The sequence below is a fragment of the Macrosteles quadrilineatus genome, unplaced genomic scaffold (genome assembly GCF_028750875.1).
Source record: "Macrosteles quadrilineatus isolate MER2022 unplaced genomic scaffold, UCM_ALF_1.0 Scaffold_3__2_contigs__length_128488019, whole genome shotgun sequence".
In the NCBI taxonomy this organism is placed as follows: domain Eukaryota; kingdom Metazoa; phylum Arthropoda; class Insecta; order Hemiptera; family Cicadellidae; genus Macrosteles; species Macrosteles quadrilineatus.
Genome location: NW_026542596.1, coordinates 122,439,498 through 122,583,676, shown reverse-complemented (window position 1 = coordinate 122,583,676; position 144,179 = coordinate 122,439,498). Strand labels below are relative to the sequence as shown.

Below are 144,179 nucleotides of genomic sequence, written 5' to 3'. Positions count from 1 at the left end.
AGTTCTAAGTCTATAACAAAGCAACACAGACCATCTCGCTCCATTCTACAACCAACTTGCACTCAGCTTATATTACGCACCAAAGTGCGCGTCGTTGTGTGAAACAATTGATGATACAGTACCAGTAATTTATGATGATTTAATGATTTACCAGTAATTTATGATACAGTACCAGTAATTGATATACAGTACCAGTAATTGATATACAGTACCAGTAATTGATATACAGTACCAGTATTCAATGATACAGTACCAGTAATTGATGATACAGTACTGGTAATCGATGGTACAGTACCAGTAATTTATGATACAGTACCAGCAATTGATGATACAGTACCAGTAATTGATGATACAGTACCAGTAATTGATGATACAGTACCAGTAATTGATGATACAGTACCAGCAATTGATGATACAGTACCAGTAATTGATGATACAGTACCAGTAATTGATATACAGTACCAGTAATTGATATACAGTACCAGTATTCAATGATACAGTACGGTAATTGATGCAGTACCAGTTATTGATGATACATTTACCGATTACCAGTAATTGGATGATTGTTTATCATGCTTCCAATGAGTTCATAAATCTGAATCTTAGCTAATCCTCCTAAAGATACTGTCTTCACAATGTGACCTACTCTTTAGTCTAATAAGGTTTTCCAGTGCGGCATATACAGTGTAAAACTAAAAACCTTATACGGTAACAGTTTACATTAAATACAAGTAAATCTGAGTCATAGCCAACATCTTTCACAACATTTTTACACAACAAATTACCCATTAATTTCTAACTTGTGCTAATGAGTAGAGCAACGAAAAAGGAGGAAGTCAACACAAAACACGCGTTCAATGAATGAAGACCAGAAGTCTGTTGCCGATGAGAAAGATGAGCTGTTTAAGTATTAATGGAGTGTTCGCAGCCTTGTCCGTGGTATCTTGAGGTCAGAGTTGAATTGTCTAGAGATAAAAGTGATGTGGAGGTCTCATGAGGTAATGACCGGGGAGAGCTTTTAGAAACACATCCATCAAACAACACACTAGAGACTAGACTGCCCGTGGTAGCGTTAGGTGATGAGAGTTTTTTAAACGAATACAGCTTTCATAGTGCTATTTAAGGTGTCAAAACAAAATCTCAAATATCGAATCCACAACTTTGGAAAAGTTTTGGTTTTGAGTTTTGATTCGATCGGGTAGTTCTTCTTGGATTAGTTACGACTCTCTTTGTTTTTATAAAAGGAAAGGATATGCCATTAGACCGTATCCCTCACTTTTGTATTACACCAAACCAATTACAGGCAAGCAATCCTGTTGTTTATGGTCGAAGACGGATATATGTCAACACTCGATTTCAAGCATTTTAATCCGTTCTTCACTCAACGCTCTAAATCCGAACGCCAAGTTGGCGCCAGACACAAAGTCTTTGTGCACTTTGTAGTGCAATTCTTTTCACTTCCAGTCGAGCAACTTCCAAAATGTGAAATATTTCTTTTTTCACTTTCTTAATAGGCTCTAGGCCGGGATTGTTTTTCTTATTACTTCAAGCTAGGCCTAGAGGTTGCGTTTATTATCACTTATACGGTGTGTCCCGGAACTCTCTACCAATATTTTAGGGCATTGATCATGGGTAAGAAACATAACTAAATATCATATTTAAACTGTCCGGAAGTCCTTAGTTACTCACACAGCCACCATTTTGTTTTTTTCACTTATTAATTTTTTTCTAAAGAATGGTTAAACATACGAAATGGAAACTTTGCACAAACATTTATGACAACTAGACAAAGCTACCAAAAAAATGTCACGATTTTTCAAATTCATAAAACAAAATGGCGGTCATTTAAAATTTTTGTAAAATCAATGGCTTTTGAGTTATTTAAGAAAGAAAATTTTAAATGGCCGCCATTTTGTTTTATGAATTTGAAAAATCTTCATATTTTTTTGTAGCTTTGTCTAGTTGGCATAAATGTTTGTGCAAAGTTTCCATTTCGTATGTTTAACCATTCTTTAGAAAAAAATTAATAACTGAAAAAGCAAAATGGCGGCTGTGTGAGTAACTAAGGACTTCCGGACAATTTAAATATGATATTTAGGTACGTTTCTTACCCAGGATCAATGCCCTAAAATATTGGTAGAGAGTTCCGGGACACCCTGTATAAAGCATATTTTTTACACATTGCAAGATGGCGGGATTTGCACCCGGGACGTAGGGAACGGAAGCCCCGCACTCTGCCACTAGCACTAGCCCCGCACTCTACCACTAGCCCCGCACTCTGCCACTAGCCACTAGCCCCGCACTCTGCCACTAGCACTAGCCCCGCACTCTGCCACTAGCACTAGCCCCGCACTCTACCACTAGCCCCGCACTCTGCCACTAGCCACTAGCCCCGCACTCTGCCACTAGCACTAGCCCCGCACTCTGCCACTAGCCACTAGCCCCGCACTCTGCCACTAGCACTAGCCCCGCACTCTGCCACTAGCACTAGCCCCGCACTCTACCACTAGCCCCGCACTCTGCCACTAGCCACTAGCCCCGCACTCTGCCACTAGCACTAGCCCCGCACTCTGCCACTAGCACTAGCCCCGCACTCTACCACTAGCCCCGCACTCTGCCACTAGCCCCGCACTCTGCCACCAGCACTAGCCCCGCACTCTATCACTAGCCCCGCACTCTGCCACTAGCCCCGCACTCTGCCACTAGCCCCGCACTCTGCCACCAGCCCCGCACTCTATCACTAGCCCCGCACTCTACCTCTAGCACTAGCCCCGCACTCTACCACTAGCACTAGCCCCCGCACTCTACCACCAGCACTAGCCCCGCACTCTACCACTAGCCCCGCACTCTACCACTATTATATATACTCTACCTCTAGCACTAGCCCCGCACTCTACCACTAGCACTAGCCCCGCACTCTACCACTAGCACTAGCCCCCGCACTCTACCACCAGCACTAGCCCCGCACTCTACCACTAGCCCCGCACTCTACCACTAGCCCCGCACTCTACCACCAGCCCAGCGCACACCCCGAAATGTAAACTATTGGACGCATGAGTGTGTACCTACAACACTGTAGTAGTCTTCCAAACCCAAACCTATTGTAGGACCCTTCGGAAAGTTTCCAAGAAATCGAACGATTTCCAAGTGAAGTGCCAGATCATAATTATAGTAAATAATCAGTAATTGTAGTTACCAACTTGGCGCCTTGACTGAATATATTGCTTTTACACACGAGAACAACGGTTTAACGTCCACAATATTATAAGGGCTAGCATTATAATCTATAGTTCTTACAATGTGTTTGAGCAAAGGTAAACGAGCAAAGGTATTTTGACTTATTCAATAAAAAGATACTAGGAATTCAGTCACCGTCCATTTTTAACCAATTGCCAACAAGATTTTTAATGTGTTAAAAATTCTTTTTAAATTATAACTGTAGTCAAACTAGCTAACTATTGCATTACTTTGCTTATAAGACAGATTGTTACTTTTAGGTAACAATGTAGGCCTATACAACTATTTTTTTTCGAAATGTAGTGTGATTGTTTGTTTTATAAACTGTTTCTTGAAAGATACGCTTTTTGCAGTTGTACATGTCGTAATGCAGAACTCTTGCAGGCTGGAAAGGCAGACTGTAAAAATACAGTATAGTGTATTGACTGTTCAAGACCAGGGTTTACACCATGTATTCCAAAACAAACATAAAATTTAAAAGTCGGCTGATAAAATAATGTAATTGGAACCACAGTAGAATATGAAGTTTACTATTATATAACTACCGTATAACAGGACGTTTAAAAATTAAAATAATATTTCTATAAACTTAACATTAAATTATGGCTTTGACATTATCTTCCTCTCGAAATTAACTTTTCTTCAAAGGAAGACTAATGAAATTGGTGATTCAGAATCTTAGGGTATAAAAATAAAACAATAACATCCAACTAAGATATAGATAGACAATGTAGACATCCTGGGCGACTCATAAGATAGGGAACACATCAACTCGTGATATGTTAACAAAAGCCTACGAACGCATCAAGCCACGTGTTTTAACACTGAGTAACATATAAACTGAGCTTATCTTGACACCGATGACGTCACAAACGAGGGCATGAGGACGGCGCGAGGCTTCGTCAAACAACGGCCTTGACAACAGGTGCTGGGCTCTCCTATTTCATCAGTTAGGCCGGTCTGCGAGTCGTTAGACAGGTTTGAAATATTGAAACAGTCATGCAGTCTCGTCTTTTATGGGAGAACATCAGCTGCCAAATATCCGGCTCGATGGACCAAATTATTAAATTTATCAGTGTTGGTTCGACAAATCAACAATGAAACATTGGAAGCAATCATTCAGTCTCGGCCTGTAAAGGAAAATACCAGCTGCGGCAGCTGCGAAATATCCGGCTCGAATGACTAAATTATTAAACTTAACAGTGAAATGTTACAGATCATGCAGTCTCTTGTTTCTTGTGTGAAACTACCTTAGGTGCAAAATATCCGGCCCCAAGGACCAAATTATGAAATTCGTCTGTAATGGATTGTACGGATCTGTAATTGAATAATAGTTTATCAAGAATTTTAAATTGTTAAAGGTATATAAGAACCTATGACTAACATAACATGCATAGGTGAAACTGAACTACTGTAAGTAGCTTTGTAGGGAAACTATCGGCTGCCGAATATCCGGCTCGAATGACCAAATTATGAAGTAAGGTGAAATAGTTAAGTAAATTCAGTTGAGAGTTCAATTGAAAGTGATGATTTTCTTAGGTAGGCTTACTTCAATCTCCAAAACTGATATAACGGCACAAAATTGTAAATTTTGATTATAATTTTGTTACTTATTTGAGAAACTCAATAATGATACTAATTAAGTGACTTTACACAAGTCACAACAATACTCATGTTATCGGTCTAACATGACACATGTAGGTTTTGTATGTTTTGCGAAAATAGTCTGGTTGCATATAAGCTAATTATCAAAAATCTCAATGGATCATTGTTTCTGCCAGTGTAAACCAATCAATAGTCGCATCAGGTTTGTTTGGCTACAGTACATCAGTATGGGTACAGCGAACGATACTTCCTCCTTACAGAAGGCAGTGGCTGCTTCGTCGCCGCTCCTGATATGGCGATAGTGGGGACTGGCAGTGCCGCAGCCGCACTCACTGCCACTTGAATCACATCAACACACTCGAAACACGCTCCTTTCAATCAAGTGGGCATATGTCGGTTAACTGTGTTCTCGCAATGATTTTAACTCAACCATAATGCAGTTTGCACTAAACCGCCAATCCAATATGACTTCAGTTATATATTTATGAAACTTTGGTGACAGGCCAGTACGGCTCGTAAATATTGACATAACAATCTTAAATATTTGACTTTTATGTACTAGTTTTAATAATGATTCAGTGATTCTTATGTAGTTCTAGGTTTGTATTGCTGAATCAGAGCAAACACTTTCATTGAGCATTTGAATTATTTGTAAAACCACCCCGGCACATTAAACATGGGAATAATTTCAATTTTAGACTTTTCCTAGACACTCTACACAACCTAACAACAGAAACCAAAGTTAACAAAAAATAGTTTCCATTCTGAAATGAAAGCGGTCTTACTGTAGTTATAGATTTCAAGCTACCAATAAATATTATTCGATACTATAACTGTTTACACTAATTAAATTATTAACGTAACTAAAACTCCGAACGGTTTAATATGAAGGATTCCAATGTCTACCAATGGTTTCAACACACCCTATATAACAGCATGTCAGATTATCTTGTGTCATTGCTCCTGTGACAGCGTCAACGTCAACGTCAAGGCCGCGTTGCATCATGGGATGGGAATGGAGAATGGCGTCTTGGATGATAAGTTGATTATACACTTCAAGACATAAAGGAGTCCACATGAACATTGTCTGCCAATGACATAATTTGTACAAGCACAACAACAGCGTTGGCGACAACTATGGTGGATGGAATGTCTAATTCTATCAGTAGTCAAAGGAGCTATTGATCCATTCCGATATGTCGCGTTGCCATCAGTAGCCAACAATCAAAGTGAAAACTCCACTTTTAGCGAAATCATGACTTATCCGAACTAGGAAAACAACAAATCTACCAAGGGGGAAGGATTACTCATTTAGTCTTTGTGACGAGAATTAGTCAGTGTTATAAGTCAAGTGAAGTTTCGCTGTTTCGAAACCTTGAACAGCTTTTGTAAACAGGAAGATGACGCGTGTGTCTACTGGACTTGGGCCAAGTATTAATGTACGAAAATACGACACATGTCAATCAATTCAGACAAATTTCATGTTATTCTGTGCAGAACTTGCAACGTAAAGCGCATACAATCTTTGGCCGATTGAATGATCGATGCGTTCAAGGAGAAAAAAGTAATGTAAGTAATAAAATTCCTCTAGTACTATTCACAGCAAATAATGCAATACGTTTATACCGTTACCGTATATACTTTGTGAGTGACTCCAAGTGCGATGTTCAATCTACAGTAAATCATTTAGCAAGTTGCTATCAACTCGATACAATTATGATTACTGCGGGTGTTTTCAGAGGACGTTGTGTTGGTTGTGTCGGTCTGAGATCACATAACCGAGTAGCCGGAACATCGCTTCCACGTATCTGTGGGGTGACGAGTCAGGTGACGAGCTCCTGGAAGGAGGAACACAGGAACAGTTAGTTATTCTGTTCTCGTGTTCCCAGGCGCGCGTTATTTAACTAGTGGGAACCATGGAACAACCTGAACTAGCGCCATTGTCACTGTGCCTGCTTCACATGTTGCTGTTGCTCAACCTGAGTGGGAAAATGAAAGAAAGGTTTATAGAAATTTCTATACATCTGAGGAGTCCTCATTGAGAATTTAACCGTATATATCCAAGTTGAATTATTATATTTAAAATTGGTAATTAGTATGTCTATGGTTTGTAAATTCAAACCCAAAGGGCAAACAACAAGCGAGTTTAACCAACACAGCTTGGCGTCGACAAAATGAGCAACGGTTCGCTAAAGATTGCAGATATTATTTACGGAAAATTAATAAAAATAGCCTTGAAACATTTTTAAACTTAAACTGTTTACTCACAAGATGGCAAATACAGATTTTGATTTGACAATCCAACCATCATACTAAATAGGCGCATGTTTGTATTTGAGGGAATATGTTGCAGCCTAATCCAATACTCTTTAGATTACTTACAGTGTGAATACCACGACGTATTTATGGTACTAAGATCTGTCATTAAGACGAGTAAGTCAAGTGGTATTTTCACAACCTTATTGTAACATACCGCTGCAGTCGAAATTGCAACTGATCAACAAACAAACAGATTTACCCACGAATACTAGAATAGAAACGGTATGGATTATAAACATAAACAAATTATTGTTACTGTCCCAAAAGTAAACATTATTTAACATTGCTTCAAATAGAACTGTATAAACCATAATATTATAGGGTTTACGTCATTTGTCCATACCGCTTCCTGTTCTAATATTTGTGGATTCGCATACCCGTTTGACATTTCAACACCGACTGAAATAGTTTAATCTAGCGGCTCTTTTCTGATTGGAGAGTTGGTGTCAAACGACGAACTCTTCACAGTTCTCAGTTCGGGCCAGTGACGTGTCTCACGATTCCAGGGTCGCCCCATCCCCCAGGGCAGTGTAGTGTAACGGTCTACAGATAACCACCAACTGATCTTTGCTCAGCCACTCATTTCCCTGCCTGGTTGCCTGGATACAAGTGTGTTCCGGAGCTAGAACTGTCTGCTACTTATTAATTAATGTATGTGTAATGCTATAAATGCAGGTTGATGCTGAGAAACGGCTGCTGTTCGTTTACATCTAGAATTAGCTGCTACCTAATTAAATTCAATGATCCTTGCTGAATTAAATTTTAGACCGTAAGAAAGCTTCAAGGCAACCCACGTACTACAGGAGCGTACCATTTAATTACTGTTTAGGTATAAACTGAAAATTTAGTTTAATCTTAAGTAGTATCTTTGTTAAATGCGTGGAACCAGTCTAACCAAAAATGCTAATTGCAAAGTGGGCCATAGCTTAAGAACTGCTCATTTGGTCCCTGTCCTGCTTCAAGTTGTTCCCTACTAATCACTAGGGGAATGAGTCATCAGGGGAGTGAGTAGAGCGTGGGCCTTCCGTCCAGGTGTCCGGCTTAGATATTATGTGTTACTGCCTCAAACTTCTAAACCTAGCCTGAAGTAATGTGTAAAGGTGGGCTCAAGTCTAGCATCAAGGATGTGAAGGTGGTACATAAGAAAAAAAGAAAGAAATAGGATTGGCTGATGTATGCGATGGCATCTGTCAGTCAATGAGACGTATTACAGTAACAGTAAACGACTTTCAAAGAAATACATCCCATCATCCGACAACCCCTCACACAGATTTTAGGCTACACTACATAGGGAAACCGACACAACACGAAAAGGAAAGGAAACAAAATGGACAAATTCTGGCGACTCTTTCGTTTAACTTGGCTGAAAATGACATGGTCCTAGAACAACTTTAGTCCAGTCGGGTTTCGTCATTTTCGTCTCCCTGGAAAATATCACGAAAGAACAAGCTCGAGTCAGGAGTTTCAATAATCACAACACCACGTCAGACTCCACCGTAGCTGGACGATGGTGACGGAGGTGACTCACTCCACACCCTGTGAGTTAACGGAGGTCGAGCCGAGTAGAAAGCTACGAGACGTTGCATTGTTGCCAAGGCCGTTCCCGGAGTGCCTTGTGTGCCTTGATTAGCTGCAAGTAGGCCAGGCCCAGCGGTTATCTACTCCACTAAACGGCTCTTAGCTACGTCATAGACCAAAGACCACCGAATTGCTGCCCTCACACTCCGAATGTCCTTGACTAGTTCACTGAATGTGTAAATTAAATTTGATTTTACTCGACTCGAAGACAATTATCAAGACATAGATAATTCAGAAATCAGAAAATCTTTATTTGTGTCATATTTTGATTATACAAAATACACAGTACAAAATAGCTTACATAAAATTTGAAATAACATTACTCCACATTACTCACTACCACTACACCAAACTGAACCAATGAAGTTCGAGCAGCTGTCTAGGATGTTCTATTACTCTTAAGGTGCATTGTCCCTGAAGCGACTCTTGCGATAGTAGCTGAGCGATAGTAGCTCAGCGATAGTAGCTCAGCGATAGTAGCTAACCATGTCATTGTCCCTGAAGCGATTGTTCTAGAGCGATTCTGTATATTAGTTTGCTGACTTTCGAGTTAATTGGTGCTATGAGTGCCATGACACCTCCTAATTTTAAAACGTTTTTACTAGCTCGCTTTTTTGTCCGGTACAAACTTTGCAATAAATTTTAAACTAACTTCCCGACGAGCTAGAGAAATGAAACTAGAGAACACAGCTCACAAATGGATGACAATGTAATACTATAACATTTAATTTTCATATTTTCCTTGGGCTAAGCCCCATGGGCTTCCAAATTTTCCATGTTTACATTTTGAAGTCAGCCGTAAATACTTAAATTCGACAGTTCGAAAAGCTTGGGTAGAGGTACAGGTTCTGCTCCCGAGAGATTCTAAATATAAAATAAGCAGTTCAAAGGAAATATAAAACATATCACTTCAGATAATAAGGGTTTGGTATGTATTAACAGGCCATATAAAATAGATTTAACATATTTACACATTAAAGACTAAAAAGTAGAAAATAAATTATAAATAAAAATCTTTTTTTTAAATGCCACGTTTTTAAACGCACTAAAAAGTAAAAAATAATTTATAAATATGTGGAGGGAAATACTTAAAATATTTAAAACTAAAAACGTGGGGTGCATGCAATAGATAATAATAGTTCAATAGGTAAAGATAATTGTAAATCAGCATGTGCCCACGTTTTTTTTTAATCTTACAAATATTTATTCTCCCCACATATTTATAAATTATTTTTTACTTTATAGTGCGCTTAAAAACGTTGCATTTTTAAAAAGTATTTTCATTTATGATTTATAATAGTAGCGATTTAATATTACGTACATATCTGATATCTTCTTTAGGGGTAAAAAACAGTTTTGTTTTCTTTGAAGACATTACGAGCAAAACAAGTCTACACACAACACGAATCGCTCAGCGACTGCGACTCTGACTGCCCTCAGAGCAGACCCGCTACAGTCGCTGTGTTCAGCCGCTAGCCGCTCCAGTCGCAGTCGCGTCAAGGACAATGGTCCCATTTGAAACAACGCTAACCAGTGCTCAGCTACTATCGCTGAGCTACTATCACTCAGCTACTATCGCAAGAGTCGCTTCAGGGACAATGCACCTTTACGTGTAAAATAGCTCAAAATTGGAATCACCGACACCATCAACAAAACTCTAAAAAAGCATACTATAAGCTTCACTATGGAAAGTAAATACATTTAACCTAAGATATAAGAAATCATAGGCTACAGATAACACAAACGTGGAAAACACAGGAAACTAGTACTTAGTTGATTATTAGGATGGGAATGGATACACGTCACAGATAAACTCACCAACAATATCGATAATTCCAAAGCTGACCGAACTGTGCGTCCTTGACCCAAGCAAGAGACTGCGTCGAAGAATAAATTTTTGTTTCATTGTTTCCATATATGGTCATAGTATTTGCTTTTACTGTTGAAACGATTTAAAGTCACATTTATATTCTACGCCACTATATAGCCAAAGACTGCCAAACTGACGCTTTGCTTTGTTGGACCTTGACACATTGACGTCACCTATCCAAGGACTTATAATTCAATCAGTTCTTAGATACGGCCAAGAACTCTGAGGTGCGTATGCTGAGAACGTACGATGAGTGTAGAATGGAGTGAAGTGAAATGATCTGTTTAGCTTTGTTTGCCTACTGACTGTTTATTTAGCCAATGCCGTTTATTAAAAGCCCAATGATCTCAGCTGGGTTCAGTTTTCAACCATCAAAAAGCGACTGAATTCTTTTATGATTGAACCGGCAGCCATTATCTTTTTCACTACACTTTTCTTCGCTGTAGGAGAAATTTAGCGATGAACGCGCCATGAAAACATCACGCAGTGTCGTGCATTTTTAAATCACAATCGCACACATACACAAACAGGCAAATACTTGGGACCTTTGTTTAGCCACAGAACAGCGCGTAGTCGGCGTAAGGCAAATAAGTGAGAGGAGGAAAGCTAATTGGAAAGGAGGATCCGCATTGTGAAAGTGCGGGATCTAACAAGCCTTCGCTCATTGCTTGTTGCTGCCTAATTCAATAGTTATTTAGGCTACCAAGTCATAGCTGCCAATTCACAGATTTTCAGATCAAACGCGTACTAAACATGCGTAGTTTATTTTTCTAATGCTAAATACAAATTCTAATGAATCTAACTAAATAAGTACAATTATAAAAATGGTATTGCGATAGTTCGATGAGGTTCTTCTAAAGTTTTTTATTGAGATTTCCTTTGATGTGATTTAAAAACATTATCTGCAATCATGGTGGCATATGACTTTAGTTAATCATTTGTATGTTTTTTGCAAAATACGCACCTTGAACTAGTTTAATTTGTGTACTAAACAAAAGGGGGTTACCATATGGAAGAGTGCGAACATGTTGTATCCCTTATCATTAGAATAACTGACAATATGAACTGCGGTGTGTAATCAAATTGCATATTTTTTTGTATTTATAAACTTTTAAAGAGCCTAATAAAACCTAAAAACCTAAAAGCCTAAAAACTCGTTATTGTTAATCATCACATAAAAAAACAGATTCTGGTGTAATCCATACTATCCGTAATTAACCTTTTTTTGCCATTGCTTTATCTGCAGATTTGACGGCTGATACAATAACATACTGTTCCAAGATAGCAATTTGATGAGAGTGTGTAAGTGTAACCGATCAGAGCATGCGCAATAAGGAACTGGTTTGGCCTGTAACCTCGGCCTCGGCTGAGTCACTAGCGACAGTTCACAGTTCCGACTGCATAACACCGCGACCGGGCACAGCGCAGCTTCATGCACACGTCATCACCACTCCGTGTACAGCGCATGCGCAACACAATACTTGACGGAACTTGAGTCAAGTACAAGTCAGTAACGATGGTTCGAAACTGGACCAAGCTATCCTTGATCATTGGTTGGATATAAAATGTCCGGACTACAGAAACAACTGGTCTGAGTCAGGACCAAAGCTACACAAATCATCTCACTCCATTCTGCACTCGCATTAAATTAATTCATGTTCATTGTCCTTGTTCAGCTTCAAATCTTAAAGCAATGATAATGGTAATTGTTGGAATATGTTCACCATCCAAATTGTTGGAGATGACAAAGAAATCCTATTGTTTGGTTTAAAAGTGTTCCTTAGGCAATAAGTAATACAGCATTAATACAATCCAAGGCCGACACTTACTTACTATTTCGGAAAGTTTTGTAAATAACCTTAAAATGGTCCGACAGGTAGACCTATAGTGCGTTCACACAGCCGTGGCACCTGAGGGATTAGGAGGCCCCAAGGGTTTCCATGGGGTGTCCTAATCCGTCAGGTGCCACGGCTGTGTGAACGGAGTATACATAATATGAATGAAAACGGAAAGATCCAAATTACTATTTTGCCTCTTACCATTGAATAGTATTATATATTCAATGCTCTAAGATTCGACAATGACAGATGGTTTCCGCCAGTGTAAGGCGAGGGAAGTCAACACATTTCCTACCTCTTCGTATCTTGTTTGAGCGGAGGTCACTGCAAGGTTGAGCTAAAACACTGAGAAAATTATGGATTGAAAAATATCAACAAGTTAAATGCCATGTACAAATCACAAGCATACATTTGTCACGAGGCGTATTTGACTGTTAACATAAAACATTCAAGGTGACCAGTGGCTGTGACTAGAACCATTGACAATTTACCATAACTTACCATTTATGGTATATAGTCAATGCTAGAACAGAATATTGGTCATGAACCTGAAACAACTTCTACTAGTCACGTCCTGGAATTAATTGTTTTAGACTTAGTTGCCACAAAAACAAGGATTACGAACCATTCAGGCATTTAAACTGCAGTTTTAGACTCACTTTATTATATAAATTACAAAGAAAACCATAAGGAAAATTCTACCAAATGTTTACTACATTTATTTAACTATAAACATAAACGTCTTAACAAATATCTCACTCATTTTCACAATTCGAATAACGAACCATTAAAACTCCTTTCAAGTAAATAAACAGACAGCCACTAATTGCATCGATCAGATGTTGTCCATTTAATCCATATACGTATAAAGCTCAAAGTACCCATGAACTTTTGAGAAAACTAAAAGTCACACCCCACAAACGATATACTTAAAATGTTCGTCAGGAGAAACCTTGCGCAAAACTATCAATTACTTCATAAATTGCCCTTTAAGGTCGTAATTCCTTTCTAAAGGGATTTTCTATATACCTAATGTTAAAAATACCTCAGCTGCACTTATTTGATTTGTTATTCTTTCAATGTTTCAAGAAAGTTAATTAAATAATGTTTAAACCATTTAAAAGCATGTAGCCCTTTGGAAATTTCGTTTATAGAAATACTTTTCGGCAAATCTAAACACACTGAGTTTCATTTTGATGTGAAATATTCAATATGCCTATGTTTACATTTGGTTAATGGCTTTTAACAATGACCACAAATTTGACTGTTTCATATTGATATAATAATTTATATTATTAACGAACATTGTTGTTTCGTAAACCAACAACTAAATGTTGAAAACACTTTAAATACAACCATTTTAGTATTATTAATAAACACTTTTTAAAACGCCAACAGCCGTGGCGGTGTAGAAAAAAAACTATTAACTCCATAACCACACAATTAACTATTTAGGTTTCACAGCAAGTTTCCCTGTCCATCTTACAGGACTTCTGCCGCAGATCTCATGGTCTAATGACGCTATGGCTATCCCGAGGTCGGGTCAAGGAAGATGAGTTCTAATCACATGTTTCCTGACCTCTACGCTACATGCCACGCTCACGATACAATGATACGCTGTAACTAGGTTTCCCGCCAGAATCATCAACTTTCCCGCGAACATTGATTAGTGACGTCACTTGAACACTTCGCAGACGATGATTCACTCAAGTTCGCCGAGAAACTTTCTAAATTTGCGTTCGCGGTAGCAGTGTCTAACATGTGATGAATAGTAGACTTTCCTGAAGAGTTATTAATTTGGTTTGTTTGATTTTGATCGTTTAATGTATTTTTAATCTATCCAAGAAAAATAATGATGCGGACTGTGATGGAGTCCGAATCACAAATACTTGCTTAAAATTAGATATCTGTGTTTCAGTTGAACTCCGTCACAAGTTTTAATAACTTATAATTTTGTTTTGTTTCAATTATAATTACGTTATTTTTTATGAAAGCTAGGAGAAACATCATTCATACGATTAATGGAATGTCTAGGCCTTAACAGTTACATTCGCAATAGTATTTCAATTAGAACTGATCGGTATCAATTTTATAATTGATTGAATGTTTGATTCTCAAGAACCTCAAATATTAGTTTTAATTAGTAGATTACAATTTAAAATATTATAACTAGCCTAGCGAAAAATGGTCAAACGTTACAAATAATTCTGTTGCTTGAAACGATTTTTCAGTTGATGTCCTAGGAAAATAAAATGCTATGTTTTTTTTTAAAGAAAAACATTAAATCTGTTTGCCTGACCCTTCACAGTTTTATTGTCTTTATTATTTATATTAGGCTATAGAGTAGTTATTATGAAATAGTCAAACAATTGATATAAAACAGAAAAATAATATTAAACTTAAATTTATGTGCAAAATGGTTACTACTTACGTGATGAAAACTATATAGTATGTACAGAGTTATAGAACTATTGGCCTGTGAATCATTCTCTATTTTAGTGTTATTGTTTACAAATCCCGGAGCATTAACTATGTGAAATGTTTGCTTAAGGCTGACTGAATCATATTGTTTGCATTACGGAATTTATATCATCATTTGTAGAAAGTAAAGGAAAGTTGCATTTGTGTTCTGAAAATTGAAAATCAGAAAAAAATAAATAGAAACATTATACTGTGAGAATCAAACAACGTTTAGCTTTAACTTATCTCGCTGGAATACGCTTTGTTGGTCATTTCTGTGATAAACAAGTCAACAACCATTGACTTAAGCTATTTACAGACTAAAATAACAAATATTTCCAAGCTATAGGCCTATCATTTGTGTAGTGGGAAAGAAGTATTAAAATGGGTAAATCGTCTTGTACCCTTACAAATAATCGCCATATGTGATTTCCTCGAGAGCTAAAAAACGTTGCATCCAACAATACCTTTAATATTAAGTTTAAAACGTTTTTAAAAGATACAAATGTTTAGTTGTAAGTACAGTAGTTTAATGACAAAAGTTGTTCTGAAAAACTTGTATGTATCATAATCCACTTGCTAGGGGGGTTCCCGTGTGCATTTTATGTATAGAAAAACACCCTAAGGGATCATGTAGGTACTATGTGGGTTATCATTTTTCACGTGGGTGCCAGCTTGGCAGAGTGGGCATAACCTCAGAATCTGCCATTTTAAAAATGGCGGCGGCATTTATTACATGAAACTCATCGGGAGCTTATATCTCGAAAACGGTAATATATAGCGAGTTACTTTTATTACAATAAATGTTGCTTACACAATAAGGAACAACTTTTGTATTTACAAAAAGGCCCTAAATATAACTATTTAGGAGTAGTTGAGCAATTTATGCTAATGTAACCTATAAATTTTTACTCTGTTTGACAAAAACATTCTAATATCTTTAAAAAAATTGTTCTTTTTAATTTGGCACATAGCACTAATTGCTCTTTACATCTAAGGTCTAAATACCCTCACCACAGCAAACCTGCAGAATTAGCAAACATTTACCTGGCTGCATTTCTACTTAAATATTAAAATTGTCATATTTAACCTATAAATTTTTCTCTGTTGCAAAAAAATCTAATAATTATAAAAAAGCTGTTATTTTGTAATTTTGCACATAGCACTAATTTTTCTTCTCATTTAAGGTAAAATACCTGCAAAAAGCATTCGAGAAGCTTCTGACAGATATATAAGTTATTAAAATGATATAAAATATATTTAAATTAATTTTTTGTTATTACATGACGCATACAAATTTTAAAAGAAATATAGACCTTTCTATATAATGAATTTTTATTATTACAAATAATAATAAATCTACGGATGTAACAGAAATTATTGTTATAATTCATAACATTTATTATTAAAACGGCGATGGAGCGGGAACGGGACCGGCGGCAAAGTTGGTGCATCGGCCAAGCATTGACGTCTCGTTAACACAACCAGTACCTTGACATTGGTGGTAGGTTGCTTTTGACTGTATTGATATTGAACTAGTTTCGTGAATCATTAAATTTGAGCGCAGTTATTGGATCTAAATTATAAGCCTTTTATAGGTTAAGAGGAATATCTGTTCCCTTTTATAGTCATTAGAAAATGAAACTGTTCACAATATACTTGTGTGCATTGCGGCAGTCAACTATAGGAACACTTCTACATTTAAAAAAGGACAACACGGTATGCCAGCTAGTTTCGTACACATGTGCAGCTTTGATTGGGACAGGTTTTGCAGTTGCAGCCTTCTAATAGATCACTTGGGCAAAGCTGGAAATCAAATTTTGACCAAAAACCAACAAAGAGTAACCACCATCACTGTATCCAAATCTCAAAGGATCGAGTTGAAAAACGTGTTCTTCCAAGCAATGGATTTGGATTTATGTACAATAAAAAGAACGTAAGATATGCTGTCTAGTAGCTCTACTTGACAGAATTTCTTCACGAGCAACGGATGCAGTTCTTTAAGAGAATTCGTTGTACAACAGACAGTACAACAGACTCCAGTACAGTGACAGTGATCCAGTGTCTTAGATCATTCATAGTTAGATCATTCATAGCTTCACACTGACTATCCTTTTTTTGATGTAAACTAAATACTTATCTGTGTTTTTCAAACTTTGTCTATCCCTTCCTCCCAATCTTTTCCAAAGTCCATTAGCAAAGTACCTAGATTACATTTTAGGGTAGCACGCTTTGTTCCAAATTTGCTGGGAAAGTCACAGCCCGTTAAAATATGGAGTGTTGGGAGAACTAAGCAAAGGTTACTTCCAAGCCTGTTTGCTATAATTGTGAAGTAGTACATATCATGAAGTTCTGACTGAACCAAGTCGCATCCACAATTCCTGCACACCTTCCGAAGAGAATCCATTCATAAAGTGTAAAGCCAACATTACGACATCCTGTATCCAAAGACAAAACTACGACTTAATTTGATAACTCGAGCAAAAATGATCCAATTTTAATGAAATTTATCACAAACGTGTAAACCTACGTTTTCAGACGAGTTTGGACTATTAAACCAGCACGATCGGACTATGGAAACGGGGGTTTATGGGGAGTTTTATGGGGTAAAAATAAATTTTTCCGATTTTCGATCCTAAAAACACGAAATTTTATAATGAACCAAACCATTTTGTAGAGCTCAAAAAATAAATAATTTTGTATATTGAAGCGTTTTTGTATGCCCAAAAGTTACGGAGATAATAAAAAAAAAAATAATTTAAAATTCCCAGGTTATTCTTATGGAGAATAAATAAACTGTTTTAGTTTCCTTGTTTATGGATATTATATAATCAAATTATTTGAAAATGTTGTTTCATTCATACTAAGCTATCAACATTTCAATAAAAATATAAAAAAAACACCTCAATATCTTTCCTGAAGCAGCAAACTTAAGTACTCATTACAAATCAATGTCATTTAAATAGGAAATCACTCTGTCCATTTTAATATTTTAGTAGAAATGCAGCCAGATAAATGTTTGCTTAGTCTGCAGGTTTGCTGCGGCGGGGTATTTAGACCTTAGATATAAAGAGCAATTAATGCTATGTGCCAAATTAAAAAGAACAGTTTTTTTCAAGATATTAGAATTTGTTTGTCAAACAGATTAAAAATTTATAGGTTAAATTAGCATAAATTGCTCAACTACTCCTAAATAGTTATATTTAGGGCATTTTTGTAAATACAAAAGTTGTTCCTTATTGTGTAAGCAACATTTATTGTAATAAAAGTAACTCGCTATATATTACCGTTTTCGAGATATAAGCTCCCGATGAGTTTCATGTAATAAATGCCGCCGCCATTTTTAAAATGGCGGATTCTGAGGTTATGCCCACTCTGCCAAGCTGGCACCCACGTGAAAAATGATAACCCACATAGTACCTACATGATCCCTTAGGGTGTTTTTCTATACATAAAATGCACACAGGAACCCCCCTAGCAAGTGGATTATCAGAAAAACGCTGGCTAATAAAGACGTTTTCATTTATCATTTATTTATTTGGTTACCCAAATTGGGTTAACTAATTTTTAGTTATCTTGCATTTTGTAACCCCTCAAACGATATCCAAAGTTGTCAGTTGGTCGTAATAAAATCCCTATCAAAACGATTGGTTTTTAACTTGTATTAAACCACCGTCTGTTTTTTTTTTATGTAGCTGAGTATTGTTGGATATATGAGTGAAATCAACATTTAGGTCTAGAAACTCACTCAGAGGAAGTAGGCAATCATTCAGAACTGATAAGTCTGCCATTTCAGGAGCAAGGAAGTTGTTAACCACAAGATTGATTGACGCTACTCTCCTCATTCCAGTCTAATGTTTTCCATATGCTCTAGTTCCATTTCTAAGGAAATCTATTAGTCAATCTCTTGCTATTATATCATACACAATCCTTTTTTGAAATAGTCAATAGTTTTTATATATAGCGATTTGATTTGATATAGTACGTTAGAGTATATAATTCAGGCAAACAGTAGTTCGAAGTAAAACAACGAATGTACTCCTTCAGCAATTAATTTATTTGCGAATCTTAGCATTAGGTAACCAAGATTAGGCATTATGACAGGTAAGTATACTAATTGTGTAATTTTCTACAATACATGTAAATTACACAATTAGTATACATACCTGACAAAATGCCTAATCTTGGTTATAGGTTCACAAACTTATATAAAATAGGAACCCTATTTAATTTCGGTTTTGATGTGTATTTACCAGTACGTATCATTAGAGATCAAAGTATAATAATAGACACCATTTTGTATCATTGGAGATCAATATGTAATGATAGATACCACCACGTATAATTAGAGATCAATATGTAATAGATACCACCACGTATCATTAGAGATCAATATGTAATGATAGATACCACCACGTATCATTAGAGAACAATATGTAATGATAGACATCATTAGAGATCAATACGTAATGATAGATACCACCACGTATCATCAGAGAACAACATGTAATGATAGATACCACCACGTATCATTAGAGATCAATATGTAATGATAGATACCACCACGTATCATTAGAGATCAATATGTAATGATAGATACCACCACGTATCATTAGAGATCAATATGTAAAGATAGACATCATTAGAGATCATTACGTAATTATAGATACCACCACGTATCATTAGAGATCAATATGTAATGATAGATACCACCACGTATCATTAGAGAACAATATGTAACGATAGACATCATTAGAGATCAATACGTAATGATAGATACCACCACGTATCATTAGAGAACAATATGTAATGATAGACAGCAGTACGTATCATTAAAGAACAATATGTAACGATAGACATCATTAGAGATCAATACGTAATGATAGATACCACCACGTATCATTAGAGAACAATATGTAATGATAGACACCAGTACGTATCATTAAAGAACTATATGTAACGTTAGACATCATTAGAGATCAATACGTAATGATAGATATCACCACGTATCATTAGAGATCAATATGTAATGATAGACACCAGTACGAATCATTAGAGAACAATACATTGTAGCCATAGACACAAGTACGTATTTTTAGAGATCAATGTGTATTTATAGACACCATTTATATAGAGATTGTAATGTATTGATATACTTCTAGAAAATTAAATCGGACCTGGTCATGCCATAGGACCAACGGCAATCGCTTATTCCCTATAGTATAAATTTGCTAATACGCCTGAATGGTGTTTGTGGGATTTGGATTTGTACAGCATTACACCCCACATTAAACACAAAGGTTCAACAAAGAATGTGTCCACATTGAAACATCATATATAATTTCAACCGATCGTTATGAATCTCGCTAAGCTCTGTCCGAGATTGTCCCATTTGATATCACCAACCCGTGACTATCTTATCTCCATTGCTTGTTGTTGGTGGAGTCATGTAACACTTACGTCACAGCTGTAGCGCGATGGGAAGCTCATTCATCGGATTGATTACAATTACCACGATTATGATCGGAGAAAGTAGAACTAATGATGTGGATATCGGCACATCGGGGAGTCTTCTACAAGGAATCTAGGTGTAGACTGTATAGGAAATGAAACTCTACCTATCTTGAGAGGCCACTGACTAGATAAATGATTGAATTGGTAAAAGTTATTATCTATGATTTGGATCAATACAAGAATAGCAAAAATACACATCAAAAGAGGTCAATGTGTATTGATATACACACGCACGTATCATTAGAGATTAATATGTAATGATAGACACCAGCTCACATATCATTAGAGATCAATAAGTGTTGATAGACACAAGTACTTTAAAACTTTTCATACTTTTCAATGAACCCACATAGCACATAACATCAATTTGACGTAAAAATTTAGTAAAAGACGTCAAATTGACGTCCTGATCAAATTGTAGACGTCATATTGACGTCAAATTGTGGTCAATTTTTTTTATCACATATTTCAATGAAAAAATTGTGTATCCTTTATTTTTAATGACGAAATATAATTTGTGCTAGTATGATAATCAAAACCAACTTCATAATCCAACTGGAACAAAAATTATTATCAAAATGTTTACATCATTTTGCCGTAAAAATGACATAAAATAATTTATCAACTACACTGATCAAAAATCTGTATATAATTTAAAGTGAAAATGAAAAAACAAATCTTTTGAGACTTACTTATACAACTCGTACGAAAACCTACATTAATTGTGGTATACATTAATTTAAGCTATAGTTCACATATTTTACAGTGTGAAAAAAGTACATAATATAGCCTAATCAAATTGTAGAGTTCCATTGAATACAAGTGTCAAATAAGTGCTTAAAGTCGTGTAGTAAAACAACGCTATTTTCTTTAAAAGTCAAGAAAGTTTCTTTTCGGATGAACAGAATGTCATATTGTTTTAAAAAGGCATTTTATTATGGCAAGCTACATTAAAAACTTTATTTATGTACACTTTATTTATAAGGCAAGTTTGTAAAAGCAGTTAGTTGACTCCAACAGTAAAGGTGCCTCTATCTTCTATCTTTTTCTTTGGTCCTTGTCCATTAATAATTTTTGTTGTCATGCCTGTCTGCTGGTCTGCTTCATATGGTTGAATGTTTATGTTTACCAATGTTTGTTATATATGTTTGCGTTATTTATTTGTGATGGCCAAAAAACCAGCCGACTTTTTCTTGAATGAATTATTTATAATCATCCAATTATTGAAAAATTAAGATGTGTTATTACATTAATAACTTCATTTGATTTTGTAGTTTCAATTGTTAACAGTTTTTTTAGTCTAACTTAGCTAGTTTTACTTAAAAACAAGTGTTCAGGCCTAGAAGCATCTAGTTCAACCGGGAAATCCAATTTCAACAGAACTCAGGCAAGTACTAATCATTTTACCTAAGCAAATAACTTAGCTTTAACATTAATCGGTAACATTAAGCCTATTTCATATCTTAGACTCCTGGCCCACGGCTATTTAATTAGGCAGAGGATACGCGTCCGGCAGTTACTGTCATAACCTAACCTAACTAGCCTAAACATACTTGCTGATAGTGAAAAAATCGAATGCAGGTTAAATTCTGTTCATAAAATTAAATTATAAATGCCTCAAATTCTAACAAAAGATGTACAGTTAAGAAGAAATGGCATTCTAAGCTAGGTAAATCTTTAACAAAAAGTTAACTTAGTGCCTCCGTTGGTATTGGATCTAGATAACTCTTGTTCATCAGCCGAGTAGGCTACTCTATCCACTACACCACTGAATACGGCTGTACGTCGTATCGTTGTGGTTATAGTGTTCCGGGCCAACACAACCCGGTGAGGTTGCTGCCGGACGATTAAATTAATCTACGTTCGGTTACAGGACGTGTATCTTCTGCGATTTAATTAATACGATTGCAGCAAAGTATTTAGCCTAGGCTATCTTAGAAGTAGGCCTACCCTACAGTTTCAAGTTAAGCTAGGCTTGTTTGGTATCGTAGGGGTAGGTCTAAGTTAAGTAAGTTAGGCTATCTTTTGGATAAGGAGTCTAAACCTAAGAAAAGGTAATGTTCTAGCCTAACCATTATGTACTAACTTAACTTATTTTGGAAACTGAAGCAGGTTACAAGTCATTCCGTCAATCAGGACTTGCCAGTTTAGTAGCCTATTTAAATCAGTAGGCTAACTCAATAACTTAACAAAATAGCCAAGGTAGTTGGATGAGCCATCTACACAGAGTGTGCTAGCCTACTGTTTTAAATTCTATTTTATAGTATAATTCTTAACCACTTACACCTAAATAGGCCTATATGTGTAAACCTTTTGCATTTCAAACTGAGTTCATCTTGCCCATCATCAAAATTTGCTGGATACCGATATTTAATATCCAATGGGATAATTAGGTTACCGGTACTCAGTAGCCTACTTAATTTCATCTGCTTTTCACTTTGTAAACATAGCCTACGAACAGCTGATGAACAGTAACACTATTTATCTAATTAACCCTGAATTGCCCACTTCGCGACTTCACTTCACTAACAACAATAGATATAGTATAGGCAGGCCTAGTGTGATACATTGAGAACTGTAGCCTAATTATGTTGTTCCAAGCAAAAGCCTATAAATTTAAAGTTAGGCTACATCATTCCAATCAACCGTAATTAAAACTACCTTATCTTCTTTACAGTACGGTACAGAGGCTATCATGAAGAACTCCAAATGCCCAGGGTCTACCGCCAACATTGTTGAAGACCTCAAAATAATTGGATGCGGGTGGCATGCTACTTGAGGTTTCTTAGCCTAACTTACTAAAAGTAAGTTTTCATAGATAAACTTAACTTACATGTATTATATAAAAAATGAATAAGGAAATATGCCCAAGTATGAACAAATGAAATGTTTTTGAATCATGAAAATAGTGTTGTTCCTGTAACCTAAATAAATAAATTGTTAGGCCCATGATTTAACTTTTTTTACATAAAGTTAATTAAGCATCATTAAACATTAACCACCATAATAATTTAAATAATCCACCATAAACGACAACTCCAACTTTTTATTTAAGTTCATTTTTTGTGATATTGCGATTGTGTTGGTTCCGCGTTTAATTTTCAGAGGAAGCATTGCCTAATTTCCACTTCCAAATCCTGACATGTATTACTACAATAATCCTGCATGTTGAAATACTATTCCCTCTCAAGATGCAATAATAATATTAGATGAAGTAAATTTAAAATCATTTACAGGTAATTAGCAATCATGTTGTGATTTAATTTATATTTAAGATATTTTGTTTTGTAATAGGGATTGTTTACTGTTCTATGATTTGGTTGGGGTATATAATTAGCTCTTCAAAAGAGGGATTCAGAGTTGTGATTTAAGAGACGAATTTGACCTAACAGTAATCTTCCACCAACTTTCAGTTTCTATACCCTCTGTATGAAAGGGCTTGTGGCCCTTCTTATAGGTTATAGTCACATCAAGTAGGCTGTTGGCTAGTACTTTAATCCATCACAACAAGATTGTTTAAGCTTCAATCTAACTGTAGCCTAATCGGAGCATGACCAAGATACAAGATTAAACTAGTTTGTACTCTAACGACGAGATAACATTGTCACTGTTAAACGCTACTTACGCATCTTAGGCTACGCCAATTATCGATTATTTATTTAGAAGGTCAACTTGGCTATTAACTTACACTATGAAGAATAAGTTAGTAGGCCTAACCATTAATGTATTTACCATATCATGATCAATTCTGTGTTCATCCTAAGCAGGCCCCCAAAGATTCTATATTTTTATATTACAGTATATTTTTTCCAGTTAATCATAGTACGTATGCCGTATGCCTACATTCATTTATTACCCACTTTCGTCAGATAATTATAAATTGTAAGACGGGTTCGTTTTATTGAATCGGCCAGGGTAGAATACTAGTCAGACCTAGACTACAGAGTCATTCTTAAAGCTAGACCAATTTTAGGGTGAATATGAGATAGCTCTCACCTAAGCGTCTTCTAGATTTCATGAGCACTTCTAGAGCTCTATAAAATCCCCTAGGGTCCCTTCGATAAAATTAAAATAACTAATCAGTTAAAAAGAGTGAAACAGCTTTTTATCGACACCTGAATTTTATCGGCTCCTTCTGAGCATTCCGAGGAGGGAATTTAAGTGTGGCTGGTTCTATGGGTAGGCCTAGTCTTTTTCGTGAATATAATTTTATTTGTTTTTTCTGCGTTCGTTTAAAATGGATTCTTAATTTTATGCTTGATTTTAATTTATAATCCTTGTTGGTCAAACTTCTTGAACCGTCCTAATTTTCCACTCTAATGGGTTAACAGGTAAAATTTTTGAATACGCTAAGTTCACAAACGATCAAGCAATACACATTTTGAAGTTCAGTTGCCATCCTCAAAAAAAAGGCACACAAAGATCAAAATCGTAAATCGCTTTCTATTAAAATTATTTAGAAATAACTACAAATAATACCTCATATTTTTAAACATAACTGAGGGTAAATATTTCTGAAAATTTTTTCATCTCAATAAATAAAATCAACAAATATATGCCTATAGGCTATTAATAAAAATGCCCATGTATGAGCGTTTCTCAGTAGGCTATAAAAAATCACATGCATCGCAAATTAGCTAGCATGAAACTTGTTTGCAAAGCCCGGCCACATCTTGTCCAAAAACTTAAAAGAGTTGGTAAATTTTACTATTTTGTCACACCACCCTCTTTTTCGTGTCTGTCCTCCTGGGTCTTTAAGACGGATAGGTGTATTTGTATATTTGGTTAGCCCCTCAAACCGTTGGTAAATCAGTACCAGCCCTCTGACACAACATTTGTGCGCTGCTATCCATTTAATGATCTTTCTATAAAGAATCTATTTTGTATTTTCATAATCAACCATTTTTATTTATTGCTTGTTACAGGAGGGTGCAATAGAGAAGAATTGGAGAGCGAATATGAGTTATATAAGTAGTGTGGATGTTAATGATGTACCTAGTTTTATTGTATGAATAAATATTTTTATTTGGACTCCAGGTTTTATTTTCCAGCATAATTAATTCCTATTCTATTTTTTAAAATATCATAAATTGAAAATATTTTTGTACAGTAAAATGTAAAAAGTACATAAAAGATTCTGTATGAAATTTATAAAGCCGATCATTTCCGTTTTGTAAGATACTTTTATTTACATAACCTAAGAATATAAACACCATAATTTGAATTAGATCAGAAAGTAAGAGCATAAAAATATATTTTCCACAGTTTAGTTTATACCAATGTCAAACACTGCTATTGAAAAAAAATTGAAGCCTAACAAATATAAATTGCAGTATTTTTTTAGTAGGCCTAGTTTTTTTATCTGTTATGCAGAAAATTCATCAGCTGATGCCTAGGTCATCCATTTGTTTTACAATTTGTTATAAAACTTATTACCTTTGTCTAGGTTAGGTATTTATTTACAAGTTTTCCTCAGCATGGTTCCAACAGATTTTTGCAAAAGATTTGCCAATTATGTCATCAAGATTTTGCAGAACTAAAAAATTTTTGGCACTAGTAACATTGAAAATTAATATGAATACAATTACAGTTCTATGAAGAATTACCGATAATTTTATAAAAAAAATAGGGGAAATATTTTACATTATTTTTATGTCAATTTTACATTTTTTTGCTCAACATAATGATGTCAATTTGGTGTGAATTTGACATCATTTTGCCTAAAAAACTGAGCAATATTACGTCAAATTTACAACAAAAAGACGTCACATGACGTCAATTTTTTACATCATTTTTACATAAATTTTATTTTCTTTTTTACTTCATATTGACGTCATTTTGACGTCATATTGATCTTGATTGACGTCAAAATGACGTACAAAATATCATTGACGTTGACGTCTTTGACATCAATTTTACGTCAAATTGATGTACTTGTGCTATGTGGGAAATGGCGACCATACAAACTAGGTATTTTCGTATCATTACAGATCAATATGTAATGATAGACACAAGTACGTATCATTTTAGATCAATATCTATTGATAGACACAAATACGTATCATTAGAGATCAATATGTAATTATAGACACCAGCTCAAGTATCATTAGAGATCAATATGTAAATCAAAATAAATAGAATACACTGTTTGCAATACAAAAGATGCACTGAAACAGTTTTATGACTCATTTTCGTGTTGTCATTGGATAGATTTGTTCCAATTTGCAGTGAAAAATAAAATTTTAACTTTGTAGCCCTATGTAAATCCTGTAATGTGAACACCTGATTATAGCATCTGTCATGGGTAACAAATTGTTATGAAGGCCACTAACTTGTGTGACTAATTCGACCTCTATACACAGGACATAGTCTACTCGTTACAAGGGAAGGGCGGTGAACACCTCTCTTCTCATTTCACGTCGAAGAACAATAATATTTAAGTATCTTCGTTTGGCTGAAAATGCAAACTTACTAAGTTCATGTTTTAAACACAAGGCAATCTACAACAAATAAATCATTTATTTGTAGTGTCTCAGCATTACTGTATTTTAATAATGTTGTAAATATAAGGTGTTGGTCTGCCCAATACTTTCCGAAGTATATTTCTCGCTGTGATAGCCTAGCTACTTACTAGGACTGTCATATGCAAATTGATTTTTTTCTTAAATAGAGCTTAGGTTTTAAGTAAACTTATAGGTTATTAGAAGTATAGATACAGGTCTCCAGAATAAAAACAAGATCCTCCAAAAAGTTTTAAAAAATGTGTTTGTACTAAGAATAGTCTGTAAATGAATAGTAAGAGATATGTTGAGAAAGATATTATAGCCGGTTCGTTTCCGAGGAAAGTTATTACCGGTAGCCTATTTTGTTCATTCTAACTGAACCCAGCTGTTTTAGATTACAGTATTAGTCTTTTGCTGAAGCAACAACACCCAACCAATGGTGTTTAGGTGATTGCTTAGTTAGTTACAGAGGTACATAAAATATCACACTCCATTCTACTCTCATCATTCACTCATATTTGAGTTAAATACGCACCTATATCGATATATGGTGTCCCCATTATTATTGGTTATACTGTATAACTAAACTAGCACCATAACGAGTAGACAGAGAGATTAAAGAGTGCGTAATCTATGATAGCCCCTCCAACATTGGCAATGCGGTGTTTGGAGGCAACAGTCACTGCAGTTACTAACTGCTGATTAACAATATTAATTTTGAGTCTAAGAATATCGTAGTTTGTTTACGAGAATTCCTCTTGAATTTGTTTTGTGTAGGGTAATATTTTGATTTATAATTCAATAAGCGAATAATATTCTCGTAGAACATGTTACCATTGATGATGGCTACATTTGTGTTTGCTAAATAAAGAATTAAATAAAACCTTCATACAGTAATTTTATTTTTTAACCAATAAAGATATTATATTATTTAGGAACTCAGAAATTATTAAAATGATCAAATTCAACAACTCGTGAAGACATTATTTTCAAAAATTAGTCAATATTGCCATGTTGCTATAAATATTTGTTTATTCCAATTATTTTAAACAACGTGTGAACACTTTTATGAACTTATGAACTGCACACTATCCATATGTAATAAGCAATTATAATATTTTATTCAGCGTTTTTACTGCCTGTTTTCAGATGCAGTTCTAGTTTATATTTATGGTGATGCAACTTAATAAGTTGATTCTGTTGCATATGTTCATTGTCCGCCTGGAAGTATAATAATTATAGTACAGCGAAGTGCAGCGGCGACTGTAGGAAACTGTAGTTGACTGAACGTCCTATAGAATGCGGCACTTTGCACAAATCTCGTGATAGTCGTGATTCTCGTGGTATTTCCTGTACTTCCGCCCCTCCCTTTCCTTTGTCTTATTTTCCTTTGAATGAAAGAATGAAAATAAAACATCGCTGATTCTCATTCTCAATTATAATTTCTCAAAATCACATACACAGCCTGAAATATTCTTCTATTTATGTACAGCATATATGTAGTTATGTGTTTTCCACCTAAGGTAACTAAGTCTTGAAAATGCCAATATTTAAAGTCATTTTAATACATTCATGTTAACTTTATTCAGTTTTAAATAAAAGCCTGCATATATTCGCTTTTAATATAAAAATATGATAACTGCCTTTATAATCGAAAGAACATACTTTGTAACTTGAACCCACGAATACTAGCTTGAACTTCAAGTAATTTTTTTCATTAATACATTTTTAAGTATTATTTTGCAATTTACTATCTATTTCTGTCACGAATTAATCATACAGTTGTCGGTTTTTATGGAATTCTGAATTTTTTTCAATAACCGATAGCCCAAACTATAATTTTGTAAACATATTGTAAATTATGAATAATGAGTGTAATGTAATTCATTAAGTATAGTCTCTAGTATGGGAAATAAATCGTCTTACAAAACGATAGAAACCATTAAAACAATACTTAACTAATATCAGTACCACAGATGTACAGTGTAATGTGATTAATAATATTATCTACAGTTAGTATAAATTAACAAAATCGCCGATTTATTTAACTTTGCTTCTATTTTGCCTGAAGATTCAGTGCCAACGAGTGATTGTTCAGTTAAAACAGAGACATGTGTCAACAAGTTTTGGTGACTACACTATACATACATGAGAATGTACTCGGCGCTTGTTAACTAAATTTATGTTTGATACATGCAACTAATGAATAATAGTCCACATTGTCTCCGAACACCAACAAAGTACGGTATTTCGAATAGAAAGTAATCTAAAAGTAATAGATAAATGTAATGCTTTTGCATATGTGCACATACTGAATTACTCTAATTAATTATACTAGAGGTCGTCCAGCGGTCGAAAACTTGACCAAAATGTACCTAATGTACAGGATTCTCCATTTTCACCGCACGTAAAAACATGTGATTGGAATTTCTTCCATTAGTTAGATTTTCTGTTTATATTTTGTTGTTATTTCGTCACAAACATGGCAACCCATAAGGCCTATGTTATTTTTTTATATTTAAAATTCATTTTTGTGCCTATTTTTTAACCTATTTTAATTTATAAAGGGATTCTGCACCTAAAGGAAAATATCTTTCTAACAGTATGCGTAGATTTTCTCTGCGATACACACAAGCTGAGAAAAAAAGGTTTTAAAGAAACATGCTTTACTGTAATATTGGATAGATATGATTTGCTATTAGTAGCATATACACTTAATAATTTCCAATCACAGAAATTTTAATTATTGTCACTGATTATTTTTTAAACGATTGTTATGTGCGAGACAGTTTTTATTGTATCACTGTATTTCTCCCAGAGTCAAAGGTTTCAATATCAACTACCAACAAATTACGTTTTTGATAACATTAAAAAATTGTTAGCACACTGCAAAAATTTTTGTTCCTAGCTAGAATTTGTAGTATGATAGATTGATAGATGTTTTGCACCTATTAATATGAATGACTCGTGTTACACACACGTTTTTGATAATCGTTGCAAAGAGAAGTCTTGAAGTGAGTTCGCACGATTAACATAATACTCACGGTGCATTTATTTATCCTACTAGAAAAGTGAATATTTGGCTACATTTCAGCCAAACAGTTCATCTCTAGTAAACATTTTAATTTAGTGTTTAGCCCAGCACTTATGTTTTTCGATTTTCTTTTCTTTTAACACTGAAAATATACAATCGAAACTAAAATTTCATATCAATCACTTTCCCCTTGACCCTAACACGTACTGTATGTATGAATATAACATGTCATTTTATCAATTACATAATCTACGAGTTAAAACGACCGATGAATTTACTATCTGTCTAGACCGTGATAGATATTTTTTACTTTTGTGGTACAGTAATACGAATATTACAATTCATAACTGGCCATAAACATCAGATGACGCATTGTTACAATCTCAAACTAGTTTCAATCTGTGAATCGTTCAATCCAGAGCGGAAACGTGTAAAAAGCGGTGTTTTTCTGTTATTCAAGAGGAAGAAGCCTAAAATATCCATCACGACATGTGGTACCCTCAGCCTCCCGTGTTGTGTTTATTTGTAGACGTCACTGAGAGAGGGAGAGACCGACCAGCTCACACTAACAGCTGTTCTCAGCCTCGACCACGGACCAGCAGCTGGTGTATTTATTGTGAAGAAAAAAGACTACATACCAGGAAAATCTCACAAAGAACAAACCCTAAGAAAAGTCCGGAAAAAAATTCAGAAATGGATCCAGAGAATTTAGAAAATAACCTAGTATAACATCAACATGTGAAAGGGGACAAAAAACCTTCAGCTTTTGTTTGAAACCAAATCACTAATAGACAAAAGAACCTTATTATAAAAAGGATTTTGTTTAAATAGAATTGCCAAATACAATTTTTGTGACAATTTTCAAGTTTCAATAATACTTTTTGTACCGGTAAATGCTCATGTACAAAAACTAATCATACCTCTTATTCGAAAGATTATATCAGTCGGACATTTCCACAACAACCATCTTAAGGTGTGAATTTCAAACAAATAGTGCAAGTTTTTATTTTTATGATCATCTCACAAAAATGTTTACCATAAGTATATAATCAATGCTATAATCAAGTCTTGAAACAAATCTGTATTATTAAAACCGAAATAGATAAAAATACCCCCGCCGCAGCAAACCTGCAGACTTAGCGAATCTCCATCTGCCTGATTGGATTTTAACTAAAATGTCTCCTTAAAAATATCACATTTATTCCCTATTTAAACAGAATTAATTTAATGAATACTTAGGTTTGCTGCAACAGGGAGGGTAAAAAAGTTTTTTTTAATGTAAAATAATAAAAGTTACTGTGGTTTAGTAAGAAATTAATGTATTTTCCAAATTTGATCAAAATATGTTCATAAACAAGCAAACTACAACAGTTGACTTATTCTCCATAAGAATAACATGGGAATTTTAAAATTACAATTTTTTTTGAATTTTCTCCGTAACAATTAGGCGCATAATAACGCTTCAATATACTAAATTATTTGTTTTTTTAAGCTCTACAAAATGGTTTAAAATGAAATTGTGAAATTTTGTGTTTTTAGGGTCAAAAATGGGAAAAACCTATTTTTACCCCATAACACCCCCCATAAACCCCAGTTCCCATAGTCCGATCATGCTGGTTCGTGAACTCATTCAAGTTTATCCCGCCTTACACCTTCAAACCAAATTTTATCAAAATCTGGCAAAGTTTACTCAAGTTATCGTGCGGATGGACACACACATATATATATAGGGTGCAGGGCCGTATTTCTAAATAGGCTAAGTAGGCTGCAGCCTAGAGCGGCAAAATTTAGGGGCGGCAGATTTAAAAAATTAAAATAATTTTTTTTTACATGCAATATTATTTTCCTTAAAAATTCAAGTATACATGTCATTTAAAAAAAGCTTTTAGAATATTCATACATTATTATTTTCTATTTCGACATACGTATTATTACACAATCTAATATGTACAATCGCATTGCGCCAACACGCAGCGAGCGGCGATCTGGTGTTGGCAACACTGGAAGCTCGAAGCTGGCGACTCTCAGCGGGCTGCAGCTGGTGGAAGTACGGACCAGGAGCGGCAACCACGGCGCCGACGTGACAGCCGACAGCCCCCTCCCCACCACTGACACTTACACTACCATACAGTCAGTCGGTGTACACAATAAATTAAAATTAGTTATCAGTTTTGTTAGTCGCTCAATGAAATACTTGTATTGGACTATACACGAAGTTTTTTTGTCGTTGTAAATATTTCAACTAATAAACCAGTGATTCAAATAATTTCGTCAACTTAAATTTCACCTTGCAGAACTATCTAAATTTAATTTAACAATTTTCCAGTATTAAAAGATATTCAATAGCACAGAAATGTATACATTTCTTATATATAAGAATGATCTCAAATGTATTTTATTTTACGTAACATTAACATTATAAATCCAAAAATTTATGATACATGTTATTTTGTATAGTATACAGGTGGAGTTGATTGGTATGATTGAGTGGAATGATTATATAGTAATAGTATTCGTAGGTTATATTTTATGTTTGCACGTGTATTTTCGATCGCCGACTACCGAGCGGTAGGCTACTGTGCAGATCGGCAAAAATTAGTCTGTGCGCATGAATAACCAAATATTACCACGAGGTAGAGCGGGGGTAATTTTCCTATAAATATGTTTTCAGCAGTAAATATATACATATATAAGGGGCGGCATGAGGACTTGTAGCCTACAGGCGGCATAAAGGTAAATCCGGCCCTGATAGGGTGTCCCACGAAAGGGTTTAAATTAAACGTTTGATTTTATATTACGCGCCCATTCATGCACCGAACTTTTTGAAACTTTACACAGTTTACAAAGTAGGTTCTAAAAATATTCTGGAAAAATTTCAACTCTTTAACCTTAGTAGAAACAAAATGGCGGCATATTGAAAAACGTTACTTTAAAAACATTAAAAAATGTATTTTTGGTTTTAAAAAATATTTTTATTGTTACTTTCCAGGGCAATATGACTTTTAAATAAAAAAAAAACTAGAACATAGCCTAATGGAAAACTAAAAATAAATCAAATAACTAATAAATAATAATAATAATAATAAATAAATAACTAATAATAAATCATGAAAGTAGTTTTTATAGAAAGCACATTGGTAAATTTGTCAATATGCCACCATTTTGTTTCTACTAAGGTTAGTGAGTTGAAATTTTTCCAGAATATTTTTAGAACCTACTTTGTAAACTGTGTAAAGTTTCAAAAAGTTCGGTGCATGAATGGGCTTGTAATATGAAATCAAACGTTTAAACCCCTTCGTGGGACACCCGGTATATCTATCTAATATATAAAATTCTCGTGTCACAGTGTTTGTCTGCAAACTCCTCCGGAACGACTTCACCGATCGTTATGAAATTTGGTGTGTAAATTCTGTAGGTATGCGAATCGGACGTAAACTATTTCCCGTTTCGAAATTCTTAAAAGGGCTCCGCCCCAGTGGCTCTGGAGTTTCCCATGTTAACCTTATGAGAAATGGAATTAATGAATCTTAACAGCTGTTTCAATTAAACAAGTTGGTTCTGTTCTATGATGTTCAATAGCATTAAAGTTACAAGGATTACCAACAGGGTGCAGCACTATTATTTCTTTTACATTTATGACAACAGCTAATTTGCAACCAAAAGGTGAGTGAGCGTAGCGAACGAACTTCAACCTGGAGGCGAGTGAGCGTAGCGAACGAGCTAACCTGAAGGCAAGTGAGCGCAGCGAACGAGCTCCAACCTAAAGGTGAGTGAGCGTAGCGAACGAGCTCCAACCCAAAGGTGAGTGAGCGTAGCGAACGAACTTCAACCAGGACGTGATTGAGCGATGCGAACGAGATCATCTTGAAAATTAAACGTAACGGTACTTTCTTTCCATCGGTCTGTCTTAGGGGAAACCTATAACTTAGGCGATACGAAGTTCGCCGGGTCAGCTAGTATATATATATATATATATAAAAATTTGAACGAATGGTCTTTTTGGCCTCTGGGGACATCAAAATGAAAAAGTAAATCGGTCCCGGGCTTAGGTCTACCATGAGACCTACGGTAATAGCTACTTCCCTATAGGGAAATTCGCTAATACTCTGTTTGTAGCATTGATTCTGTTCCGCTATTTTTTACACCAAACAAATTGTATAATCCCCTAACAGGTTGGGGTTAGAGGGTGACTTATTTTTTTCAAATAGCAACCCCTAATGAGTGACCTCTCATTTTGAAGGGCTTGTCAAAAGAAACACAATGACCAAATCGGAGGTGAATATCTCACCCCCAAAATGGCGGGTATTCCAAAATGGGTGCTTTTTCACATAAATCAAATTTTGGAATACCCGCCATTTAGGTAGGGATGAAATATCTACCTCGGGTTTGCACAGGGCCGTCCGAAGGGGGGGGCAACCGCAAGTTGCCCCGGGCGCTGTGGCTGAGGGGGCGCCGCGCAGCGGCTATTTGTATTAACATAGTATTAAAATATGTGAATGTGACTATTACTGGGGGGGGGGGGGGGGCGCCAAACCACATTTGCTCCAGGCCGCCGCCAACCCTAGGGACGGCCCTGGGTTTGCATAATTGTTTTTCTTTTGACAAACTTCAAAATGAGGAGTCACTCAATAGGGGTTGTTATTTAAAAAATAAATCACCCCCATCCCCTACCCTGTTAAAGGGGTTAAAAAATACTGTTGATTTAAAAAAAATTGCTGAGCCTATGTTAACAATCAATTCCACAAACAGAATATTTCTAATTATTACGGTTTTAAAAATACAGATTTGTTTCCATATTTGTGAAATTTGTGCTTTTTCACATACAGTCAATAAAATCTTGGAATACCTGCCATTTTGGCTAGGGGTGAGATATCCACCTCGGGTTTGCGTCATTGTGTTTCTTTTGACAAATCCTTCAAAATGAGGGGTCACTCAATAGGGGTTGCTATTTGAAAAAAATAAGTCTCCCCCTACCCTGTTAGAGGGGTTGAAAAATTTTTTTTGATGTAAAAAATTACGGAACTTTTGTTAACAGTCAACGGGAAATTTGCTTATATGAATATGAATAATACAAATTCCAGGAATCTGTAAAATACAGCACTTGTAATCCTATAAAAATTTACACTACTTCTATGAGAATAACAATATGAGATATTAAAGAAAACTTAACAAACCAAATGTCAAGTCACCTTCATATATTTAGAAATCTTTTAGCTTCCCCATAACACAATATTGTTATGAAAAATGATTAACATTGAATGAAGTATGATTAAATAAAATAATTTGATTGTTCAAACAAACAGGTGATTGGTTCTTCACCAGTGAATCATGAAGGTAATCTGCTGTACCTTATCTTATCTCGGGATGATAAGAGATAAGTCACTTTGTCAGTCTAGGTGTGGTACAGTAAGTGGGACGTGGGACAAGCCCTGAAACTGCACCAAACTTACAAAGGTAAGAGACAATTTTTATTTTAAAACAAAATACTTTAGCTAATACAATTTTGTGTAGACGAGGATTTTGAAATATAAGTAACAGTGTAGATTAGCTTTGACTATAGTCAATGGTATTAGGTAAGTGGTTTACTAAGGATTCAGTAAACATGGTTGATAAGAGGCTTAAATGTGGAAGAGAATCAGAGAGGTATGGTGGAGGGAATAAAATACTTTCATTTCCTCCAACATTATATTGTTCATCTGTTATATAACTTCCATTTAATAATTGGATATTTTACAAAATTAATAATCTTTCAACAATCGTCGGAGAACTTCACAATATCACCGCGATTGCTGAGAAGCTCCACCCACTTCACGTGAGGGACGGAGGTTTCTGGGGTTAATTTGGCCTGGGTCCACAAATACCCTAAACGCGGTACATATTATAGCAAGATTTTTCTTACATAAAAAAGCAAGTAGTTTTTGTAGCATTTTTCAACTGCCAAGAGTTTGTAGTGGCCAGAAACAATAGCCCACCTCTTTGCCTTAAGACATAAACTACACGTGTTGTCTGTACATTAAGGTCAATAAGGTCTCCATCGAGTTAGTTCAACTCAAGACTTTTGGATGCTTGAACTTGTTTAGAGAGGGATTCTATTGCGTTTAATAAAGAAGCGTTACCTGAAGAGACTGCACAAATACCAGGTATTGAAGGAATATCAGCCACCTCCACGATCTTATCCTCAAGTTTGGCCAGTTTGTCTAAGGATTCAAGATTAAAGAAGTTCAAGTTTTAAGATGCTCAAGTTCCATATGGCTTGTGAATGAGGAGGGAGTCGTCTTAGCCACATTTGACGAAGCATGTTGCCCTGAATGGGTGTCGAGCACGCAAGAGACCTAAGATGCCTCAAAAATTGGGAAGGCTTCAATCTCCATCACTCACCACTCAGCAGCCGCTGCATACATTGCTCTTCGGATGCAGAGAGGCGTTCAATCAGTTTCTTCTTTAAGTGTCCATAGTTATCTCCTTGAGGAGAGTTTGTTATAATGTCTTTGACCTCAGCAGCAATTCCTGTGTCCAATATTGCGAGATCACGTAATGAAACTTGGTTATTCACGTGTCGTCGTTGGTTATTCCAGATACTTATAAGAAATTGTGAGTCAACTTCTCAGAACCACAGACTTGGTCTTTCAGGTCAAAATGGCAGCTACTCTGTCGATCAAAATATTTTGAGAAGTGCTGGGTTGTCTGATCCGTTGACACAGTTCTTCATTCGCAGTTCTAAGTTTGGCGAGTTGAGTTTGCAGCTCTTCCAATGACATCGTTATTAGAGGAAATACAAAAGGATAAAGCTCTTTAAATAAAATAACACTCTTTAGATAACAAATCACTTCGGGGTCACCATTTGGGTCGTGGTTGTTCGTGTCATTTCAAATAATCTTACGACCAAGCAATAAGTATTTCAATAGAAGAGTTACAAGTGTCTACATTCCTATACAAAAATCCCAATAACAATAATAATCATAAGGGTTGCTAAGCGCTAAGGCAACATCAGCTGACACTACACACTCAAGACCAATTTTGAGGTCTTTACTTCTTCCGATACTATTCGAGCCAGTTACCACCCCTATGGGACTATTATTTTTCTCATAGTAAACAAAAACGTTTTTAAAGAAAATTTGTTTACCCCCATCAAGTATAAGTCACGTTCTGTCATCATTTTCTTTGGTTTCAAACACTACTATAAGGTCCAACACCAGTTGACGAAAGTGAATGGAGTAGGGTGTGCGGACAATTTGTCTAAAGAGTAGATGAATTTCGGGTTTGAAAAGTTCCTAAACATTTGCACATTGTTTTGCATTATGTTGCCTGGCTGCAGTCATTCATCAGTCTCGTCAGAGGCATTCATCAAAGTTGGAGAAATGTTGCCTTCGGATTGCAGTGTGAAGCCAACAGGATGGATTTTGTCTGGCTGAGTGCAGTGTTCTACCATCAGTTAGTTGCAGCTATTGTCTTCACTAGCCAAGCATTGTTTTGTATGGGACACACCTCTCCCTCTTCCACTTCTCTTCAAAACACATTCACTCATGTCTCTTCATTGTTAAACTCAGAGTCATGACGAACTTAACACATAGTTTTACTGTTTAGCCGTTTCCCTATATTTTGATACATCCGGTGGTAATTGTAGTTTAACTCATGTAAAAGTTTACAATTATGTTTAGTAAGGGTTTGGAGTGGTAAAAAGTGATTTGTGTTTCTATTAAGAGATTTCATACTGCCAAAACTGAAAATAAGAGTTGTGCATATTCAGACATTGTTTACAGGTATGATACAATTTTTTATAATCCTACTACTGATAAAGATAAAAGTCTTTACTAACAAGTAGTACTACATAAGAATGAAACTGACACAACCAACGTTAAAGAAAGAGATTTCTATTCACCAATTGGCTAAAAAAAAATCAAATACATATAAATATATACTGTATATATATAATATTTCTTTCTGAAATGTTAATCATAACATAACCAAACTGCAAGACATTCCATCCCCATGTTAAAGTTGTTGCTAGTTTTAAAATCAAAATTGTCATAGTTGATGTGAGCCGCTGACAGATTGTGCTGATCTATTACTAAATTGCTAATTTCTCAACTAATCATTTTAGACTTTGAATTGCTTGTATACAATTGATATTATGCAGTCTTACCGGTACCTTAGCAATCCTATTTTTTTTTATGGGCTGTCTACTTCTGTATCCAATAGTCAATATATTAGTAGGTATGAAATATGTTTCACACAAAACTTTAATCTAAAATTGACAAAACAACCACTTTCTGTTATTTTGACAGTTTGTGACATTTTACTAAACCAAAACTATTTTAGAGATATCACAGTCCAATTCCAATATTTTATTCATAAGAAAACACGGGGAAAACTTTGAGGGGCTTTATATTTTAGTAGCTAAAAATTATTTAGCAATACTGTATAACTTTATAACTCTCGCCACACACAACTTAGGCCTATAGGTAAATGGAGGTAATAAGTTGAGTCAACACTTAACCCACCATTACTCTTGGATGGGAGTGTTATCTATGTTTGATATAGGTACACTGAGAGATAGCACCTGCCAATTATTGATCTGCTTGGATGAACCAAATCGAAACAAAAACAATTGGTTGATTTTTAATACATGTGTTGCGGAACTTAAGTAGGTACCTCTTTTCCTCCCTAGGTAGTAAAAAGTGTTTTACCTTATCGATTGTTTTAATCGGTTGTAGCTTATTGTTACATTCCTTTCAATAGTTATACATATCAATAGTAAAATGCAGTGCTCGATTTGTAAAAAAATGAGGTGCCGGAACTATAACCTGTGATTAGAAACTATTGATGTCAATATTTTTAATTTTCTGAAAAGAGGTACTTGAACTCCGTTTTGCCGCGTTCCCCCCCAAAATCAAGCACTGGTAAAATGAACAAAAACACAATTATTTATTGTAACAGACATAATTTACTAATTAAAGTACTTACTAAACGCTTTTTGGTATTGTAGTTTTTTGTAGTATGTTTGTTTTAATAACATAGTTTGTAATATGACATAGGTGCAATATTACAAAAAATTTAGGTAGTTCACCAAAAAAGCAAAAGGTTTTTTCAACCCTTGCTCATTTTTATTTCGTTGATTTATGAAACTTGGGCTGAGGTCAAAAAGAGTCACTCTACGCCTTATAGTCTGAGATTTACAAAAATATTTAATTTCCAATCTATCTAAACACATGAATTTTTGTGTCCCAAACAATAATTAGCCCGTCCTAATAAAAACCGTTCCTAGCTCAAACAGGAGCGTTATTGTATTAGGTACAAAAAGCAGTGATGATACCAAAGGGGGGGGGGTGGCTACAGGGTTTGTACACAGTTCTAGATGTTAAAAAGGGCTACAAAAAGTCACCAATCAGGTACATAATTACAACATTTTAAAGGGCTACAAAAAGTCACCAATCAGCTACATAATTACAACATTTTCTGGAGGAGGACCCCCGGGCCCCCCTCTTTTACCCCTCTTAGCTCCCTCCTTGTCAAGGTCCATCACTGGGTAGCTGATTAAAAAAAAAAAAAAAACTACCTATGCTGACAACTTCAAAAAGAGTTACATAATTAATTAACTATGGAATAATATTTTATTGTTAAAAACAAGAGGCATAGGGTGATTATTTGCACTGTGATGAAAAATAATTGTTCACTAGTTGTCACAACATAATACAACAAACAACAACAAATACAAAAATTAACTTTAGTTAATTACCAATCAGCACTTGTTGACATTGATTAACAAATTAAATTATAACACAACTTGTTTAGGGGCAAACAGGACCTGATCTTGTACCAGCAAGCGGTCATCAATCTTTTCATCACTGGTCAATACAGACTTGAAAATGACCTTCTACAGTCTTCTCCTCTTTGCAGCAATACTCTCAGGTAAATGGTTCAATTTTTGTGTGTTAGGTACATAAAAGGTTTGATAGTGGTTTACATTGGTACGGTATAGTTGTACCAAATCAATAAACATATTAACTTTTACCATTCACTTTTGAATAAAAAAACAAAGGGGAGATGGACAAAGTCAGCAGTGACAATTAAGATGAACGACCTACGATCAAGAGTAATTTGATAAGATTTTGTTAAGTTTAACATTGTAGCACTCTATGTTTTAAGCAAACCCCAGACCAGACATGGCTGCACTTCTCGTACCAACTTAAACTTGCAAAGTCATGTAATAATTCTTAACCCTCCAGTAGACGCACGGCTATTAGTAACACCAGTACACGAGTGCGGACAGGCATTCCGCATCTTACTTCTTACTGGGAACGCTCTTTTACATACCTAATAAAGTTCATATAGCATCAAAATTTCAAATAATCCAAATATAGGAGAATAAATATAGATAAATTTCAAAATAATTAGAACTATTTTAAATTGAAAATGTCTTGTTGAAAACCAATCAGTCAATCGCTGGCTTCGTTCTTCATCCTCTTGAAACATGACCCACCTAACTTTACACTCTCTTAGCTCAAGGCCAACTGGCGCTAAGACGGTCAAAACACCACCATTGTCCTTAGGTAGTGGGGGAAGGTAGATGGCACGTCATGTCATTCGCTCGCGGATTCACTTATTTCGGCGCGCTTTTTCAAACGTGCGGACTCTGAGTCAACGGCGCGTGTACTGGAGGGTTAACCAGATTCCAAAATATGTTTAATACCGTATAGACAACTTCATAAATACAATTTACCTATAACTTAGTTACTAGTATGTTTACACTTATAAATTTTGTTTTAAAATTTTTTAAATATATTCACGCTAACAATTATTTGAAAAACTTTGTTTCTGTATCCCTCCCCTAAGGAGGAGCATTGACCACCCCCTGTAGCTCTGCAAAGGGTGGAGAACATTACAACTATTGTATATTTAGCACAATGGTTTACTTCAAAGCATCCTTTAACTTCAAGTTTTATTTTAAGCTCCTCAGTTAACCCATGGACAGACAGACCAGAGTGGACTACAAGCTGTCATTCCGGACAGTTTAGTAGATTGTTACCGCAACTCTACGTTACTTACACGAGAAAACCTCCCACCGATGACACTAAACACTCTCCTGGCAATCATCCGTAAACTGGAGACTCTACCTGGGACATTCTTGGACATGAGGACTCTCTCCACACAGATCATGACCAGGTAGAACAGACAGTGTTATGGTACCTAGACTAGATTTGTGAGGAGATCAATGTGGAAACAGCAACAGCTTGCTAAAGCTCAAGTAATCAGAATCCATAAATTCATTCCTGAGAAAAGTCTTTTTTTATGGTTTGAATCTGAGAGCAGCTGTTCTTGGTCAATGGGCTGTCAATAAATGGTCGAGATTCGATCATAAAACAGCTGAGTTTATTCAGCATCAAAGCTAAACAAGGCATCACACTCCATTCTACAATATTTCTGCATTTTTATAATCTGCTTTAAATACACACCAAAATGTATGACACGGTCTCAAAGAATTAATACATAAAAAATAATATAGTTTATTTTCCTAAAGGTTTAATTGGAAAATGAAACATTACCGGAACAAAAATTGATGTAATAATTCAATGTTGATCTTTGGTTTTTTTATTATGTTCGAACTTAAAAACTATATCATTAGCTACCAATATTGGTTTATTTTAGTCAATAAACAGATCAGTGGACTACTTTACATACAGTAATTTAATTTCAATACTTTTTTTACAACTTTATCTAATCGAGTTTTCAAAGCAATGAGAACTGTATGACTATCAATATCTTTAAGCAGTAACTCGGTGTATGATAAGGAGTAATAGTAAGATATGAAAAGGAGAGTTACTACAAGACAAGGGAGTAAAATCTATAACAATTTAATTAATCAATAACTATATTGAAAACCTTATAAATTTATCTACTCTTATACCATTTTGTCACCCTACTACCAATTGAGATGTGGACGCCACCATTGACTATAGTGTTTATATAGTCCGAGACCAACTAGGTGCGTATTTTAACCCAAATATTAGTGAAGTATGAAGTGTGATGATGATCTGTAGCTTTGCTACTATGACTATAAGATCAGCTCTTTCATTAGCCAAGATCATTTATTTAAAGCCCAATGGTCAAAGAAAGTTTTGGGTCCAGTTTTGAAGTTTCAAAAAGCTACTGGCTTTTCTCAGGATCAAAACGGCGTCCTTTTGATAGTTTGGCGAGTACCTCAGCTACCCAGCCAGTTACTGTATGACCTAAATGTTCATACTGGAGGAGGTTATGACACTAATAATTTTTTACTATTTCTACAAAAATAAAGAAATAATATGCCTATAATCTTTCTAAATATGTTACTAAATTTTATTTTAACTTTTACACATTTCCAGTTATCGCCTCGATGGTATTGAGAGGAATCCGGACATTGCACCATCCCCTTATGTTGTACCTTATGGACCTTCAGGAAACCAATTTTACCGGTACAAAATCCTTATGGATGGGTTGATACCATCAAGTGGCAATACTTTTCCAGATACAGCTCTAAGGACTGAAGAAAAGGTATTTTTCACTTCAATTTTAGAGTGTCAAGTTTTATTAGTTATTCACAACTTATTTTTTAACACATTGAATGAAAATATCTCTCATTTACTCAATATTAAAAATAAAACAAAAAAAACAGTAATAGCAAAAATCATTTACACATTTAATTTTTTCATTTGGATTTTATGGAGATTAGAGTCCATATCAGGTAACTAATGTCAGATGTCTAATGGCAAGGATTAATTTCAAAGAAGAAGTATTAAAATGTTTAGATGATTACAGAATAAGAAAATATGAAGAAAAAAACATCATTGTAAGGGTTTGCAATCTCACAGATAGCTTTAAATGTCATTCCTGTGCAGCTTTCAAACTTGTTATCAATATTTTGTGTTTTTAGCTACTGTAAGTAGTTTAATATGATGTTTTAATATGTATTGTGCATTTTATATCAGAAGATAGTATTAAGACGAGAGTTATTCTGAAAAAATAGCTGTTACTATGAGAATAGACATTCACACTATTGACGTCTGCAGTGTGCCCTTCACCTGATGTTGAGTTCGTCAGTTGATCGTAATGAGAGAGGGGACGAGAGTGTAACATGTAATCAGCTGACCAACTACGTGCGGCCAAACTACGTCCGTCCCAACATATGGAACAGCCGCATCCCTCGGGACACTAGAACCTACCAGGAGGAGGTGGAGATACTGGCAGGACATCATAAAGAGTATGTGATAAAGTATAAAGCTCACATAGTAGCTATTAGGATGTCCGGTTGAGAAAATCAGCTTTTTACTTTCTTGTCTCTTATGGAGAAAGTATATTTGCCAACATTTTTGAGTTTGCGTCTTGGGTGGAAATATTTTTGATTGGATAACACAGAACCCAAAAAAGCTTTTTTTGGAGTGACGGCTGAGTGTGTGGATGTGTGCAGGGCTACAGACAATAGTGGTTGGATTTTTATGAAATTTGGTATGTATGGGTACTAAGCCTACACATGTACCTACATGGTACTATTTTCAAATTTCTTTGTTTTGTTACTTGGACTTTATGTTCTAATTAATCAGAATGAAATGAGAAAAAAGCTTTTTTTACACATGTCTGTTATAACTGTAGAATTTCAAGTTGATAGAGTTTTCAAAACGTCTAGTGTGGTATACCATATTAATAAAAAAATAGTAACTTCTTCATAAGATTACCCTGTATATAGTTAAAAATTAAAAATTAAATTTAACTTTTAATTAAATTTAAAGTTAAAAATGACTTTTAATAACCATTGTCTTAATCAATTTTAGTTGCCATTTTGTTGTTGTTGTTGTGCCAAGTTGTTTGATTTCTATTTTCTTTATGTTAATTGTTTAGTTTTGTCAAGACCTGTAAAATCATACCAAAATAGACAATACTTCCTATTTGAAAATTTTGAGCTACCCCCCACCCCCACTGGTAAGAGCAAAATTTTCAAAATTAGCCATCATTATTGTAGCTCCTCATAACTAAGAAGGTTGTCGCAAACCGATTTCATATATCTGAAATAGTTGAAAAGTTAAGATGGGGTGCAAGTTACTTTTCAGCCACTTATATTTATATTGTTTCAGACAGCAGATGTCCAGCAGATGGCTTGGAGGAGCCTACAATGGGCTTTCATGTCCTCTAGAAACTGGTGTTGTGAAGACAAGGTATGGTATCAAAAACAAAAACGAAAAAAGTTTCATTGACTGTTGAATGATATAGCATAGGGTCCTTATGGTATCTTGCTTGTAGGATCGTATTCCTTGTTGATTGATGAAAATCTGGAATATTTTTAGATTATTAATGAACTATCGAACCATGATGTTCAGTAAAAGACTGAATTTGATACTGTTGGGCTTATTTTTGAACTTGTACCAATGTTATTAATAATCTTTTCCATTTTGATAACAATGTCTATTAACTGGCCTCCATCAGAAGTTTAGTGAAAAAAGTTACAGTTGTAAAAAAATACCTAGTTTAAAATTGTATTAGTTTGATAAAACAATGTATTATTAAAATTAAATTTGTGTTATATATCTTAGATGATCACCTTTGCCATTGTCTTAGCTTAGCTTTGTTGAAAGAAGTGGCCATTAGACAATTCATATGAGTAGTAGGGAAAGAACAACCGAAAGTCATGGGGTTGAATTATGAATAAACAAAACATTAATTTATTATTGTATCCCTATAAAAGTGAGAGGGAGACTAACCCCTTACCTCCAATAGCCGCCTCTGATCATAGATTAAACATAATCTCTTAGTAGATTTGTCATCCTTATGGATCAGCTGAAGAAAATATTATATTGTTAGTTCCCTCCGGTGCCAATAGGATCGTGTTTTTATTTACAATTTCTTTTGTGTTATTTCAGTTATAAATAAAACCATGTTCAGTTAAACAAAACTATCCTAATCATAAACAATAACTCGTCCTCTAATTATACAGTATAGCCAAAAATTAAAGCACAAATCATGAAATTAACCGTACTATAATATAAACTAAATTTCGTCAACACTATAGTGCCCATTGTTACCAACATTAACTAGATATGAAAAACAAGTTTCAAATTTTACAATGGGATGAGAAGTCCGTTGTGTTGGTTAGTCTATGCTCTGATTAAAAGTATTTTCGTTGTGCTTTGAGTTGAATGGTATCATAATCCGCATAAAATCTGCAAATGTCATTGTTATTAGTAATTTAAAGATACTTTGATGGCTTTCAATAAGCCACAGTAAGTTCATAATATTTACCCTGTAATTGCACTGTTTTAAGGTTCGGAGCAGTCAAGTTTGGGTTGATAGTGGGAGGAATCGCAGCTGGACTTCAATCACAGTCTGTTAGTCGTAGGAACTTGATCCTCGTGGCTAAAGCCAATTCTCTTCGAGGCAAAAACTACAAGTTTCCCCGACTCTACGGAGTTTCTGACAACAATCCAAACATCAGTAACATCTGGGCAGCCACATTATCAGGTGAGTAAAGAGACTTAAATGTTAAGTGTTCATCCTGGCTAAGGAAACAGCTGATCGTAGTGAGTTACAAAGCTACACTGATCAACTCATTTTACAATCAGCTTGCATTCAGATGTGCGCCACCGTCTCAAAGTAATGTTTATGATAATGATTGACAGGTGAGATAGGAGAGGTGGCGTTGTTGCAAGGACCACTCAGCTCTAGTCAGATGAGGATTGGTCTCAACGGAGGTTGGAACGACTCAGTGTTGCCGAGATATTACTTCCTACAAGAAGACAACAAGGACGCTCTCACAGACACTGACATACGCGGCGCTGTTGACGGTAAACATACAACATTCTTAGACACCTACCTACACACCTACAGACACCTATCCTGTAGAGGCTTTAGATATTTTTACAATAAAGATGTTAAACACCTTGAGTATCAAAGTCATCTAAATTTTTTGTTGAACTATGGTTTTGACTTTCAGGATAGCTTTATTTTCAAATATATAACATGTTATGAACCTTGTCCGTCCTCTTATGAAGTGTTCCGACAACTACTACCATAGACAAAAGAATTAAATATAGACCGTCAGCTGTGTTGTGGTTACCATAGGTTCTGGCGCAAACCGCTGGGAGCGCCATTTAGTTACGGCGTACACGCTACTTAACTACATGGCGCTCCTGGCGGTGAGCACCGGAACCTATGGTAACCACAGCACGGCTGACAGTCTATATTTAATTATTTTTGTTATGCTACTACTCTTCTGTCATAAGACTCATTGTAAAATCAAACATCAAATTAGTCGATCTAGTCCAACATACATCTTCATTAATAAACACACACACCGACTCATAACATTAACATTAAGAACTACTCTGAATAGCATTATGTCTGCTGTGCAACCTGAGTTAGTTTGTCTAGTGAATTAAAGTAGTTGGCCTAGCTTTTATTTCCTCTGTTTTTAAAAATCAACGTTATTTTGTCGATGTGTGTTTATTGATGACAAACAGCATACACGCCTTTTATTTAGGAAGTAAAAGCACCATTTTAACTTCTTGGACTATTTCAATTAGCGTCGTAAACTCTGTTGCAGGTTTGATGTTGGGTGTCAATGCTCAGTCTTGGAACAGCCTGGTAGGAGGAGGAGGGAGGCTCAAGTTATCGCAGCTGATTGACATGTTCTACTCAGAGAGAGGAGTTCTCAACACTAACATCAGAGCTTGTCAGAGAGTGTCTCTCTTCCAGAGCATGTTCTCTGTGGACGATATCATGCAACAGGTGGGAAATTATATTTAACAAAATTTGCTAATGCATTTGCAGAAATTAAAATTTAAAAAAATGTTGAATGAATATGGTTTTAAATCTGGGTTATTCTGTCTACAAAAAATGTAAAAAAATAATTTCAAACAATTGTACTCATAGAGTTAATGATTTATATAATTTGTGGTGCCAGAACTACAACCTTTCCAGGGCTACCATACCTCCTTACAAAAAACCTCCTTGCTCTCATAAGTTACCACAATACAATAAAAAGTAGTAAAGCAATACAATTTGAAAGCATTCATTAGAAATAGGTTTAATGATGAAATACACCGTGTAAAAGCATAAAATTACACTTTAAATAAACCTCATTAGAGCAAGAAAGGGAGGTCCCAGGATGTCACTGATTTCTGTCTTTAATTGAGTCTTCAATCTTCGAACAAAACAATTAGGGAAATATATCAATGGTGGAGGGATAAAGACGTTTACTGCAGTTTAGGTTTGCTCTTGAAACACGAAAACAAAGAAAGAAATGAATTTAACTCAAGGATGCAGTTGGTTTGTGATAATTAAAGCCTGTATCTGTACCTCTTCTTTCTATACTTTGGCACGAATATAACTTCAGAAAAAATTTTGGATGTGGTAAAGCAGTGCTCCAAATCTGTGGTACGCAAAAGCAATTGCAGTGAGTAGGGGGCTTTGGTCACCCCTGGGTCCATGACTCAGCAGTTTTTAAAATTCTGAATTGCAGATTTTAAATTGCATGACTCAGCAGTTTTTAAATTGGAAAAGTTTGTCTTAAGCTTTAGGAACATCGTTAATTTATCCATCCAAATCTTAGTCATGGCATTTTTATTTTATTTTTTGTAATATATTCTTATTTTGAGTTGGTAGTTGTGTGACTATGCACATGCTGGAAAAGTAGCATACTTAATCTTTCATATTGTTGCTGCTGTTCCCTCATTAATTTGTTTACTTCCCGTTTTAGAGTTCGGACATTTACGGCATCAGTGTCGTTTACACCATCACCTAAATTTCGTATTTGATTATTAGAAGCATCGAAGCTCCCAGGATTGAAAAGTTCGTTTGGACTCTTATTCTTCATCAAACAATGGTTTTTTAAATAACTTAGATTTATAGCATCATTATCTAATGTTGGTTCTCCAACATTTTGCAATATCCGATTCTTCATGTCGTAATTACCACTAGGAGTTAAGATTAAGCTCTCTTGGGATTGATTGATATTTTCTTTCCGAAGAACATAGTCTTCATGACGTCCGAACTTGTCTACACTCATTTTTGTACTGAATCCTCAACACGTGTGAAACAGTAATAAATACTTTCTTGAAATTAGGTCAAGGTCATTCAGAGTAATTTTTAAAAAAATAAACATATTGACCTAACGAATTAGGTCAATATGTTTATTTTTTATTATTTTTTTTTATTTTTTTTATTTATTTATTTTTTCTTATTACAATTGTCACACATACCATTTTCTAAGAATACAATGTCTAACAATAATAGATGTTTCAAATTTACAATTAATTATTTACAAATTTACAGGACTAGAGTAGTTGAAGTGTTAATTCTGTCGAGTTATTTCCTGTTTGACCGTGAGAGACAAGACATAGTTTTCCAGCTTCAATCGACTCCACATCTTCATTTTGAAGCAATGTAACAAATCACTTCGGAAGATAAATTTGAAATCGAGGCATGTCTCCTCCCTTGTAAGGCGCTTCACTTAATGCTGCAACGATTCCATCACCAACAGATGTATCCACTTTTTTCATAAAGTGAATTATGTACTGTTTCTTTTCCTTCAGCTCAAAGCATTTTTTAATCGGTAGTATGCTTGATTTTGATTGTTGATTAAATAAATCCACCAAGGTCTGCAGTTTTGAGTCAGCCATTATTTGTGTTGAATGATGATATTAGGGATGTTGAGATAATACTGTTGAGCTCCTGGCTCCAAAACTCTATTTATGCATATACCCCCACCACTCTATCCCCTCCACTAAGGCTCACTTTATTTCACTTTCTAGTGTTGCTTTTAAACCATAAGCATTAGATATGGCACAGTTAGAAAATCTATGTTTGTTGCATCTAACACCAATGCATATTCCAGGAAAACTTTGCTCTTTTTTTCTCATAATGTTATAAACTGTTGCTCTTGAAGGGACATACAATGATAAAAATTCACACTTTTCTAAACCTGATGTAAAAATAAACTTGTACTTGCTACAATATTTTATCAGTATGTTTTCAAGTTCGCTGTATTCCACAAATCCTTCATGCCATGATAAATGATGGAAGAATTTCGAAAGCCACTTGTTGGTTCTTGAATTCTTTTCATTAAGATTATGAAATGGAAACGGTGCTTTAAAAAGAAAGTAGTTTGTTACGCCAGATTTTAGATCTAAAATAACTAATTCTTTCACTATGTATTCATCATTGTTTCCTCTGAATGCTTGAAACTCAATTACACAAGAGTTGTGTTCAGATAAACAAGAAAATTCTTTCCATCGGTACTTTTGTGCATCCATCATGAATATCCGTATGCAACTGCAATTTTGCACAGTTAACTTCAATTATATGTGTTTCCCCCACCACTTGTTAAATACATTGTGTAAAAGCTTCTCTGTTTCATTAACTACTTCATAATCATTTCTTCACTTTTTATCTTAACTGATTCTTCTTCCATTACACTCAAGTCATTTATTGTGTTTTGAGGGAGTGTACATATCAAGTTACGGAACAGATAAACCTCTTGTGGCAATCTGTTGTATATTGAATTATCTAACGGGCTATAGATCAAAGGAGTGTCCTGTCCATCTTCAATCGTATTCACCAAATAATCTTTAATTGTTGTTTTAGATGACTCTAGTTGGTGCATGTATCTTTCAATAGCAGGTATAGAATTAATCAATATTTCCAATTCATCTCTGTTAAGAAGCACCTTATCATCGTGGGATGAAAGGTTTCTAACTCGTACAAATAAATCACCACGAACTTTAATATTACCATCTTCAATATCAGAACTTTCCACAGTTATATTAGTTTTCTTCCCATATACTTTGTTAATGAGGTAGCAATGAATTAGGTGTATGGATTTGTTAAAAGAGTTCCATGAATCTTCAAAAAATGTTATTTGTTTTCCTCCATGATTGAGTAAAACACCTGGTGAATAATCCAGAAATTTACAAAATCCAACCGTAACATTTTTGTTGGTGCATACGGATAAGGGATATACAATGCGCAAAAATATTTCACTCAACATGAAAAAAGGAATGCACTCTTGTTGTTTTTTCATACGTTTGTTTGATGTTTTCTTTTCAATGATTATTTTTTCTTGTTGGTTATTTTGGATCATTTCATTGGTATTGGTTGTATCATCTGTGTTATCTTCATTGATTTTTCTTTTCAAATTTTGCGTCAACAAATATTGTTCATTGTTAGAATTTTCATGATCGTTTTCTTTTAGAAAATAACTGTCGTTTTCCGACTCGTTTTGTAAATTTCCGAAAACCTCCATTTTGTTGAAACCGATGTTTCCACGATGAATGTGCTTTCAAGTCTGAACCTTTTCATGTGTGTCCACTCATATTTATACCGATTTCAAGATATTAGGATGGGGATAGGTGTCATATTACAACACTTTTTTTACAATCCATGTAAGCGGGGTGTATGTGACAATTGAATCATGCAAGATCAAACAGTAAGCCGTAGTGTTTGCAGGGATATTATCTTCAAACTCTAGTTCCAAACGAATGTCAACTGTTGATGATTTTAACGATTCATTTTGTTTTGAACAGTCAATAACAATTATTGGGGCATCGGACGCAAACATTTTAGGGTCAAGCAGGGGTGAGTTTGTTTTTCCATAGTAGGATGATTGAAATCTTGCATACATATCATACAGTAGAGAAAATCTGTTTTTTGTAAATGTAACATTTAAGTTGTCATATGGAAAAAACTGAGAATTGAGAAACAACTTGACATTTGTAAGATTACAATGGTCAAATTTTCCTGCATGTTTAGTTATTTCATTTCTTTTTCCAGTTTGCAATGCAAATATAACATATCTTGGTTTCTCTAGTTGAGTAGAGGTTTTTATGCTCCATGTGTGTCTTTGTGTAGTTGGGAGAGATGGGTATTCGTGCATTTCCCAACTCCTAAAGGGTAACACAATTTCCCGGTCCGAATTTAACTGCTTCAGAATAGCTAAGCGATGTTCATCAGCTATTTTAAGATGAGGTACTCTCCAAACAATCTTATCTAGAAAAACTTTCCACTCCAATTTATCTGAGGTTGTTCCATCAGGTGCAACAATCAAATCATTGTTTGTTGATGAGCGTAATAAAACCAACTCATGTTTTATATTAATTATTATCCTTTTATAGTCCTCTGTAAATCCAAGTAGCATCCAAAGTGGCACGCAAAAATCAAAGTATCCATTGGACGAAGGTGTAAAAGAGTTATGAGAAGGTAGTACCCAACCAGATGTATGTAGACTATTAGTTTCCTTGGATGATAAAGAAACAAGGTTTTTTAAAGTACTAGAAATGCCTACTCGCTTAGTAGAGTCTACTGTAATCCCTGATAATTCATACCTGATTTCTTCGAATAGATACGACATTGGATTGTTAATAAATGGCACAGTTGAGCCTGCTGTCATTCCATCTTTTTTAGTTACCCTACCTTCTATGTATAGGTAACTTTCACAAGGTAATGTGTAAGCATCCTGTTGTTGAATTGGTATACGAATTTCATCGTTATTTCCAAATTTTGATGAAGCGTAAGGATGATGAGTGTGGTACTCTTTTTCCCAAAGGCTCTCGTCGAACAGAGGTCCTTGGCGAATGTTCAATACGTCCATGTTCACTTACAATCAATCCAATTTCTTCCAAGAAATTTATGTTTTCTCTCGTTAACTGGTTGCTAGTTGCTGAAGAAATGAGAGGTTCCTTTGGAGACTCTCTTCTTATAAAGCTTAGCCCCATTGATTTTTTTCTTTTACGTTGTGGCTCTAATGTGCAGCCACAATGATATATCTTCACCTCTAAAGTCCACAGGGTTATCGTCTTGATCTAATATGCTCACCTCAATGTCTGAAATAGAAGTGGTATTTAAAGGCAGGTACACGAGGTTATGAGGTTTTTCAATTATTTTAAATCCTGGTGCAACAGTCGGGTAAAATGTGTGTAAAATATGGTGGTTACCACCGTTTTTATACGATCCTTGTACAATATTACACATTATATTTATTGTATTCACTTTTATTATATTTACTGTATCTGGACCGATATGAGTTTTGTTAGGCTCCAGTATTTCAGTCGATGGGGGAAATCCTAATAACATTCCCAAAGACTTTGGTTGTTTAAAATCAATGTAAAACCTTGATTTAATTTCTGTTCTTAGTAAACTATTATTCGCTTTAATTTCAATATTTTCTTTCCCCATTTTCTTTTGTAGTTCCTCATTAATGGATTCAATTTCATAAGAACCTGTGCCCAACGTAACTGTTTCCATAAACTGTGACCCATCACTGGAACGCTTTTTCTTGTAATAGTGAAATTTATTGTTTACATCTTCCGTTATGTTTGGAATGGAATTGTATGTTGTAAAGTCCAGAAGGGTGACCTCCCATATTTTATCTTGTTGTAAATGTAAAGCAGGAAATAGAGTTGTCCGTAGACTTGATGTTTTTCCATCAATCGCCACTGTATATGATGACATCTTAAAGCATACTAACACTTGTCGCTAGAAACTCTAAACATAAATGACCACAGACAAGTGTATTGAAGTTTTGCATCCTATCATAGTTATACAAAATTTCATCCGCTCCAATAAAATATTTTTGAAGCTCTAGAGGTGGAGGAAGATTTCCAAAACTATCAAAGTAGTAAACTTTATTTTTAAGTTTCTTATAACAAACCCAGTGAGTCCCCGGACCACTTGATGCATCTAGATTAACTATACCCGTTTCATTTTTCCATATTTTCTTCGGTAGTCCATCTCTCATGAAAACACCTCTGAAGAATGGGATTTTCAAACATGTTGCATACATGATTAAATCTTCATTTGACAGAGCAATATTCGGTATAACTAGTTTGTTTTCGTTATTTCTTATGCATGATTGTAAGGTTTCAGGTATAACCCTTTTCCAGATTTTATCATGGTCCACACTGATGTATTTTTTGATGTTTTTTTTTTCTTATTGCATCTTTTTTTCTTTATAGTTCCACCACGTTTTGTAGTAACCTTTCGACTTTTTTTCCGATGTTTCCTTCCACCTCCTATTGCTGTTTTTGCTTTCATGGCAGTCGTTACAGCTAAAGCTGCAGCTCGCTCACCAATACTTGAATCCCCCGCCTTCACTCTATCCCAGGCTTTCTCAGCCAAAATCCTGTCAGCAACAGTCCTGTTAAACGAATCCGAATATTTTGAATAAGCTATATCGTGGTCTTTACAGGCTTTATCTAGTTTATTTATTCCGGGGTCCCCTCGTGTCAATCTTTCTTTCAGTTTAGTTCCAGGACCACAATACTGATATCCACCAGGTAAATGAAGCTCCACAGGTAACGAGTCAATCCCTGTATTAATCAGTCTTCCAATTGGGATCTTGCGGAGAAGAGATTCACTTGCTGTTATAATTGTAGAAGCTAAACCACCTCCTTTCTTGTGAGTGACCTGTCTACAACTGACCATTATAATATGTTGTCTTTCCTTATATGTGTTACCATAAAGTTTTCAGTAGAGACCAAGTCACGACTGAATGATCTGTGAAAGTGTACTAATTTATATATCCTTGATTTCTAAGTTCTTGAGTTAAAGCAATAATTTCATTATCAACCCCCGTGTGTCCTGCTTGCTTGGCTTCATGAAGTAAACGCATCCTATCAACCAGTTTATTAATATCATTATAATAAATTATATTAGTATTATATGCATTTTTCATTGATATACCGCGTCCAGACTTAGTATTCCGTGGTGGAAATAACTTCACAATAATCTTTTCATATTTTTTTGATTTGTTACGGTATACTGGAGCAAGCGAAGAATACCCTTTTCGATGAGCATTTGTTGCTTTCATAATCTTTTTAAAATCTGCAAGATCCTTGGAAGTGTATTTTGTTGGATCTGTTTTAAAAATTAGCTCAAAAAGGCCTGGTGTGCCAGAGTAAGTCTTTCCTTTGATTGTGAGGTTGTCATTACCACCAGTAGATATTACACTGTTACCAATCATTATTTTGTTATTTTCAACTCTAGCACCGTATACATGACATTTTCTCATTGGATGCTTTCCTTCCAACATTTTCATAATATACTTTCTTGTTAAAACTCCTTTTTCACCTATATCTGAAGCTATTGCACTGACATTTGAAATAGAATTATCCACAAACACACGTGTTGCTTCTTCGTCTACATCATTTGACTCACTTTCACCATTTATCTCTTCATCTTCATCATTTTTGGTGCTATTTTCTTCAGGTATATCATTGTCTGTTACATTGCTACTATTGGTATCATCTTCATCATCATAATCAGTTTCTGATTTTTCTTCTTCTTTTATATGCCTGCTATCACTTGGTAGAAGTGATATCAATTCATCATTTTTCGGAATTTGTCTTTCAAATTTTCTTGAAATTTCCTTAATAGGATTCATTACCGGTTTGAAAGTTGTTTCTAAGTATCGTTCTCTTTCCTGAATTCCTAACTTCAAATCACGTGACTTTTTCCTTATAGAATCACTAAGAAACTTTATTTTCTCGACTAAGTCTTCTCGATTGTCCATGTTAACTTCGTAAAGGTTAGTATGTAAATGAAATCAAATCAATCTCATACCATGATATATTGGTCAAACCCTATTCTGTATCGGCCTTGTTGAAGTGGATGATCTTTGCTGATAACTAGGAAACCATACTGTTCACTCCATGCTTGACAACAGCATTCCTTAAATTTGGAAAACGTCATATCACAGCCAATATGGTCATTGTAAATGTGTTTTAGGTTCATATCATCTTGTTTGAAAATCACAATCAAGTTAACATTGTCTCGAATTAATTGTTTGGGAATTTTACTATACGTCTGTCCAATATATATCGAGTCAATGTGGTTATGTCTTCCCATGGCGAAATAACTTGATATTGATTTGTGATTTTCAGATGAAACATCATCAAATATAAAAACTGAGTATGGTTTAGCCTTGTTTGGCGCAACAACAGAGTTACTTGAACTAAATCTAAAATATCCAATTCCATCAGCGTCACTTAGGATCTTTTCTAGTAACTGGTATTTTGGTTGCTCTAATGATTTTGAAAATATATAGACATTGTTGAAGTGCAAACCATTTGCCTGGGTTAAAAGATTGAAAACAACATTAGTTTTACCACAATTTGACGGGCCTGATATTATACACCTAATTGAGTCAGGTAGTAAACATCCATGTCTACTGAATTTTGATGATTTTAAATTATCAACTGTCAAATCGTCAATGTTAAGAACATTCAGTTTCTTTTCATGTTGCATTATTCTAAAACTCATTTTTATTTAACTGTGTACATAGCTAGAACACCTGCGAAAGAATAATTTAAACTCTCATATCAAGTCCTTTTTAGACACCCAAGAATCATGTGATTTGTCGAATCCAACGAACGTATACTTTATCTTTCTTTCTTTTTAATATTTTTTCTATGAGATAGATATTCCCAATATTCGACTTCAACAATTCATGGCCATAGAAACTACCTTGAAGTATTTCACCTTTATTATCTTTAAGAATGTATGTCTCTGGAATTGTAGGCTGTACTCTATAAATATTGAAGACCTCATTAGTCCAATTTGGCAAATATCCTTTTGTAAACACGTTTTTGTATTTGCTAATTCTAACTTTATCACCAGGTAAAAACTTCTTTGGAGGTAACTTTTCTTGAGTCGGTGCAGTGTTTTTTTTTATTCTTTTCATGACAACATCTTCATTTTCCTTATTCACTTCAATAGGTTTCATTCCTATAGTCCTATGAAATTTGTTGTTATAAGTGTTGATAAGGTCTGCATACATAGTTTCCTTTCAGAGAAAACCGTTTGAACATTAGCGTTTTTAGCGTTCTATTAAATCTTTCAACGATTGCTGCTTTCATCTCACTTTTTGTTGAATAATGGTTGATCTTATAGCGATTCATGAGGTTTGAAAATGTTTTGTTGAAGAACTCCTTTCCATCATCAGTTTGTAAGTGAATCATTTTGACACAGCTCGATTTTATTAATTTTTCCATAGCACTTGCTACTGTTTCCCCTCTTTTATCTTTTAATGGAGCTGCTAATGCCACCTTTGTAAAACAGTTTATTAAAGTTAATATGTATTTATAGTTCCTATTTACTTTGCTGTATGATTTCATTTCAACGAGATCCGCTTGATACAAATCATTTACACCTTTTAATACAGTATTCCGTCTAGGATAATACCTCCTTGCAGGTTTGTGAAGCTCATTTACAATTGCTCGTTTTGTATGATTCATATTTTTTACCGTTATCTCCTTTACTGTTTGACGACTATAACAATACTGTAAGCAAGCTCAAATGTTCGTTGTAATTATATCACTCTTCTATGGAAATATCAATTGCATTAACGAAGTGAGTAGTGTCCATATGGCAGAGTGTGAATACCATCTTGTAATATAACACGTTTATCATCATATGGAGAAAGCGATTTCTTGGTTTCTCTAACACTAAACAGTTGATGGTTGAAACTTCGGATATTGTTGAACGTTGCAGTGTAAGTAATATGTTCTTCCAAACAAAGTTTGTAATTTGCAAAAGTAATGTTTTTCTTTACAAATGAATTTTTTATTCCTTTTGCTTTCTTGATACAGTTCAGTTCTTCAAATTCAATAGCATACATCTTTGAAGCCAAAGCAATTATTTCTTTAAGCAGATTACCATTCGCTTCATCCTTAAACTTTCCTATTACCTTTTTATTTTGATTGTCATACAGTAGATGTGTTTTGGGATAATCTGAAAAGTCGAAGTCATTATTGTAAGGAAATACTTTTAAATCATAGTACATGTCATCTGTTTTAATCCAATAAATATATGAGTCTGTATCCATGTAGCAAATTCCTATATTATCTCTTCCGAAATATTTCACCATTTTGTTGTAATGAAATTCATACATTAGGGTTTTTGATATATCCAAAATACTCATTCCTACATACAAAGGTCTATCCATTTTAATACTAGTTTTATCCATGCATACTGCTACTAAATTTTCATTGATTATGATGGATGTATTAAAGTTTGGTTTTGCTGCAAGTTTTTCTAACTTTCTTGCATCGGTCACCAATTTAACATTTTTATGTTTCCTCTTGTTTTCAAGAGTCTTTCCAAATATAGCGTTATTCATTAATTTATAGAAGTCTTTTTCAAATGTAGAGTTTGCTTTTGTTCTCCTTGAAGTATTTGAATCAATGTATGGCTTCAACCAGCAAGACTGTTTGAACTGAATAGCTCTATGTATTTTTGAAACCTTAAGTCCTAATTGTATTGCCTGTTGTATAATCAAGTAATGCGCTACATATTTTGTTTTGTTGCATAAAGTAGTCATAAGCTTTTTGTGTTTTTTCCCAGGGGGTGTCTCTGATCGCGGTAGTAAAGGTAAATCATAGTGATGATCATGTAAGGCCTCGTTGTATTCAATATCACACTCTAAAAAGTAACCCACCTCACCATCAGGTTGTATTTGCAGAATATCACCTATATTGCAGGGGTCAACCCATTTAAATTCACCATATGGTAGTGGCTTGGACATCGCCCATCCATATAAGTTATTGGCATCAAAGTAACCTAGAAATATAGACTCTTCATTTGGATTATAATCGGCTAAATACTTATTATTCGCCTTTACTCTTCTAGTGATACTTTGGGTTATACCACCTCGAATTCCAGATTCAATCATCAATAACATATCAATATCAGTCAAGAGCTGAAGGTTGCATTTGGTTTGTTTTAACATGGCCTGCCATGCTAATCCAGGTGCTGTACAGTAATAAAGTGGATCAAGACCATAAGCCTTAAAACATGTATTCCGAAACTCCTCCATTATGTCACATAACAAAGTCACATCTAATGAAACATAAAAATCATTGTATTCCCCCAAATTTTTAAATTTCATTTCTTCCCAAACACGGCATGCATGTTGATAATCACTGGGATCAATATCCTCCTCTGTAAGCTTACTATAAAATTTTTCAATGGGTGGTAATGACGTTTCATTAAATCGTTCAAGAGAATCAATGTAATCATAACAAAACACACCTTTTCTTATTACTAAATCAAGTTTATCCTCAGGAACTAGTTTTCTGGTCTCAACCAAATTACTTCTCTGAAGATTTTCCGTAAGTTTCTGTAAGCTGCAGGACATAAATTTATATGAATCGATAAATTTTAGTTTCATTTTTCCAACTTTTTTGCTGAAGCTTATAAAATTCTCATTTGTTGTTGCTAGGACATCAATCGATCCGCTATCTCTTCCAAGCTCAGGAATGATCATGTGGGAATCATATTTCTGTAGATTATGTAGCACTACAGGAATGAATTTTGGTAGCTTATAATTAATATTACACGAATTACATGCAGGGCCCCTGTATTCCCCGGTTAAATGGTCATGATCTTTTACCTTCGGATTTAATTCTGTAAAAATTTGATCACAAATATAACAGTGAGCTGCAGCCTCGTGTATCGCTTGTTGATAATCTGTTAACTCTTCCATTGGAATGATATGACTGTACAGTATTTCTACTTTTGCTGCAATATCATAAAGCTCATCGATAAAGTGTTTAGCTACATTTTCACCTCTGTATATCTTGGGTTTGGATGTTAGATCATAGTATTCCAATTGATCATCAGTTAGAGTGGATTTTAACATTAAAGCATAACTATTAGGTTCATGCTTTTGGTATTTAAATCGAGACCCTGCATTATTTACATCATCAACCGATATTAAGGTTGCTTCGAAATCAGCATACAAAACTATTGGTATTCGATATTGATGACTTACTTTATTAAACATTAAATTGGCTCTATCATGTAAGGGTAGATCTATTCTAACTTCTTGATGTTTACCACAGATTCTCATGTGCTCGGACAACCAATTGACTCCAAGTCTATTATTTGATCTACTTACATAGCAGAGGCATCGTTTGCACACAATTAAGGCGTGTTTATTTTTCCTACGAAGCTGACGAGCAACAAGACGGTTAAAATCTTTGATGTATACATAATGAGAGACATCTCCATCCTTAAGTAATAATAAATCAGAATGATCTCTAAGCTCAGTATTTACAATTTTTAAAGGATAAACATTTTGCCTGTCATCCAATCCAAAAACGTTTACTGACACCCCAACATTGCATTTCTCAAACTTGACAATATCTTTCAAGCTAACAGGATAGTTAACACCACTGAAATTATATTTGTTGGATAAACTGGAAAACTTGTTTATATTTTTAGGATGAAAATTTGGTTGATCGTGGATGAACTTTGTTAACATGGCGTATTTGAAACATTCATTATCTTGATTTTGAACATTAATACAAGATTTGGTGTCTGAAATCTTTTTAGGGAGTGGAATGTAACTACTTCCTCTATCTCCATAGCCTTGTTTATGAACTCTCACATCCATTGAGTTTACTTGCGATAATGACCACCCTGAACCTCTAGATTCATGTTCTAATAACTTGATTATAAGTTCTTGAAAACACTCCTGAACAACATCTTCTAGATTTGTAGTTTTAATTATAGATCTACTCCTTGCAATAAATCCTCTAATAGATGTTTCCCCATCAATATTTGTAAATGTTGCATCCAATAAAATGTTAAATTTTACACAGTTCAATCGTTTCAACTCATTTTTTAAAGTGTTAACTATTACTGTTTGACTATTAGTTAAGAATGTTTCGATCTGGTAATTGTTTACATTTCTAATTCTGTAGTGTCTTACAACAACCCCATCAAGTGATTCAGCGTAAGTTTCAATAACCGTAAGTTTAATAATATTTGTATGCTCTGATTGATTTATACATATATCTTGTCTTTCCTTAGTTTTCAATTCACAGCCAGTCTTCTCTTTCTCATTAGAACTACTTGCTGATATATTGTTTGTGTTTATCATTGCATTATTAGGGTATTTAGTGGAACATGACATCTCATCTTCATCAATTTGCATAGGTTCTTGTACTTCTTCAATATTACGATGTAATTCTTTATGATTATCAAAAAGGATATAATCCTCAAATAACTCTCCACATACAATACAGAGATAACTAGAATGGGCTGGACCAATATAACTGTTTGTACTCGAACATGTCTTACTATTTAGGTCGTTATCAATTTGCATAGGCTCTTGTGCCTCTTGATTGCTATGATATAGCTCATTATGAAAATCAAAGAGGACACGATCCTCAATCAACACTCCACATACATTACAAAGATAACTCGAATGAGCTGGACCAATATAACTGTCTATACCCGAACATGCCTTACTATTTAGGTCTTCATCATTTGTGATTGGCTCTTTTGCATCTTCATTGCTATGATATAGCTCATTGTGAAAATCAAATAGGACACGATCCTCAATCCATACTCCACATACATTACAAAGAAGATAACTAGAATTTTCCAATTCATGGTGATTATGGGAAGAACGTACTAAATTATTTTCATGTTTATGGGGGTGCATTAAATCTATATGTGCAATCAACAGCCATTCATCATCGAAATTGATACCACACTCCGGACAGATATTCATTATTCACGAATGATAGTCTCCATCGAAGTGACCTTACATAGCATCATACCTCTATTTATAATAACCACCCCTCTCTCGTTTTTACCCCCCCCAAACCTCCCCCCTCCCCCATTCCAGTAGGTTGTTATGACAAATAAACGATTATATCAACCAGGCTGTAATATCTTCGTAAAAGTTTTGTAACACATAGTGGTAATATAATTTGCAATGAATGATAAACACATGAAAAAAACTGTTTCGACCTAATTGGGTCTCATCAGGTGTGAGGTAGGCAGAAAACATATGATTGTATAAGTTCAATCAGCTGTTTCAAAAAGCCACTCACACGACAGTTTTTTTGTGTTTTTTTTTATTTTTTTATTTTTTTTTATTTTATATATTTTTTGTTAGAAGAAATCGACAGTGTATATGATCCAAATCTAAACGAATTCGAATCGCTTTGTAAGACTGTTATATTTCAAAGTTTTTTCAGTACAATTTTCTGGTACTATCATTACTTTTGGTAATGTTAAAATAATTATCTTCTTTTCTGCTTCTAATTTCATTTCTCTTTTACCATTAAATTCCAATACTTTGTAAGCCAATCTTTTGTTTAGTTTGTGAATCTTAATTTTGATTCCATCTTTTTGACTCTTTGTGTGGTGATTTGTCATTTTCAAAACTCCAATTGTTTTTTCTAATTCTTGAATTTTGTTCTTCATTTTAGTCTCGTTTTCTTGTTGTTTATTCAGAAGGAAGTCCAATTTGGTAGATATTTCTTGATTTGCCAATTTTAGATCTCTGATTTCTTTTTGCTTGTGGGCCGAATTAATGTTTGATTCCAGACATTCTTTTTTGTCTTCTTTTTTTAAATGAAGAGAACAGAAAAGTGTGTCAGTCAGATTTGAACACCTCTCCCCTCTTCTAGGTTTTTTTACAAAAACATACCTACACTGATTTTTGGATTTCCGGGAAATTAAAATTGATTTTCTTGGAGGATCACCGTTTTCTTCATCATCGGAAATAAATTCCTTGCTTAGCACACGTTTCTTTGCCAGCTTCTTTTCTAGCTTCCCATCTTCATGTTTTTTTTCACTCTCCGTTTCATTTAGTTTGTTAACAGACGTGGATTCTACGGCGTTTTCATCAGTTTTCTTCTCGGATTCTGTTTCTGCCACCGCTTCCTCAACCATAAGTGCCAATAAGTCATTTACCGATGTTGTTGTTTCGTTTTCGTTATCGCTTAAATGCAAATCTTTCTCTAGTAGACTTTTTCCTTTATTGTTGTCAAAGCTTGTTTTAATTTTATTTTTAGTTGGAGCTAGTACGGGTCGTGGCATTGTTGATTTCCTTAGACAAGGATCATCCATCTTGCTGTGACTGGAACCAAAAACGGAATAATTGCAAGACAACATCTCTCACTTAATATACCCTAACCCCCTCCCTACCTTTATGCTTGCTCATCACTAATGATAATAAATCTTTAAATGTATACCAAAAAGTAGGTCAAGGTCACGCATTTGGTAAAAAAATAAAACCCCGAATGAGGTGGATCCGTTAAGCAACCGCTTCCTCATTCGGGGTTATCAGTGTGCTTGACCATGTCTAGTATTAATATTAATATTCTTATCATTGTATAAAATAAAAAAAAGGTGCACCTTAAAAAAAAATTATGAAACATTATACAAGCTGACATGATCAAGCTCACTAATAGGAATGATAGGAATCAGGAATAAGGGAAGTTAAATATTTTTATCAACACAAATTTATATTTAGAAATGAATTAATATTTATTTAAGTGTAAAATTTAAATGATAATTTTAAAGATTGTAAGCGTAAATCATAAAAATAATTCTAATAAAAATAATTTTTAAACTAGCCTCTAGGGCTTTGTTCCTCTTGGTTAATTGTGAGAAATCAGTTTAAAGGTTTGTTTAGTAGTTATTGATTAAATAGTTTTAAATGTAATTGTTTTAATATAGTTTATTTTAAAATCTTGCTAAAAGTCTCTGGTCATACCCGCTTTTACAGCATTGTTCCTCAGTACCAATGGCAAGAATTTTAAGTGTTAGTAATTTAATAAATAGCTTATATTTTATGAAAATTAAAAAGAAAATTGAAAAAAGATTGAATATACTTTGTTTTTGGAATCTTTCCAAAAGTCTCTGGTCATAACCGCCTCTAGGGCATCATTCTTCTGGACTAATGACAAAGATTCTAAGTGTTAACCTGTCAGTTAATAATTAATAATAAATCAAATAAGTTAAATGATATTGTAAGTAATCCATCTTAGAATCTTGCAGCTCGCAAAAATAAGTTAAATAATTTTGAAAGTATTTCGCCTTAGAATCTTGCTGCAAGTCTCTGGTCATACCCGCCTCTAGGACATCGTTCCTCTGGACTATTGACAAGATTTCTAAGTGTTAACAGTTAATAATTAATAATAAATAAAAAAAGTTAAGTAATTTTGAAAGTATTTCGCCTTAGAACCTTGCTGTAAGTCTCTGGTCATACCCGCCTCTAGGGCTTCGTAACTCTGGACTATTGACAAGATTTCTAGGTGTTACAGTTAATAATTAATAATAAATATTTAAAAGTTCAATAATTGTTAAAATAGTTCATCTTAGAATCTAGCTGCAAGTCTCTGGTCATACAAGCCTCTAGGGCTTCGTAACTCTGGACTATTGACAAGATTTCTAAGTGTTAACAGTTAATAATTAATAATAAATATTTAAAAGTTAAATAATTTTGAAATTAGTTCGCCTTAGAACCTTGCTGCAAGTCTCTGGTCATACCCGCCTCTAGGGCTTGGTAACTCTGGACTAATGACAAGATTTCTAAGTGTTTACAGTTAATAATTAATAATAAATAAAAAAAAGTTAAATCATTTTGAAAGTAGTTCATCTTTAAACCTTGCTGCAAGTCTCTGGTCATACCCGCCTCTAGGGCTTCGTAATTCTGGACTATTGACAAGATTTCCAAGTGTTAACAGTTAATAATTAATAATAAATATTTAAAACTTCAATAATTGTTAAAATAGTTCATCTTAGAACCTTGCTGCAAGTCTCTGGTCATACCCGCCTCTAGGGCTTCGTAACTCTGGACTATTAACAAGATTTCTAAGTGTTTACAGTTAATAATTAATAATAAATAAAAAAAAGTTAAATAATTTTGAAAGTAGTTCGCCTTAGAACCTTGCTGCAAGTCTCTGGTCATACCCGCCTCTGGGGCTTCGTAACTCTGGACTATTGACAAGATTTCTAAGTGATTAGAGTTAATAATTAATAATATGTATTTAAAAGTTCAATAATTGTTAAAATAGTTCATCTTAGAATCTTGCTGCAAGTCTCTGGTCATACCCGCCTCTAGGGCTTCGTAACTCTGGACTATTGACAAGATTTCTAAGTGTTTACAGTTAATAATTAATAATAAATATTTAAAAGTTCAATAATTGTTAAAATAGTTCATCTTAGAATCTTGCTGCAAGTCTCTGGTTATACCCGCCTCTGGGGCTTCGTAACTCTGGACTATTGAGAAGATTTCTAAGTGTTTACAGTTAATAATTAATAATAAGTATTTAAAAGTTCAATAATTGTTCAAATAGTTCATCTTAGAATCTTGCTGCAAGTCTCTGGTCATACCCGCCTCTAGGGCTTCGTAACTCTGGACTATTGACAAGATTTCTAAGTGTTTACAGTTAATAATTAATAATAAATATTTAAAAGTTCAATAATTGTTAAAATAGTTCATCTTAGAACCTTGCTGCAAGTCTCTGGTCATACCCGCCTCTAGGGCTTCGTAACTCTGGACTATTAACAAGATTTCTAAGTGTTTACAGTTAATAATTAAAAATAAATAAAAAAAGTTAAATAATTTTGAAAGTAGTTCATCTTAGATCCTTGCTGCAAGTCTCTGGTCATACCCGCCTCTGGGGCTTCGTAACTCTGGACTATTGACAAGATTTCTAAGTGTTTACAGTTAATAATTAATAATAAGTATTTAAAAGTTCAATAATTGTTAAAATAGTTCATCTTAGAATCTTGCTGCAAGTCTCTGGTCATACCCGCCTCTAGGGCTTCGTAACTCTGGACTATTGACAAGATTTCTTATTGTTTACAGTTAATAATTAATAATAAATATTTAAAAGTTCAATAATTGTTAAAATAGTTCATCTTAGAACCTTGCTGCAAGTCTCTGGTCATACCCGCCTCTGGGGCTTCGTAACTCTGGACTATTGACAAGATTTCTAAGTGTTTACAGTTAATAATTAATAATAAGTATTTAAAAGTTCAATAATTGTTAAAATAGTTCATCTTAGAATCTTGCTGCAAGTCTCTGGTCATACCCGCCTCTAGGGCTTCGTAACTCTGGACTATTAACAAGATTTCTAAGTGTTTACAGTTAATAATTAATAATAAGTAAAAAAAAAGTTAAATAATTTTGAAAGTAGTTCATCTTAGAACCTTGCTGCAAGTCTCTGGTCATACCCGCCTCTGGGGCTTCGTAACTCTGGACTATTGACAAGATTTCTAAGTGTTTAGAGTTAATAATTAATAATAAGTATTTAAAAGTTCAATAATTGTTAAAAAAGTTCATCTTAGAATCTTGCTGCAAGTCTCTGGTCATACCCGCCTCTAGGGCTTCGTAACTCTGGACTATTGACAAGATTTCTAAGTGTTTACAGTTAATAATTAATAATAAATATTTAAAAGTTCAATAATTGTTAAAATAGTTCATCTTAGAACCTTGCTGCAAGTCTCTGGTCATACCCGCCTCTGGGGCTTCGTAACTCTGGACTATTGACAAGATTTCTAAGTGTTAACAGTTAATAATTAATAATTAATAAAAAAAAGTTAAATAATTTTGAAAGTAGTTCGTCTTAGAACCTTGCTGCAAGTCTCTGGTCATATCCGCCTCTGGGGCTTCGTAACTCTGGACTATTGACAAGATTTCTAAGTGTTTACAGTTAATAATTAATAATAAATATTTAAAAGTTCAATAATTGTTAAAATATTTCATCTTAGAATCTTGCTGCAAGTCTCTGGTCATACCAGCCTCTGGGGCTTCGTAACTCTGGACTATTAGCAAGGATTCTAAGGGATAGTAGTAATGTAAAAATTGATTGTTAGTACCCAAGCACCCCATGCTGCCCTTAGTAAGTCATGCTGTTAAGTGTGCAGTTCGTGGTAGCTACTCTGTCTTTTATCCCTGTGGGACGGCTTCTGATTGGTCAACGGCTGGCCAATCAGAAGCTTGCTTATGAAACGTAATTATAAAACTACTTCAATGCAATATAATGTTGAAGAATATAACATTGTTATAAAACTTTGAGTAAAAATGGTTGAGATGAAAGCAAAGATTAATTTGCACATCTTTATCTTCATATATAGACTTACTGATTACTCCGATGTTTATAATAATTGAAAATTATTAAAAGTAAATCTAACGATTGATTGATTTAAAAATCACCAACAGAAATATTTGAAAACTTTAACTACTTAGCATTTAATAACCAAGTGTTACAATAATATAAATAATCATTGATAGAATGTCTTACCTCATAATAATGTTCACAAAAGAAACGTTAACAATTGTTGTAAAACTGTTTAGAAATGTTATGTGTTAAACAACGTTTAGCTACAAGAGCAATGTTTCTACTTTGATGCACAGCGAGCAACTGATGATCAATAATCCATTGATGACGACGAGCTGGAGCCGTGAGTGAATGAATGACCGCCGTGAGAATGCTGACCACTCGGCGGCGGTGTATCGCATGTCGGTTCCGGGAAGGCACGGGCAAGTGGCACTTGATCTACAGCCACCAAGCGCCGCGCTCTCGGTAACCAGAATGATTATTTTCCCTCATCATCCACAAAATTAAGTTTATGATAAGTTAAGTTCATATAGACATTTTATTGAAGAATAATATAATCTTTCTACACCTTAAACAAATAAAGTACCAATACTTCCACAAACTTTTCCAATTTAAAAACTGCTGAGTCATGCAATTTAAAATCTGCAATTCAGAATTTTAAAAACTGCTGAGTCATGGACCCAGGGGTGACCAAAGCCCCCTACTGCAGTGGTAAGTGGTGACAATCTAAAGCCATGTTTACACGAGGCCAGGCAGGTTACCTGCCTAAAGTGTATTCAAGTTACCTGAGTCAAGCAGCCTGACCTCCAATGGCTTCTTGTAAACACAGCTTTTGTACAAAAATGTTACAACAGTTAAAGAAGTGTTTATTCTGACTAATTATTATCTCAGCTTACTTTTTCAGTCATTTGCATTTTCCGGAGTCCTGGAGCTAGAACTACCCTCTGCAGTCAATGTTGATAACACAGGGCTACAAAACTTCAACTCTGCAGCCGTACAGAAATTTACTACATATTTTTGTAAGTACTTATACAATTTTAATTTGATTCAGGATGAATTTAAAAGTATTCTGGATAGTAACCCAGATTAAGGTAATAGTAAATTTTCCATTTTTTCCCACTGCTATTGGCGATTGAGCAATAGGCACAGAAGTGTGATGCAACTCAACTGTTTAGCATTATTTTTTAACTTTGGGTTTTGTTGTATGTAAAAAAGTATTCACTGATCTCTACATATTGCCAAACCGTTAGAGGGTTTGGTCATGACATGAAATCTATGTTCTGATTGTTCTGCTGACAAGAGGTTTCTTGGAAGGGATTACCATCAAAGCCAGCATAGACTGCTCAGTAAGAGATAATTGTTGATATTGATTAAATTAAATGATTTCATCTTTTATTTTTGACGTGCTCTAATATAATTGCAATTGTTCGATGACCAAATAAAGAAACTTGAATCTTGATAGCTGGTAAAATTCTCAAAGGACTTGTGTTACAGTATACAAATTACAGTATTTATTTCCATTTTTCCTATGCACCCTATTAAGAGAAAACAGGATGGATTGCTTTCTAACCTTGCCTAAGGATATGAACATTTCTTTATCATGAATCCGCAGCTTCAATGGTGGACAACCAGTGCTCTTTTGGATCCACAACTTACACAGGAGGTCAAAGTCCAGGAACTGTGTCAAATATTGTCTCTCCAGCTGTTCATCTGTACCTGGTCATAGATTACACTTATGACTATCTAGATGCCATCAGAATAGCTAGGTAAGCGTGCACATCAGAATTTTATTAACAATGGTTTTATTGGCTCCATTCTCTGTTCTTTTAAAAGTTTATAAATCATAAACATTAATGTTGTTTTCCAACAGTTACCTGACAAAGTGGTCTTCCTTGCACTGATTATAGCACAGAAAGTATAGCTAACTGCTGCATTTATTTACTTTTGCCGCACTCATTTTACTTTTTCCACACTAATTTTTTTTGTCGCACTCCAGTTTTCCAACCAAACAACACATAACAGTATGGTTTTATTAGGCACATACATAAATAACTATTTGTTAACTAGGGTGAGAAGTGGCACTTTGCTGCACATGAGAGAAACGTTTACGCAAGAGCCGCAGGCGAGTGTGGAAAGCTTCTCCAGTGCAGCAAAGGCCCTTGGCACTTGCGTTACAAATTATATTTTTCCTACAGTTACTATAGTATAAGCCAGGGGTGCCCACAGGGGGGTTTGATGTCGCAAAATGCGACATCAGAAATTTATTTGGGGGGGATTTTATGATTTTGGGGGGGATTCAAGCCAGTGGTTGGTTAAAAGCACATAAAAGATTAATCAGATAATTTTTACGACCTCCTTAATTTATTACTGGGGTAATTATGCAATCAAAATCCCGTTTGACATTTTATCTTGATTAATAAATCATTTTATAATTGTTATAAAATATATAGATACTTTTATGTGGATTTCCACTTTCTGACTCGTATCATGTTTGACAGTGAGAACAACTCCATGCCAACTGCTGTCAAAGGATTATGGTTCGCTAATTAAATTGTATCTGCAATTTGAGTTTGTTTTTACCTTTCATTATGAACTCATTCTCAAATATTCTCATTGCCTTGAGGACCTATTGATGGGTTTTTAGGTTTGTTTATTATAATATATACTTGATTCATAAAAAACCAGTATTATGATAATGATAATCATTTTGCTATTTTTACAACATGAACAACAACATGAAAGCTTGTGATAATATTTTGGCTCTCCCAAATAATTATGCCTGGGTCATTTATTCATTGGAAGAAATTGAAATACAGTACTGTGACAATTTAATTAAGGTGTTTGATAGGCTATGTGTTTACGTTAACTTCAAGAATTGAAACACATGATTCTGGATTAATTAAATTGTATTTGTTATTGTCTTTTCTTGAATCTAGAAAGAGCTTCAAACAAATTTTACTAGTCTTAGAATAGATTTATTATTATTTTTTACGCCACACTACACTATTTTGACGAACTTCACATGCAAGGATTTAGTCCAGAAAACAGCTGTTTGTCACCAGCTTAATCAAACGGGGTTTCATACAGTAGGCCTACTACTGTACTGTAATGAGTTTTGCCGGACACCAATCAGCTGATTATACTGTATTTGGGTGGCAATGAGTGGTTATAACAAAAACATAACCTCTCTTAGAGGTTATGACTAGTGATTTTTAGTCCTTTATTGGTGGTAATATATAGGTATTTGAACGGATTTAGTAGTATGTCGTAAACTATCGTACGTCACTCGTCCAAAATGTGTTGGCAGGACTCGTATAAAAAAACCACTACTCGACTTCGTCTCGCACAGGATTCAGGACAAGTAACGTAATATACTATTTTACCACACTATGATGTTTTAAACTGTTTTACATATAGGTACATTAATTGGTGGCTGAAAGTTACGTTTTGCAGGCCATGCCAGCTGTCATCGTCATTCAGGGATCGAGCAGGATTTTACATCCCTAGGGCCGCAAAATCAACTGCCCGCTTACTTTCTTAAAACATTAATGCATATTAAATACACAATCAGTATCCATAGCATTGCAATAGAGTTGTTTTATTGTCACCGCTGCCTAGCGACTATTTATTATTATTTTTGCTGATTCCTCAAATAATTTATTCACATGACCTTAAAGTTGTAGTTGTGTTGACTATATCGTGTGCAGTGCATTATCATTGAGGTGAATTAGTGGTAATAGGGTATAGTGTGGTGAATAATAGCGTTCGTACCACGGACTGAAATTTTGCAGTTCTCGATCGTTTTAAGTCCTCGACTTCATATCGAACTTAATCTTGAATTATTCTCCCAAGTGGAGGTGTTTAGGGATAATCTAAGCAAAACTACGACGAAAAACGAATTTAAACTATAAAATAATCAAATGTAATTCTCATTATGTTTTCATGACAAGGAACAATATTGGAGACAAAACAGACAGCTGATAGTAAATAAACATTCACATCATCTGTAGTATGACTATTACAAATAACAAAAGGCAGTCATTTTCAACACTTTCCCTTATTTGCATAGTCATTCCGAGAGTCCAAGATTTTCTCGCAGAACTTGAAGTCTTGGTCGAGGTATAGGCTTCGTCAGTATATCTGCTAGTTGATATTCTGAACCGATGTGCTTTACAGACAGCATACCTATATTTATCCTGTCTCGAATGAACAGGTACTTCCGCTGAATATGTTTTGTACGAAAGTGAAACTCGGGGTTTTCACAGAGTTTTCTTGCTGATTCGTTGTCAACTTTCAGGATAGGAACAGCAGACAATCCTATAAGTTCTTTGAACAAACGAGCAATCCAGATTGTTTCTTTTGAACCAAGATTAGCTGCAATGATTTCAGCTTCACAAGTTGAGTCCGCAACTAACTCCTGTCGACGACTAAGCCAAGTGATAGCTGCACCCGCGTATTTAATAATAACTCCACTTGTTGAACGCATTGTAGTTGGACAACCAGCAAAGTCCGCGTCACTATAGCACTCCAGTAGACGTGTTTTATGTTTGGATTGGTACACTAGCTTCTGGTCCACAGTGCCGGTCAAATAGCGTATAACACGCTTTGCTCTTGTGACATCATCTTGTGTAGGATTTTCTAAGTGACGTGATAGAACACTTACACTAAATGCAATGTCAAAACGAGTACCACGAGCAACATAAAGTAGGGCTCCAACTGTCGATCGGTATGGAAAATCGGAGGCTTTCCCTGGTGTTTGAGCAGTGAGCTTCTCTATGGGAGTAAGTACTGGCTTGCATCCTTCCATGTTCAATCGAGAAATGATCTTCTTGATATACGCTGATTGGCAGACCAATATATCACCATCACTTTGAGAAATTTCGAGTCCGAGAAAGTGTGACACTTCTTTAGCAACAATTTCAAATTGTGAACGAAGTTGTCCAATAAATAAGTCCATTTCAGTCTGACTAGTCGCTGCGACTAATCCGTCATCAACATAGAGTGCAACGATGATTTTTCCAGCAGGGGTAGGACAAATGTAGACGCAGGGATCTTGACGGCTCTGTCGAAATCTAAGCCTTTCATGAAGTCGTCAAAGCGTTTATTCCAGCATCGAGGTGCCTGTTTCAGGCCGTATAAGCTGCGTTTGAGACAACAAACACGTTTTGTCCCATCTGAATATCCTTCAGGCTGCTTCATAAAAATCTCTTCTTTAACGTCTCCGTACAAGAACGCAGTTGAGACGTCAAACTGCCGTAGAACCATCTTCTCAACAGCTGCGATGGACAATATTGATCGAACGACCTCCAGACGAGCAACCAGGCTGAAGGTTTCGGCATAATCAATACCAGGTCTTTGCGCACACCCTTTGATGACCAATCTCGCTCGATATTTGTCAACACTTCCATCAGGATTGCGCTTCATTCGGTAGACCCACTTGTTGTTGATAGTCTTCTTTCCCGGAGGGAGTTCGGTTAATTCCCATGCACCGTGTTTATGCATGGACCCCATTTCTTTGTCCATTGCTGTTTTCCATTCAGCACTATCTTCTGAACTGATGGCTTCGTCAGCTTTCCATTTAGAACACTGGCGAATCCAATGACCTTTCCCCGAACAGTATTTGCACGAAGTGTCACCTTTTGGTTTCCTATTCTTCTGACCACCGCTGTTTGTGGCACTAAGAATGTCACCAGCTTTTGACGTAGGAGCAACATTACGCTCATGAAGGATCAATGCAGATGAAACATCTTCAAGTTTCTTGCTCTCGTTTGCCTTCATAAGTAAGTAGCTAGACTTGAACGATTCAAAACGCTTTGGCAAAATGTGTAACACTTTTGACACAAACAGGAGCTCAAGAAAATCTTCGACTGTTTGGATGTTACGCGTTTTGAGGCCAGCTGCAAATTCACGGTTTTGATTCTTCAATCTTGAAAGCACGGTCGGGGCATCCTCGGTATCATCCCATTCCATACTGAAGAAATCCAAACACTGACGAAACAACTGATCTTCTGCCTTGTTATCAAACTGCTCGATCAAAATGTCCCACGCTTCCTTAGCTGATAATCTTCCGGAAATACGTTGATGTAGATCATCACTAACGCACTGAGAAATAACTATTTTTGCCTGAGTCGTGGATTTGTTGAATTTCTGAAGTTCTTCCTTTTCGGCTTTAGTCGGAGGCTCAGAGAGGGTAGGCTTTTCTCTCTTTCCCTCGACGATATCAACCGCGTCGAACAACTCTAGAACGTCCAACACTCGATCTTTCCACGTCGGCCAATCTTCTGCTCCTTTCAATGGTTTTATACCTTTCACGTATTCCATTTGTAGAGCTGGACGAACTCGATCGAAAGATATACCAAAAAAATAATACTCTTGAGACAGAAAAATACGTAAGAATAAATTGTTCTTACCGTGTACGTAGTAGACTAGATTTCCCAACACTGTTATGTACTTAAAACGATGCTGGCAACCATAACCTCTTGAATTATTCTCCCAAGTGGAGGTGTTTAGGGATAATCTAAGCAAAACTACGACGAAAAACGAATTTAAACTATAAAATAATCAAATGTAATTCTCATTAATGTTTTCATGACAAGGAACAATATTGGAGACAAAACAGACAGCTGATAGTAAATAAACATTCACATCATCTGTAGTATGACTATTACAAATAACAAAAGGCAGGCATTTTCAACACTTAAAACTATCTCGAACCAGCAAAACCTCATTTTTGGCCCTAGGCACAAAATATACTATTAAGTTTAGGCCTAGTAATATTTTTGAGACTGAAAATGTTACACTTATTTAAAAAGGACCAAACTCAGAAGTGGATTAAAGGGCAATTTAGAAAATATATTAAACTTTTTGACATAACTTTAAGTACTTTCTCCCCTACAATTTAATATGGTAAAAGAATTTTTTATGTAAAAACCCTGATCCCAAAAACGTGGTTTTCGAAGTGATGTGTTTGTCTGTCTGTATGTGTGTATATGTGTATGTATGGTACAGAGCTACAGACCACGCCTGTGGTCTGAGTCCGATTTTGATGAAATTTGGTATTTTAGGTACCAATCCATGATCTCTCCAGAGGTTTTTTTTTCATTTTGGATTTTTAATAGTGATAACCCAATAAAATAATGGATGAATACAATTTTTTCAGAATTGGCCCGAACGATTTTAATTAAAAATTAACATGTTATACTCTTTGACTATGACAAAAATTGTATAAAACCCTCTATGCCGTAAAAATTATGGTTCAAAAGTTATTGCAACTTTTGTGATTTTCCCTTTTAAAACCTATTAATTAATTGAAAATTGGATTAAAAAAAACTACATGGCCAATTTTGATTCAAATTGTGTGCATGTTAAAAATCCAACTCATTTAAATTAAAACTAAACTAACAAATAGTTTGCTACTAGAGTTTTAAAGCAAAATTGTCAATTTAAATTGGGTTAAAAGTTTGATTCAAACGCTTAAATTCCCATAAATTTAAAGAAGTGTCGGGGGCACCCCTTCCCTCTCCGCATTATAAACATAACTATGGGTTAGTCCCCAAACCTTCCGGCATGGGTTAAACAACGAATTTGGGGGGGATTCTGCGACGTGAGCTTTGGGGGGGATGGGCACCCCTGGATAAGCATATAAAATATTAGTCTTTCAAACACTATACAACACGTTTTTAGGTTAGGTTAAATCCTAACGTTGAACGAAATGGAAAACGCTATAGTAGTATCTTTGTGTTGCCAACCTATTTCCAAGCGTATACGGATTACGTGCCTAATAAAAGCACACTTTTTTGTGTTGTTTGGTTGGAATACTGGAGTGTGGAAAAAAAGAGTCCGGCAAAAGTAAGTAAATGCAGCAATTAGCAACTTTCTATACTATAATCAGTGTAAGGAAGCCCACTTTGTCAGGTGACTGTAGAGATAAACATAATTTGTGTGTTGCAGTGGACGAAAACACATTGCTAACTTCAAATACATATTAAAATACAATCCTTGCAATTCTAAACATATTGTCATGTTGAAAGTATTTTTCCTTATTAAACACATTTAAATTTGTTTTTTTTTAACACCAGAGCATAAATTTGTCTTATATATGTTTTCTAAAATTTGCATATCCCAGCAGTATATGAAATAGTTTATTTAAACACATTTCCAATTAAAGGAAAGTTACACCTTGGTAATGTATACCTTTGTCTATTCACAATATAAATAGCACTGAGTAAATGAGTGGTTTTGTTAGATCCTTCAAGGGACACTAAAATTGAACTTCAAATAATTTTATGCTAAAAAAAAGAATTTTTCAAATTTATGAATACATCAATCTAACTTGCAATAAATAGCCAATTTAATATACTCCGTGTAATAGTTTAGTACTTTCATCCAAATTTAATCAAAATTGGAAAATACATACTGATACATTGTGTCTATGAACAATTTCCAAGTAAAAACTAAAATATCAAAGTAAAAATTTAATAAATATTTTGCTTTCAGCCAGCTTGCAGAAAAGTTGGAAGTGAGTCGTTTTACAGGAAATATTTCTATAATCAATGCTAAAGATGCTTCTGTAGCTGTCAACAGCACCAACGATGTCCTTCAGATGTATGCTAACTTTACCAGGAACAACTACTACATGAGTAGTAAGTAGTGAAATACATGATATTTAAATGTTATATTATTTTAATCTTGGAGAATTTTATCTCACTCTTTTAGTTTTTAATAAATCCGAATACCTGTTCAGATACTTTTAATTGTTTCACTATTACTGGGAGCTTTAACATTTTTGTGGAAGGTAAAAGTCCAAACCCTGATCTTGTCATTACAAAACGTCAACTTTAGAAAGTATCTTAATAATTTGGTAGCTAAATCAAAATTATTGGAACCTGAGACAAGAATCAACCTCACTTGGGATTGAACCAACAACCTTGATATATGAAGGCAGACACTATAACCTCTGACCCTGAAAATTTGTTGGTATATTGTTACAATAATTTCACAGTAGCAATCTCACTGTATTAAGTTTCCAATTTAAGAGGGTTCTACCCGGTCAATTCAAAATGGCAGCTAAACATGCTAATGTTTTTAAGCCTCTATGGTACAAGCTCTCAACACTCTAAAACTAATTTGATTCCAATGATTGTGTACTTTTTGTGCTCTTAACATATCAGAGCTTGCAATGGATGGGGATAAATTAATGTTCAACTATTATTTAGAACTAGCAGAGGACCCGTCCTTCGTACGGGGTTGGCATATAAGTTTAAAATGCTTATTGCAGTTATACTCAAGCTTTGCGTTTGCAATGGGGGAGGGCAAAGTTTGATAAAATTTGCTTCTTTGAATTGACGGTATACTATGGTATTACACATCTACCATAGCCATAATGTTCTACCACTTCACCTAAACAATAAAGAAAAATAAATTATTACAAATTCACAAAAAATCTCAAATTATTCAAGACATTAAAAACATAAACAAAACTGGTAACAATTCTACTTTGACAGTTCTCATTGTGTATCACAGTTTTTTTTGCTGCTTAGTTCAAATTAGCTGTTTACATAAATGCAAAAATATTATAGTAACCCCTATAGTAATATTATAGTGCACCCTGTTGGTAAATCTTATAATTTTTTAATGCTTTTGTATATCATAGAACCAACTTTTTTAGTTGAAACAGCTGACTAAATTCTTTAATTCCCTTTAAATATGAATACTCATAAGGCCTCATAACATGTGGAACTACAGAGCCACTGGGGTGGAGCCCGAAAGGATTTTTGAGAAAAGAATATGCCTATATGTTAATCGGGAATGTGAGCTATCACCATGCCAAATTTCAGCCCAATCCGTACAGTGGTTTATGCGTGATTGAACTTCAAACAAACAAACAAACAAACACACAAACTTTCACATCTATCTATCTATCTATATATTAATAGGCAAGCATGTTTCTTTAAAACCTTTTTTCTCAGCTCGTGTGCATCGTAGGGAAAATCTACGCATACCGTTAGAAAGCTATTTTCCTGTAGGTGTGCAGAATCCCTTTATAAATTAAAATAGGCTCAAAGATAAGCACAAAAAATGAGTTTAAAAATTTGAAAAAATTGACATGGATCATATGGGTTGCCATGCTGGTGACGAAATAACAACGAAATATAAACAGAAAATCAAAACAAATGGAAGAAACTCCAATCACATGTTTTATTTACAGTGTGTGGTGAAAATAGAGAAATCTGTACATTACATATTTTTGGTCGAGTTTCGACCACTGGACGACCTCTAGTCTATATATTAATAGGCAAGCATGTTTCTTTAAAACCTTTTTTCTCAGCTCGTGTGCATCGCAGGGGAAATCTACGCATACTGTTAGAAAGATATTTGCCTGTAGATGTGCAGAATCCCTTTATAAATTAAAATAGGCTAAAAAATAAGCACAAAAAACGAATTTGAAAACTTCAAAAAATTAACATGGACCAACTGGGTTGCCATGATGGTGACGAAATAACAACAAAATGTAAACAGAAAATCAAAACAAATGGAAGAAATCCCAATCACATGTTTTATTTACAGTGTGGGGGGAAAATAGAGAAGTCTGTACATTAATTATTTTTGGTCGAGTTTCGACCACAGGACGACCACTAGTATATATATAATACGCTAAGCCGATTTTTGTAAACAGAACTCCTCCCTCATTTTTGGACCGATTTTGATGATTAAAGTGTCAAACAAATGGCCCTAATCTGTAGTTTTGCAAAGTGTTTTTAGATTTTTGATATCTTTATTTGTTTGGGCAGGATTTTCCATCAAAGTTGGGTTTTCTCCCATAAGATTAACATGGGGGAATCTAAATATTTAATTGGAAACTTTGTCTCCACTAATTTGAGAGAACGGCTGGGCGTAGAAACTTGGTAGAGGGGTCCAAAGAAAGGTCTTGGTCTGTAGATGAGTTATCAAAAGAAAAACGAAGTAAATTCGCTTAGGGCTCTGTCCCAGAAGCCTTTAAAGACCCATCCACAGATTTGTTTACATTTTGGCCATGTGGATAATTTTTAATGAAACAGCTGTTAATTTTAATATTGTATTTTAAACAACACACATTTATTGGGAGTTAGAATTGTCCAAAAGAAGTATTTTCAATGTTATTTTCTGATTTTAAAATTGATTTTCTTCTGTATCATATCATTTGCATTATTTGTTGCCAATGAAGCCGCACGACTATATAATTGAGGAGGCCCCTAACAGTTCAAGAATAAAATCCAACTTTACTTCAAGTATATTCCACTACACCTAACATTCTGTAGAGAGATTATATTGACAACTTTATGTAATTGATAAGGCTGAGACAACTAACTGACATCTCCCATGTCAAGGAATTCCAGCTTTAACAGTAACCCCACAACCAATTTCTCAAAACATTGCTAGAGAAATGTGCATAGGCAAATTTTGTGTGTGATTCATAGGCACAGAAGTACGATATGAACTGACACGACGTGACGAAGGAAAACTCAAACTTACACTGTAACGGATACCTCTGTTTGAAGTTAGAACGTGTCTTCCCAACAAACAGATATTTTTTTCAAATAAAATCCTAGATTAATCTGCATTACACTGATGGAATCACGGAAGTGTTTAACTACAAAAGATCCACCAATACGATTTTAATACTGGTACCTATAAAGGTTCTTCCAAAGGAAGAGATACCAGATAAGACTAATAGTATGGGAAATATTTTATTCATTGAATGATAAACCATATTTTGGTAACTAACGCAATTAATATCATTATTGTTTTTACACTTATTAATCTTTAAACAATGCTAAATGCTCAAAATATGTATAATTTCACTCAATTTATTGCAGCAGATGAATTAGCGTACGCCTTGAAAGTAACCGTCGATTTCGACGGGTTTCACCTAGTTTATAATATTAGTAAGATTTTAAATCACATGTGAAAAAGACTAATTTACAGATTTTCTAAATGATTTTCTAAATACTTAAAGAAACCATTACGAAGTTTCAGTTACCAGGACATACCTAGTTTGGATCTTTGTGAATATTTTACAGTTTATTTAAACTCGATAAACACTTTAATAATGTCACGAGGTTCTTTTTTGTAGGAACATGTTTACGTGGTAACTAGCCAGCGGGTGGAACCCTCTTAATACTTATACTTTGCACCCAGGTCAGAGAGGGTTTGATTTGGCACGTATTGTACGAGACGTCGGAGACATGTTGCGGCTGCGGCTAGACTGGGACAAACAACTCAACACTCCGGGTGGACCTGCCAGTGTTGTGTTGATTGTACCTTCCACATCAGCCACTGTCAACGACAACGACAAGAACTACATCTACAACAGGCTGGCCGACCTCAGAAACTCTGTGCCAGGTTGGTAAACTAAACAATGCACACAGTACGGCAGTGTTGCCACCTTTGGTTAGGGAAACATGGGAACAGACCTCCAACAAAATCAGGACAAGGACAGCTGGCAGCACTGCAGTACAGTAACTTTGGTAACGTGACTTTAAAAAGTGCTGTAAATACATCACGTTTCCAAATATTTGCAAAAGAATTTCTGCTAAAAACAGTGAAAGACTGTTGGAAACATGTTGACAAAACTAAAAAAGTTTTTTGGCTTGTTGTAAGCTTTTGATTAAAGCACACGTTGAAAATTCCAGTGTAACTAACAGGGCTTTATATAACAAATACTTGGGTAAGTTTGCTAACAATAAAAGTTCATTATACAGAGGGATACATGTGGGAAATTTAATGATCAAAAGTTACATTCCAGAATAATCAATACACATACTTATATTTAGTGATTGTTGGCAGATGCAAGATGGATGTTTTTAAACCCAGGATCCAAGGACAAATTTGCTTCATATGTACAAGATTCTTCTAAGGACATTCTCACACTTACTCTGACTGATATTCCGACATCCGTTGACGCTGTTGTTGCTCGCTTGAAACAAGGTAAATCTTATCGGTTGAATAATAATTAAATACAATTTAGAGCTACTTTCAGATCGAAGGTACACATCAGTGAGGCAATGCAAACACCACAATTAAATAGTACAAATGTAATTCTATGAACCCTATAAACATTAATATTACATCCAAATCAAGCTTATCATATGTCATTTTAATTTGATAGTAATTCTCTCTTTATTTCTTAAAAACAATGTCGTTGTTTTAGGGACATCTTTGAATCACTTAACATTCCTCAAGTTGCTTTGAAATATCCATACAATACTTGTTACATAATTTCTTAAGGAATCGCTTGTATTTCCTTGGCGATTCTTTCCATCAGTTCAAGCAAATCTCTGTTTGGACAACTTTTATGAACTTTGAACTTTAAATAGCCCAATTGGGATAATTTGAGATTGAGCTGGCCAAAGTACCCATGTCTCCAAAAAATAAGATCAAACAACTATAAAAAAAAAAACATTTCTGAGTGTGGCCATTGGTTGGTCGACTGTGTTTTGAACAATTTTGTGGCTTCCACTGTATTTCTTCTTTTTTGGATTGAAGATATATATAAATAATATTCTCAGTTTCCTATAGTTTTGATCTGGAACAGCAGCTTTGGACAAATGTGAAAATTTGATACAAACAATCTCTATGAGCAATTGAAAAAGAATCACTATTTGCAAAAGTGTCCACAGCAAAAGCACAGTTCAATGACTCCTTTAAATGACATAGTTTATTTGAGTTTATATATAAGCACAGCTGTTCGTTCATTGTTGTATTATTTATCATGTGACAGAGGCAATAAAAATATTGGTGGTCTCATTGCCCCGCCCAATATATCCTCTCATAACTAGATCAACTGGAGTTGTTATTTGAACATGTTTCAAATTTCTAGTGCCGAGGAGATTGATCAATCCAACTTGCATGTCATTCTACGGATCGGGAACTTCAACATCTAACCTTGTGTTGAGAACGTATATTGAGCCTGTAGGAGGAGTCCAATACTACAGAATACACCCTAACTACTTCTACGGCACAAGTAGTGGAACAATCAGAGTAAGTGTGGCAGACACAGAAATATAAGAAATTATTTTGATTTGAAATTTAGTCAATAATCCAAAGCTTCAGATCAGTAGCTAGTGGCTCATTCTGCAGCAATGTCGTTGTATCCTTATGCCATTAATATTAAAATATCAGTATGGTTTATTCTTGGCTTGTACTGTCTCACTTATTTGCTTCACTTGATAGGCTCAACGCCCATATAGAGGGGTGGCAATGTTACAAGAGAACACTGTTGCCAACATTGGTAAACAAAGCTGGAATATGCGTAATTTTTCAAGATGAAAAAATTCCCGTAGTAGTCTTACTTATGTCAATATAACAGGAGAATATCTAAGGAAATGTTACAGCATCATCTCTTGAATATTGTTAAAGATCAAATTCTTAATTCATTTGCAAACACTAAATCAATAAAGTATTATAGATTTTTGGTCAGATCTCCAATACAGATACATATCCTAAAAAACCTAAAAAGGGACCTACCTTTTTTTTGATAGTCGAACCTGAACCTACAGCCCAACGTAGGCCTTATGCAAAAGGGTATTGTTCTTAAAACATTTAATGTAACACACTGACATTGACAATCAGCAGGATTTGAACCTATAGCCTCCAGGCTGGAAGACCAGAGTACATCGGCAACTCACCTGATAGTAGATCTCTTGGGTGATCACTTTGCTCTGCTGATTGGAAACACCATAACACTGCATTCTAAAGAACTGTTCACACCGACGTGGCCAGATATCTTCATTCTTCTGGTATTTCAACGTCGCTCATGGACTGTTCATTTACTATGCTATTCCATGGATGGCAGTGATAGTTATGCCAAATTTTGCTGTTATATTCAGCATCCCAAAGATTTAAATGGATTCATCCATAATACCAATTAACCGAAGAAGAAATCAATTTGGCAAATTCCACCACCTAATGGACGACCTAATGAATTATGAGGGAAGGTGACGTTGACAGCCCAGGGCACTAGTGGGCATGTGTGTACTCCTATTCAGTGACGAGAGCGACGCTTATAGCTTGCTGGCGTACCGGCAGAAACTTTGCTTCCCTTACTCATGTATTAATACGGAGGTGTGGACGTACTCGTCAAAGTCAAAGTAAAAACATGCTTTATTCAATTTAATTAATGTCACTATACATGAACTTGAATAGGTAATACTCTAAATACAAAATTGATTACAGCTAAGTAAATACTAGGTACCATTGTCGGTAAGCTTAAGCCTGTAGCTCTTAACTATCCTTTATATTTTTAGATAAAAAGAGTACAAAGATAACTTTATTTTTTTGGAATTCAAATTGAGTTTACTGGTTTTTACTAATAAGTTTAATTATTAAGTATGTTACTGAGTAGCAGGGAGTTCCAATGAAAAAGTATTTACATTAAGAGCTACGTCAGCGACATATTCCAAAGACGTAGTAAGCGACGGTGTGCACAGTCCCTTTAGTTCTTCTACATTTGCAAAATGTTTCTTCTCATTTGTGTACCAGTACTTTTGTTACTTTGTATGAAATTCAAATGCAAAATGAACTGTATTTTGCAGATATCCAGTTCTACTGGTAGAACGTTGAACATTTGTCAGTCTCGAGTTAACGTTCTTCCCGGCAACAACTCACAGAGTGACATTTGTCGCCAAATAACATCGGATGCTTATCAGATCACCATCAATGGAGCTTGCAGTGGTACCAACATTGCAGGCTGTTCACCAATTTACTTTTCCGTTGCAGTTGTACCAACAACTTCGTCTGCAATAAATTCTTGCACAGGTTAGTATTTTGGAATTAGTTTTTACATATCACACCCAAGATAATGGCGTACATAAAATCATGCAAAATATTTGTATTAAAAAATTTCATTCCATTCTACACTCATCCTTCACTCATATTTGGGTTAAAACACCCACATAGACAACTCAACTCAACTCAATTGATAATGATAATAATAATCATTGTTATTACAATTAGTTGTAGAATGATAGAAGTGAATCTTTGTTATTGGCTAATTTAATTTGTTAGTCACGACCAATCAAGCCAAACGATCAAGAACAACCGGATTTAACTTTGGTTTGTCCCTTGATAAAAGACGGTACAGAATTAAGAATAAATTTACAAATTTGCAAATTTATAAATTATTTATTTTAAATTATTTAAATTAATGCAAATTCATTATTATTTACAGTATTATTTACTCAATTGAAATGCAGAAAAAAATCAACCACCAAAATATTTTAAGTAGCATAGTACCCAAGATTGGTATTTTTATTTGTTTTATGGCAAATTTCCCTCCACAGATGACAACTGCCGTTATCCTGACAACATCCAGGTCGACATTAGACAAGATGGTCTGACATGCGCAAGTGGAGTGTCGGGGCTGATAGGAAGATCAACTTTGATTTTGGTTTTATTAGCTATTTTGACTAACCATCTTACTTGATTCAGCCATTCAAGAAAAATGATTTGAGGAAATGAACAAATTATACCTGAGAAAAAACAACTCAGGATAAAGAACTGATCTTTCCAAGTACCGGTATAGACTAAGAGGGTTTACCCAAACACAATTAAACTATAATTATAGAAACAATGTTAAACTCAAATTTTTTACATTTCTAAAATTATTTAGTAATATCAGGAAACCATTCTAATAATTTGTGAAAAAGGAAGAACAATTGACTCTTGGATTTAAAAAAAGGAAAATAATATATTCTATATTTTATTTTTGAAAAAATGTTAAGCTCAAATTCACATTGTTTAATTCAACAGTTAATATTATTACTGTATAGTTAAAATTACATATTTAGCTTACTTAACTAATTTTGCAGACACATTTGTTTAGTATATGTTTTTGTGCATATTTATTAGATTTATTATTATGTTAGATTACTTAGTACCTTTTGCTTTAATTGTGTAGAATTCAAGTCATATAATATTTTGTAAGCTGTGTTTATTTTTTAGTTATATGAGTAGATAAAATTAGATAAGACGGAGGTGTGAACGTACTCATCAAAGTGAAAGTAAAAACATTATTTATTCAATTTAATTGAGGTTCGACGATTAATTAAATTTTGATTAAATAAACGCTAGGTTGCCAGTTGTTATTTAATTTGTAATCATATAAAGGAAAATATCATATTTTTTCACAGGATAATCATAATGTCTTTTAAGTTTGTGGTTGAAAATTTCTGTTTACTCCGCTTTATTGGTTTGTTTCCTGTTTGAAATGCAATCTATCTCTTTGGTAACATTTTAAACCAGTTCTATCGTAATGACTACCAAACATCTATTTTAGTTTCCCAAATTCCTTCCTTGATCCAGATGGATTCTTTTTCTTTTTTTTTAATGAATAATTCAAGCATTTTAATTAAATCATCCTTTCAAACTTTTTTTAAAGGTAATTGTAGATAAAACTTGCATAAAACTATTTCACTGCTTACTTGTTATACATTTTTGAGAATGTAAGGTAGTCATTTCTGACTTGATTTAGTTTGCTTTAATTACACTGCCTGTATTTTAATTTAAAATAAGGTTTATGTTTTACCAGTACAACTTTTGTATGAGAATTAAATGTATTTTTTAGTAACTAGCACAATTCATCCCCCCCCCCAAATATTTCCTTTACATAAACTGAGTTGAACAATTTACAAAATGTGTTACAATTAAATGGATCTACAAAAACAAGACTTTATACATAGTGTTTTAACAGAATAATGACTTTTTAAAATTCCTTAAAATATTTGTTATACAATTTAAAAATAGATCACACTTCATTTTAGAGCCTTATTATGTGTATAAAACAGCAAAAGCCAGAGCAATCTATGTTTGGTACAAAATGACACAATTTTGATTGATGTGTGATTGCACAAGTGAATAGTTATAAAATTAATTATTGTAGAAACACAAACCTTGGACATATAACTCTAATATATATGAGGTTACATTACCTTAATCGCCAAGTGATCCATGTAGTCCAAATCTAGGATTACGTACATTTCGACGTCAATGCGTCATTGTCAAATCTACAAACACTTTTTTAAACCATAAGGGTCACGTCATAGTCTTTCCGACACACACAAACGAAACAATAACGGACAAAAATACATTTAAGTAGGCCTACTAACTAATTTATGGTAAACGGTCGTCACAACATAGTACAGATCTAATCGCATGCCGAGACTCGACTGATGGTGCGCCGCTTCCTGGTTTATCAAGGTGGCAGAGGACAAAGTCCAAGTTTGTCCGTTATTGTTTCGTTTGTGTGTGTCGGAAAGACTATGACGTGACCCTTATGGTTTAAAAAAGTTTTTGTAGATTTGACAATGACGCATTGACGTCGAAACGTACGTAATCCTAGATTTGGACTACATGGATCACTTGGCGATTAAGGTAATGTAACCTCATATATATTATATCTCAGTGATTCAGAAAAACAACATACAACATGAAAATATAACTCTAGTTTTTATAGTCAGGATAGACTTGGGTAATGGGTATTGCTCAAAATGGTGTATTTTGGGACAGTCCAAATGCTTGAATATCAGTGTTGGTTGAATGATGCCGTATTTTAAAGATCTCTAATGGACAACAGAAACTCAGTAAACATTTTAGGTCACTCACATTATTATAAAATATACATAACTTTTTAAGGGGGTCCATTTTGTATCAAGTTGAGATATGCCTCTCATTAAATTTTATATAACCATTTTTAGACAGTTCTTTTAGAAAAAAAATAAGGTGTCAGGTTTTTAGATTTGTATAATTTGTGTCATTGATTGATATCACCTTCACTTTTACTTCATAATAGATGACAGACTACATAATACGTTACCTTAAGTAGAAAAAAGTTGCAGTCCGCTTTGGAAATTTTTTGTACCTTACATAAGTCTTGAAAATAAAAAAATTCTTGTTTGTAAGCTTATTTCGAGTGAAAATTCATACATACATTTTGAAAGGTGAAATTTGTCACATTGAAGTTTGATAGTTACAAAAAATATGGACCCTCTACTACACAAACTCTTATTGGCTTCTAAAACTATTTACAAATATCTACACCACTTTGAACAAAGTAAAAATCATTTAATAACAACCATGAGCGTCCAGCACAAAACTAATTCAATAAGAAAAATAAATATCTCATGTGATGTTGTTGCGTTGCTACAGTATGATACGTCAATGTTGCGGCAATGTTTTGAGTACACTCTCATGTTGGATAGGGTATCAGCGATCTTCTTGATGAACAAAGCTTCTTCCTTGCGGCATTTGAGACGACTGGCAACGTAGACGCACTTGAGGAATCCATGTCTTGCGCTGTATCAGTTCAAACTATTATCATCTCCTTCCAAAAAAAGGATGAGAAATGCAATACAGTAAAGCATGATAAGAAAGCGCAGACGATACATTGGTGTTTCCTGAAAAATATTTTATCGCTGTAAAAACTGAGTGGTAAATACCTTATGATTTAAGTCCAATATATTGGCTATCAAGTGACATAATGAAACATTCACAATATTCACATACAAATGTCTGAATTTTTGCAATTACAACATAACACATGGTTGTAAACTGTACCTGACTATGCTGCAACCTTGAAGATAATATAATAACAACTGAGCTGACATTGGCTGGTTGGTCACTTTAGATGGAGGGTTTAACTCTTGTCTATGTCAGGTCTAGTCTAGTTATAATGTCGGCAGAGCTTGGTGGAAGGTTTCTACCATGAAAGGTGGGCGTTTTGGGTAAAAGTGGATTGAATAGGTGGATTCTTTGTGCATTGTATTTCTGATCACACATTTTGATACTCTTGGTGGGCAAAGCAGAGTCAGCAGTAACAATATTCATGAATCTTCTGAGAAAATCACATCAAGATGGGCTGGACTTTCAACAAGCTTTATCAGAACTCAGGAACCCACTTTCCAAGGAGGAATTGACTTTAGCCCTGCTCAACTCATCATGAACCGAAGAACATAAAGCAGACTATCTATAAATAAGAACTTTCTAAAGCCACAGGTTCCAAAATATGTTCAGGATCTATGAGAATGAACAGGGCCACTTTGTCAAAGGCTCGGTGGGCCCGTGTCCAGGGGGGTAAAGGCAAGAAAAATTCCTCTTAGGAAGGGGGACTCAATTATCTCTTAGGCCCATAGCACGTCATATGCAAACCGCAGGTCTGGGAATGAAAAATATTCGGTATAATAGACAATTGATTATAGTGACACCACAGAACTGCCTCCGTTATCAATTGGCAAAAGTATGTGATTGAAGAAACAACCCCCAACTGAATAATGAAAAGTGGTTGAAGGTAACATTTTTGCAAGAAAAAGGAAGAATAAAGCATATATTACAGCATAGATTACATTAATAGACACTTTTTACGAACTTAAAATAATTTGGAAAAAGGGGGTTGGTAAGGTCATCCATAAGTACACGTGAAATTTTGAGAAAACCACAAGTCACACCCCCATAAACCATATACTTAAAATGTTCGTCATGGCAAGAAACCTTGCACAAAACTATCCATTATTTCATAAATTGTCATAAAAATACCTCAGCTGTACTCATTTGTATGTTGTTCTTTCAATTTATTACCTTATTAAAATCAAATGTGCATTATTTGTTTGTATTGCTGTATTCTGTTTTGTTTATTTCAGCTTAACTTAACCAATCAATAGTTTTGTTAATACTTATGATCAAGTCAAACGGGGTGAAGCCTGTGGGTAACGGCTAGTGTTTATTAGAATCTTATTTATTTTGACCGTTTTGTTCTTGTTAATATTCAAATTGTTGTTACCTACTTAGAGATTCTTAAAGTTCCATTATTTTACAAGTAAATTAATTTCTTAGAAAGAGGTTTTTATTTGAATTAGTAGAACTGTTAAGAGATGTCATCCTCTTGTCCTTGTATCTACAAAACATATACTGTGTAAAACCCTGGATTTTGTGTCATTTAGCACCAGAGTGTTAATTTACTACTCACCAGCATAGTTCCAGGAGTCGAGTTTCCATCGTGGTGTTCTTCCTTGCCACTTCTTCTCTGACAAGGCTGACAAATCTATTGGCACAGTTGTCCCAGTCTTTGCTGATGCCTTTGTAGCATGATGTATATTGCAGGTATTCTACAAATGTTGGAAACATTATCATTAAATTGTTGACACAATAGACTAAATGGCAAACTTCAATATGGATTAGGATCTCATCATGTTTGAAGTATAATAGAAAAATTACTATCATAGTCATATAATTGAGAGATTTCTTTTTCTAGGAACAATGTTTTTTTATTTTTCATTCTAACATGAAATAAATAAAAAAAATAAAATAACAAATTAATTAATCATTTGGCTATTTAATTTTACAGTAACTTTTACATACTGTCAAAGCATTTAGAATATTGTAAAGGTTTAACACTAGGAATGTTTGAAATTGTTTGAAGAAATTGGTTCATGATTTCATTGTAATGTTGTCAAAAATTGTTCAAATTTTGGAAAAAGTAACAATAGTTCATGATTTCTTTGTAATGTTGTCAAAAATTGTTCAATTTTTGGAAAAAATTAACAAATAAAGTACCTATTTTTTTATAGAATCTATCTAGTGTATGAAGACTATTATTTTCAAAGAACACCTTTGTTTCAGGTTCCAGTTTAAAACAGTAGCAGTGATCATAATTTATTATAAGAATTAATACATAAAACATAGTAGGCTACACAAAATCTCTCTATATACTTAATACAATAAGATTTGTCTCTGCTACAGTCCTTTTCAAGCCGTCCTACTTAACAGATTTTTATTATTATGAGGTGTCATTTTAAAGATTATTATCTAGAAGACCTGCAAATGCCAAATAGAGGTAGTTTCATTTGGGATTTGCACCCTCACATAGAGTCCATTTTTGAAGATCATGATAATGATGATAATAATAATAGCTTTGTGACCTAATAACTGATCTAAAAATAATCTTTAAAAGTGACTGGGTATTGCACTGGATTCATATTTATCTCCAAAACAAGTTTTATATGTGTAAAACCCTACATTTTTGTTGGATACTTAATGTAAAACCCTATATTTTTGTTGGATACTCATTCAAATACTTAACGAACCAAAGTTGTTATGCAAACCCATTACAGCTGCATCATTTTTAAATTTAATTTCTTTTATTTTTCTTTAAAATGGCAATAGAATATAAACTACCTGCTTGAAAAACTGGGTCATCACAGAGGAATTTGAATGTGTGTTTGGCTCCTATTACATGTGCTTCTAAAGTCTGTCTGTCTGCAGTGGAGAGACATTTCTGTGCGAAGGCATCCATACAGCCCATCCCCAGCTTGAAAGCACTGAAATATAAGACATTTTAAGCAATTCATTGTAATTGGCCACCAGAGGTGTTTGAGACATAGTTTATACCTGAATTTTTTTCGTGTTTTATGTTTGTGTGTTGTTTGATGAGACAGAGCTGAGACAACTATATGAAATTTATAAGTTTTCAGCAAATTTAAATTTAGGTACTGAAAAAAAATTTGCTACAGATGGTCATATAGTTGGGATCTCTACTCCAGTATCCATAAGTTGATTTACCTATACGCTAGGATATACAAATAAATTACCTGCACGATGCATCAACATCTTTTTTAGAGCTAGGGATGCCTCTCATCTCAGATTTCTCCAGTATTGGGGGAAGTTTCTTTAGACAATTGTCTAGATAAGAGCGATCCTTGCATTGTACTTCTGAGTCATTAGTGGCAGCGTCTGCCACATGAAGTACTGAAACAGATGCAGATTCAGATCGTCTGAAGTTTATAAGAATGAAGAATTCCAGGCTTGTTCCAAATGTGGTAGGAGAGCTGGAATAAGCGTGTGAAGTCCCAAGAGGACTATTTTGAAGGACCTCACATGTTAAAACGAATTGATCAATAAATTATGTTTTTCCTGAACAAGGTTGAATGTTTTTTAACAGACCTCGTATGTCCTACAAGAGTCCTAAGAAAAATTCTCCTATGAAACTGAATTCTGTTATTTAAGACTAAAATACAACAAACCGTGTCATAGAACTTTATCTTCAAACCCTAAAATGGAATAGAAAATTTGTTATGCTGTATTGTAATGAAAAGTTTTACTTATTAATTATTAGTTTAAGTCCAACAGAAAAGTATTTTCTTGTGTGGTAAACAATATTTTTTCTGGGAACATCAATTACACACAGGGGATTGAAACACAAATAAAAAATAATAGCGCTAACATGACTTTCACTATACTTAACAATATTTGAGTATTAATGTAAATTTATTTAAAATACTAGCTACAGAGCCCGTTGTGGTTAAATACAACGGTCTCTAGTAAAATAATGGTTGTGAAATCCATACATCACTTTACTCACTAATATTAATGGTACAGATTAAGCACATAACATTAGAATCGCATACTTAACATAAGGAACTCACTTTAAACACAAATGCAAATTGTTAACAACAACTATTAAAGAAAAATCAATTAAACAACAATATAACAATAAGCTGTTAAATTATTAACACATGTTTCGTATGTTTAGATTATACATACCGGTAAACCAATTATTGCCATCTATAAAAAATTATTGGGTTTCTTCTCTGAGTCAGGTTAAAGGTCTTCTACCCTACCGATTTTCATAATTTTGGCCTTAAACTAAAGGTATGGACGCACCACAGATTTGCCATCATTAATCGGCATTCATTTTGACGTATATTTCGAGTTATGCACAAAATGCGTCCCTGTACATTTCTTATGGGAGTTAATTTAGTTTTTTTCAAGTTTTTTTCGAGTTCGTTTGGCTCTTCTACCAGCCTGATTTTCATAATTTTGGTCTTAAAAAATTAAGCTATGCAAGCATATATTTGTCATCAAGCATCATTATTAATTTATCTAATGTATTACTCAACAAAAAAATATAAATTTGATTTTTTTGATTTTTTACTTCAATTAAAGATGTATTCCAGCAGTTCTAATTACATAACCCTATATATGTTTTGGTCTAAAAACCTTTAGTTAAATACCAGCTTTCATTTGAGCTATTGATTATTAAGATTCCGATCTTAATAATCCTACCTAAAGCACACTGCTGAATCACGAATCAACAATAATTATAATCGTTTAGGTAGGTACTTATCTGCAATCTAAGATACGTAACTCAAATTTGATTTAAGTTATTTTATGTCTTGGTCTTAAAATACTTCAAAGGCTTTCACTTGAGATATTGATAGTTTTAATCAGTTAAGTTAAAGATATCCTGAACCGCTCAATCAGAAAACATAAATTTAATTATATCTTGGATATGGAATTTAGGTTTAGATATATTTACTCAATTCTAATTACGTTATTCTATTTGTTTTGACCTAAGAACCTTCAGTGAAATACCAGATTCCATTTTAATTATTGATTATTAAGATCGGACGTACCTAAAGCACACTGCTAAATCACGAACAACCCAATTTTTTAAAAAGAATGGAGTTCTTTATCATCGATTTATATAGTCCAGGCGCTGAGGGGGTTTGAGCATGCATAAAAGTGTAACGAAATTTGACTTTTGATTGTTGCTATGGGTACCTAGTAGATGAAGAAAATTGATGTTGTCGCATTTCTAGGTGGTTAATAACATGGGGGGGAGGGGGTGAAGTTGGGGGGCCGCCCGGGGGGCCGCCGCGCACAAAATAGCTTATATCTCGAGAACCAAAAGTCATATGAATACGTTAGACATGTGAAATTGTGCAGAAAAATGCATTCTACAAAGAGATTATGTAGTAGTTTCACGGAAATCGACAAGAAGTTACTAAAAATTATATTTTTAAATTTACGATAAGTATAATCAGGAGTATAATTGCTTTTGTTGTTGTTTAGAACCACTAATTTTTTAATTGACAACTTTTGAGAGTAGCACACAATAGGTAAATAGTATTTCTGTATAATGAAACTATTGCGGTACATAACTTAACAGCTATACAATCCTCAGATCCAATAAACATAACACAAACAAAGGCGCAAAACGCGTCGCGGTCATTGTTCCTGCTGCCGTAACTATTAATGGCGAGTACAGTTCAAGCTGAGACTTATATTATACTTTTAGAAAGATGGAGATTCTGAGGATTCATTTTCATACATGTAAAATAGTATTGAGTGACTATTATGTAGCGGGAAATATAGTTTGTAAAAGAAGAGAGTTCAAAATACATTTTGGTGGTTTAACGTTTCCATCACCATCTGAAACTGCAATAAATTCCCTAAAATTATATATCTCCGAATCTGAGGTTGGTTATAACAATTTTATATAGTTTTGAAAAGGTCATATAAATTATGTTTTCGTAAAATATTTTAACATTTCACATTCTGACGTCAATTACTCAGGAAATTTCGATTTCAACTACATTTAACTATATATATTTTAGAAAGAGATTTTACTCTTAAATTATGCAGTGTAACCAGTGTAAACTAGGAATACAATGGAAACTCCATGTACAGTATCTAAACTTAAATTTATTTAATTACAATACAAAATTTATGGTAAAAGAAAAGAAACTAAGGGTTCACAATAAAAGTTTACAAAGGGTGGCAAATGAATTTACTAATTTAAGCTTTAGGCTAGGCCTATTACAATAGTTCTAATTTAAGTTCAGGTGTTATATTGCATGGATCTTTATCTCAGGTGGGGTTATCGAGCGGCGTTTGAATTTAATCTTGTGATTATATATAGCCCAATTAAATTTTGTTTTGCAATATAAATTATGTTCGAATTATTTTCTGATAGGTTGAATTAATTATTGTTCTGAATAAGCTTCTATTAGTTTCTTTACTTTTAAATTCTGATACAAAAGTTCAAAAGTTAGGCTTAAAAATGTTCTAATGGCTTCGATCCAAGGAAAGAAAATGTCTACTGGAGTGATCTCACCAAAATTGATGTCTTCTGTGAATTTAATTTCTTGATGTTGTGTTGTTATTAATGTTTGTAACAAGGACGGATCTTCTTTAATCAAATTTCACTAATTTATTCCAAATATATGCACTTTTTTTAAAATTTTTATATTAAAAAAAATGCAGTTTACAATTTATATCTACATACTAGCTCAGCAGTCTTTGAAGTGAGGAAGGTTTGATGCATTGTTGCATTCACATATGTAAATGCTGACTTTATCACGGAAAATTGTAGGCCACTGTTCACAAATATATTATAACAATTTTCATTTGCTATAGAGCTAAATTTAAATTTTGACAAGTTATTTAAGTAAAATGATATTGAATTTGAAGCAATTTTGTTACAAAAAGTTATAGGCTATTATTTATTTACATGAAATAAGGTTATTTGAAAATGTTTTATATTATATTGTTTTGAATCAATTACCTATTGCTCTGTTTGGCCATATATTATACAAGGTTTGATAAAGGGAGATGGATTGACATATTGATAAAAATAAAAACATATGGTAAAAATTAAATTATTCTATTGAATTTTTTTTTTTTTTAAATACTGAATTATTACAGCAGTATAATATTTATTTACTGTTGATGCAATTAATTTATTTCTTATAGAACAATTAAATAAAATTTGGTAATTAAAATAGTTTTGTAGTTTTTTATAATTTTATTTTTATGCGTATTTAAAAAACATTGATATTTCTACGTAAGGAATCATTTTTTATAACATTTAGATAATATAGATAAAAACATTATTTTTATGATTTTTGAGGGTTGATTAAGACATTTCTAATTTGCATAATCCAAACATTTGCAAACCTCTTGCTACTACGCCTAAAAGCATTGCTGAAAAATATATATTTTTATATTATTATATTCTACATTTATCTCTGAAACATAATATATAATAGATATCTACTTATATGGGCATGTAACTGTTCTCTGGTGAATTATATGGTACCACTACAAAAGGGCCAAAATATAACCACCACTGGTACCCAGGTAGGGTTAAGGATTGAGAAAGAAGAAGTAAAATTATAATGCTTTGAACTTCAACTAATCAGCTATTCAGGCCAATTTAATTGTTAACGATTGGTGCGATGATTCGTTGCATTACTGTCAGAGACAATGAGGGGTAAAGAAAAAATAACCTCTTTTTACAAGTTTTGAATAGTGGTTTTTGGTAATTAAAATACTGTCGCAGGTTAATTAGTGCACACAACTCGCGTAAATAGTGTTAACGACAATCGGAGAAGTTTTTAAGGCACTCGCCAAGGCTTGTATTTAACATTTTCTACTCGTATCGTTTACACTACCTTCACGCGATCGCCGAAACAGCTGTTGCACCAATTGTGCAGCCTGGTCAGGTGATGGAAACGTTCAACCACCAAAATGTATTTTGAACTCTCTTCTTTTACAAACTATATTTCCCGCTACATAATAGTCACTCAATACTATTTTACATGTATGAAAATGAATCCTCAGAATCTCCATCTTTCTAAAAGTATAATATAAGTCTCAGCTTGAACTGTACTCGCCATTAATAGTTACGGCAGCAGGAACAATGACCGCGACGCGTTTTGCGCCTTTGTTTGTGTTATGTTTATTGGATCTGAGGATTTTATAGCTGTTAAGTTATGTGCCGCAATAGTTTCATTATACAGAAGTACTATTTACCTATTGTGTACTACTCTCAAAAGTTGTCAATTAAAAAATTAGTGGTTCTAAACAACAACAAAAACCATTATACTCTTGATTATACTTTACTTATCGTAAATTTAAAAAATATAATTTTTAGTAACTTCTTGTCAATTTCCGTGAAACTAATACATAATCTCTTTGTAGAATGCATTTTTCTGCACAGTTTGACATGTCTAACGTATTCATATGACTTTTGGTTCTCGAGATATAAGCTATTTTGTGCGCGGCGGCCCCCCGGGCGGCCCCCCAACTTCACCCCCTCCCCCCCATGTTATTAACCACCTAGAAATGCGACAACATCGATTTTCTTCATCTACTAGGTACCCATAGCAACAATCAAAAGTCAAATTTCGTTACACTTTTATGCATGCTCAAACCCCCTCAGCGCCTCGACTAATAGTCAAACGGTCTTTCTTGCAACCTCAACAGCAACTGTCAGTCTTTGACGGGTTTCAGCATAGATAAAAGGATTTAATCTATGGTTTCACCTATTAAATAACAAAAAATCAAACTTTCATAATTATTTGAAGGCTACACGAATTAGGCTTTCCAATGACCTATTAATGAATAAAATCGGTTCAGTAGAACTGAAGATTTAATTGTACAAAATCTTTAGTTAAATATTTTCTCACCATTATAAATTGGGAGGTTGCTTAACATTTTTGCAAATAACTTTGAAATGGTGAGGAAATCGACCAAAGTGGAAGGTAATATTCTGATAGATAATAAAATTTTCTACAAATTATTATTATGTTTTTTTTTGAAAATACTCAATAAAGGCAGCCTAAAGATGGCTACAAATATAAACTTGGAAATATAAACTTAGAAAAAAGGCATTTTAAATGTAATATTGTTTATTTTCATTGTTTTACCTCAAATATGTAATAAAATCAAACTTTCATAATTATTTGCAAATCTACACGAATTAGGCTTTCCAACGACCCATTATGTAACAAAATCGGTCCGGTAGAAGTCTAGATTTAGTTGTACAAAGTTTAACAAAAATATAACTAATTCAGTATTTTCTCACCACTATAAATTTGGAGATCACTTAGATTATTGCCAATAACTTTTAAATGGGTGGGAAATCGACCAAAGTGAATGTTATATTCTGAAAGAGAATAAAATTTACTACAAATAACTGCTATGCATTTCTTGAAAACACTTAATAAAGACAGCCAAAAGCTGGCTACAAATAGAAACATGAAAACAGAATCTTAAAAAACGCAGTTTTTAATGTATTTTTGTTATTTTTACTTTTTTACCACAAAATGTAAATAAAATCACACTTTCATAATTATTTGCAAATCTACATGAGCTGGGCTTTCCAATTACCCATTAATTAACAAAATCGGTCCTGTAGAAGTCTAGATTTAGTTGTACAAAGTTTAACAAAAATATCCCTAACTCAGTATTTTCTCATTACTATAAATTCGGAGGTTGCTTAGCTTTTTTGCAAATAACTTTTAAATGGTGAGGAAATCGACCAAAGTGGAAGGTGATTTTCTGAAAAAGAATAACATTTTCTACAAATTGATACCATACACTTGTTGGAAAGACTCAAAAAAGGCAGCCAAAAGTCTCACCCAAATAAAAAGTTTAAAAAACACCGTTTTCAATGTATTTCTTATGGAAAACATGTTTTTTTTTTTAAATATTTCACCATAAATCATAACAAAAGCAAACTTTCATAATTATTTGCAAATCTACACGAATTAAGCTTTCCAACGACCCATTAATTAATAAAACCGGTCCAGTAGAACTCTAGATTTAGTTGTACAAAGATTTTAAAAACTGAATTATATATAGAATAGATAATTGTCTGACCACATAACATATGAACCCAGAGATGTAACATGATAGCCATTTACAAAATTCTGCACTTGTAATTAGTAAAATTAAAATTGATATTGAAGATTATAATCATTTAATTCCCGTGGTATTAAACATTAAACACATTGAATAGACTATAATTGACATTTTCTTTTTACTTTACTTTTATATCCTACTATGAAATTTGTTTGAATATTTTATTTATCTCACTATTTGTCTTAATACTGCGAAAAGTAAGAATTTCTGTCAAGAAAACAGATACAGTGCAAACTGGTAGGGTCAACTACTTCAACATTAATTACAATTTATAACTTTTAATTGCATTTAAATTGCTTTCATTCTACCTTAAAGAAGATTGAAACACTCATTGAATATTTATAGATAGTAAAAAATCAGGTAGTTAGTTTACCGAGTCTAAGGAGCATTCATCATAAATAATTTGTTAAGATGTAATAATTTATGAATTAAGGGATATTTTACTTAGAACAATACTATTTAGAAAATGTCCATTTTATTCTATACCGTTTTTATACAATTTTGATTCTAATACAAAAAATATTGTTTTGTGAAGTAGAAATTGAATGGTTAGAATTTTCAGAGTGGGTTGAACAATTATTCAAGTGCATGTTTTGTATGTTAAAAGTGAATTGCTTTCAAGAAGATTGTGTCCTGCCAATTTACATGATTAAAGTTTGTCTATTATTGTTTTGTACATGAGAGGAGTACATGACATGTAATTAATTTTGTAAAAAACTCATTATTAAATAAAACATTTATATTATACAGTAGATTATAAATAAAATAAATAAATAAATACAGCTAGTTAAATTAAACAACTTTAAAAATAAAATAAGTTAGCACCAAATAACTTCTCTTTCCTTATAGAACATTTTATTTTCAAGGAACGTGATCTGCACCTAATATTTTAAAATTAACAAATAAAGCGTTAAAGTTAGTATTGTTGGAGAGAAAAATGAAAAGAAATATCATAATGAAATAAATTACTTAAAGCATACATTAAGTATGCATATGGCAGTAAAATAAGTTGAGGCCAATTCTCTCCATTGAATATACTCTCTGCTTTATTACAAAGAAAGGTTTACAAATAGGTAAGCAAATGAAGTACGCTTTACACATAAAGAATAAACCGAGTTGTGTTTGTAATTTTGCAAGAGCTAAAGTAAACAAAAGCATCTCTGTATTTCTACCAGACTAATTAAACATACAACCCCACAAGCCATTGTAACCTGTTTCCTTTTAATGTTTTGTTTCAAACAAATAAAGTGAGTTATTATGCTGCTCATACGATTTGGTTACTTCCACTTCCACTAGCTTCAACAGGTTGAATTCATTTGTTTTTGGTTATTCATCAGTTCTTTATCACCTAACAATACCTCTTTTGAATGTTTTATGAATGATCAAACTAATGTTAGACAAATATCTTTGTATATTTATTCAACGAAACACTATTTCACACAATTATTATTAATGCCAAGCTATTTCTATTTCTTGTTAAGTTACCAGTTCGTACTGATTTCAACACACTATTGTAAAATGGCCTTTGCTGTATATACAGTAAATAAATATAGTGTATTCAAATCATTCCATTAAATCATACTAAAGAATGTGTTTTTATGTTTGTCAAGTATACTTTGAAAGCAATTTGTTAGAAGGGCAATTAAAATTGTTTAGAGGCATATATTGTTAAGGTAACTTACTGATATTAAATATAAACTCTTAATTATCAATACTAAGATGAGTTTTTTTGCCTAAATTAAGTATTTACAGGTAAATTATATAATTACAAAGTCAAAGAATACAGCCTACTGAAGCCTACAACAAATCAGACATTAATTGTATTTCCTAGTATATTTTTACTTTCTCCGGGGCTATACCATAATATGGAAAAAGTATTGTTTTCATAAAAATTTTCGAGTTTGAGTTTTGAGTGGATATATTCGTTTTGGGTCCCCCTGAACCCAAAAAAGTGGTTTTCAAAGTGATGTCTGTGTGTGTGTGTGTCTGGATGTGTACAGAGCTAGGGACTACACCTGTGGCCCGATTTCAATGAAATTTGGTGTGTAGGTTTTAATCCATGGTATTTCCAGGAGTTTTTTTTCACTTTTTTGAAATTTTAATTTTCAATGTTGATTTTCCTATAAAACCCATAAAATAACGGAAAAATCGGGTTTTCTCAAAAATGGCCCGAACGATTTTGAAAAAATTTTAGTATGTTGTAAGTTAGCCCTTTATTTTTTTCTGTAAAAATTACGGTTCACAAGTTATTGTAAGTTATGTTATTTTCCCATAAAAACCCCATAAAATAACGAAAACTCGGATTTTCTCGAAAATGGCCCGAACGATTTTATTAAAACTTAAGTATGTTATAGTCCTTTAAATTCTGAACGAAATGGTACAGATCCCATTTCCGTTAAAATTATGGTTCAAAAGTAATTGTAACGTAGGCTATGTTGTTTTCCCATAAAAAAACCACAAAATAAAATTAAATTACGAATTTTTGGAGAAAGGCTGGTTTTGATCAAAATTAATATGTTATGGTCCTTATAATTCTACAAAAAATAGTACAACAATCCATTGCTGTAACAATATTACGGTTAAAAAGTTATTACAACTTCAGTTATTTAAACTATAAAATATCATATTTACTCTCACCGCTTACACATGATGAAGATTGCTGACAAACTTATGGGAGATATGTGTCAGAATGCTGATAACGTTTATTTAAAATGGCTGATATCAACATATACTTATTAAACTGACAAATCGATTTCAACATATTTCAAGAATTTTTTTCCAAAAAGAGTTATTCATCAAAAGTTTTAAGACATTGTGTCTTTGTATCCTTTTGATACAAATGTTTGAATCTAAAAATTTAGATGGATTAAACTACAAAAAAACTACTACATAAAAGTAGATTGTATATTAGAACTAAGTTTAAAATGAGATACTCTAAATCCTGTCACAATAAATTACTCTTAAGTTACATATAATACCTATAATATAAGTTTAATCTAATAACAAACACTTACATTGTACTACAAACGTGATGCCCAACAGCATGATTACAATCACGTGAGTTGAAAACAACTTGGACCACTTGAGTTCATACCTGAGGAGGGACGGGCACGGACTGAGGGTATGTTCTCCCAACAACCACCCCAACAACCCAACAACCCCCTACCAGCCAGACAACAACCCACACTAGAAACAAAACATTGTATAATATTCCAACTCCTCTGCACTAAGCTGCTTCCTTTAAACACGTCTGTATTCCCGACTGCAACGAGAACATTAATTGTGTTCTCCTGAGAAATGTTTAGTTTTTAACCTCCAACGCCGAGAGTCATTAAGGAAATTACACTCGAACACATCCTCGAGAAAAATCAAGGTTTTCTTTTCCATTTGACATTTGAACTGAGCGCTTTGAGTTAACTGTTCGACCCGTTTTCCAAGCAGATTATTGGTGTTTGATATGAAATTTGTTAAGAACATTGTGTAAAGAAAACATGCACGGTGAGTTTTAACAGTTTAAAGAAATTGAGTAATTAAGTTCAATTATAAATTATAGTGCTGTCTCCTAATCACACTTTTGACAACTGAAGATTCAGGAGTTGCAGAACCAGCTCTCAAGCCATTATGTTAGGCAGTACTTTTTACAAAACTAAAATATTCGAAATGTTATGGATTTTTATATATTTTTTGGTGGTGCGTGCACAAATCACGCATTTTGAATTTAGTTCGATTCCCAGACAAAATGAATAATGCTACACCCTTTCACTATTTAAAGATAACGTTTTTTGATACAGATTAGGTAAATAAAACTAATAATTTACAATAAATTTAAAATTTTGCATTTAGATCTACAATGGTTGATTTACCTACCTCAATCAGGTTAGGGTTATAAAAATTTTTTTTATTTAAATACATTTTCATAAACTGTATTGTTAATCCAGTCAATAAAGGTATTGTAGAGGACATGGAGAGGGGGAAATTTTTTTCTGCGGGAATGTGTTCGGGGTAGTTAGAAGATAAAAATACCAAAAGTCCCCGCAACTGGCCCTGCTGCTTCAGCGGGGGGAGGGGGGGAAATACCCCATTTTTTAGTTTTTTACTTCTACACTGAAAACCGTGCGTCGTACGGAAAAAATGTAAATTATAAAAAGAAAGATGATGAAATTCTCTACAAGAATGGTTATATTCATTTCTTATGTATATGCATTAGTTTTAAAGATATTCTCAAAATAATATAAAAATTATTTTATAAATTGATTTTTCAGACGTTTTTTTCCAAATAAATTCATATAATCGATTAGCCTGCTATTGTTTTACATTAGTAAGAATAGAAAACAGGTTTTGGAGCACTAACCTATATAATATAATATATCAATCATATATATTGTGTTAAAAATAGTTTATATAAATTTATTTAAGTTATGTATATTTGTCATGGAAACAAGTAATTTTGGCATAATTATTACACTAAAAATAAAAAAGATTATATTTGCAGCTACGTTTGTCCAGGTTTATTTATAACAATTACCGAAACCAAGTCTTTTAATACTATTGTTCATGATCTGACTCGCTTGGGACGAGAGGGTCCGACTTCTGTCCCAAAAACAGGTGCCATCTGGAACTGAGAACCACCATCTAGGACATTTCCATCATTCAATTCTTGTTGATTAGACTCAATATTGGCTATCGAAATGATAATGTGGTGTAGGCCTATATATTCTTTATCTTCCTCATTTATCAGGATGGGCATTCCATGTAAAAAGTTCCCTTAGCAGTTCTGGCATAACGGCAAACGAGGAACAATTAATAGACATTTCATTGCATGTACATCTTTTATTGCTACAGTCTTTAGTATATTTACAAAAAAAAAGCCCAACATTTATCGTGGGTTAGGTGGTTCATTGGTTAAAACTGAAAACAGATTACCTTAATGCACTCCCACCCCCACATTTCTGAGGGTAGTTGGTTTTCCAAACAGAGTTGTCCTTGATAAAATGATACAAATGATGAAATTTTATATATTTTTAAACTGACAGCAATGTTTGAAAATCACCTCCCTGAAACTCAAGACATCATGTCAATAGCATCTGGGGTTGTAAGAGATGAATCTGTTAACTGTTACGATGCTCTATTACGTGATCAGTAATAATTAATCAAATGGTAATCATTTTCGGACAACAAGTTGTCACGGGAAAATATGGCTCTCCCTTTGTCCTCTGTTGGTTCAACCATCGATATTGCAATGATTAAAACGTATTAGCAAAACCTTTAATTCTGTTTCAAAGGATTTGTATAATTTAAAAAAGCTATCAAGATTTAAAGGATTGTTAACGATTTTAACTTGCTCCATTTCCCTTTATTTAATGAGAGTGGTATAAGAAAAAAAAAAAAGGTTGGACTGTTCAATTCTATGGCAATTCAGAAAACAGCACGAAGATGGCAGACAAAGAAAGACGCTACAGATTGAAAAAGTCAGTAGCAGTGGCGGTCCCAGCATTTAATTTTGGGGGGGGGATAACCACCGGAGGGTCCAACCCCCCCCCCCCCCGAAAAAATGTGGAAGTTAAAGCATAATTATTACATAGTTTTATATGTATTTGAGCTCTAAAATACCTTCAAGCTAATAGTATTTATGTTAGGTAATAAAATATTTCGGAGAGGATATATACCACCCTGACCCCCCCCCCCCACCAGGGACCGCCACTGGTCAGTAAGTATTAATTTGAACAGAGACACCGAAATTATAGTAACCAGGAACAGTTAATCCCTTACCCAAGTTTTTTTGCAAATGTACTAAAGATTATAACAGTGCCACATGTGCTATTTGTGCAGGCAAGAAAATGTCCAATTGTACCCCGTTATACCAGAACCGCTAAGGGAACTTTTTACATGGAATGCCCATTCTGATGAATGAGGAAGATAAAGAATACATAGGCCTACACCGCATTATTACTTCCATAGCCAATATTGAGTCTAATCAACAAGAATTGAATGATGGAGATGTCCTAGATGGTCGTTCTCAGTTCCAGATGGCACCTGTTTTTGGGACAGAAGTTGGACCCTCTCGTCACAAGTGAGTCAGATCATGAACAATAGTATTAAAAGTCTTGGTTTCGGTAATTGTTATAAATAAACCTGGACAAATGTAGCTGCAAACATAATCCTTTTCACTTTTAGTGTAATAATTATGCCAACATTACTTGTTTCCATGACAAAAATACATAACTTAAATAAATTTATATAAACTATTTTTAACACAATATATACGATGGATATATTATATTATATAGGTTAGTGCTCCAAAACCTGTTTTCTATCCTTACTAATGTAAAACAACAGCAGGCTAATCGATTATATGAATTTATTTGGGAAAAAACGTCTGAAAAATCAATTTATAAAATAATTTTTATATTATTTTGAGAATATCTTTAAAACTAATGCATATACATAAGAAATGAATATAACCATTCTTGTAGAGAATTTCATCATCTTTCTTTTTATAATTTACATTTTTTCCGTACGACGCACGGTTTTCAGTGTAGAAGTAAAAAACTAAAAAATGGGGTCTTTCCCCCCCTCCCCCCGCTGAAGCAGGAAGGCCAGGGGCGGGGACTTTTGGTATTTTTATCTTCTAACTACCCCTAACACATTCCCGCAGAAAAAAATTTTTCCCCTCTCCATGTCCTCTACACCCCTCTTTTGAGCATTCATTGACTGGACTATGTCTCTTTTTTACAAACTAACTGTGGTTAAACATTCAAATGAAGAATCAGCTGTTAATATTACAATTCACATTAAAAAATCATAAAGAAAATTAGTCATCATCACTGGTTCTTAGAAAGCAAACTGTAAAAATAAATAAAATGGTGTTGGGGCGAGGCCCTAAAGAAAATTGCCCTTTTTGTGACCGTTTGTCCCTCCACTAGATCATAAGCTTTGAAATGACACGTCAAACGTAAAAATCAGTTACAGTAGGAAGTGTGTTAAAGGGACGTTACAAAGGAAATACTTATTGTATTTAGTTAATAGATGATAGATATAGGCTTGAAACAAATCAGTATTATATATTTTTTGTATGAATTAGTTTTATAATAATAAAAAACTAAGACACACGGAAGCAATAAAACCTAAATGGGTTGATGAAGACAAATAAATGGAAACATTCTAAGATCAAATTAACCTCCTAATCTCATCCATTTAAAAACACGTTTAGGATGGCTTTAAAATAATTTGCAATTAACTGAAACAGCGTCTAGCAATTTTTATAACTGCTTGGTCAATGTACTTTGTGAAAGCCAACCAGTGCAAGTCTATGTTTATGTTCTAGGCCTAGTAGCTTCAGCTTCATTACTTTATGGTTTAGTTTGATTATTGTTATTGTGGCAAAACTACTTGTTTCTAGTTCTTCTACAATAATACGAAATGGTAAAATATCTCTACGGTTAACCAAATATATCTACAAATTATTGAAAAGGTCAAAATTGGTAAAGCACTATTAAAACCACTTTATTTTCAAATAAAAAAGTATAACTAGCATTGCAAGCATTCACAACTTATTATGTTATTTCTTTGTAACGTAAAATCTCCTTCTGTTTAAAAGAATTGCAATTAAATTTTAAGTATTTATTCTGGGCATGCTTTCAAGACAGTTTCTCTATAACATCAACATTTTTAAATAAAACTTTATGGTAATTTTATTTTATTTCTTTCGAAGATTTAGCGAACTTTCTTGAGCATCTCTGGTTGTTTTGAAATAATGCCTGCAATACTTTGCAATAATTGCTGGAATTCGAGCTACAGGTGCACAAGTTCATTTAATTGTAGGCCTATCATTTTCTGGTAAGATACGTGATTTTAATTTTCTCGAGGGGTGGTCCTACAGCCGGCAGGTTGCCTCCCGAGCCACTGATGGATGGAGCATTATCTGTAGTTAAAATCCATTGATGATGGGCATGATTTGAACTCCGGATTCCCAAGATAGAAGTTCCGCCAATTAACCACGAAACCAGATGTATGAATAAGAAATATGATAGTCTCCGTTTCTAGTTCTGTTGTGGTTGTGAGATAACTATTACTGTACGTTTCTAGTTCGGTTGTGGTTGTGAGATAACTTCATTACTGTACTTTTGAAGTTATATTGTGGTGTGGTTGTGAGATAACTACTTTACTTTACTAGTTATATTGTTGTTGTGAGATAACTACATTACTGTGCGTTTCCAGTTCTATTGTGATTGTGAGATAACTTCATTACTGTACGTTTCAAGTTCTATTGAGGTTCTGTGAAACCCACATTACTCTACGTTTCCAGTTCAATTATCGTTGGGAGACACATGACCCTTTGATTCGCATTGAGTCAAGTTCTGATTGGTTGTTACGTTTCACAGTGTCCAGTCAGTCCTTTGTCTTCTGACGTTACTGATCTGTTATATTTCTTATTTTTACCCCTTTATTATTTTTTTCATCCCGTAACCTTGCAATATCTCAGAATTTATTGAATGTGTTGTTAGACCACAATATGTGGTCTAACAAGTTGCAAGGGAAGAAGGAATATGAAGGTGATATAGCAAATTTGTTTGAAATAACTAAACCTGTTGTAACTTTGTGAATATTAGTACAATAAATGTTGTAGGTTATTTTCGGATAAACTTATTTTAGTTCACACGCATCGAAACAATGTAAAATAATGAAGGGCGTTCAGTGTAGTTGCTATTCACTATCACACTTTTAGAATACTAAGTGTGTATGTAAATCAATTTTACCAAACTCATGCATCCGATGCACGTTAAAACTGTGTGGATTCTCACTCATTTTACGTTTCCCATGGCAATTTCAAGGATTCTAACTTTATATGCCTACAAAACGAGTCTCAACAAAATATTTTAATTTAATTTCAACTTCAAAAGGTTTAAATGTAGTAGTCTATAGTATAAAGCATAATGTTCATGCGATGAAACTGGCTTCAGGGAGTAATAAAGAATGAAACATCTTTTGCAACAAAACGCCAAACTTAATGAGTGACCCGAGGCACCAGTTTATAATATACTTCTGCCTACCCTTATATTATACTAAAATTATTCTTTTTTAATTTAATTTAGTATCAGGACCTAAAATTCAGCGAATCATAAAATTCTTTTAAAAATAAGACACATTGATTGCATTTAAAAACACAGACTACTACCAATAGTCAATGCTACTACCTTCAGTATTCAATTATAGTCAATGCTTCTACAATAGGACTCATTATTACTACGTGAAGAACATTGTGAGGAATTCAAAATATTTTGAAATATAAAGTATCATGTTTACTTGCAGTGATCGTAGTTAATATATAGGAAAACTGATTTTTTACAAAATCGTAAAGACTATGGGAACAGACAAGAAAACATATTAATTTGGTTGGGCCTGGACCTTGACCTGGACTTTACCTGGACCTAGAGCTGGAGCCGGTGCTGGAGCTGGAGCGGGTGCTGGAGCTGAACTTTGACCTGGATCTGGAGCTGGAGCCGGGGCTGGAGCAGGTGCTTGGGCAGAAACTGGACCTGAACTTTGACCTAGTCCCGGAGCTGTAGAGCTGGAGCTGGGCTTTGAACTGGACTTGGAGTTGGAGCTGGAGCTGCAGCCGGTGTTGGAGCTGGAGCGGGTGTTGGATCTGAACTTTGACCTGGATCTGGAGCTGGAGCCGGGGCTGGAGCAGGTGCTTGGGCAGAAACTGGACCTGAACTTTGACCTAGTCCCGGAGCTGTAGAGCTGGAGCTGGGCTTTGAACTGGACTTGGAGTTGGAGCTGGAGCTGCAGCCGGTGTTGGAGCTGGAGCCGGTGTTGGATCTGGAGCCGGTGTTGGAGCTGGAGCTGGTGCTTGAGCAGAAACTGGACCTGAACTTTGACCTGGTCCTGGAGCTGGATCTAGAGCTGGAGATGGGCATTGAACTGGACTTGGAGTTGGAGCTGGAGCTGCAGCCGGTGTTGGAGCTGCAGCCGGTGTTGGAGCTGGAGCCGGTGTTGGAGCTGGAGCCGGTGTTGGATCTGGAGCTGGAGCCGGGGCTGGAGCAGGTGCTTGGGCAGAAACTGGACCTGAACTTTGACCTAGTCCCGGAGCTGTAGAGCTGGAGCTGGGCTTTGAACTGGACTTGGAGTTGGAGCTGGAGCTGCAGCCGGTGTTGGAGCTGGAGCCGGTGTTGGAGCTGGAGCCGGTGTTGGAGCTGGAGCCGGTGCTTGAGCAGAAACTGGACCTGAACTTTGACCTGGTCCTGGAGCTGGATCTAGAGCTGGAGATGGGCATTGAACTGGACTTAGAAATGGAGCTGGAGCTTGATATGGATTTTGGCCTGAAACCGGGACTGAAGCTGAACTGTCACCTGGGCCCGGAGCTGGAGCTGGACTTAGTCCTATACCCGGTCTTTAATCGTAGAAAAAGTAAAAACTCTTTTTTAACACTCAAGTTAGTTTTTTTACTAACTCTTATTATTTTGTTTATTACTAGCTGTGTGCCCGTTCTACGCACGGGGATCTTATTGTAGTCAGTTGAAACCTTCTTATTAAGAACAGAAGTTGGTATGCATATTTTCAGATATGCTGGCAAAACTATTATATATAAAGTACAAACCTTCGCAAATACAGTATCTGACAGTTTCAAGCCAAAACAAATGCTTCGAAATTAAATGTAACCTGGGTCGTGAGTTGGTCCATATATTAAATCCAATGATTAAACTAAAAAATGCTTTATAGATCTATGAGGCATAGGCCTATAATTGAAAGTTACCTTTTACAATGGTTAAAAGTATTTAAGGTACTACCTCAACCTCACAATTTAACACTTTATTCGGGTTGACATTTTCATTATAAAGGTGCTTTTGTTCTTTCCATGAAACACTGCGACATAAGGACATTAATGCGTTACCAACAGACATAAACACAAAAATACAGAACTTAATTAGGGAATTTGCTACGCTTTAAGCATAACAAATTACTTATAAAATTAGTATCTGAAATCTTTGTTAATATCATCAAAGTTCATCATAACAATTTATATTTGCTTTGACCGATGATGACCCGAAATGACGGCTTACTATATGAAATGAAGTACTATAGACGATTTAGATTGGTAATTTATAATAAAAATTACCAAAATAGGCCACGAACTATTGATACATAAACAACGTAAAACGTTTAAACAATTCATGATGGTTTGCTGAATAAATGTTTTACTAAAATGCGTTATCGTTTTCTTAGCATAAACAAACATTTTGGAATCAAGAAAGAAAAAGCAAAAATTGTACAGTTAAGACATCAATTAAATTGAAAACGCCTGTAATAATAAATAAGGTGCAACACCAAGGATACCTAATTTGTAAAGTACAGTGATGTGTTTATAAACACATTTATAAACATATCAGTGACAGCTAGGAAAAATAATCTTGATCCGAACAGCTGTTCGTTATTTCATAGATGATTATGCAATAAAAATTGGACGCAAACTTGACATAAATCGCACAAAACTAAATTTTTGAACGTTCGTAATATTATTTACTAAGTAGTAAGGCCATATTTTAATGGCTAAAGACAATCTCGCCAATCCAGTGAATACATTAAAATTACTTGGATCTTGATAGGTACTCTCGTTTTCCAGGAGAAGATAGCGTAAAATGCCATCTTGAGTGTTACAGACAGAGGGAAAGACAGACAGACAGACAGAAATTGAGATAAGACTCGTTTCTGCTTATTTAATGTATAAGACGTAAAAATAACCTAAAAATATATAATTCTGAGCAATGTACAGACAAAACTCTAATTTTATTTATATAGATTAACAACATACGTTCAACAAAATACAAATTTTGCTAAAAAAAAAACTCACAGATTTTCTGATAAAACAGACTTTTTGGATAGTGAGGACTTGATATAACTATAATAATTGTAATACCCCCGCCGCAGCAAACCTGCCGACTAAGCGAATTTCCATTTGTCTGAATTGATTTTCAGTTAAATATATTTTAATAACATTAGGTTTAACGAGTACCTAGGTTTGCTGCTACAAGGAAACTAACAAAGTGTGTTTTTTAATAAATATTGATAGCTTAGTACAAAATAAATAAATTTGCCAAATTTGATCAAAATATATCCATAAACAAGCAAACTACAACATTTGACAATATTCTCCATAAGAATAACATAGGAATTTTAAATTTACAATTTTTTTAATTTTCTCCGTTACTAACAATCGAACAAAAATACTTTTATATACTAAATTATTTGTTTTTTTAATCTCTTTAAAAAGGTCTAAAGAGAAATCGGGAAATTTTGTGTTTTGAGGGTCAAAAGTGAGAAAAACAAATTTTTACCCCATAAAACCCCCTGTAAAGCCCCGTTCCCATGGTCCGATTGTGCTGGTTCGCGAACTCATTCAAGTTTATCCCGCTTTACACCTTTAAACAAAATTTCATCAAAATCGGACAAAAATTACTCAAGTTATCGCGTTCACGGACGTATATATATATATATATATATATATATATATATATATATATATGTCTATATATATATATATACATATATAAAAATTTGAACGAATGGTGTTTTTGGCCTCTGGGGACATCAAAATGAAAAAGTAAATCGGTCCCGGGTCTAGGTCTTACCGTGCCACCTACGGTAATAGCTACTTCCCTATAGGGAAATTCGCTAAAATGTATAGAAAACTGTTTCATTTCATAGCTGAATTATTTAAATTTTTGGTTATCAGCCACCAAATACATTTCGACTAAATAGCTCTTTGAAATTACCATATTACTGTTTTTACTGTTCAACAAGGGGAGTCCAACGTCCCTATACCATGCATGTTAAATTTATACACTTTAGGTACCTATAACTCTTAGAATTCTAGACTTATCACAATGAAATTTTACAAGCTTGTTTATTATGGTCTATTTAACAACTGGAGGTAAAACTATAATAATACTAGTACAGACAATATATTTAAAACATGTTTTTAAATTACATTTTTATCTTTCTGATTTATTTATTTATTTGTTATTTCGAACACAAATGTTGCCTAAACTTAATAACTTTAGGTCCAAAGCTGTATTAGGTAATGATCAAGAAACTGAAAATTCCATAATGATATCTCAAACGGTTTTAGAAATATACGCACCTAAGTGAAAAAAACATGGTTTTTCAGAAATCGCAGAAAACCTGTTGTTGTCGGAAATTGCAGGGCACCAGTAGCCCTGTTATTTGATGGGCAGATTGGTGTCTGTAGATAAACTTTTAAACATTCATAATTAATGTTAAAACATGTCAAACCTTTACAATTTTGGTATCAAAATGTTCATAAAGTTCTAAGTTTACGAAAACAACAAAAAAATAAAATTAAGAAATTGTTATTTGTGTAACTAGTGGTGAAAGTGGCACTTTGCTGCACACGAGAGCAATGTTTACGCACGAGCCGCAGGCGAGTGCGGAATGATCTCGAGTGCAGCAAAGGCCTTTTTCACTCGTGTTACACATTATATTTTTCCTACAGTCACTATAAAGCATATAAATAATTAGTCTTTCAAAGACTATACAACACGTTTTTAGGTTCAGCTGGCAACACAAATAGGTGCCCTAGAGAAAGTAGTACCCGCGGTCTGTATCACTCCGCTATTTTTCCTCGGCAAGAAATGTGCTCCGCGTTTTGAGAATATAGTTCCGTATGTTTTTGTAATTTGAAGTGGTTTCCGCGCCTAAAAAAAATGCTTTAAAGGTATTTTCTTGTTTATTAGATCGTAGGAATGTTTTAAAAACGTTTAAATGAAAGTCCAGAAAGTTCAGAAATACCTAAACGATAAACACGAAATGACAGGTTAAATCGTAGTTATAATAGTCAATCAGCTGCTCATAGTATTATTATCTTTAAGTGTTGCCAACCTATTTCCAAGCGTGCACGGATTACGTGCATAATAGAACCACGCTGTTTTGTGTTGTTTCGTTGGAATCCTGATGTGCGGCAAAGTATAAACCGTACGGCAAAGTATAAATATGCAGCAATTAGCAGCTTTCTGTACTATAAACAGTACAAGGAAGCCAACTTTGTCGGGTGTCTGTAGGAAAAATATTTTTTTGGACTCCCAAGACATCAATCCAACGTGAATAAAAGCATATAAAAGTCAACAGGTACAAGATACCTACCTGCATAGGCTATTCTGAAATGTCGGGTCCAATTTTAAGGAAGGGGAACACTGTGAGCTTAAGGTTCATTCAAGTTGGTGTTTCATACATGTAAAACGTTGAGATACTGTATTTCGCAAATGTCTGATGATATTCCTGGCCACCCAAAGTAAATTTGAATATATTAGACAAAGTGCTTCCATTCTAAGTTCAAAGAACAATTTTTTTTTTATTTCAGCTTTAGCTATGGCACTATTACAGCTCAGGGCTGGTTCATAGCTAGGGTTTAATGTTACCAGCCACTCGGTTAAGCAAACCCCTATTTAGGTTATATGACCGTATAATCAAGCGCCCCGAGGGGAATGATTATCGCTAGGCCTCAGCTGAAAACATGGAGAATCTCACTTCGTAAACAATAAACATACAATGCGTTTCTTTTATCAGGGTTAAAGTGTGACAAAACCTTCACCGGCCGAAGATATTAATATTTTTAGCTCTAAACTGCACAATATTTTGAATTATTTCTAGGTCGTATTTTGTATTTGCTATGCGTTCCGTTAAGGGATGAACAAGTAATTAGTACAAAGAAGGATGTCTAATTTAAAACGTTGACAAATCTGTCATACATACTTTGATTATTTGACTAAGTTATTAATTGAATTAGTTTAGTTGGTTTTCTACTTTTTTCAAATAGTTTTTTGATTCTTTGTCTGTTTAACTCAAGAGTCTTCAAGCGAATGAATTACGAATAATAACTTTTTTAAATGTAAAATAATTTGCAGCGATAGCTAATAAGGCATTGTAATTGCAATGAAATTGTAATTAAATTAGTAAAGTATGTTTCCAAAACATGTTGTGGAGTGAAAGAGCTACAACACGTCTGCCACTAATTATGATCAGTTATGCTCAGTGTAGAGCTGCCTTACTTAGCTTGAGCACATCAAGTGCATTAACAGTTAGGCTACACGTATGTTTGAAACATCTCTTGCTTTTACCTACATACACCTACATGTCTTTATACATTACCTGATACAGTACTTACAGTCAGAAAGCAGTTAAAAATAAGGGCGTTTATAAAAGGATCATCAGGTTTTAAAACATTTTATTGACGCTAATGTTAAACAAATACGGTTATAAAACATATCAACATTGAGGAGAACTCTTAAATTTTTCATAGATATCCCTACAACTTGTCAATGTGCCGTCCATTAGACGTGGAGCAAGTTTCCAATCTATGCTGTAAATTGTCCTATACCCTGGCTAGCATCGCAAGGTTGATTGATTCTACACGGCATTGCGAATTCGTCCACGGAGCTCTTGAAGTGTTTGAGGCATTGGCGGTATATAAACTTTGTCTTTGACATAGCCCTACGAAAAAAAATCACACGCCAAAAGATCAGAGGATCTAGGGGGGCATTTGAGAAGGGTAAAGTCATTATCGTTACACTTGCCAATCCACCTCAGTTTTTAAGAGAACTCTTGCGCGGCCACTGATTTTACTTTTTAATACACTTCCAGAGTTCTTAAACTGTAGATACCACCTTAAAATGCTTTGTTGTGTAGGAGGAGTCTGTCTAAAATGCCCCCAAAACTCACGCTGGGTAGTTATTAAAGATAAACTTGAGTCATAATGAAAAGCACTGGAATTTTAATCATTTTGAAAAACATGCAAACACGTCCAAGGAAAAACCAAGACTTGTTATTGAACAGCTGATTATAAAACTTGGAAACATGCTTATTAAGCACATGTTTCAAATATTAATGTGGGACATGAATTGGGTGAGGTACACACCATTAAAACCTGATGATTCTTTTATAAACGCCCTGTAATATGTCAATTTAAATAAGTCAGAAATATTATTCCTTTAAAGCAAAAAGTGGAGAAACTAATTGTATAGATCTATCAGAACTTGTTATCACATAAAACAGTTAAATGTGTTATTACATGTCAACTTATCATTTCTACTTAAGTATCAAACAGGACTATAAATAATACACAACGCTACGTTGATTCTGTTAGACGATTTTGTAGGAATGTTAAAGTGACTCAAGAATACACAAAAATAAAGAAAATAAGAATTATAACTCGAATCACAATTCTTATAATACCTACCTACTTTATTCTATATAAATAAAGTTGCAGTTTTGTTTGTACACTTGGTAAGATCATGAAGTTTTGATCATTTTTACGTTTCATAGTCACAAAAGTTAAAATTGATAACATTTTAATCCTACAAATTAGGCAAGTTCAGTGAAGCTTTTACTATTAGTTAAATGGTTTTTCATATCAGCCCGCATTATGGTGTTTTAGTTTTACACAACGTTTAGGCCTCGGAAAATCTTATGTAACCGAGAAATGCTAGCAAATAAAGACATTTTAATTCATCCATTCCTTAAACCATGCAACCCGTAGATGACTACTGCATTTGTTATTTACCTGGAGAATCGGTTGGTCTGAAAACAATTTAAATAGCCTACAATATTAGGCACAATTTAGTGACTATATTAAATGCAATTAAAAATAAATTCGACAATGGCATATGACATATACTGTGAGCCACATTAAATTCATTTAAAAAAATGGTTTTGATTTAAACAAGTACTTTTGAAAGAAGTTTTGAGTAATTTTGAAGAATAAGCTTTTTGCTTTATTCAACACAATAACAACATGGATAAGTGATTGATATGTTTTGACGCTAAACTAACTGGATGATGGACGACGTCGGTCATTTAAACTTCCCAAACTAAACTTTTACTCGACCTAAAATGGAATGAAGATATGCTTTGCAATTCTTTTCGTTAACCTTAATAATATTAGTGGGAAATCAATTATCGTAGGTATACTCAATTGGCGGATGATACCATTTGTCCAGTTTTAGCTGTCACCTTAATATTATCCAACTCAGCTTCCCACATTGTAATGTTATTCGTTTTTATTTTAAATCTTCATATTACAATAAAACGACATTATATTAGCACTCTGGTTTATAGTAACACATTGTGCCATTTCATTTCATATAACTGTATTCATTTAAGTACAATTTATAAATACAGGAATGGCGTCAAGAGTAATAAAACTAACTTAACTAAAATACTCATCATTAACATGCATGGCATAACAACATACCATCAATATTATGCTATAAGTTACGTTGATATCCCTGGTGTTGTTGCTAGCGTAGTTTTCCATAAGCTTATATGTATGTACCAGTAGCAGTTTAGCTCACCATTGTTGATGGTAGATCATACGTTTGAGTTAATACTACCACTCAGCCACTCCTTACTAGATCATCTATATTTTGGGTTTACTAAGCTTAAATACATTTAGTAGATGTTTATATTTGTATGCACTCTTTGTATTGTTCGTACTTAGTGACATAGCATTAATTATTTCACATCTATATTTGGATAACTTTATGAATTAGTTACATTAGTGTTCCGAGTATATATTTTGACACTAGCACCAAACGAAAAGTTTTCAACTCAAGTAAAGGTTCAAGGAGTGAAAACCACTATTTTTCGTGTGATAGCCCAAACTATATTTTTGTTGTCAAACTTGTACTAGTCTTGGTCTAAGTAAAATCCATGCAGGTTTTTTTTATTGAATCTAACTTTTTTCCTAGATTTAACCTTATCAGTGTAATAACAACATTAACCTGGAATTCCTGCCACACACCATCAGATTTTGATTGAAATCGTAATGTAATTGAGTTTTATTATTGTAGTAAATTAGCAGATTTCTATTTGCATTTATTGCTAAAAATTTCAAGCAACTTAATAAAGTGAGATTGTCGAACTGTGTGTTGTTGTTGTTGTTGTTGTTGTTGTTGTTGTCTGTTGTTTTGATGTTGTGTTGTGTGTGTGTTGTTGTGTGTTGTGTTGAGTGCGTGTTGTTGTTGTTGTTGTGGTGTGATATATGTGTTAAAAAATAAACACACAGAAGATGGTTTGTGCATACATAGGAGAACAATTTGAAATTGTTGTTCCTAAGATCATGGAAGTAATAAAATACAAATAAAGTAATTAAATCTATGAATTTATTAAATTTCTTGCATTGGGTCGAATTTATCAGATATTTTACAGCAAATACTTGTTTCGCGGAAAACAGTAAGCATTACAAATTTTAAAAGTGGAATACTATATTTTATAACTAGGACCGAAAGTGGCATTTTCCGACGCGCGCTCGAGTTTCAAGGTGAGGCAAAGCCGAGCACAGGAAAACCAAATTTCGTGAGAGTTATTTTCACGTACGAGGCGAAGCCGAGGACCGGAATAATGGAGCAAGCGCCGGAAAATAGCTTTCGGTACGAGTTATGAACGATACTTTTCATCTCGACGCAAAAATACACACATACAGAATAAGATGTCTCAGTAGTATTAAACTAGTTTTAGACTACTCTTTATCATTGAAAATACAAATACCCCCGCCGCAGCAAACCTGCAGACTAAGCGAATTTCCATATGTCTGATTGGATTTACACTAAAATGTCTACTTAAAAATTTAAAATTTATTTCCTATTTAAATAGAATTATTTTAACAGGTACTTAGGTTTGCTGCATCAGGGAGGGTAAAACTTTTTTTTGTAAAATGTTAATAGTTAGTAAGAAATAAAAACATTTTCCAAATTTGATCAAAATATGTTCATAAACAAGCAAACTACAACAGTTTACTCATTCTCCATAAAAATAACATGGGAATTTAAAATTTACATTTTTTTTGGAATTTTCTCCGTAACCATTAGGCGCATAGTAACACTTCAATATACTAAATTATTTGTTTTTTTAAGCTCTACAAAATGGTTTGAAAAGATTTTGCAAAATTTTATTTTTTTTGGGTCAAAAATGGGAAAAACCTATTTTTACCCCATAAAACCCCCCGTAAACCCCCGTTCCCATAGTCCGATCATGCTGGTTCGCGAACTCGTTCGAGTTTATCCCGCCTTACACCTTCAAACCAAATTTTATCAAAATCGGACAAAAATTACTCAAGTTATCGTGCGGATGGACACACACATATATATATATATATATATATATATTATTTTCTTGCATTTTTAGGGCTACTAATATAATAAAATTAAAACATATATAACAAAGTACCCTTTTAGTAATTATTTTATTTTATCTCTATATATATAGATATAAAAATTTGAACGAATGGTGTTTTTGGCCTCTGGGGACATCAAAATGAAAAAGTAAATCGGTCCCGGGCCTAGGTCTTACCATGAGACCTACGCTAATAGCTACTTCCCTATAGGGAAATTCGCTAAAATGAAGTTAAATCTTTGATCATTGATATCGAATCTAACATCCAGTATCTAAATAACAACATTAAAAATGAAATCAGATCAGAAGTTCATAAAGTAGGCCTACTTACTACAGATACCAAAATCAAAAACAACAATCAACTTCAACCTGGAATCACATCTCTTCAAAAGAAAGATGTTTTCTATTTAAAAGCTGATAAGGGAAATTCTATTTTAATTATTGACAAAACTGACTACTATGAAAGAGTTAATGCTATGATAACAGAAGGTCCATACAATTTATGCCTAAAAAATCCGCTCAGTAAGCTCATATCATCTACTAATGATACAATGAAAGCATGTTAAACGTTGATATCACCAAAACTCAAAATACCCCCGCCGCAGCAAACATGCAGACTAAGCGAATTTCCATTTGCCTGATTCGATTCACACTAAAATGTCTCCTTAAAAATATCACATTTATTCCCTATTAAAAAAAAAATTAGTTTAAAAAGTACTTAGGTTTGCTGCAACAGAGAGGGTAAAAAAGTGTTTTTGTTGTAAAAATCTTAATAGTTTAGTAAGAAACTAATGTATTTTCAAAATTTGATCAAAATATGTTCATAAACAAGCAAACTACAACGGTTTATTTAGTCTCCATAAGAATAACATGGGAATTTTAAATTTACAGTTTCTATGAATTTTCTCCGTAACCATTATGCGCACAATAACTCTTCAATATACTAAATTATTTGGTTTTTTTTAAGCTCTACAAAATGGTATGGAAAGAAATTGCTAAATCTGCTAAGTTATTAGGGTCAAAAATGGGAAAACCCAATTTTTACCCCATAAAACCCCCCATAGACCCCCGTTCCCATAGTCCGATCATGCTGGTTCGCGAACTCGTTCGAATAAACGTAGGTTTACATATTTGTACCAAATATTATAAAAATTGGATTATTTTTGCTCGAGTTATCGCGCTAACGGACAAATATATAAATAAATATATATATATATATAAATATATATATATATAAATAAATATATATATATATATATATATATATGAATTGAACGGATGGTGTTTTTGGTCTCTAGGGACCTTAAAACGAAAAAGTAAATCGGTCCCGGGTCCAGGTCTTACCATGAGTACTACGGTAATAACTTATTCCCTATATGGGAAATTCGCTAAAAGATTTAACATTCTCAAATCCAATGTTACCAGGATTGTCATGTTACCCAAAAAAACACAAAAGTGGAAAACAAATTAGGCCAATTGTATCATCAATAAATTCCCAACATACCTAATATCAAAATGGCTACTGAAAAAATTTTCTACACTAACACCATACGAATCATTTTCCATTAAGAACAGATATGAATTCATTGATGCAGTGAAAGACATTAATCCGGAAGATCATGAATGTTTAGTATCTTTGGATGTAGTTGGACTATACCCAAATGTACCAATAGAAGTCACTTCAGAACTGATCAAAGATTGGCTCATGAAATTAATCATTAAAAGGTTATCAAAAGGTGGCTACTTTTTGATAACCTTTTAATGATTAATTTCATTGTCACAGGTAATTTCGAAGCTACAAATCTCCTAACTCAAAGCCTGGATAGGACAGAAAGGCATTTATTATTTTTTTATTTCAACGGACAGCTCCATTTGGATAAGATTGATGGCATTTGTAAGAATAACTATGAGGATCGTGCTGCTGCAATCACTAAACTTACTGTAAATATATGAAAAATGTATAATTTTTGGTATTCTAAAACTCAATTACGTTGACTACAAGAGTCATTAACGTTATAAATTAATCAGACTTGGAACCTAAACGACATTACGGTAATGAGGTTTTGCTGTTAATGACTTTTGTAAACCATAAAATTATGCAAATTCCCTCGTTAAAGACTGGCGCTTTTAGAGATGGATTTATTATAGAATGGACTAAAATATAGTAATGTAGTTTACAAAGTTGTCTATTACATAAAAAAATCAATAGGGTTCCTTATAAAAGCAAAAATACTAAAACGAAAATGAGAAAACGAGATTTGATGAAATTGTTAAACCTTGGGTTAAACAAGAACAAGATTACTAGGGCATTCCAATGGTTACTTCTTTATCATTTCCGACCAGCGTATGTGGTCAAATGTCGCAACAATTTCTGACTACATTACATTGGATGGTACAATTAAGTGGGATTTCAGCAAAGATATATAACTGTGTTTTCCGTTTTTCCAATTGACAGTAATAGGCAACAGTTATACAAATGTTTAACATGAAAATAATTTGAAATTCCACAAAAATTCAAATAGTAGAATTTGTAAAATGTTTAAAAATACGAAATATGAAGAAATAAGTCACACTATTTCTCAATCCTGCGTTATCGTATCCTACAGTTATATACTCAGCAAAAAACATAAACGAAAAAAAATATTAAGACCAAAGAACACGTGTTGCATCCAGAGAACTGAAAGGGAAAAGGAGTTTGGTTTTAGAGACGGCTAAAGGATTTGGCCTCAAATACAATTGGATGGCCTTTGTTTGAAATGTAAAATAACGTAATTAAAGATTAATCAATAATTTAAAATATGCATATGTTATACCTTATATAAAGTTATTATAGAACACTAATATTTAAAGCTATTAGTAAAAACATATTTTCTGACCTTACATATAATCTTAGCTTGGCACGTACTTTTTTACTGAAAATATACACATAAGTAAATACACAATGTTATGATGATTTGTTCAATTACAAGATATTTATATATATATATCTTTGGAATAACAATAATTATATGGTTGAAATCAACTCATGAACACTTATTACATTTTACTTCCTGTTTCATACTAAAGCGATTATATCCAGTCGTTACAGATCGTTAATACAGTAATTGGCGAAAGACCAGATACGAAATGTTTCTTGTGCTTTCCTTCTACAATAGTAATAAATTACGTTATAAATTAATGAGACTTGGAACCTAATCATTACGGTATTGAGGTTTTGCTGTTAATACAAATGTTTATACAATGCTGATTATATAACCATTAACTAGCTTTACATTATCAATTAAATATAGATTATTCTTCATTGAAATAGTTATTTATAAATTAGTTTTTTGTAAAAACTAATAAAGCTGCATTAATTTATGTTACAGCATTGGCGTTGTTACCAACAAAATAAAATAACATTATTTAAAGAACAATACATTTATTATCCTTATTTTTGGGCTTTGAAGGAAACCCATTGACAATAAACGAGCACTGGATAAGAACATGAACATTTTTTTCAAGCTGCTTACTTCGATAAAGTACACACGTATTTTGTCCAGTCTACATAAATTAACATAAAAAAGGTATATTACAGAAGCAAACTTCATTTAGCATATAATTTTGTAGATGTAGTACTATAACAAGATTTTATTAAATAATCACATTATTTTACAATTTTCCAAAAGACTTTTCGATTACAACATAACAAAGTACGACTTAAACTCGAGTTTAGAGTTTAAGACATTTAGCCAAGATGGAGGAACACATTGTACAATATGTTGGTTCCTTTGTCTTGTTTGGGCTGTCGTTTGCATATTCTCTGTTTCCTAGAAGCTTATAAATATGTATCAACAGTAGCTGTTTAGCAGCTTACAGCCTTCTTTATATTTATATTCATACATTTTCGTTAGTTAAATCTATTCTCTCAATATATCAATTAATGTAAATAACCTTAATCGCCCAAAGATATTCAATACGGGAAATCCTTGAATTTGGTTTAATTTGTAGTTGTGAACTATTAATTTATTATTTGGTTGATAAACCAAAACCATTTGTCATACACACGATTTACTTTTACGTCCGATATTATTTTGAGTGGGTTATTTTGTTACATAATTGTTCTTTGTATAGTTTGTAAAGTTACACAGCTGGTTAAGTAGGTCCAGGAGCAGTATGGTAAAATGTGTATGGTAAAATAAAGGAAACAAATTGTGTTAATTGTAAACCTAAAATCAACCAAGTAGGTATGTATATTATTTGACTATTGATAGAAATATCCATTCTATTAGACGTTTAAATATTTATACTATTACAGAACATGGTTATGTTAATTCAAAAGATACCATTGTGAAGTAATATCATATGCGTAATACCACAGCCACCTCTAATACACCTTTCGAATGTGTTTTATTTGTATTGAAATGTTACTTGGATTCATGGAGGCAATACATCGATGACCCACTAACCCTACTTATCGTTTATACAGTATCTGCAATAGAACCAAATAGACGATATCATAGAATTAATTGATTCTCATGACCATTCCGACTGTTTAAACAGAGAGGCATTAGATATCGTTTATTCATACCTAAAACCTGTTTTCTCAAAGAAAAAGTTCGCATCACATTATTTTCATCGAAACCTGATCGACAATTTATTACTTAAAGTTAAATATAGTTATGAGTGTGAATCAACTTGAATGTTATTTTCGTATATACTGATATTTACTTTAAAATCATTCAGTGGTTCTATAAATTTTGAAATTTTGATGTCTTACAGGACAGGAATAGAAACAAATGTGTACATGACAGTAAAATAAATAATTGTAATGCAGCTGTTTTTTTCTTCCAGAAAACTTGTAGTGAATCAAGAACAACAAAGACTCAATATTATTAAGTCACTCTGAACTTAATTATTTTCTGTTTACTTTAAAAGAACTTTGCATAAATAAAGCGGATCAGAAAAGTTTAGTTTGCTGGTTAAGGCTTACATAACAGATTTTATGTTAATAGCAAAATGAAGATAATGCTAGAAACTGGGAGAGGGTTAAACAAACATGTAATGATAAAATGAAGCTTGCATGTCGATGAAATACATTTTAAGAACTAGGCAAAAGTTTAATACAACACGAAATGAATTTTACGAATAAGGATTCACAATATATTTTCTTTGGTGTGCTTTCGACGATTTGAATAGTCTTCTAGTGTTATACGTCCATCCATTTCATTTTGATGTCCCCAGAGGCCAAAAACACCACTCATTCGAAATTTATACATGTCCGTGAACGCGATAGCTTTAGTATTTTTTTTCTGATTTTGATTAAATTTGGTTAAAAGATGTAAGGAGGGATAAAATTGAATGAGTTCGCGAACCAGCATTTTCGAACCATGAGAACGGGGTTTTACGGGAGGTTTCATGGGGTAAAAAAAATGGGTTTTCTCATTTTTAACCTTAAGAACAAAAAATTTCCCAATTTCCTTCTAGGCCTTATTCAAGAGCTTAAAAACAAATAATTTAGGTTATAAAAGTGTGTGTGTTTTTTTATTTGTATTATTGGTAACGGAGAAAATGTATAAAATTGTAAATTTAAAATTGCCATGTTATTCTTATGGAGAATATTGTAAAATGTTGTAGTTTGCTTGTTTATGGATATATTTTGATCAAATTTATTTATTTTATTCTAAGCTATTAATATTTTACCAAAAAACACACTTAACTAGTTTCCTTGTAGCAGCAAACCTAGGTACTCGTTAAACCGAATGTTATTTAAATAGATTTAATTGAAAATAAATTCAGACAAATGGAAATTCGCTTAGTCGGCAGCTTGCTGTGGCGGGGGTATTATTATTTTTATTTGATAACATAATTGTTATGAAGCAAGGAACTATAAAAGATACTTCTTTTTAAATAGTATTCTAAAGTAAAATCCGTGTAAAGTGATAACCTAGAAACTTTAAATTTAGTCATGTTATTGATTGAGGAATATGTTAGTTCCGTGCTATTGTTGTCTTGTCTATGTATCTCAATCTCAGTTTTTCAGGTTTTATGCATTCATTTGTCAAAGTTGTGCATGTATTTATACTAACGCTCATCTAACATGTTCACTCTGTGGTTATGAGGCAAAGTTATGCATTAGTGATAAGTGAGGGTAATTATATTTTGACATGACGTATACGTACAGATGGATTGGCAGCTGGAGTTGGGAGTTTAACTTTCAGTTTATACTACGTGTCTGAGAATATCATGGATTCGAGCTTTGGGCCGGTGAGTGATTTTACATAATGGTGTACATTTTAGTTTTGAAACATTTTGTGATGTAAGGTTCAATTTTATACTTGCTTAAGTTGTTATGCTATTTACGATGTAATAAAATCTAAATAAGTAATAGTTTAAACACAAAATCATGTTGATTGATAAAGTTTATAATTTTTTTAAATCAATGAAATAGAAAATAATACATGCCATCTAAATATATCATACTAGACCTTTGCTCGAATGGCTCATTCAAATGTATTGTTTTTAAATCATAATTGGCTGCAGTTAGTTCATGTGTATGCTGGTATACTTTGATTAAATTTGGAAATGAATTTGTAGAGTTGGTTTGGTCTTATGTGATCGTTGAGTTGAATAAACTTGAATGGGTTCGTGAACCAGCAAGATCAGGTCATGGGAAGAGGGCGTTAAGGCATTTCAAAAATAAGTTTTTCAAATCTTTAGCCTTAAAACTTGGAAATGCACAATTTTCATTACAGTCATCGTTCTTTAAGCTGTACAGCTGAAAGAAACCAACAATATTGTATTTTGAAGTATTGTTGTGCAATTAAAGGTTACGGAAAGAATTCCAAAATACTGTACACTAAAATTTCCCATGTTACTCTTACGTAGAAAAGGTAAAGTGTAGTAGTTTGCTTGTTTATGGAAATAATTTGATTGAATTTAGTCAATTTGTTTATTTTATCCTATAGTATTAATATTTGACATAACAAACAATTCACCCCTTCGCCGTAGCAGCAAACCTAAGTCCTCATTAAACTGGCGTCATTTAAATGGGGAATATGACTTTTTTCTAACATTTTATTCAAAATTTAATATAAAAAAATAGTTACTTAGTCTGTAGGTTTGCTGCACTGGGGGTATATTTTCAATTAATTATGGTTGACGGCGAGACATTGACTTTGAATACTAAAGTAGGTTTCAAATATACAATGGCTATTTAATCTCTCTTAAGAATGGTAGGCATAGAGCAATAGTTGTATATCGAAGGTCAAAGAAGAAGAATCGTTGTAATCGGGAGATTATCGTTTCGTTGATTTGGCGAACATAGTGATGACACTTCCGACGCAAAGCAGGAATCCATTTTCGAGGCAAACTACAACTCAACAGATCAATCGTACAAATAAAACTGTTGAATTTTAATTTGTTGAATTTTAATTTTCCCTGAAGATGGTTGGTGCACGCATCTGAAACGTCGACCACTTCTCCGCTAAATCATCAGCGCGATCGTCTCCCTAAGACCTAGATTTGAATGTATATTTTTGTTCTAAGACTGTCTACACTTTTGTGTTAGATAGCCACTTTAAGATAAGAAACCACTTATATGTTATACTTGCAGATTCTCCTGTTGGTTTCGTGTGTTCTTGTATCACACGTGGTGGCGCCAGGTGATGGTGTACAAGCTATAGTGAAAACTACGACGAATCTCGTCACAGCTCCTTTGAACCTTGAAAAGTACTACCTAACAAACTTTTACAGTCTGCATTTTGACTGCTATCGATTTTGCTGGGTTGTACTTGGGAAGAAACGCCGAAATGAGTGCTTGGAAACTAAGAAAATCAAATGTCAAGAAAGACGGAATTACAGCTACGGACAATTTGTGGTATTTCACCTCACCAAGCTCGGCGTGGGCAAGGTCGCTTCCAAAGTGTTGGGAGTGCCCATTATGGTGGTCGGGACGGGTGTTCAAGCAGGAGTAGCCGCAGCGAGTACGGTAGCTTCAGGAGCTGTCGAGGGAGTAAAAGAAATAACAAAGGTAGGAAATCAAGTTGGACAAGCTACCTTGGATGTTGCCAAAAATGGAGTTGAAACTACTAAGGCAGCAGTAGAAGATACCAAAAAGGCTACGAGTGCAGCGCTTGGGGGAATGAAAGAGGCTGCTGATACAGGACTTGCAGGAGCGACAGAAAAGACTAAGGCAGCCGCTGGAGAAGCTTTAGGTGCGGCAAGTGCTGCTTTACAAGCACCAGGAGCTTTGCTGAAAAACGGTGGTCCATTATCAAAAATTCCCTCTTTCAATAAGGACAGTTAAATAAATTGGAAGATGTAAAATTGTCCAGATTGAAAAAGTGTTATTTTTTAACCAACCAATTGACTCTCTGGTATAGACTAGGACTCGACTTCGTCTCGAACTTAAAAACTATCTCGAGCCGGAAAAACCTCATTTTCGGCCCTAGGTACGAAATATAATATTTCACAACAATGCAAAAATGCATGTACTATGCAAACGCAGTAAACACTGCAGTAGGACTGCTGGCGTTAAACTACTAAAATTGGTGCAGACGACTTTTAAAAAATAGTTTGAACCAGTTGTGGTCGTGGTAGTTAGTTTTTATTCCAAAATATAAAAAATAATTAATTTTCAAATAAGGTTGAAAACTAAATGTATAGTTTTTTGTTGGTATTGTTGGTTTGTGAAATATTTATGTTTGTGAGTAAAATTTTTGTATCTATCATTTAATTTTTTTGTTTACACTTTGCAATGTTTCATAAACCGTCCAATTTGCAAGTGCTAAAAGAAGCTCTTATCCGCAGAAATGTGTTGATTTTAATACCTTAATCGGTTTTAATGGTAATTGCCACCCTCCATTAATATTATTTATAAGATACGTAACAACACAACCTAATCTTATAATTGCAGATATGCTATAGAAACCTATCATATTTACATGCATTCTTAATCAATTGATTGTTTCTTCAATTTGAAGCAAAATGTATTAAACTAATCAACTTTGTGATAAGTATGAGGAGACTTAAAATATTTCTTTAGTACTTCAATAACATTTAAATTCCATCCAAGCAACTCAGTGTTTGATTACAATAAATTAAACATATTTACAATAAATATAATTGTATTTACAATAAATTTAAATTGAATATATTTACAATAAATCGAATATGTGTTCGAACCGTTCTAATGTTCACAATAAACATTGTTAAAACAATAAAGTTATGAAAAGTTAATTAATGGAAATAGTTAAAAGCAATGAATAATTCATTAAGCTTTATGTTGCTTTGAATAATTCATTATCCACAGCTCTTTCAGAGATATAAATTTTATCTGGTGGAAGGAATTTGGAATATTAAACATTGTAATAATATCTTTTTTAATTAATATATTTTGTGGTGATATTATGCATCGTGTAGTACTGTATAGTTAGTTTCCTTTTTAAGTAAAAGATGATACAATGGCATGTACACCATCTTATAAATCTCAATTGCCTAGTTTATACAACTATGCATCTACCTAGATGTTTGATGAAATTTATCTCATTTCTGCCTATTATCAGCCCTTTCCTCTGTCAAAATGTATTGCACAAAATCGTTTCTTTTCAGTAAATAGGAGAAAGAATACGTCATTGAAAGAGCGTTTATAAGCTTGAGGAATAATTAATTCGGCATGAACTAAACCTCTTCTTCACTCATTAGCATTGGATATCGGTTCCTTTCATGATGTCCTGTAGAATTATTCTCGAGTAATACAAAGCGAACAAATTCAGTACTGTATAGATAAAATCGATTTATCTGTAAACATCTTGCAAACTTGTAATTGAAGTTATACAACCAATTTGTTTTTTGTATGTTTCTTCAATGAGAATTTTTTACTTTGGACTAAACATGTGCATATTCATATTCACCATGTAACATTAACTGCATTTTGGACACTTTAGTGAAAGCGCAAAAATACTTAAATAGAAGATTTGTGTTTTTACCAGCTGATCTTAGTCAGGAACTCAGCTGTCATCTAAATTGAACTCTAATCTATCAAGTTTGCCTTAACACACCCTAGTGTGAGTGTATCATAAAAATTCAATCTATAAAATTTTGGTTTCAGATGCTTAAATGTATACAAAGTTAGGGGGTCTTAAATCACGTGATAAGAAATTGTTATGCTGCATGGCAAAAACAAAATCCTAAACACTCTTCGTCTCTTATCTTCTTTCTTTTAACACTACATTCGTCAACTAAAAGTAACAATTTGCTAGTACCGTGTAAACCTTATTCGGCTATGGAATAACATGTTCTGTGTCAATTTATTTGATTTGGTAGTAGCATAATTTATAGTATAGCCTAATACTACTAATTAATTTATTGATATATCGATTTATTTTATTTTAGTTTTTTTATTGGAGGTTCAATATTCATGACAAACTCTAGCAATAAGGGATCGTATTATTAAGGGATTGTGGCGTCAGATGGTCTTATGTGCGAAATACAATTACAATTACCTTTGCGCGTGTCAGAGAGCGACTCAAAGGAAATAATCAGATTATGATATAGCTAAATGACTCCGAACTGACTATGTCAAATTATATCGAATTGAAGACCACTTTCGAATATTCTTTTGTTTTACTGTAGGTAACATGTCAATTTCCCCCATTAAAACATTTTTTTACTACAATCTTTTATCTATTATAGGCCTATCATTTAAGTAATACAATCAAATTTGTGTAAACGTTTAAGGCATTTTACCAAATATAAATATAGGCATTTAGCACATCAAATTGAAGGTTAGAGTGTGTACATTTGCCAAAATGTATTGGTTTAAAGGGATTTCTGCAGGAATTAAAGCCTGCATTGTGCCATATTAGACAAAACTCACACAGAAAATAATTTACATAAGTATCGCTAAAACATCCCAAAGCTGCGTTCCCAATTCACAAAGGATCTAAATACAGGGTTATTCTAAATGATGGACCCATTTTTAATGCTTTATAATTTTTATACTATTAAACTTACCGCTATAAAATACACATCAAACGAAAAAGCAACTCAAAGAGTTTATGCCTTCCAAAGACACATCATTTAACAATATCGATCCAACAGAACTGCAGATTTAATTGTACAAAGTTAAAAAATAATCTCCAACTTTTTTTACCACTAGAAATTTGGAGGTTACTTGACGTTTTTGCAAATAACTTTTAAATGGTGAGGAAATCGACCAAAGTGGAAGGTAATATTCCGAAAGAGAATAAAATTTCCTACAATCTACTATTACGCATATCTTGAAAATACTCAATAAATGTAGCCTAAATTTGGCTTAAAAAAAAGTGTGAAATTTAATGTTTGCTATGTTTATTGTCTACAATTGAAGACGGGGATTTTCAATTTTCTTTTTCATTTTGAGGCAATTTTTGGTACCTTTTTGCAAAAATGCATAATAGTAGATTGTAGGAAATTTTATTCTCTTTCGGAAAAATAACCAACTTCCCCAACAGCTGAAGCTAGAGACTGATTTACTTAAATTCAGAAAACAACTGAAAAGCATAATAGTTGAAAAGGCTTGCTACAGCGTCCGCGATTTCTCAGCTGACATGTAGTCAGTCATTCCTGTTAGATTAAAGATTAAGGCCGGCCACACACAGAACCGGGCAGGGCAGGGCACGACGAGACACCTGACTTGCCCTGTCCTGCAGGGGCCTATTGCATAAACCTACAAGTACAAGTTTACAAATTTACAGTTTACAGGTCCCTGTAAATACAATTTAACAGTTACAGGTGTTGCTAGAATAATTTGTATACTTGTAAGAACAAGTACAAAAATTGTAAACGGCTGATTACAATTTTACAATAAAATTACACATACGTCATTCGAATTTCCCATATAGGGAATAAGCTATTACCGTAGGTCTTATGGTAAGACCTAGACCCGGGAACGAATGGAACGATTTACTTTTTCGATTTGAGGCAAAAAACACCATCAGACCAAATTCATATATATTCGTGTGTGTGTGTCCGTTAGCGCGATAACTCGAGCAAAAATTATTTGATTTTGATGAAATTTTGTACTAAGGTGTAAACCTACGTTTATTCGTACGAGTTCGCGAACCAGCATGATCGGACCATGGGAACGGGGTTTTATGGGGTAAAAAAATGGTTTTCTAATTTTTGACCCTCAAAACACAACATTTCCCAATTTCTCTCTATACCTTTTTAAAGAGCTAAAAAATAGTTTAGTCAATCAAAGTATTTTTGTACGGTTATTGGTAACGGAGAAAATTAAAAAAAACTGTAATTTTTTTAATTCACATGTTATTCTTATGGAGAATGTTGTAAAATGTTGTAGTTTGCTTGTTTATTGATATATTTTGATCAAACTTGGAAAATTTATTTGTTTTATACTAAGCTATTAATATTTTACTGAAAAATACACTATTAGTTGCCTTGTAGCAGCAAACCTACGTACTCGTTAAACCTGTTATTTAAATAGATTTAGGCTAATTGAAAATCAATTCAGACAAATAGAAATTCGCTAGATCAGCAGGGTTTTATAAATAAAACATACAAGCTCACACTAAAACACTTACACACACACTAAACACTAAACACACTAACTATAGTTAGTGTTTAGTCTATTAAATTAATGTTAATCAATAGTTAACTAATTTGTTTAGTGATCATAAATGCTATAGTTCTTATTTGACTATGTCATCATCACTTTACTATAACATTATGAAAATATTATAGTTGTTTAGTTTTAAGTTTCAGTTTGAAGGTTGTGGATAAGAAGAATCATCACTATTCCACCATCTTTGTCTTAAAAAGAATAACTTGTACAATAGCAACAAAGGTTTACAGGCCAAAGAAGCTAGGTAAAAAAATCTTACATTTCTACAGGTAAATGTAAAATTGTAATCATTTTATTGTAAATACAAGTCTACACACTTGTAAAATTGTTAAAAAATGCCTGTAAATTTGGGTTTTTGAGTAGTTGTTACAAGTCTGTAACTTGTAGTTCATGCAACACCTGTAATTGCAATTTCTGAAGAATTCTTCAGAAATTTGCCTGTAAACTTGTAAAATTGTAAAATTGTAGTTTTATGCAATAGGCCCCTGCTGTCACACACAGAACGAGGCAGGGCACGTCAAGTAAAAGGTTTAGCCCACGTAAACCAGAAAATTCATATAGGATTTTTTATTTCTGAGCTTTGAGCCGATTTAGCCAACTTTTTAATTTGACTTTATACTTGGGAGCAGAATAGAAAACAAAATTCAAAGTCATACCTCCAGAGGAGTGATTTTTGAAACCCTTAATAATAATATGTATGTTGGCCCTCTCTTTCCTCAGTATCAATACCAAGATTTAAGTATTAGTTATTCAACCACTGTATTAATAACACTGTATAGTCGTATCAAATGTGTAATCTTTGGTCGTATAAATTGTTTCAGTCATAAATGTAAATTGTATCGGTTGTAAAATAATCCATACAAAAATTATCACGTAAGGTTAATAAATTACATCACCGCGCATGCGCAGATAATTTTGGAGACCTTCACATTTTGCCCTGAGGGCGCCTGGGGGCGTCTTTTTGACGTGCCCTGCCTCGCCTGGTCCTGTGTGTGGAGCTCCATAAGCGCCCGTGCAATTCCCGTCGCACAAGACGCCCCGGGGCAAAATGCCCTGTCGCGCCCTGCCTTGCCTGGTTCTGTGTGTGGCCGGCCTAAACAAGAATCAAATTGTTAGTCTTTGTACATATCATTTAGCCTACCTTGATAAGAATTTTTCAGTTTTTACTATTGTTTATTTTTATGACTTTTCCAATACAATGTGTTTTTTGTTATTTTGGAATAAATAAAGAACTATAACTAATATTGCTGGTTATTTGGCGGGCAAATATTAACCATAACCTGATTTAGAATTGGAAAAGAATTGCTTTTGGCTAACACATGTAGGCCTATTACGCATTTAGCTATTACACATTTTGTTTTTGAGTACATACTAGGTCCAACCTTTCTATCGTTTTTATAGGAATTTTTAAATTAAGGTATTCTTATTGTAAACTCACCTTACAATATTCATTTAGGCTAGGCCTATTCTATAAATGTTTAAAGTTAATAAGTTAACAAAGATATGGATTACAAAAGGTGTTTTATTTAAACAAATGAACAATTAACATGCAATGAGAAAAGGTTTGACGTTACAATGAAAGGATTGACAATGGTGTATGGGGTTGAAATTAAATTGAAATAAAAGATAAATTTGAATAATAACTTGAAGGTTCAAATAATTTAGGTATGATATGTCTCAGGGTAGGGTGTCGTGCTGGCTTGAATGCTAAGAATTTAAATTTAATAGTGTCCAAATAGGCCTAATTAAGGTGTTAAACTTACACAATCCCAACAATGAAAAATATAATTTTGGTGTTGTCCAAAAGGTAAGTCCAATTAGCACAAAATTTAAAAGAGTTTAAATAGACGAGTCGATTTAGCCAAAAAAAACCTCTAGGATAGAACAAATTCCAACAAATGGTTTTTCGACGGTTTTTGGTAGCAATAGGTGTAGAAAGTACCAGGAAAAAAGTCTACCAAAATCGGACAACCGGAAGTCGGGTTTTTCCAAGATGGCCGCCGTGAGGCCCTCAAATCGACAAGATGACTGCAAATTCGTCGATTCATAGTTCCAGGATTGGCCGATTTCCACGAAAATTGGCAAACACATGTAGAACTACATTTCCAACCTTAAATATGAAAACTAGGCAGACAAAGTAACCCAAAGATGAATTTTCAGGGTATTATGTGCTAAACAATAAGATTTTTTACCTCAAATATATGTTTTTCTAATATTTTGTACTAAGTTTGTTATAATTTCAAATTTATGTTTTCACCATTAGATTCAACACAAAAAACCTAACAATTTAGTATATTGAATCTTTGTTCTGCTTCAATTTGTTACAGAGATATTGAAAGTAATAACTTTAGTATGTTTTCTTGCCTAGATAACTCAATGTTAATCTTATGGAGAATAAGCATAAATATTAGGTAGTATTATTTTTCATTAAACCTATATTGATAAGACTTTTTGTTCTGCTTCATATTATCTGTTTTTTTGGCAGTTACCATTGCAGCAAACCTACGTATTCGGTTCCTCATTTGTTAATCATAAAGAGAATAAGCAAAAATCAATTTCTTATTAGTCCAAGAAGTTTGGAATATAACCTTAAAAACAATACAGAAAACGTTTTATGGTTTTATGTTGTAGTTTTGGGTGTGCAAAGTCGGATTTTCCCAACATTGGATAAATTTCGAAAAAAGATACCATAAGCATTTTCTATGCACAATTTTCTAAATATTGACTTGGGACCAACATCGATATTTATTGGGTGGTCAGTACTTCATTTCGATGGGAAACGTATTTTGGCCGCCATTTTGGATCCACCTTATTGGATATAATTTTTTTTTGTTGTAACGACAGTGTTGTAACATATTATTACTATATACTGCATATTCCATTGCCGAAATCCGTTTTTAAATACATTTTTTGTTTTGAACGTTTTGTACTTTGATATTTTTTTAGATTACTTTCCTTATCTTCAGTTAGTAGTTCATTCGGTACTTACGTATTAAACGGAGGCCACCTAACCTACAGATTCGATTCGATTAGTAAACCTTCACCATCAGCAAGTTTGGTTGGTTAGGTTAGGTTAAGATGGTTTAATTTGATAAAAAAACATATATTTATGATAACCCAACCTAACATAACCGCTGCAGCGTGCTGTAAAATATGTGGCCTCCGTTTAATACGTAAGTACCGTTCATTCTTAAATAATTAATGATGTAAGGGCTTTCATTTGAGCTATTGAACATTAAAATTGGACAAGCTACCAATCCCAACAAAATATTAAATTTAACTTTTTATAAATCAGTTTTTCTAGGGTTCTTAATACGTCACCAAGTTCTTTCTGGTCTCAAAATACTCAGTAGAGAATTAGGTTTTTTATTTTGTTAGTCACTAAATAATATCTGACTAATTAATTAAAAAATGAGTCATGCACCTTAATTTAATATTAAACAATTTGCATTTGAAATTTATCTTTAGTTAAGTAAATATATACCCAATTCTAATAACTCCCAATAAATATTTTAAGATTATTAAGAGTACAGTATTGGGAGTTATTTTTCGATTTGGGGGTATATGTCTTAAACTAAAGATAAATCTCGAAAAAAAATTATTGTTAAATAAGACAGACCCATATTGAATTTGTCACATTTTATTAAGTGATGAAAAAAATTAACCCAAACATTTACTGAGTAATATGAATCCAGAAAGAACTTGGGGGCGTATTAAGAACCCGAAAAATAAATATTTTAATTAAAATGTATTTCTAAAAAGTGAAATTTAATATAATGTTGGGGTTGGTAACTAGTCTCTAACTCGTCACATTTTAATTATCAATAGCTCAAATGAAAGCCCTTACATCACTAAATGTGCTAGAACGAACTGCAAGCGTTAATATGTACTGAAGATATAAGAAAAAATAATCTTAAAAATATTCAAAATACGAAACGTCCTTAAGAAATGTATGCTATAGAATTTTCGTTTGAATATATTTTTAAAACGAAAAAAATATATTTAAAAACTCATTTTGGCAATGGAATGGGCGTGAAAATCTAGTAATAATGTGTCACAACATTGACATTACATAAAAAAAAAAATATTTATATCGAATATGGCCGATCCAAGATGACGGCGAAAAACACGTTCCCTATTGAAATGACACTGTCATTACATTTAAAAAAATATTTATACCCAATAGGGGGATCCAAAATGACGGCCGAAAACACGTTCCCTGTCAAAATGAAGAAATGACCACATTTTTTAAGGTAATATTCTATATTTCTCGGACTAAAAAAAATGATTTTTGCTCATTCTCTTTATGATTAAGACTAAGGAACCGAATACGTAGGTTTGCTGCAATGCAAACTGGCAAAAAAGGAATTTTTATTAAAAAAAATAACTAAACAGATAATATAAAGCAGAACAAAAAGTCTTATCTATATAGGTTTAATGAAAAATGATATTAATATTTATGCTTATTCTCCATAAGATTAACATTGAGTTATCTCGGCAAGAAAACATACTAAAGTTATTACTTTCAATATCTCTGTAACAAATTGAGGCAGAACAAAGATGCAATATACTAAATTGTTAGGTTTTTTGTGTTGAATCTAATGGTGAAAAAATAAATTTGAAATTATAACAAACTTTGTACAAAATATTAGAAAAACATATATTTGAGGTAAAAAATCTTATTTTTTAGCACATAATACCCTGAAAATTCATCTTTGGGTTGCTTTGTCTGCCTAGTTTTCGTATTTAAGGTTGGAAATATAGTTCTACATGTGTTTGCCAATTTTCGTGGAAATCGGCCAATCCTGGAACTATGAATCGACGAATTTGAAGTCATCTGGTCGATTTGAGGGCCTCACGGCTGCCATCTTGGAAAAACCGACTTCCGGTTGTCCGATTTTGGTAGACTTTTTTCCTGGTACTTTCTACACCTATTACTACCAAAAACCGTCGAAAAACCATTTGTTGGAATTTGTTCTACCTCAAGTGCCTATATTGACTCGACTAAAAGAAAAGTTTATACTTAATTTTGAAGATAACGATTGAGTTGAGTCCTCTTGAGGTTTAGGCTACTATGTGATATAACTTGAAACTAGTCTTCTTGATAAATGAATTTGATTTAACTTAGGTAAAATTTTGACTCCTTCTTCTAACAATTTCAACTTCTCAATGGCTTCCTTCTCTTTCCATCTCAATGTTCACATCACTATTGTTGAACACATGGGATCACTTTCACTGCTACTTAAATTTTGATTCCTTAAGGACTAATTTTGAAATGATATTATAAGAAATTTTGATGTATTGCAATTCTCTTACATATTTAATAAATAATTAGGTTGTGGGCGTTGTAAAAAAAATATATAGGCTATGGAATGAATATTATTAATGATTAATTGAACATATTAATGAAATTATATAAATTAGGAAAATGAATATTAGGACAGTCTTTCTGAGGAGTGATTATTAGGTGTATGAATAGAAGTTAACATAAAAAAAAATTAATACTAAATAATGAATGAAATGAAATGAAATATTACATTATACATACAAGGATTAATACCATAAATAAAACCTTTTAATATTTATACAACTATACATTCCATCCCCATGTTAAAGTTGTTACTAGTTTTAAAATCAAAATCGTCGTAGTTTATTTTAGCCACCGCTAGATTGTACTATTATTTAAGGCACATACCTTTAGATAGTACCGGGACACCAAGCTCTGCTCGGATTGAATAAAACACATCTGCTGACATGGCGACTTTAGGTTTGAGGGGTGGCGTCTTCCAAACGTCGAACAGCAATTCGTCTACACTCCTACTCGAGATGATCGGCTCGTTTATAATTTTGCTGGGCCGTAAGATATGACATAATTTCTCTACTTTTACTCTTTGATTCGCGACTTGTCTGAGGTTCTGAGACATTCGGTAAGATATATTAAGGTATTTTATCTTATCGTATAAGATAATATGTATATGTAAGATATATGTAAGAAATATATATATGTGCAAGAGGTAGTTGGCTCAGTTGTAGACGAGGAGGTCAAATTTGTTTCCCGACGATCGATAACAGCTTCTCTCCCTTGCATATTATGTATATATTTTCGCTTCTTAAGCCTTCAGCTTTTCATTTTAATCTTGAAAATTAACCTTTAAAATACCAGATACAATATTAGGCTTACAACATCAGATGAATTAAAAATAATTGTATTGGTTAGTTTGAGTTTGGATAGCCAATACAATTATTTTTCTTTACACATCAGATCAAAACGAATGTTGTAGCTAAAAAAATATCTGACGAAACATGGGCCCTTTCAAGGGCTGTAGGACGGAAACTGGGTTTTTGCCAGCCTTGTGACCAACTCCAATCGATTTATCGTGGCCAAATACCGCATAAAATTTTAACTCTTTATTCTGCCTTTATTCTGCAAAACTTGCTATTTATTAAAGATCAACCAGATTTGGTGCATAATAATGACGTGCACTCTTACAACACTAGAATAAGACATGACTTACGTTAGATTAAGTAAATCAATGAAAAAGCCAACTGTACTAGCCATAAGGTTATTCAATAAGCTACCCCTTCCTATTAGGGACATGAACATTATTAAATTTAAAACTGTTGTAATCAGGTTCTTACTTGCAAATGCATTCTACTCAATTGATGAATATTTGACAAACAAATTGACTTGCAATGATTTTGTGTAAGATGGGTGAGCCCTTTGTTCAATTTATTATTGTATAGATTATATATTGTAACCTGACATATCCAATGTATTCAAAAGAATATCTAATGGAAATAAAGATCTTATCTTATCTTATTCAACTAAATCAAATATCCTCGGACGAAAAGAAACATTGCCCGTACACGCGCTTGTTTTAGAGTATAGGATAGATTATGCTGATGTAAGTTACTGATTTCTGTGGAATACACAAACTCTTTTACCATGCCAAACTGATGGAACAACTTATTTTGAGCTACCGTATAACAACTTTAATCTTTTATCTTCATCAATAAAAGAAACAAAAAATAAAGCAGGGAATAGAATTTTAGACACTAGCGCACTCTGTGACTGGCTCACACAACTATATGGTCTTTTTTCATAAAAATATTGCAATTATAGTGAATACAAAATTCGGAAAATTGTTTATTTTATTGCATTTAAATCGTCCCAAATGTGTGTACACAGTTTGATCTGGGTTTTTTAGTGTATTCTTTATGACAATTGGACGAATTAGATTCGATTGCTCTGCCAGGTGATTCACAAAAAATTATTTAAATATGTGTAATCAACGCCAAATGTACATGAATACAGTAAAGAACGATATTTTGCTCCACAATTACAATGTAATAACTCTTGATATAATGGAAGTACGTACATGATAATGCTATAAGAGTTTTCTTTGTTTCCCCCAAACTCCGTTTTTGTTTAGTGTTTACCTACGTTGCAAGCTTGTGTACGTAGGTGTATGGGAATAACACTGAACAACGGGTTGCAATATTTTCATTTCAAGATAAAATACACGAAAAAATGAAAACAGCCTGCTGACATTCCCTTCGCAATTTTTTTAGAAAAAAAGTATAATAAGATAACAGGTTGTAAACCGTTATAAATTTGGTTTGACTTTAAAGGTTTGACTTTGAAGAGCGAGGAGGAGACTTCTCATCCTTTTATAAAATGGCGCCTGGAAAATATTTTGATGTGAATTGAATCAATTATTCTCTTTTCTTGAGAGATTTTGTATTTTGTGTTTTATACTTCGGTTAAAATACCAGAAGTTTTGTTTGGTTTTAAATAACTTAAAGTATGTGAAATGTTACGAAATAAACTGCAAAACACCTTGTAGATAAACCAGACGCATATTGATAATGCGTCTGCTTTAATCTATAGTTTGTTAAATGCAGACATTTTCATCCACTTTTTGAAAAAATTATATTTATTATAAATTAATTATTTTCATAAGTGATGATAATCCATTGATATTTTGCAACCAAAAATATTTTTAGAATAAACAAATTAGCTTCGAAAGGAAAATCCTTTCTTAAAAATTAACTTGTATTGCTGAATAGTGTAAATAAATAACATAGACTAAAACACATGCATCAGAATCGTAATTATTTTACACCTACTCCTTCATATTATTATAAGCTTCAAGGGAGAAAGAGACTAAGAGAATGTGTAAACAGTAGAAAAGATAATGGGAACAACACATTGTACAATGTGCAACACCGTGACACAAGTCATTTTACTTTTGGTGTCAAAAAATGTTCGCAACTGTTCACAAGATGAGAAATCATATATTAATGCTGTCTAGCCTCGTGTGTCAAAAGCAATTTGAGTTTTTAGGCTCTCCACAAGAGATTTCATTAAACTTATTAGGAGTCTGATTGGAAAGCGAATGCAATAGTTCAACTGTCATCAGTATTATTAATAATGAGTATTATTTTAATTATGATGTATTAAAAATGTCTCTTTTATTTATTTTTTACTAGGTTATGCAGTAGTTTTTTTTTGCAAATTTATACGAACGCGAGTAGATCTGGATTATACTTAGGCCTTTAAAAAAATAAAATTGTCGAGGCGTGCCTGCCTTCAAATTCGATGGTCGCTGGAGATCCCAAGCGAGATCGTTACCCAAACCAGATACCATTTGCCATTGGGCTATCAATGATCAAGCTTAAAGCACGTATGCGAGTAATGAAATAGAAGATTTGTTGAAATAAACTATGTTATAACATAATAAAATGATCATTTCGATACCTCTTTTAAAGGCACCAAGTCGCAGAGGGCGAACATTTTGGAGTTGTTTATATAGCATTAGTATTCGTTAGCAATTTTGAAAACAATAATTATAAAAATCCATATGTGATCAGTATGGTATTTGAAAACAAAGTAAATGATATATTATGTAATATAATAACTATTCTTGATTGGTCCGAACCAAGTAATTGACTTGGAGAAAACAAATTTTCCCTAAAAACCAACATCCTCAATCATCGAATGTAAAGTCAAAACATATTAATCACTTAGATCGCCAACGTTATCCTTCTATTTTTATCAACATCATGCACAGAAACAATATCTTTGCGACTTTGAAACTAAAGAAAGTTTTGTTTTAAGGGAGCACTGGACTATTATACGTTAATGCATGTGTAGACTTTATTTCACTATGTTCTCCGTTATATTTAAATATAAAATTGGCAAAACCGCATGATTCTAATAGCCTATATAAACAAACATTGATAAAATACTAATTTGTTAACAACAGGTGTTTTGAATTATTTGTCTTTACTCCCATTCACAACAGATGAATATTATTTTTGCTAACAAAAGAACTTCAATTTATTTTACATTGAAGGACTCAACCGTTTCCACAAGCATCAGAACCGACTTCCAAAACTACAATAGGATGAGAAGTCTGTTTGCACTAAAGTCAATATTAAAACAACGTGTTCAAAATGGCCTGTTTAGATTAATTATTGATTTGACTTTGGCTATAGTTAGTCAAAACAGCTGATTGAAATATTTTGTTTTGTTCCCATTTCCCATTTACATGTTTCATAATTGATATTTTGATAAAAATGTTAAGATAACATCAGCGCACTCAAACATTTCCTACATACAGCAATCGTAATATAAAACTATCTTCTAAACAAACCGTGTTTCTAATAGCCTGCTTATGGCAACGCACGATAGTTCGCTTATAAGTTAAACAGCTGATTTAAATTAATTGTTGTAGATCTAACTTAAATAACATCATAATAATCAGTAGAATCAAAATGTTGTTTCTACTATTGTGTCTTTTCATTTCATTTCATTTATTTCAACGGTAAACACCATTTATACAATAATAATAAATACATTATGATACAGGCAATAAATCAGTCTTATGAGTAACAATAATAACAAGCAGAATAGGACTAGAAATTGAAACAAAAAGGATATAACAAACAAGAAATCACAATGTGTAACAAGAAAGGAGATTAAGAATAGAGAGGCAGTGTAAAACAGAGATGATAAAAATGGGAAATAACAACCAACAATAAATAGAAAACAACAACAATAATGAATAACAGTGAGTAAAAATATGAAACATCAACAACCAGCCTAAACAGATAATAAACAGTAAGAAATGTAAAGTAACAATAGCAGAAACAGGACACTTGTTTAATCTTGCACTTTTTGTGGCCCATTAGTGGCACCACCAAGGTAAATTCACTTTCACATAATCTGACTCAGCACAGAGCCGACCCGACTTCTGAAGGAGGCAGTTGATCCAGAGAAGAAGTCGATGTGTGTAGCAATTTGACTCCCTAGTCGATGCAATCTGGACAGACCGCTGAGGTAGGCGAAAAGTGTCGGCTGGGAGCGACGCTGGAAGGAGGTTCTGGAACGTGTCCCTCTAGGTACAGCAAGGTCAATATTCGACAATAGATCAGGGCAGTCGATAAGGGAGTTGATGAGATTGGATAAGAAGACTGCATCAAAGATCATACGTCTGATGTGTAGTGGTTGAATCTCTAGCTGTGCCTCAAGCTCCCGGATTGGTGTGTCCCAATATCTGAAGCCAAGCCTGGGTCCAAGCATCCTTATGAAGCGATCTTGTGTTCTTGAGAGCATTTGGATGTGTCCAACCTGATAAGGAGACCATATTACAGATCCATATTCTAAGATGGGGCGAACCAGGGATTTGTATAGGATCAATTGTGTATATGACGACCTGAAGTTTCTTGTGGATCTGTATATAAAATAATTTAACTGCTTGTCTTATTTGATCAGTATAAGTAAATGTCCTATGATGCATTCTTTGTATTCTTAGATAATTGGGATTTGTACTGTACTTAGGCATCGATCTCTATTATAATAGAGATCGATGTACTTAGGTGGTATATTGTATTGGCTAGTATATGCCAAGATTTTTTGGTTTACATTTTCATAGTAAATTGGCTATCATGGAAACTCATAGTGATAAACATTTAATATTTTAGGTTAGTTTTACATTGTTTAGGTGTTATCAAAATTAGGATTTGTTTATTAAATAGCATTCTTATTGTGTGTCGAGGTAATCTTGATAAGTTTGGCTCAGATATAGTCAGCCGTTATTGTGTGACGCGATTTGAACATTTGCATTAGGCTCGCTCCGCTCAATTAACAGCGACTGGCTGGTTCGTGCAGAACGAGGGAGTAATGTGACAACAAGTATTATTTCACCAATTACCTAAAAGCTAATGAACCTTACCAACTATTATTGCAAAGTAACGGTGTTTTCCATCTGCACGTTAAATACAACAGAAGAAGGTATAAAGTATTAAATCGGTTGGGACTTCAACCTCGTCTTGATTAACACTCTATTGACTGTTGACACTGACCACTAATTAACCTAAGGTCCCAGGTTGTTTGTAGCATCCTCTCATGTGAAGGTCGCCATGTAGATTATTGATTGTTGTAATTAGTGTTGATTTAGATTGTACATTGTAACCAATCGCAGATACAACTCTATCGCTTTGTAACATAGGCGTAACCTAAATAAATGAATAATCACTGGTTAGGATATGCTCGATTACTTTTATAGCTTTTTTGCTAACTTAAGCAAGCTGATTCTTGAAAAACCCCAATGATTGAAATTAGCAAGAAGTCAAAGCATTATACAGCTAAAGACTAGAATTGAACCAGTAAATCTCTGGTAGAAAAAAAGCGTCATTCGCCTATTGAGTCTGATGATGATTGGAGTGTCCAATCGAAATCGATCACCACTTACCATCTTTTATTTATATTTACCGTCTTGTGAGTAACAGTATAAGCGTAAAAAAGACGTATCTTTTATTTACTTTCCGTAAATTTAATAACACGTACAATGCTGATGAAGAAGTCATTTAGAAAGAACTATAATGAATTAGGTAACACATATCCTAAAATGTATAGGTAGCCATCTTATTCTTTCCAAGAGTGCTTATTACCGCTGGATTTCAATTGCAAATAGCTAATGGATGGTTAGTGTATTCGCAAAAAATCAAGCGTTTTGGACCACTTTTGTGGATTCTTCTATTCAAAATACCAAAGGCATTACCGGTAGGCAGTAACAGAAAAACATTTCTTTTTACTAACCCAATATTTACATTTTTCACTCTAATTATCATTTTCAACAGCCACATAAAAAAATAAGTAATGAATGCAAAATTCACTGCAGCCGTGTCTCTAAACAAAATTTAAAATCACTAAAATCAGCTTTGTAGTGGTGATACACTTCAAAGCTGCTTTATTCAGTTGAAACATTGAACCAGACTCACACAAATCCTACTCTCAATAGCTGCGGTTCTAAACAATCCGACTGATTCTCTGCTTGAGGGTTTCATTCCCATTGAGGTTTCGATCCTTGCTTGATACTACGTTTATGTTAGTAATAAAACTGTTATAATTTAATTAAAATCCCCTTTTTTTGTATCAATAACATGACGAAACTTTAAGTATTAATAAAATACCCCCGGAGCAGCAAACCTGCAGACTAAGCGACTCTCTACTTGTCTGATTACATTTTTATTAAACTACTAGCTGTATGCCCGTTCTACGCTCGGGGATCTTATCGTAGTCAGTTGAAACGTTCTTATATAAAGAACAGTAGTTGGTCTCCATATTTTCAGATATGCTGGTCAAACTATTATTTATAAACAAATACAGTATCTGACAGTTCCAAGTCAAAAAAATGCATTATAGATCTATGAGGCATGGCCCTATAGTAATAAAATATGCATTATAGATCTATGAGGCATGGCCCTATAGTAATAGTAAAATAGATCTATAATGCATTTTTTTGACTATAACTATTTTTTTGCATACTTGCCTATAATTGAAAGCTACTTTCCACAATGGTTAAAAGTAGTCAAAATACTACCTCAAACTCACCATTTAACATTCCGGTTGACCTGTCCGTACGGAACACTGAGAAATATGTGCTACCAACAGACATACACACACAAAAATACAGAATTTAATACGTTTAACCAAAGCAAAGTACATATTGGTTATGAATAATTGTTTAGGCCTACGAACCCAAGAGATGGGCAATTGGTCTATTGGCTGTATGGTCCAGCGATTGCAGCACATAGCGGTGAAGGCACATTGGAGAGCATAATCCGTAAACTTCTGTTACGATCACCCACTGCAGTTGTCACTTTACACTTTACACAACCACCATTGAAACACCATCAATGAGTGGAAACCTTGTTAGTAAGCTATTGGTGACGTTGATTTTAATAAATGTAAGTTTCCCAGCCCTATACAACACTGATTCAGGTTTTTTCCCGGTTATCAAAATTTCAGAACAATTTTTATACACAAAATAATCTCTAATTCCATTTACGGTTACAATACACATGTTGCACTTGTGATTAATTAAATCCGTTAAGTAAGGAAAACCTTTTTTAATTTAACTTGGTTTGGATTTTGCTTTCAAAACGTGATCGGAAATGTTTGCGGTATTTGTAAACATTCAATGTAAACATATCAGTGACAGCTAGAAAAAATAATCTTGATCCGAACTGCTGTTCGTTATTTCATAGATGATTATGTGATAAACATTGGGAGAAAACTTGACAAAAAAACTCACAAAATTGGGTTTTAAAACGTCCGTAATTTGATTTACAAAGTAGTGAGGCCATATTTTAATAGCTAAAGACACTCTCCTCAATCCAGTGAATACATGAAATGGATATTAATCTTGATAGGTACTCTCGTTTTTCAGGAGAGGGCCGCGTAAAATGGCTCTTGGGCCGTAACAGACAGACAGACAGACAGAAATTGAGATGAGACTTGTTTCGGCTTCTTTAATGTATAAAACGTAAAAATAACCTAACAATTTATGATTCTGAGCAATGTACAGACAAAACTCGAATTTTATTTATATAGATAGATTTCCATAAATAAGACCAATTTATTCCCAATTTAAATAACATTAGATTTAACGAGTGCATAGGTTTGCTGCTATGGGGAAGGTGAAAAGTTTTTTTTGACCAAACTTTAATAGGATGAAATAAATAAATGTTATCAACATATATCCATTAAACAAGTAAACTACAACAGTTTTAATTTTTTCTATAAGAATAACACGGAAATTATAAACTTACACTTTTTTTTTAATTTCTCTGTAACCTTTAGGCATACAACAGAGCTTCAATATACTGAATTATTTCTTTTTTTAAACTCTACAATACAGTTTAGAAAGAAATTGCAAAATTCTATATTTTTAGTGTATTTTACCCCATAGAACACCCCATAAACCCCCGTTCCCATGGTCCGATCATGCTGGTTCGCAAACTCTTTCAAACAAATGTAGGTTTACACGCTTATACCAAATTTCAACAAAATCGGATCATTTTTGCTTGAGTTATCGTGCTAACGGACACATATATAAATATATTTACAAATATATATACATGAATTTGAACAAAGTGTTTTTGGCCTCTGGGGACCTCAAAAGGAAAAAGTAAATCGGTTCCGGGCCTAGGTCTTACCATGAGACCTACGGTAATAGCTTATTCCCTACATAAGAAATTCGCTAAAATATATTTTTAGAGTAAAAAGAGTTACTATCCAAATTCCAATAATTTTCAATTCCTTTTATATTTAATGAACCAATTAAGTTAAATTAAATTAAAGATGGTATAACTCTGCTGTAACTATTCTCTGGGTTGAAACTCAGTAGATTATTAGTTTAGTGACAAGTCTAAGTCTGGTATTTCATTTGTAAATATATTGAAGCTCCTTGGAGTCGGAAACAATTAATTACGAAATCCAACAACAAAGGGACACGAGTCGAATTCGAGTTTTCCAACATGAATACCTAAGAAATTTCTCTTACTTGATTCAAAATTCCTTTCATGTTTCAAACTTGCTATTTTGATGGTTGCTTTTGTATTTTTAAATAATAAAATGCCAGTAATAGAAGAAATCCCACTGTAATAACCCCATAAACGTTTTCTTTCATATCCAAATGGATGAGAGAAACTACCTATAAGGAGATTTAACAAAGATTTTTTTGTTAGCAATACCTGCAATAGTGTAAAGATAGCACAGTAATAGAAGCATAATTGTTATAGTTTTAGGCAATATATGCCCAATAGAGTATTATTTTGTCTTGTTGATTTGAAACCATTGATTCAGAGAATGTTGTATTTACCTTCCTCATGATACTTCCTTATATCATTCCTTATGAGTAGATATTTAACCTCTGATGAACCTCATTATTATGTCATGAAACAAGTAGAAAAATCCTTCCTTAATTTAATTTTAAAATACTTCATAAAGCTACGTTTCCATTCCTACAAATTTGTGCCCAGCACAAATCTCGAATTTGTAGGAATGGAAACAGCCTGGCACAAGTGCCCGGCACAAATTTGTGCCCGCCGACTGCACGACAAAACATGTGCCCGAGTCGCGGGCACATGTGCCCAGTTGGAATGGAAACGGCCGGGCACTTGAGCCTGCAACTTGCGCAGGTCGTCCGAATTACCGTATGCTCATAGAAGACAGGGAATCATAACCTCAAATTTCGTTGAGTTCGTTGGAGGAAATTTTCGAAGCCACTTTGTACACGCAAATCTCTCATCAATGAATGAAATGCACCTTCCAGTGGTCTTTTAGCCAAATAAACTTCTTATCCACCATCTAGGTCGTTTTAGTCTTTTTCTTTTAAGTTCATTTTATTCACCAGCCATAAATTAAAAAAGCAGAGGCTGTTATGGCATTAATAGCGATTTTTTAGAACACAATACTAATCAAAATCAGCCACCGAACCTCACCACATCACAATAAGAGCAACTACCTTGTCTGCCAGTTGTGGTCGCGGGACTTGTGCCTGGAATGGAAACGGCATGACGAAGTACGTGTGACATGTGCCGCGACTTGTGCCTGCGACTTGTAGTAATGGAAACGTAACTTAAGCTGCATATGGATGGTATACCGGTAACGATTAATTCATAGTTGAAATATTTCATTCTCAGATAACCTAAGAAACAAAATGTCATAAAAAGTAAAATAGTTTGTAAAGTTAGGCCTATAACTTTTGAGCATAAAAACTATAACAAATATGCTAAGCCTTTTAAGGCAATTGAAGGTAGATGGAAACCTTAAGTATTACACGCTCCGCTAGTAAAGCTAATGACGTAATTGTCAATGTTTATTATCCATACCGTTATCAGATCTATCCTTGATAATTACCCACCCTCATTGAATAAATGTACATCGTAATTTCCCATATTAGTTAGTTTAATAAAAGTGATATTTTCACGTTTGGGGGCGATGATATAGGCGCCCCCAAACGTAACCACAACTGAACACGATTTCATAAAAGGATGGTTTGTCTAATTGCAGTATCCTAGGTCAATGTTGGCGTTGTGTTCAATCTATGTCATCCATCTGTTTATCTTTGTATAAAACCCGGCTGAGGTTGTGGTGGTAATTTAAAATCGTAATTCCTGATTATTCTCGATCTTCTTTTTATGACATCAGTATTTCCGGGCCTAATCCAAACAAAGTTAAAGCAGACAAACATTAATTGTAAACAAAAAGCTACCATGAAGAATTAAAACATGTAAACTTTGTTATTTTTCTAATATTTCCTTGAAAAGTGGAGCAGTAAAATAATTTTCATTTATCCTTTTTTATTAAGACTCGTGTACAGAGCCTCGATTTGTACTGTGGTTTAAACTGTGGTCTAATTATCTCTACTAATCTTACTTATTTCCTATAATCAATGACAAAAATAAAATAACCTCATAGTTCCTTAGTTTATATTTAACCAGCTGTTAGTTAAAACAAATTATATTGCTCTAAAACAAATCGAAGATTACAAAGATTGCTTTAAAAAATAATTTGGACATCCTAGTTATTTACTATGTATATTTAATTAATCTGTCGTCCTCTTACATAAGAATTTAACGTATCAATGATTAGCATTACATATAGTATAAATAAGTCAACCCTAAGTATGTCTTTACATTTTTATCCAAATGCTGAATTTGTGACACAAAAG

At 33.7% G+C, this 144,179-nt stretch overlaps 3 protein-coding genes across 3 annotated transcripts; 2 read left to right on the top strand and 1 right to left on the bottom strand.

Moving 5' to 3' along the window:
• Positions 1–30,531: 30,531 nt before the first annotated feature.
• Positions 30,532–83,200, top strand: LOC128990245 (uncharacterized). Its single transcript, XM_054412553.1, has 18 exons — positions 30,532–30,631; positions 35,262–35,412; positions 39,751–39,867; positions 40,908–41,121; positions 42,318–42,486; positions 43,002–43,192; positions 44,061–44,141; positions 45,245–45,441; positions 45,600–45,764; positions 46,523–46,707; positions 66,751–66,865; positions 67,459–67,612; positions 74,343–74,488; positions 78,024–78,227; positions 78,672–78,812; positions 79,705–79,865; positions 81,419–81,641; positions 82,166–83,200. The coding sequence occupies exons 3-18, from the start codon at positions 39,825–39,827 to the stop codon at positions 82,306–82,308; spliced, it is 2,532 nt and encodes an 843-aa protein (XP_054268528.1). The 5' UTR covers positions 30,532–30,631; positions 35,262–35,412; positions 39,751–39,824; the 3' UTR covers positions 82,309–83,200.
• A 1,668-nt stretch (positions 83,201–84,868) lies between these two features.
• Positions 84,869–98,464, bottom strand: LOC128988462 (uncharacterized). The gene is made up of 5 exons (XM_054409767.1): positions 98,378–98,464; positions 88,463–88,619; positions 88,050–88,192; positions 86,842–86,980; positions 84,869–85,175 (listed from the first exon to the last, which is right to left on the bottom strand). Exons 1-5 carry the CDS (start codon positions 98,406–98,408, stop codon positions 84,941–84,943), a joined length of 705 nt encoding a protein of 234 aa, XP_054265742.1. The 5' UTR covers positions 98,409–98,464; the 3' UTR covers positions 84,869–84,940.
• Positions 98,465–120,721: 22,257 nt separating this feature from the next.
• Positions 120,722–122,878, top strand: LOC128990810 (uncharacterized). Its single transcript, XM_054413398.1, has 2 exons — positions 120,722–120,794; positions 122,143–122,878. Exons 1-2 carry the CDS (start codon positions 120,774–120,776, stop codon positions 122,833–122,835), a joined length of 714 nt encoding a protein of 237 aa, XP_054269373.1. The 5' UTR covers positions 120,722–120,773; the 3' UTR covers positions 122,836–122,878.
• The last annotated feature ends 21,301 nt before the right edge of the window (positions 122,879–144,179 follow it).

Coding starts and splice junctions, on each gene's coding strand:
- LOC128990245 (XM_054412553.1), top strand. CDS start 39,825: ATGACCTTCTACAGTCTTCTCCTCTTTGCAGCAATACTCTCAG. Junction 42,487..43,001: donor CTCTAAGGACTGAAGAAAAG/GTATTTTTCACT, acceptor TGACGTCTGCAG/TGTGCCCTTCACCTGATGTT. Junction 78,813..79,704: donor TGTTGCTCGCTTGAAACAAG/GTAAATCTTATC, acceptor TCAAATTTCTAG/TGCCGAGGAGATTGATCAAT.
- LOC128988462 (XM_054409767.1), bottom strand. CDS start 98,408: ATGCTGTTGGGCATCACGTTTGTAGTACAAT. Junction 88,193..88,462: donor GATGTTGATGCATCGTGCAG/GTAATTTATTTG, acceptor CTTATATTTCAG/TGCTTTCAAGCTGGGGATGG. Junction 85,176..86,841: donor CGACTCCTGGAACTATGCTG/GTGAGTAGTAAA, acceptor GAACTGATACAG/CGCAAGACATGGATTCCTCA.
- LOC128990810 (XM_054413398.1), top strand. CDS start 120,774: ATGGATTCGAGCTTTGGGCCG. Junction 120,795..122,142: donor TGGATTCGAGCTTTGGGCCG/GTGAGTGATTTT, acceptor TTATACTTGCAG/ATTCTCCTGTTGGTTTCGTG.